The following is a 144,179-nucleotide window of genomic DNA, read 5'->3' on the forward strand; positions in this document are numbered from 1 at the left end:
TTATTAGAAAACTGTATTAGCTCTATCTTCAAAAGATGTCCAAAATTTCACCACTTCTCACCACTCTACACCATACTACCTGGTCTCCTTGCTTCTACCCTTGACCTTACAGTCTTTTCTCCCCACAATAGCGAGATTCTTTTGAAACTGGAGTCAGAGCATGTCACCTTTTCCTTGCTCTCATTCAAAATAAAATACCAAGTTCTCACCATCCCAAAATGTCCCCACACAATCTGGCCTCAGCCTGCTCTTCAATATCATGGCTTACTCTTGTCCCCTTGTTCACTCAGTTCCACATAGCCTCTGTGCTGGTCCTCAGCCATCCCAAACACAATCTCGTCTCGGGGCCTTTGCACTTGCTTTCCCCTCTGCCTGGAGTATCTTCCTCCCCTTTTAGGTAGTTACTCAAATGTCATCTGATCACGGAGGTCTTCCCTTCCCGATCTATCAATAAGCGCATGCGTGAGGGCGCACCCAGACACACCAGCATCAGCCTCTTGCTATCCCCTTACGCTGATTTACTTGTCTTACCACCATCCAACCTACAGTCATTTGCTTATTGCCACTTGCTACTTAAAGTGGGGGGGGGGGTGGCCAATGAAACCTCAGTGCTTGCAAGAAATACAGAACATCAGACCTTATCCCAGACCTGCAAAATCAGAACCTGCATGCTAAGGGGAATCTTCAAGGAATTCACATGCACGGTCAAGTTTAGAAAGCACTGGGCTAGTTCCATGAGAATGAGAGTTTCTTTTCGTTCATTGTGGTGACCTCAGAAAGCTGAGACACTCGAGATCCACTGAAGGAAGGAACGAACAGTGAACTATTGCACCATTTTCAAATGGAACTCCAAGTTGACGATGCAATACAAGGTTAGAGAGAGGTACGAGAAACATCCTAGGCCAAAATTAACTCCCCTATATTTTGTGCTAAATTAGAGATGCCCCAGGAACAGCAAACCCTTCTTCCAAAATGCAAAATACAAGCTCTGACTAAAGCAGCCATTCACAACTTACTGTGGATTACTTGAATGAGATAATTATTCCAACAAGCACAGAATCAGCCACACTGAGGGAACAGGAGTCTAAGAAGGCTGAAAGTTTAATAAGTGCCTACACGGCACTGGGCATCCTAATAGGCAAGAGGGAGACACAGATAAATCAGGGAATTTACAAGTAGGTGGGGGAAGCAGAGGACCTTTCAGAGAAGGGCAAATAGGGTGCGGTGCCCTGTGAGGAGGGCTTGGGACAGCCCCAGGCAGGGAGAAAGTCTGGAATATTCCTCACCATGGGCAAGTTATGCTCTGGCCACAGAGTCCTTTAGTATTCCCCGGCCTGAAAGGTCACCATCAATCCTGCCAGCACCTACTTATGCTTTAAGGGGCCACCGCTCCCCCAGAATTAACTGTTCCTTCATTTTATGAGCTCTGATCACATAGTATCCGAATTCAAGGGTGCACATCACTCCCTTCATGAGGGGCTTCTACTCACTGCCGCCTTCTTACTCCCCGCTGCAGCCCCAGCCCCTGCCTGGCACCTGGACACAGTAAGGTTCAGTCCATTTCTGCCCTTTATAAGAACAGCTAGCATTCCCGGCACATTTACTACGTATGCCCAGCCCCGCCTGAGACACTTCAGGTCTATCAACTCATTCGATCCTCATGACCACCCAGTGAGATTAGAGTTATGACCCCATTTTACAGATCAGAGAACTGAGGCCCAGGGAGGCAAGGTCACAGAAAGGAATGAGCACTGTACCTGCACCCAGCCGGCACACGGCAAAGACGGACTAACATGAACTGCATGGAGGATCAGTAGTTAAGGAGGCTGGAAGTCATTTTGGTTCCTGAGCATCCTTCCTGGAGCCCCTGAAGCAGAAAAGGCTAAAGGCTGTCGGAGGAGCTCGCTGCTCTAAAGAGAATCCTTTCCCACGCCAGTCTCCCATCTCCAAAACAGAAGTTACTGCCTTGGAGCAAAAGCCCCAAGGAGAAGGAGGTTAGGAGAGGAAGTCCGAGGGAGGACACTGAAGACCTTCCCTTTATAGGACAAAGAGGAGGGAGCACAAATTCCCCAGGAATGTCAAAGCAAAAGCATTGGGTGGGATGGGCGGAGGAAGGCTGGAGGACACTGTAAGGGCTCTGGAACACACGGGTTCTCAACAACGGCTACAGATTTTCCTGAAACAAACTATTCCCCCCCCCCCCCCATTTCTCAACCCAGGTAAATGTTTGCCTTAGCCTTGCTTAGAAAACAAGGCACAGCAAAGACGTGAGTGCAGCAAATTAGCACTTTTAGTAGGATCTCCGTATTCTACGTCTGGCTTCTCATGCAAATCAGCATCAGACACATTTATTTAGCAGCAAGTAATAGCACCCAACGGCAGCTACCCCTCCGAAAAGTCCAAAACCAGGTTGTCAGAAGTTAAAGTTTCCAAGAAGGTGTCATCCAGGCTCCTGCTTCCCTCCAGACACTGCTTCTTTACACTAATCCCTTGGGATACCTTGCATTGGTACCAGGACTCACCCACCCTGCCACAACTGACGCTGCCTCAATTGGAAATCAGAGAACAGATGAGAGCAGGTAGGAAGCAGGATAGGGAGCCCAGGGTTTAAGTCATGACACTGAATTAGCAGCCAACTCACAGGAAACCGTGGAGCCCAGCGGTACACTCTGGATCCACAGGTGGGCTAGACCCCAGGAAATTGGTCATCAAGGGTGACAGCAGAAAGGGCACCCCCAAAAAGCACAGAAGAAGCAACAAGTCACTCCAATGAGAGGGGAAGTTCTTGGGGAACAATGTCAATTTTAATGACTTTTACCATCATTTTAAGCAAAGCACCTTTCTTAATTATCCCCATGATCACCACAGTAAGAGGAAAAAGAAAAAAGGACATCAGGGTTAAAACTAAAAGATAGAGATCAAAAGTACCGTAAGTCAGGCTCTGGCAACCTGAAGGAAGAGCCAAGTCAAGTCAGGTTCAGAAGGGTCAGTGGTCCGAAGGAAGAACAGAAATTTCAAACTGATCGGGGGAAATCATGCGACATCAGGCCGAACAAGAACAATACATAAACTCCAAATTTCACATATTACAGATGGCTGAACAGTTTTTGGTATATGCACTCAAATGAACAGCCTCCCAAAATTAACATCTCATAAACAGTTTACAAAACTACCAGAGATCTGATTTATTTCAAATAAAAACTCAAAGTGTGTTTCTGATCCACGGAATACAAAGGCATTTACATATGTCTGACTCTGGACTTACCTTTTAGCCATTATCCCAAATACACATCACTGAAAACTGCTAGAGGCATAAAAACTGTGGGTTAAATTCTCCAAAGGTTTTTCTCAGGTCTCAGGCACCCATCCAAAGATTACCAAACTTTGTCACCACTATAATCATACCAGAAAATTTCTGGACAATAACTTGTACACATAGACACCTCATGTCAGAGACTCTTTAAATGAATCAAAAAAGGGGGGCTTTGAACTAAGCTGTTGAAGACAGGCAATAATTTTAACCTGAAACCCTCTTACCTATATCCTTCATAATTAGCAATTTAACCTAATTGGGGGAAGGAGTAGGCTGGGGAAAAAGCAGTCTTCATTAGCGCTTGTTAGAAATCACATAACTACAGGATCCCATTTGCTAAAGTGAGAGCTATATTCCTTGATAAATGAAACCCGGAATTTCAACACAAACAAAAGCCTGACCTTTACAAGTGTCCTAGTAATCATTCTTATTTCAAAGACGATTCCTGACTGCACAGTACGTCTGAAGCACATTAGCAGAATAACACCCCCCCACCCCGCCGCAAATAGTTACAAGAGATTTCTCAAAATCGCCTGAGGAATTACAGAAATCTGTTTCCTGGGGTTCTTGGGCATTTAAGAGACAAGCGTGATTATTTTAACTATCCTCCAGCAAACAGTGGGTTATACACTTGATCGGTGCCTAGATCCCTTTGCAAGATGCAAGCAATTATTTTAGGTACCTCTATCCCAAAAGGAAACGGATCTTCTGTCAGTATATGCAGGGGAAAACGCTATTTGGGAAGCCGACCCCGGAATTGCCTAAAACTCTGGCCATTTCATGCAGCTATAACAAAGTGGACACCCAAGAGGGAGCCCAAAATACAGTGGACGTCCCCACCCTGAAATGTGTCCTATTAAAACACATCCCTTTTAAGGTGTCTTTAACACCCCAGGTCTTTATTTAAATGAAGCGTGCCTGCCGGGACCACTGGGAAGGACCTGCAACTTGTCCAGAAAGAACATGCGAATGCACCTCTTTTTACTTCCCCGCCCAACGGTGCCTTCCCGGGAGACAGATTTCTGACAGTTCTGCCGCGGCAGCAGCAAAGGGCGGAGAAAATCCCAGCGCCGGTGCTGCAAAGACCTCTCCATCCACCGCCACCCCGTCAGGTGCCGGCCCCGACGGGCGGCCCCGCTCCTCCAGAAACCTCTATGGGCGCAAAGCCGCCGCCAAGTGCTTACCCGTGTCGGCCAGGCAGTGCTCGGAGAGGGCCGCCAGCAGCACGAGTCCCAGCAGCAGCGGCGGCAGCGGCGGCGGCGGCGCATCCTGGGACGCGGCGGCCCGGGCAACCCGCGCCGGCCCCGAGCCCCTCACGCCCGCGCGGCGGGCTACTCCCCCGCCGGCCCGGCCCCTGCGCCCGCGTGCCGCCGGCCCAGCTTCCCTCGGGCCCTGGGGCTTCGCCTCCTGCCGAGCCATGGGGACGCTTCACACATCCAGGCCGCTGCCTCGCTCCGCACCGCGCCGGGGAGCCCAGCCTTCGGCGCCCCGGTCCTCACCGGGCATCTCCGGCCATGGCCCGGGCGCGGGAGGGCGGGGGCGCCGGGCGGCGCGACTGGCTCGCTCGTCCTGCCGCGCCCCGGGCGGGCTCCGCGGAGCCGCGGCTTCACCCGCGCAGGGCCCGGGGCCGCATGGAGCCGCGGCGGGAGCCGGCCGGGGTTGCCACGGTGCCTGTCGCCCCGCGCCGGCGCGCCCGGGCTTCGAGGGTAGGACGGGCGCCGCCCGGGGCCCCCACCCCGGGGCCGGCGCCCGCGGACCGAGGGGGCGAGGCGGCGAGGAGCGGGCGCTGGCTGCCGCGGGGCGCGCTCGGGACCTCCCTCCCGCCGCCGGCTGCTGCCTCTCCGCCTGGCTCTCCTCGCTCGCTCGGGCTCGGGTTCCGGCTCCGGCTCCGGCTCCGGCTCCCGGGCCGAGAGTGTTACTGCAGCTCAGAGCGGCGCCTCATTGACAAAGAAAGCACGTAGCTATCGGAGCGGGCGAGGGAGGCGAAGCAGGCGCGCGCGCGCATCCCCGCGCGGACCTACCGCGCGCCCCCCGCTCCCGCGCGCCCCGCCGGCCCCGGCCCAGAGGGGGACCCCTCGCGGCCGTTCCCGCGCGCGTAGGTCCCGAGCCGGGTGTGGAGGAGGCTGGGGAGGACGGAGGGGACGTCCCTCTCCTCCCCCTGGTTTTCCTGCCCGTCTCCCATCTAGTGGAGGGGAGATCGCCAGGAGAGGTCCTCCCGCCCTCCAAAAGAGGTGGAGGGTTACATGGTCATGGTCAACGTACTGAAGAGGCCAGTAAGCTTCTCAGCCTGGATTTTGGAAAGCCCTTTGCAGATAGGCGGGCGTGCTTTGTGCTGATTGCTCACTACTTCTCTGAGGGGAGGGCGGACACCTGCATGCCCGGTTTACTACCCTTGAGGAACTAAAGCGACTGTGGCCTAGTTGCAGGAACATGCTGGACTAAAACACATTATAAATATTTCCTGCAGCCATACTAGGTGCAAAGCAGTGCTCTGCGCATTGGGAAGACCAGAGGAAAATCTTTTCATGTAAGTCCCTTCCGGCAAGTAGAATTAGGCAGTCCCTATCCACTAGAACAAAAGGCCTCCGAGTCAGCCGAATTGGCCTCCTTGCTCTTCCCCTTGCCAAGCTAGATGACCTTAAGCAAGTTCCCTCGTTCATCAGAGCTTCGTGCTTCTCTCAGCCAATAAATATTTATTGAGAGCCCACTGCCTGCCAGCTACTGTGTTAGGCACTGGGGATTTAAATGGGGAGCAAAAACACACGTCCCTGACCTCAGGAAGCTCAAACTCTATTCATTCAACAATACTGACCGCCTGTTATGAGTCAGGCACCGTTCTAGACACTGAGGACAACAGCCACATTAAAAATGAATGAAAGGCAGGGAAGGAGTGTTGCCATGTTAGATGGAGTGAAGGAAAGCCTCGCCAAAGAAGGTGACATTTCAGCAAAGAGCTGAAGGAAGGGAGAGAATAAGGCTCACAGAGAGAGCATTCCGGGTAAGGGAACAGCAAGAGCAAAAGCGCAGAAGCAGAGTGGGCCTGGTGTGCCCAGGGTACTGCAAGCCAGCTAGTGGGTGTGGAAAAGTGTGATATCTCACTCATTGTGCATCAGTAGGATAGAAATAACACCATATTTCATCTAAGACACTCAGGGTTTGTTAGGGTTTTTTTTCACATACGAACTTCTCAGACGTCAGATGTGTTTTCTAATGCATCCAAGATTTAGTGAAATACAGAATAATACCCTCTTAGGGTCATTATTATTTCAGTTGGTTGTTCAATTAAATTAGTTCTGCTGTTTTCAAGAAACTTACAGTGTAGTTGAGACAAGAAAGAAGAGTTTGAGGCACTGAGGAGGAAGCGGGCCCATGGCTGTGAATCAGGCAACATCACAAGGCAGGAGGAATGATCCTGGCAGCCAGTGGTGATCCCAGGGAGAGGGAGGGGGCTTTGTTGGCCTGAGATAGAAAAGATCTAGAAGGGGAGAAGCTGTGGGCAAGAGACAGGATCAGACCACAGCTGAGTTCTCTATGGGCATTTAGAGAGAGAAAAGAGAGAGGCACCTGGGTGGCTCAGTCAGTTAAGCGTCTGCCTTCGGCTCAGGTCATGATCCCATCGTTCTAGGATGGAGACCTACATGGGCTCCCTGCTCAGCGGGGAGCCTGCTTCTTCCTGCCCCTACCCCCCACCTTCCTCTCCCTCTGCCTGCCGCTCCCCCTGTTGTGTTCTCTCTCTGTCAAATGATTAAATAAAATCTTTAAAGAGAGAGAGAGAGAAACAAGAGATTTGGGGGGCAAATTCCATGGGGTTGAGAGATAGCAATTGTGTATCTCAAAAGCATGTCCTCTATGTGTTAATTGGGATTGTCCCTTCAACATCATTTGCCAGGCTGCGACAAGATATAAATTTCCTCTCAGTGATCCTGGTTGTTAGACCTGTTTCTTTGAATTTCTCTGCTGGCTGAGGCTGGCGGCCAGAGCGGACAAGATTCTTGTCCTGAGGAAGCCCGCAGTCCGGTGAGAGGCGCAGACGGGGAGGGGGTGGGGGGCATTAACTCGGGGCGGTGTGGAGCGTTTCCGGTGGAGCCAGGAGCAGCATGCCCAGCGTCGCGGCACTGTGGGTGGGGGAGCGGACTCTCCGCGCCTGGAGGAGGAGGGAGGAAGGAAGAAGGCACCATTTATGGTCAGAGTTTGCCAGGCCCAGCAAGTAGCAAGGTGGAAAGACAGACACAAGTCCGCAGCGTTCTCAGAGGGAGAGAGAAGTATCCGGTGAGGGCCGCACAGAAGGCACCTGGGGAGACCTGGATTCCAGGCAGGAGACCCACACGGGTGCAGATGTGGTGAGGCTGAATTCTCACCCAGTAGGAACAACTGTGGCAAAGTTTTCTGCTGGTGCAGGAAGTTTGATGAGATCCCTGTCCTTGATTGATGATGAGTCAGGGCATAGACTCCAAAACTTGACTACTCATTCAGAAATGCCATTTACTAGATGCATAACTTTCGGCATATATTCTTTATATAACTCGCCTATAACCCTGGAAATGATAAGACTACCTACCTCATCGGATTGAGTTGATACCTGTCAAGCATCTAGAAATATACTTGACACACAGTAAGCGCTCAGTCAATCTTACATAACAAATACATTCCTCCTAACCTATAAACACTTTAGTCTGCTGAAACTAAGGCTCTGGGACTTTCCCTATGTGGGATTATTGCTACATAGTGTTGGAAGTGTGTGTCTTTCTGCAAAGCATTTTGTTAGGCCAGGGGTAAAGGTCAATCTTCAGCCGGTGGTTTCTGGCCCTGAACTGAGATTTCCCACATTGCCTTAGGGGAGATACCTGGGCTTCTGTTTAGATCTCCCTGCTCTAGCCCTAATCTCTTACTGACACTCCTTACTTGTACAAAGCCCAAGTCTACACTGAAGTCCTTTGGTTCCTACCATGTGCTGGGCCCTTGCCTTACTGTCCCTGTACTTCGAGTCAAGTGAGGAAGACAGACAATTTTGCCACGCCCCTGTAACAGTGCTCTATGAAACCCAACATTGACTGGCCCCCTCCTGAGTCTCAGTGTCCCCACCCCAGAAAAGTGTTGGACTCGCTCTGTGAGTTCAGCAGACGGGAACCACCCTGAATGACAAGAAGATGTGTTTGAATTAACTATGCCTGAGGGCAGTAGGGAGCTACGGGAGGGTTTTAAAGCGGAGTGAGTGATCAGCTGTGTGTCCCTGGTCCATTCACTCAAGAATGGACCAGAAAAAGGGTGAGAGAAAAGGCTATTGCAGAATCGTAGGTCCTCTTGTTTCCCTTTCCCTCTTCTCTCAACTTACTTTTCTGAAAGAACCTTCCAAATCCTGCTCCAGGACCCAACACGAAAGGCCCAGCGGCGCAGCGCCGGCGCCCACTAAGGCCAGCTCCGAGTACCCACGGGGTGAGGCTGATCTCAGGCCTCACCTCAGCCCTATAGCAACCTCCCAACTCAGGCCTTGTTGATTTGCACTGGTTTCCTGTTAACAACATTTCAGCTTCCCAGGTTCTGGCTAATTATTCTCCAAAGCCTCCAGTGAGAGAATGCAGTTTTTTAACCATGAAGGGCTAATTTGTCTTGTTAAAATTTCTGGGGCTCCTGGGGCTCAGCTAATTGCAGAGCGGGGTCATGGTCCAGGCTTTCGCACGGTGGGACTGGCTCATCCGTACTGCGTCTCTTTGCCTTCAACTTCCACTTCGCTCTCTGAAGCCCTTGTCTCAGCCCCTCTGTAGGGTGGAAAGTAGGATCGAAATCATTGAAAATCTCAGAGATTTACAAACTGGGCTCTCGTCCTAATCTATCACCTAATAACTGGTGACTTTAGGAAAAAAGTAAAACTCAGTATCCCGCTTTCAGAAAACCAGAGATGTCTAACCCAAGATGCCAAGATTATCTACCGGAGATAAACACCTATGTCCACACAAATACTTGAATATAAATATTTATAGCAGCATTATTCACAAAAGCCAAAAATTACAAAACCCAAATTTCCATCAACTGGTGGGTAGATAAATAAAATGTCTACAATAGCATATTCATCAATAAAAAGGAACAGAGCTCTGAAACAGGCTACAATACAGATGAGCCTTGAGAATATCATGCTGAGTGAAAGGAGCCAGTCATAAAAGGCCAAATATCAGATGATTCCATTTATATGAAATGTCCAGAAAAGGCAAACTCAAAGAGACAGAAAATGGAATAGTGGTTGCCCGAGGCTGGGGAGTAAAAATGGGGACTGGCCAACTGTAAGTGGGCACAAGGTTTCTTTTTATGGTGAGAAAAATGTTCTAAATTAGATCGTGGTTACGGATGTATAACTCTATAATCATACTAAACTTCATTTTTTAAAGATTTATTTATTTGAGAGAGAGAGAGCACGAGTGGGAGGGACAGAGGGAGGGGGGAGAGAGAATCTCAAGCAGGCTTCCCATTGAGCATGGAGCCCAATGCAGGGGTCCATTTCCTGACTCAGAGATCATGATCTGAGTGGAAACCGAGAGTCAGACGCTTAACTGACTTGGCCACCCAGGCACCCCCTGTACTAAGCTTCATTTAAATGAATACTTAAAACTAGTGAGTTTCATGTTATGTACATCATCTCTCAATAAAAGTGTTAGAAAAACTGAATCTGGCACACTCAATGAATCTTTGATGTTATTGTTATATAAGATGCTTTTCTTAAGCATGTAAAGGATATTTCTATTTAAAATTTTATTTCAAAGATCTATCACTTCTTGTAAAAAAAAAAAAAAACACAGAAGACTCAACAAAATTTGCATTGGAAAGGGAGGTGGGTGGAGGGATGGGATGTAAGGAGGGTGCCTGATGTGACGAGCGCTGGGGATTATACAGAACTAATAAATCATTGAACACTAAAAAAAAAATTGCATTGTTCACTGTAGCACTTTTGGTAATAAAAGAACAAATGTTTGTGCATTTTTATTTGAAAATCCTTCTCATGTTTCATTTGGAAAGATGAGCAAGGTCTGTTTCCTTCATTCTACTTCCCCTTGTTTTTGAAAGGCAGTTTTGCCAAGCTTAATGCAAGAATATCTGACTGCTTAGAAGAGAGAGAATGCCACAATCTCTGGATGGTTTCCAGGGTTGTGTTATTATTGAGCTTCATCTTTCCAGAACGGGAAAAGACTGTCCAGTCTTTGTTATGATTTTGTAATAAATGTGTACATTTTTAAAATTTCTGGACATCACAGGAATAAAGGTATGTAAGTATGTGTCTGTATTACATATATGATATCTATTTTGGAAAATTCCCTGCTGTACCTTATTTTCAGGAGGTGTGCATGGGTGCAATATATGAGAATGGAACATTCTGGAACTGCTGGTCATGGGACTATGTCGCCCTGTGCACTAAGGGGCCAGATTTTCAGGAGCCAAGGACATACATACTCAAGTGACTGTGATGGGACTTACAGAAGTGAACTGAGACAATTCACTCTGGCTGTCGGAACAGCAGTGTTTCATAGGAAGAGAGAAAAGGATCAATGCTATATTTTCTGACCACATAAAAGCTTCTTTTTGTAATAAAGTAGAAAAGCTCTCCTCAAGAAAATGTAATAAAATAAATAAAGGGCTATCAGTTTTGAGAGTCTGTAAGACATGTAATATAAACAACATTCTATCAAGGATTTAGTCCACCAACAGCAAATGCCAACCCTCCCACCCAATCAATGCCCCCTTTTGTTTGACAAAAACAGCTTTATTCTATTAGCAAGTCCAATCAAATGCATTTTCAGGCTAGATGAAACCATTACTCCTTTAGAGGCAACATGCACAGTAATAAAAGCATCTTCATTTCTTAAGTACTGTTAGGTGCCTGACAGTAGACTTTTTTTTTATATACGAATCCAATCCTATCTATCATTTCTTCACAGTGTCAGATTTAAGCCATTTTAATCTTTACTACTCCATTCGATAAAATTTTATTGAGCACCTACTATGTGCCCAACCCTGTGCTCACTGGGGCTATGCAGATGAGTAAAACAAAAATCCATGTCGTCAAGGGTCTCAGGATATAGCAATGGAGAAAAAAAAATTATAAAACAATTAATTCTGCCAGAGGTGGAAATGACATAAGGAAGGAGAGATTAAATCTCTTCCTGAGGGGCACCTGGGTGGCTCAGTGGGTTAAGCCTCTCTGCCTTTGGCTCAGGTCATGATCTCAGGGTCCTGGGATTGAGAGCCCCGCATCGGGCTCTCTGCTCAGCGGGGAGCCTGCTTCCCCCCTCTCTCTGCCTGCTTGTGATCTCTGTCAAATAAATAAATGAAATCTAAAAAAAAAAAAAAAAATTCCTTTCCTGAGTCAGGGGAAACTGACAGAGGAGATGACCCTTGAACTGGGGCAGAACAAGCAGACAAGATGGAGGCAAGAGAGAGGGCATTTAAGCCATGCAAAAAAGTGGAGTTACAAACCAACAGGTACCTTCTGCAACGGCCAAGTAGCTGATAGGAATGTTAACATAAGGAGAAAAGCAATGAGAGATTCTGTTGGTGAATCAGACAATGGATATGTCATGGAGAGTTCAACATCGTCCCAGGAGATTTGAACATTTTCCTGAAAGTGTTAGTCAAGATTTTATTTTTTATTTTATTTTTTAAAGATTTTTTAATTTACTTCACATAGAGAGACCACAAGTAGGCAGAGAGGCAGGCAGAGAGAGAGGGGGAAGCAGGCTCCCCTCTGAGCAGAGAGCCCGATGCGGGGCTCCATCCCAGGACCCTGGGATCATGACCTGAGCCGAAGGCAGAGGCTTCAACCCACTGAGCCACCCAGGTACCCTGTTAGTCAAGATTTTAAAGCAGGCAGGCATCTATTGGCAACTCCAGGATTTCCACACGAGGAGCTTTGGGGAAACTGATCCAAGACTTGCCATGAAACTGAATTGAAATGAAAGTGAAATTGAAAATGAAATCTGCCATGAAAGCAGGCAGAGCTCTGCTTTCACTTAGCCTGTGTGTTTACTTATACTGACCCCCCAGCCCCCCAACCCCTGCCCTAAGCATCTCCTTGTCACCTCCACTGCTCCTATCTTAATCGGAATTGAATTCTGGTAAGACCATAGGGCAAGTAAGAGGAAGGTCTTTTGGAGTTGGGAGTAAGGGTGGACCGGAGGTGAGGAAGTCAGACCGGAGCATTAGTTCAGACAAGTTCCGAAGCTGGACCAAGACAGCACAGTGGGGATGGTACAGGGACATGGAATGATGCTGAAATGGGTCTGATGGGGGACGTGACAGCAGGAGGAGGAATTGAGGACAACATTCAGTTTGGAATGAATGAGGATGTCGTTTCCCATGATCTGGGGAGTTGGAGGGGATAAGGAAAACACAGCAAGAAAGGGCATCTAGATATGTATTAGACCAGAGCGTCCCACATTTTAATGTGTACATGAATTTGTAGTCCTTGTTAAAATGAAGATTCTGGTTAATTTGTTGTCATCTGATTCTGCTTTTCTTTCTCCTTTTCAGATTTATTTATTTTAGAGAGAGAGAAAGAGCTTGCATGAGTTGGGGGGGGGGGGAGGAGAGGAGGAGGAGGAGGAGTGGAGGGTGGGGAGAGGAGTTGCGGGAGAAGGAAAGTCACAGACTCCCCACTGAGCAGGGAGCCTGAGGTGGGGCTTGATCCCACCTCCCTGAGATCATGACCTGAGCTGAAAGCAAGGGTGGGACGCTCAACCCACTGAGCAGATCCCGGGGCTCCCTGAGTCTGCTTTTCTAAAAAAAGAAACTCCAAAGTGATGCCGATCCTGACTGATAGGCCGCTCTTGGAGCGGTAAGACATCAGGCCATCGACTATAGGGCTTTTTTCTTACCTCAATAAATGAATTTTTAAAAAATCAAGTCCCTGAGCTTCGGTAGTTTTTGAGAAGCTAACTCTGTCTCCTCTTGTGAGAAACAAAAGAGAAGCAAAAATCAGCTTTCTTTCTAGTCTTCACTTCCCCGTCAGATTATACCTCCCCACCCATAGCTGTGTGTCTTGCAGTATCTTTTTCCCTCCCCTTTGACCCTCAGCACAGCCACGTGACCTTTTTGGCTAACAGAATGTGACACTAGTGACAGTGGGTCATTTGCATTCATAAACTACAAGAACCATTGCAGGGTCTAACTCTGCATCTTTCCCCTCCTCTATTAGGGCAGCATGTCTAATAGTCATTACTCCTTCAGTCCAGACACAAAAATGAAGGAAACCCATGGACTATACGTGGCCTGTATCCAGGAGCAGAGCTGCCACCAATCTGGGACCAAATATCATAAGAACAAGGCATAATAAGGCTGTGTCCTTTCCAGCTACTGAGACTGGGGTCAAAAACTGACAGATTATCTCAGCTATTCACATAAGAAATAAGGCTAGGAAAGGATTAGAGGAGCTAAAATAAATGTTGCATTCTTTTAAAATGATTAAAAGTTCTAATATAGCCTCTTTTTGGATATTAAGAAGATATAGAAGATATAGATATTAAGAAACTATAGAAGATATAAGTTATGGGCTTGTGGTGACACTTGAGATGATCTGAATGGAAGTTACCAGGACAGTTGAAAAGAGTATGAGCCTTGGAATGATCACTCTGGCTCTCCAGTTCTTCCTGTGAGCTTGGACAAGTCACGGCCCCCTGCTGTTCACATAAATGAAGGAAGTGAAAACACTGAACGCTTTATGGATATGTGGGATCTGGCTTTACCAGCTCATGTTAGTCAGTTGTTAAATTGGCAGAATTTTGTGAACCAGTTGTTTAGACATACTTCTAATTAAAAGTTGAATTACATGAAGTTACGATTCAGGGCGCCTGGCTGGCTCAGTCCGTAGAGTGTGCAGCTCTTGATCTCGGGGTTATGAGTTCGAGCCCCACGTTGGGTGTAGAGATTGCTTTAAAAAATAAACTTTAAAAAATAAATAAGGTTACAATTAAATTGTATTAAAAACAAAGGTAGGCTCCTGACTGGCTCAGTTGGTAGAGCATGTGGCTCTTGATCTCAGGGCTGTGAGTTCAAGCCCCACAATGGGTGTGGAGCCTACTTTAAAACAACAACAATAAAAACAAAAACAAAAACAAAAACCCTTCTATTTGGGACATCTGGGTGGCTCAGTCACCTAAGCATCTACCTTTGGCTTAGGTCATGATCCCAGGGTCCTGGCATCAAATCCCAAGTTGGGCTCCTTGCTCAGCACGGAGCCTGCTTCTCCCCGTGCCTGCAGCTCTCCCTGCTTGTGCGCACGCGCTCTCTCCCTGATAAGTAAATAAAATCTTCAAAAAAAAAAAAACAACACACACACACACACACACAGAGGTAATTGGTATAAGCAACCCTAGCTTTACATGATTCTAAAATGCACGAGTTTCAGTTATCACAGTTTAGTTAAATCACACAATCCTCCTCCTACGTGGTTCAGATTTTAGTTACCACAGGATATTTGCTATCAGTGATAGATAGCATGAAGTTTGCAGTTTGCTGTTGGCTCTCCAGTCCACAAATCACCATATAAATAATAGATGCGCTTCGTAATCAGTGACCAGCCATAGCACGTCTTTCAAAGACTGTCGGTGACTGATCACTGCTCATCTGTTAATCAGTTCATGCACACAACAAAGCATGGAGTTGTGTTAGCTACTTGTCTTCTTATGACAAATTCATGCGGCATTTTACAAACATGGGTAATGAAAAAAAGGAACTGTCCAAAAAGACGTACGTGCAGCAAAGAAATGAAAATTGATAGCGCTGGAGATCAAAGGTGCATCAAAGATGAATGGACTCATCAAAGAAATGGCTGGTTGTGGGGGAGGGAGTGACAGGCTGCTGTTCAAGAGACGATCCGGATAAAGCCAGAGGAACTTAGGACAGGCGAACTCATCGACATAAATGAGCAAAGTGTTTGTGACAGAAGGATGAAGAGATCCAGAGAAGTGATACTGGAAAAAAAAAAAAAAATTCACATTAGAAGGAGTCTCAGAAATATTTCATGACGATTGAAGCACAAGGGATAAAATGTTAGAAGCTGATCCCAAGTGAGAAAGGAGCGTGACAATTCACCAGTGTAGGAAAGATGTATCATGCATCATACAATAAGTAGGCAAGCACCACTAAACTTTCATTCTCGGTGTTTCTAATGTCTTAAATTAGTATGCTGTATAAATATTAGTCTATTTTTTCATCTCCCTATTTACATTCATAACAAAGAGTACAAAAGTTTGTACTGCTTTAACAAAAAATGTTGAAAGTCATGGAACAATTGTAATTTTCCCCATTGATTATTAAGATCACTTAGCATGATTTCAGTTTGCGCAGTCATTTTTATGGTTCCCTGGTACTATCCAAGTGAGGACTGCTTGTTCTCAAAGCTCACCAACCCCTAATTATTTTACCAAGTTTTATTAGTACCTGTACTCTTGCAATTATTTGTCCATTGTATCAATAGAGTGGAAATACTGCATAATTACACATCTCTTCCCACCTTTATGTTCAGTGACATCATGTAAGTAGCTTGAAATTGTCTGTGGTGGGAGCATTTACACCACAGAAACTGGAAACACTACAAATCAGGGTTTGGTTTATTGTTTGTTAATTTTCTAGACTTAGGTGATGGAGAGAATGTTAATGCAAGTTAGAAATGCATCATGTCTGCAGTCGTCTATATGCATGTAAAAAAAATTGAGAGTAGGCATGTTTTCTAGTGTTTGAAAACTGTCATCAAATTGAGCCAAGAATTCACTCATGTCATTGGCAAGAAGGGAAGTTCCAAGATCTGTCCTTCCTATTTCACTTTGGTCTGAAACGTACAAGAAAATAACAATGAACATTCAGGTCAGAACTGCCCTTGTTCATCAATAACATAAGCAACTTCTTTGCTAAGCGAGATAGTAATCAAGTATTTATTCAGAGCCTGATTTAGTCAAATTGTGATTTAACTAGAACCACAGGTTGGCTCTAGATACAAGAGTTTGGCAAAACTCAGTGAATGCATCGTGAGAATAAATTGGATATATGGAAATAATCCTACCTAAGAGTATTGTATATTTTACTATCATTTGTGTGCCACATTTTAAAAAAATATTTATTTATTTATTTTAGAGAGAAAGGGAAGAGGAGTAGAGGGAGAGGGAGGGAAGCCGACCCCCCCGGCTGAACACTGGAGCCCAACACAGGGCTCCATGTCACGAGCCTGCGATCATGACGTGAGCCGAAATCAACAGTTGGACACTTAACTTACTGAGCCCCCCAGACGCCGCTGTGTGCTACACTCTTCTATTAATTAAATTTATAACAAACTTACGTAGGCACATATACATGCAGCCCTTATCTCCCACCACTTCCCTCAGGCAGTTGTCAAACACTTGTCAGCACTGGGTTTAGAGAAGGTGCTGAGGTAGAATTTCCACAATCAGAGTCAGGAGGGGCCTTGCATTTCAGCACTGCTTCTTTCTGTGTTATCAGAAGTAAATTACAGAGCCTCGCTAAGCCTTTTCTTTCTCCTGCAAAATAAAAAAAAATAAAAATAAACGAAAAATCTTGGCACCGGAAGGGGTTGCTGGGAGGAAGATGGCCATCTCCCTCTCCTTCTGGCTGCCAAATCCTCTTAAATCCACTTTCCTTCGCTGGAGATGAAAGGATCCCCACGTTGTCGGACTACAGGGCAGGTCTATATGGCAGCAGAGGCATGGAAGGATGAAACAATGTCTTCCTTTGATTCCATGGTAAACCAACCCGTTTAAGTATTCTACAGATTTGCTGAGGCTTGGAATCCTCTCTCACTTTTTCAAAATGTAGCTACAAAAGTTAGAAACTGCTCATGTTTTACTGTCGGTGTTCATGGGACAAAGCCTACTCTGCCCCAAATTTCTGTTTTGCTAGCTTCAATAAAGTTATGGGACCAAACTTGAGAGAAAAAATTAGAGAACACTTTCTCCCCCTGCTGGCCATATGACAATGAAGCAACACCGTAAAGGGACAGAATTATTAAATGTCAAAACGGAAAGGAAACTCAAAGAATAACTATTCCAGCTGACTGGTTACCCACAAACTAACCCGGCTTGCAGACAACTTGTATTTTAAATGAAAAAATTGTTTAACTTTTAATTAGTTGCCAGTATTTCACCGACATCCATTTTCTCAACAGCTAGAAGTTGGTACACATTGGGTCCACGATCCTGCACGCATGTCCCCCTCCCTTTAGACAGGGCGTGGCTCTCCACTCTGCCACAGTCCCCACTCTAATACACAGAGTTAGGTTGTCTGGCCTTGCTAATTGAGTCTGCACCCCAAAACTCTTTCAATGTACCAGTGAGAAGACTGAAGCCCAAACTTGCTCAAAACCATACCACCTACTTAGTACCCAGGCAGATAACATGTGAGCCTTCTAAATTCTATCCAGCAAATATTTGTTGATTTTATTCATTTATTTTGCAAATGTTCTAGTGCTTACTTGGGCCAGGCATATAGTAAGTGCCAAAGATACTGAGTATACAAGATAAAAATGGTCTTTGCATTCAGAGTTTAGTTGGTGGGAAAAGCAGACAGGAATTACAGGAAATATGATCAAAGTAACAAAGGCAAGGACAGGGACTATGGTGTGTTAGGGCAGCAAAATCCCTGCTCCCATCACCTCATAGCCTCGTTCAAGTCAATCAGCACGGTGAACACAATGCAAATATTACTAAGACTTACTGAATAATGCCCTCCAACCCCAGGGTCCATAATTATTTCACATTCACTGGCACAAGTACTAGCCATTGGGGAAACAGCTATAAACACAGCATTTATTAGATGAATCCTACTTACATGCACACCCTCTATGTTGTCACTCATTCTTCTCTTCATTCATTCTGGCTTCAAATTACCACCTGCAATCAATGCACAAGGCCAAGAGGAAGTCAAGACCAGCAACAGTCACAAGATAGTTAACAGCAGTGGGCAGCAGTTGCTGGGCAAGCAGTATCCGTCCACAAAAAGAGTAGTCAGACTTGAGCTTGAGTGACGGGGAGACAGGATGAAAGGTAAGCAAAGAGGAGGAACTACTCTTGGTCAGCAACACACATGGCACCATACAGGGACAGCACTCCAAAAGACAAAGGAATTACCTACGTGTCGGACATAGACATTATTCAAACTTGGTCCTTTGAAACCTGGGCTCTTTGGAGAAATGACCAATTCCAGATCCAAAGCCAGGAAAATAACAGGTGAGCCTAAGATACCTTATTGGGCCAGAGAACAAGGAAACATTGAACTGAATCAAAAGGATTCAGTAAATTAAAGTTAACTTACCGAATAAAGCAAAATCCATGAATCCATATTGATGGGCAGGGGGGTGCAAGCTCGCTTACGGAGAAAGCCAGAAAATCTTTCTTCATAGAATTATGGATGATGCCAGGTAATGAATGTACAAGTAATGACAGAATTGAAAGTCAGCATTTGCAACCCCCAGTGTAATAACTGGTTCAGACAACAGACATCAAGGGACGCTAAAGCCACTGAGTAACTCGTTACTGATACTACCTCAGCACCACCCCACAGGGGACAATGGAGAGATTTGCTACCAACCTCTTGATCCCAGTGTCATTACTGATAATGGACGACCTGAAATTATGTGCTTCTTGACATGATGCAATGAGGACATCTCTTCTATAATTCTTGCAATGAACAAATAACTCAATGAACAAACATTGAAACTAATCAAGCTATCAGACCCAACTTGTACTTTATGGAAAATATAGAGAGGAACGAGTTAACGTGTAGAAACAAATTCAGAATGTAGGACATTCTAGCCTAAATTCTTCAAAAATGTCATAAAAATAGAGGACTGCTCTGAATTAAAATTAGTCAAAGATACATGTCATAGGCAAATGTAATGGGCAAACCTTGATAGGGTTCCTGGAGTTGGGCGGAGAAGGGAAGAGCTCTAAAAGACACTGAAACAACTGGGCAAATTTGAATATGGAATGGATGCTATAAAATCATTAATTTTTCTGGGTATTACGAAGTTTTGTGGTTAGTTGAGGAAGGTCATTCTTCAGAAGACCGCCTAAGTATTTAGGGGCCATAATTATCCACAAATGGCTCGATTTAAAAATTATACGTAAATAGAGATGAAGCTAGCATGCCAAATGTTCACTAGTGAATCCAGATTGAGGGCTTACTCTTTTGTTCCTGTTTATATTTTCTTAAATTAAAAAACTGGCTTAAAATAGTATGAAAATCTGATGTAAGAAAAATAAGTAAATTCTTTGGCTTCTCCATGGTCACTGAGGAAATAAGCAATGATTAGAATACAGCTGATCAAAAAAAAAAAAAGAATACAGCCGATCACCTCTAAATTTCACATTTTGGCATTTGAAATGTTTCTGAAGTCATAAAATGTGCAAGATGCTCGTGTTACAAGCTGGAAGGATCAGGATCTAAAATTGCTTATATTATTTTAACCATCTGAACACTCATATTTCGGTGAGTTTTCAAAATGTTTTTCTGCATTTCCCAAGTACATTGTAATAATGTATTATTCTTATAAATGGAAAAATACGAAACATTAAGATCTTTTTCTATCTCAAATGACCATACTTCTAATTAAAGAAATACATGGCTTCTTGTAAGGTAAAATAATGCCATAAAATAAAAAAAAAACTGACACAAAATTTAACATGACATGAGTCACAGACCTAATAAAACTTAAAACCTTGAAACTTCTGGCAGAGAACAAAGAAAAGTCTGCATCTATGAGATAGGCAAAAATTTCTTAGGACACAAAAAAGCACAAGCCATAAAGGAATATACTGAGAAACTGGACTCTATCAAAATTCGAAGCCTTTGCTCTTCCAAACACCCTGTAAAGAAAATGAAAGGGCAAGTCACAACCTGGGAGAAAATGTTCATAATACAAACGTCTTGACAAAGGATTGATATCTGTCATCTCTCATCTGAGCTATTTCAACAACCTCATCCTATCTGGTCTTCCAGCTTCCCTTCTGGCCCTGCCTGTCTGCCTGCTTAAAATCCTCCCAGGGCATCCCATAACGTCTGGCATTAAATCCAGACTCCTTTCTTTGGTGGAGGGCTGCATGGTCATCCCACTAAGCTCAATCCTCTAGCTTCGGCTCCCACTTGCATGCTTTTTCTTCGGGGTCACAAGCCACTTTTCTGGTTTGCCCATATGAAAACTCATTCCTGATTTAGCCCTATTGCACTTGCTCTTCCTTCCCCCAGATACTCTTTCCCTGCGTAGCTGGCTAGCATTCTCCTTGTCGCAATCCAAGCCTCATCTCACTGAGGCATTCCCTGACCTGCCCCGCCGGGTCACTTAATCAGTATATCCCATGCATCCCACTTACCCTAAGCGGACTTAACTTACTTTAAATCTTTCCCTCCCGCTAACAGGAAGATAAGTAAAAGCAAGAGAACCTCCTGTTTTGTCCATTGATATATGCCTCGTATATAATACTTGAAACATAGTAGATGCTTCGTGTTACTGAATGACTCACGAGACCTACTGTGTGCCTGGCACTGTGCTAAGCACTGACCGAATGGTTTACATGTTGCTCAAAGGCTTTTTCATCTTTTTAAAAAACTTTTTTTTTAAATATCCCTTGGTCCATTTAAAATGGCTAAGTACTTTTTGGTACAGGTATCTCCCGCTTTTCAAAAGTTTAGATTATGGCACTTCTTCCCTTTTAAGAAAGACTGGTATCAGCACCTGTTTTTGCTAACCAAAAGAAGATTTCAGTTTTTTGGAAGAGGCAAAAACGAAAACAGCCATCAGCAGCGTCTGTTTGCAGAAAGCCATTAGAGAGGCAGCACCCGCCAGAGCTCAGAGATTGGTCCCACCAAGCTCCCTCCTGGGGAACAAGGCTCAGTAGCCCAGCGCCACAATCAGCCAGAGCTTTGAACTGTGTTTATAAACATCTGTACTTTATCTCCATCCTAAGGGATTGGAAAAACCTGAGAGAGCTTACTTTTTGGATCTGGGAAAGCTCAAAAGCTTTTCCATTAAAATTAACGGTAATTGCTTCTTTACACCATTTTGGCTCACAGAAGGTGTCATAGGAATGCCCTACTTTCAGATAGCAGAGAAACTTATTTTCTCAAGAAGACAACTTACTCTACTTTCAAGTAAATTGCAAAATCTGGATCTCATCTATATGTAGGACCAGTGCTTTGGGCTAAATGGAAAACTTCACATTACTTTGAATAACTCACACCCACAAGAATGACTAAAATGAAAGAAAAAAATATAATGTGTGAGGACATAAAGTAACTGGAACTCTCATTTTACTGCTATTGAGGGTAAATTGAATTTAACCACTTTGGAATATTATTTTAGAACCTAATAATGTGGAACGTACGTACAGCCTATGACCCAGCTCCATTGCTGCATATATACCCTAAGGAAATACATACCCATGATCTCCAAAAAGTATGATCAAAAACACCATCCAACAAATTATTATATAAGCACACAAAAGAACACTATACAGCAATGGGAATAAATGAGTCACTGCTAAACACAATATGGATGTATCTTACAGAAAAGATGTCGAACAAGAGAAGCCAGACACAAAAGTGCCTGTTATACTTCAATTAAAAGTTTGCCGAGAGATTATGTATTCTCACTGTTCTGGTAGAATATTCCCCCAAAAAACTCTCCTACTGATGCTCCTCTAAAGTTCAATCCTTGGGGCATCTGGGTGGCTTAGTTGGTTAAGCGTCTGCCTTTGGCTCAGAACGTGATCCCAGGGTCCTGGGATCGAGCCCTGAATCAGGCTCCCCGCTCTACAGAAATAACAAATAAAATCTTAAAAAAAAAAACCTAAAAAATCCTTAGTAAGTCCAATCCTTGAAGTATGAGATTTTATTTGAGGATGTAAGTTAAATTGGCCTCCTACAACAACATTCTTTTGAACTCTTATGCTTGTTTTTCTAGAGAGAGACGGAGCATGAGTGAGCGGGGGGGGGGGGGGGGGGGTGGAGCAGGAGAGAGATAGAGAGAACATTTAGCAGGTTCCATGCCCAGCACAGAGCCCACCACAGGGCTCAACCTCATGACTGAGATCATGACCTGAGCTGAAATCAAGAGTCGGACACTTAACCGACTGCACCACCCAGGCATCCCTTAAGTCTCATTTTTTACATCTTAAAAATATGTGTGAATTCCCTACTCTTCATTCAACCATATTAAACAGAAATATTTACCTCAAAGAATATTCAAGGTAACAATATTCAGAGGAAATAGGTCGTGGTTATCTTGTAGGTGCAGGACCTCTGGAACACTGCCTCAGGTCTCAGTTTAAAAAGAACTAGTGGAGGGGCGCCCGGGTGGCCGTCAGTTAAGATTCAGGTCACAATCTCCCGGTCATGAGATCAAGCTCCACATCAGGCTCCACGATCAGCAGGGAGTCTGATGGACATTCTCTCTCCCTCTGCCCCTCCCCCTGCTCCTGCACATACTGTCCCTCAAATAAAAAATCTTTAAAACAAAAACAAAAAGAACCGGTGGAAAGTAGATTAGTTATGATTAGGCAGCCTTGTTCAGAGATGAGATTCACCACTCAGCCTTGGGACTCTGGACAACTTACCTAAATATTTTGAAACTATTTCTTCATTTATTTACATAATGGTGAAAATAATACCTATCTCACAAGTGGTTCTGAGAATTAAATGAGATGACTGATGTAAGTTAGGTACTAAGTGTCACTGCCCCTTTTCTTCCCTCCCCTGTAAGCAGTCCTGGGTGGAAAAAAAGGCAACAAGCTGTTTGCTGCAATATATATATTTTAATTCAAAGTGAATCGACAGTAATACACCATAAATTCTTATTTTGACACTCACCAAAATAGTCACCTGGAAAACCCGCTTTTTGTGACAAAGTACAGAAGGCTTGGTCACATTTAAATCACTGAGAACTAGAAAGAAATACTAGCGCAAACCGTAATAGACATTACATCCATAAAAATTTTCCCAGTCCTTATTGTAATATTGCACAGTGCAATTGCTACATGGCAAACTAGTGTAGCATGGAAGAAAAAGCAAAAACAAACCAAAGAAAGAAAGCCACAAGTCTAAAATTGTTAAACAGTTAACAGTTCAAACTTAGTAATCAAATCTATATCATTGGGTTCATTAAAACAAATCTTCCTACACCTTGCAGTGTATGATTTAACTTTTACATAACACAAACCAAGATTAAAATTAGTAGTAGAGATTTGAAAAAGTGAAAAGGCTTTGCTACTACAGTAACATATTTAAACACCCTGAAGGAAAAGAAAAGTAAATATCAGGGTATTTGGTTAAAAAAAATTGCAAATTAAAATATTATGCAAATATGCAACTTGGAAGTCATGCAGTGTTTTATTTAAGAAAGCAGTAAAACCAAAGAAAACTGGTAAAATGGTTTTAAAGAGTTAAAGGTATAAATCCAAATTCTCTTGTCGGTATGTTGAATTTAGAAGTTAGCAGGATTTTGACATTTTTAATTTTTAAAACATTAAAAAGCCCATGATTAGAATCGGTTAAGAGCAGTGTACTCAACCAGGGTACGCCTCTATCAAACTTCACTATTATGAAAACATTTACTGTCCATTTAACAAGACCATCTGAGTCTTGGAAGTGAAATACAGAAAATACGACATTTCAGGGTAGTAAATACGGCCCTGGATGAAAGTAAAACTGCGCCAGTTTTGTACCTGTTGTACAGAAATCGATCCTTTGCACTTGGTGTTTCTGAAACATCCGCGGCCAGCATTGATTCTGTTCTAAGAAGCAAGCAGATACCAGTGATCTGCCAGACCATATAAATAAAATTAATAAGCTGTGGAGGGCAGCAAGTTTACTTAAATAGTGACTCCATAAATTTGCCATCTGTAAATAATCTTTTAAATTAATCTTAGGCTACTCCTTTTTTCTGTGTAATATATATGTATATATATTTTTTTATTTATATAAAATGCATAGAATTGATTACTAAAAACACTGAAACTTGTGGGGAAAATTAAGTCCTTCATTTTCAGTGTGACTAAAAATGTACTGCTGGTTTTAATTTTATGATCTAATACTGTAATTTTTAAAATCAATGTCAGGCACATTTATTTCATTGATGATTATTAAATAAAACACTGCTTGTGTTAATGGAGTAAAGAAAAGTTTATCCACTATTAGCTTATTGTCAACGCTGTATTAGAGCTGTACTAGTGGTATGCAATTCATTTATCAAAGAAATGCTGTAAATCCAAAACATTTGAGGAGTTTTACACTCAAATGCTTTGTACTGTTTATTCCAGTAAATGCTGTAAGATTATATTCCAGATTTTAAAGGAAAAAAAGTTAAGTCAAGCCTGCAAGATACAGCTTTCTCAAGTGTCTACAATGCCAGTATGAAAATAAAAAATTAAGTTACATTGATACATCCAAGTTTTTTATATGCAGTGATGAGCACAAACATTAATAGAGATAAAATACTGATGCAAATAACACACCCCAAAATAACATATGCAATTATTTTCCATCATTTACAATACAGTAGTTACAATGACACTCCAAACAGAAAAGCAAAGTAAAAATCAAAACCCCAACTTCTATTTCATGTAATTAGACTTATACAGAAATTAGAAGGCTAAATAACAACTAGTTAATCACCTAATTTCACAGCTATCTGAAGTGGCAATCGTTATATAGCAGCTTATCTATGATACATTCAAGATAAATGATACAATTTATTACTTGCCCATAAGCTAAAACACAGCCTGTTTAATACCTTTCCTTAAATTCCACCTCTACACTACAATATACTTGAGGTCTATGCAAAAAAGTAGCTACCTTTTATATAGGAAATGGATGATTAAGTCTTTGGTGCTGTAAAAGCAACTTCATTTAAACATAACCACCACCACCAAAAAAGAAAAAAAAGAAAATAAGAAGGGAAAAACCCAAGACACTTCCTAGGAAAGAAAAAGCATGTAATTTCTGTCCCTGACGGAATGTATTAAATAAGCAAACACCACCAACAAGCAAAACAAGTACTACAATGTAAAAAATACTTAAAAAAAAAAAAATCCTCTCACATGCATAAATGAAAAATTGCACACAAAGAACTCACATCTTTTCAAGCTTCAATAGTAAATATTCTGCTACTATTTATTAAATACTGCATGGTTTGCCCAAGCTAAGATGAAACCACATCATGAATCAATGAGCATTTTGCATTTTCTTTCATTATCTACTCAAAGTCATGCCTACTGCACCTCTAAACATTTTATTAAATCCAATTATATAGCAAACACGCCCAAAATAAACTTAGATTGTATTGCAGTTTCACTTAACAGTATATAAAATGCTGTGTTGTGACAGATATCAACTATCCATTAGATACTGAATCAATTTTTCTTAAGCACTACTAACTGCTTGCTTTTCTTGAAGCTAGATCATTCTGAAAAATCAGACAGCAGAATTCAGCTATAGCAAACATGCTGCCCTCTTAGTAAGGAAAAAACAGCTAACAACCTGAAATCATACCACACAAAACCAAAAATGAACATTACTCTATCAAAAGAAAACTAAAGAGTAGATCTGAATTTTAAGTGCTGCAGTCCTCAACATTTATATATAGGTAATAACATTAACAACCTCAAATATTTAAGGCACTATGTGTGGGAACGGTTTACAATGCAGCTGAGATTATTAGAACAACATTTAAGAGCAAAGTCTAGGCAATGTTTTGCCCATGCAAAGACACATGCAAATGTAAAGAACAATAGCTCAATTTCTTAGGTAAGTGACCCAACATTTATACACTAAGACACAGATAATACAATTCACTTGTATGCTGTAATTCTGACATATGTGCATCTGTTGCTCTAAGTCTGTACACAGAATGGCTTCCCAAATGTGGATGTGTCTTGCACTAGTTAGAAGGCAATTTTATAAAAAATAGCAGGAGCAAAACTGGACTTCTGCTCCCATAAGTCACCTGTCTAGAGTTACTACATAAGAAGATACATGACCAAAGACAAGTTATACCAAATGTGCAAAACACATTAAAAGTGAGTTTTTTTTTAAAGCTCAAAGTTGTTTAAATTGCACCCAAGTCTACATGATTCAAAAATAATTTTCTTGTGCCATGGCTAATATTTATTAAATACCATGTTTTTATTTTTAATCAAATGTTTATATCATTGAGCTTCCTCAATATACTCTTTTTGAGTTTTCACATATATGGATACTGGCTGAGTTTTGTTGGACTCAATGGAAATCCAGTATATGCAGGTGATGCTGCAATGTAAGAATGTGGTGGGAAGATTGGTTTGTACGGAGTCTGATGAATGGTTGGGGATGGTAACAGACGGGGATTTATGCCCACTGGGACTTGGTGAACTATGCCACTGGGATGAGAGATATTGTAAGTTGGATGCTGTAACATAGGTCTTGAGGTACATGGAGAGGCTAAGAGGTGGGCCACTGGTGCAGCACTACTGAGGGCAGCTGATGATGGGTATGGAAGTAGAGTAGGCTGTCCTCCAAGGTGTGCATTTCCAGCCAGATGGGCATGCACAGCTGTGTGATTGGGACTTCCATGAGAAAGAGTGAATGGATTACTGGTCACACTATTAGGTATATAAGCTTGCTGTCTTCGATGTCCGAAGTTTCCATTCCACTCTTGATGCCCAGATCCAAAGTGCTGAACCTATCCAAAAACACAGACCAAAAAAAAAGACTGAATACATATTTTATAAGTTAAAAAGAAGAAAAAAAGGGAAATTAGGATATACTCTGTGACTGATCAACCACAGCTGTTCTCTCAGATCTCCACTTCTACTTAACACAGAGAAGAGTAAAATACCAGTTTTGTACATATTAATATTAAACATGTTAATATTTATTACTATGTACTATGATAATATAACATTGCCACTACAAATGCTACTGGTATCACCATCCCCCATCACTACCAATCGCTACCATTTGTGGAGCACTTATTTTATGGAAAGCTTAACACCGTACCTAGGTGATGTTATTTAATTTCAAAACAACCCTACAACATAGCAATTATTCCCACTAACTGTGGTCCAGATTTGTTGAAGAGATCTGGCCAAGGTAATATGCATAGTACTTGGCAAAGCCAGGATCTAAACACATGTCTGACTCCAACATCTATTCTCTCTTCTTTCCCAAAATGAATCACAACTGCCAGGTACAGTACTGACCAGATGGAAAGGACTCAGTAAGGTGTGACTATTACCATGACTGACACAACAAATGCAGCCATCAATCCACTAGTGTGCATTCTGAGTGGAAGACACTATGACAACAGACATACTAAAAAATTATTTGAGAGAATCTAAAAGCCTAATCTTTCTGAAGAATTCAGGTTCTATGGATAATCTGCATGAGACCAAATTCTCCTTAGTATGTGAGATGATGAAAAGGGATACATTTCTCAAGACTGCACACAGTGTCAGAATCTTTTTTCCTCCAAAATGAAACACTGCTTCCAAATGAAACACCACTAATTTTGAATCCCAAAGACTCTTGTGACTTCACAAAACATACCTGACTGAAATTCAAATGCTGCTGCTGGAATGCTGATGTCAGTTTCTGCTGACGATTACCCACCGTGGAAGGCTGGTTTAATCTCCCAGGAGCGGATCGGCCTTTTATTAATGGCTGGCATATAGAATCTGGCAACGAACAAAACAGTGGACAGTTGATGCTTTTCCCTTCTCATGTAAAGATCAGAAAGGTCTTTAGATATTTTACACAGTACTGACTTGACAAACTTTAAAATTACATATAGAGAAAAAACATCTCATGGTTCACAGCACCAAATGATATTAGGAAAGATTTCCTTTCTGTGACAGATTTGGCAGGATCAAGTTGGAAACTGAGAGATGACTTCTGGCAATGTTATCCTCTAAGGTTCCCAAATTAAGATGTTTTGAAGGGCTGGGTGCCTGGGTGGCTCAGTGGGTTAAAGCCTCTGCCTTTGGCTCAGTCATGATCCTAGGGTTCTTGAATCAAGCCCCACATCAGGCTCTCTGCTCAGCGGGGAGCCTGCTTCCTCCTCTCTCACTGCCTGCCTCTCCACCTACTTGTGATCTCTGTCTGTCAAATAAATAAATAAAATCTTAAAAAAAAAAAGGGAAAAATAATAGATTTAAAAAAAAAAAGACTTTTTGAAGGGCTAATAAGGGAAATAGGGCAGACTCAGTTTACCCGTGTTTGCCATATGGTCATCGGCATTTAATCCATTCTCTAGTCCCATTGCTGGCACCACAACAGTACAAACAGCTGGTTTGGTCTCCGTGTTGGCCGAGGTCACCAGTTCCGTGTTCTGATGAGCATCTTCCACAAAGCTGCTCTCTGCAAAGGGACTGTCATGTCCCGAAGAGTCTGATGTTGGAGAGCCATCCACAGTATCACAACCACTTTCCTGTTCTTCATCTGACATGCTACAAGAAAGTATTTTTATGAGTAATATGTTTTTCAACATTACATTTAAAGTTAAGTACTATCCAGGCTCCAGTAAATTAATGAGAATTTCATTCAGTTATTTTGTATCTAATTACAAATTCTTCCTTGTCCAATAACCTTTTCTTCATAGACTTTCTAGACTCTCACGTTACTTCTCTATTCAGACAGTTAACCCTAATCCTATCCTGTTTAGGTACATCATTTTGGGACTTTATTTTCTCTCCTTTCCCACTTTATAAAACACTATAAAGTGGTTTATAAAATTCCACTTTATAGGGTGCCTGGGTGGCTCAGTGGGTTAAGCCTCTGCCTTCAGCTCAGGTCATGATCTCAGGGTCCTGGGATCGAGGTCTGCCTCAGGCTCTCTGCTCGGTGGGGAGGCTGCTTCCCCCTCTCTCTCTGCCTGCCTCTCTACCTACTTGTGATCTCTCTCTGTCAAATAAATAAATAAAATCTTAAAAAAAAATTCCACATTATAAACTCCAGAAAATCTCATCAAGACACTACAAAAGAGGGGCGCCTGGGTGGCTCGGTCATCAGGCGTCTGCCTTTGGCTCAGGTCATGATCCCAGGATACTGTGATCAAGCCCCATGTTGGGATCCCTTCTCAGTGGGAAGCCTGCTTCTCCCCCTCTCACTCTCCATGCTTGTGTTGCCTCTCTGTCTCTCTCTCTGTCAAATAAATAAGTAAAATCTTAAAAGAAAAAAAAAACACTACAAAAGATCCACTATTCTGGATAATTAAATGAAATATAAAAACATAATCATGTGACCTATTGTCAATTTCATGTGACATGAAATTAAATTCCAATGTTAGGATTCATTATCTTTAGTGGTAATTGCGGTCCTTTTAACTAAACCGTGATCTGAAAGGTCTTCCCCATCTCTCTAAAGGCCTAGCCAGAGTCCCCTATTTCCCTTCTCTTCCTGTCTCCCTCAGGCCATGAAAATCTCTCCCCTCTTGGAGAGAGAAGTGATGGTCTCTCTCTGTTTTTTAATTAACATATAATGTATTATTTATTTCAGGGGTACAGGGCCATGATTCATCAGTCTTACATAATTCTCAGCATTTACCATAGCACATACCCTCCCCAATGTCCATCACTCAACCACCCCATCCTTCCCACTCCCTTCCACTCCAGGAATCCTCAGTTTGTTTCCTAAGATTGAGAGTCTCTTATGGTTTGTCTCCCTCTCTGGTTTCATCTTGTTTCATTTTTGGGACACCTGGGTGGCTCAGTTGGTTGGACGACTGCCTTCAGCTCAGGTCATGATCCCGGAGTCCTAGGATCGAGTCCCGCATTGGGCTCCCAGCTCTGCAGGGAGTCTGCTTCTCCCTCTGACCTTCTCCTCGCTCATGCTTTCTCTCACTCTCTCTCAAATAAATAAATAAAATCTTTAGAAAAAAAATCTTGTTTCATTTTTTCCCTCTCTTCCCCTATGATCCTCTGTCTTGTTTTTCAAATTCTTCATATCAGTGAGATCATATGATAATTGTTTTTCTCTGACTGACTTAGTGATGGTCTATTTTATTTTATTTTTTTCAAAGACTTTATTTATTTATTTGACAGAGAGAGAACACAAGTAGGGAGAGAGGCAGGCAGAGAGAGGAAAGAAGCAGGCTCCCTGCTAAGCAGAGAGCCCGATATGGGGCTCGATCCCAGGACCCTGGGATCATGACCTGAGCCGAAGGCAGAGGCTTTAACCCACTGAGCCACCCAGGAACCCCGTGATGGTCTATTTTAATCATTCATTTCATACTTAACAATTTGAAGCATCTCTTTTTATATATGTACTTTTTTTTTTTTAAGATTTTTTTATTTGACAGACAATGATCACAAGTAGGCAGAGAGGCAGGCAGAGAGAGAGGAAGAAACAGGCTCCCTGCTGAGCAGAGAGCCCGATGCGGGGTTCAATCCCAGGACCCTGAGACCATGACCTGAGCCGAAGGCAGAGGCTTAACCCACTGAGCCACCCAGGCGCCCCTATATGTATATACTTTTAGTTATATTTATTTGTACCTTTACATAATATATTTTTATGTAGATATATTTACAGAAATGTATATATATGTCAACTGCCAAACCATATTATAAGCAGTTCACAAAAAGATGTGTTAAAACTTCTTTACATCTTCCAAAATATTCAATACCATATTTCCCAACTAAGAAAAAAAGAGAAAACAAATGTATAAAATTAAGACTTAAGAATTTTTCAAATTTTGTTTCCACTAAAAAAAGAATTTCTAAAAGTTGAAATCAAATGTATTTTACTGAGATCTTTATGGTTTATCTCTTCATGTGCTGGGACAGCATGCTGATGAGGAAAAGCTCACTACTTTAGTGGCAATGCATGTCCCTGGCCAAAAAAAGAGTAGGAAAGGAAAGTAAAACCCATGCAAATCAATCACCAATGAGAGAAAAAAATCATACTGGATACCTTACTGACAGTGGGTTATTACTTTATAATGCAAAAATTACTTTTATTTTCCCAAAATATTTATTTTGCTGTATGTTCTTATTCCAAATTGAAGTAATAATTGTAGTCCATGGAGAACTTGAGGACATGGCTTTTTCTATCCTTTCAAAAACAAATGATTCTTTAAAACTCATTTATTAGAAGCTCAATTTTTCATTTAGATGTGTTCTACAACAATAAAAGAAAAGCATTACTTAAAACCCAAGTTTCTAGGGGTGCCTGGGTGGCTCAGTCAGTTACACATCTGCCTTGGGCTCAGGTCATGATCCCAGGGTCCTGGGATCAAGTTCTGCATCAGGCTCTCTGCTTGGTGGGGAGCTTGCTTCTCCCACTTCCTCTGTCTGCCACTCTCCCTGCTGTGCTGTCTCTCTCTATATATCAAATAAACAAATAAAATCTAAAAAACAAACAAACAAAAAAACCACAACCAAACAAAAAACTCAAGTTTCTAAAAAGTGATCTGGTTAAAAAATTATATTCACGAGAGAAGCCACTGTGGTAAACTGACAGGCACTTATTTACATAAACAACAAAAGAAATTACCGGCTTTTCAGCAGACCCAGTATTCATGGTATGCCACCACAGATTCCCTTACCTGTTCGGTCTCTTGCAAGGGGATGGGCTGGACTGCCCTGAGGAGCTGGTGCTCAGAGTACTGTCAGGACTACTTAATGAACACATCCGATCGATATTCAAAGTGCTCTGGCAAGCTTCACAATCCAGACTATCTTTACATCTAGCAAAAGAGGGATGGGAAAACCATAGGTCAAAAATGAGAAGTAGCCCTAATTTCCATTATTTAATTAAGGATATGAAGCAGTTCAGCGTCCCCTACATGGACAAAAACCTACAGTTTACTAATAGAGGAGAAATACTATAATAATCATGTTAATTACTATTCAGGATGTTTACTCCAAAGGACATTGACAGACCAGAGGTAAGTCCCAGAAAGGTGTTTTTCAGCACACCAGAGGGCGCCATCACTATGTAAGGATGTGGCATCAACACAAGGAACTGCTTTGGGCACTTACTCTCTGAGTGAGTGTCTCTGGGATGGCTCCTCCTCCTCATCAGTGTCACTGCTAATAGTGATCACACTCACTGCTGGGCTTGGGGAGTCAGCAATGATGATGGTTTGCCGCTGTTTGTCGGAAACTGATGAATCAGAGTCCTGCCGGACAGATGTTTCACAACAGTCTCTCGCCTCTGCTTCTGAGTTACGATTGTCCTGTGTTTCTATACAACGTACTTCCTCCACATCCTTCCCATTTACTATCTTTGGAGAAATAAATGTTGAATGTGGGACATTCGTATTCTGCAACGAATTACTCCTGCAATCAAAGGAATAACGTGTCATTCCTATAATCAAAATATACACATGACATTTTTCTAAGACATCTTGTTAAAATGAATGTGAAGCTTCACGTGTTCAAGATCATGTATATAACGTACTAACATATAGATCGTTTTATAAATATATTATCTCTAGAACTATCACTGTAGATTGCAGTTACATACATTAAAATGGTCATTTCTTGGTAAATGTGGTATCTGAGTGTCTAAAATTGTCTAAAATAATACGTAGATAACAAATCAAAAGGGCAATAAAGACAATCTTACCAACTGAAAGCATTTATTTCCTCTCTTCCTGGCTCCCATTCCATTAGTTTTACCAAAATACCTCTGAGAAATTGAGAAGGGAGCTGGCTTAGTGTTTGTAACAAAGCTATCAAAGAGGTCATTTTGAATAATAAGACAGAGTGACCCTTTAGTGTACATGCAAAATTTAAAGACTAATTTTCAAAATGCAGAGGAAAGTTAAACTACGGACACTGACCTGTTGTGGCACAGCTTGTTTTTCTTCGCAGTGGCAGGCTGAGGCCACACAACATGCGCGATGCCCACACTAATTGGCTGCGGGGCCGATAGAGTTATCTGGTTGGTTAGAAGAGGTTGTGGCATCACTGAGCTATAATGATTACTGTGTGAAATAATTTTCCTAGGGAGAAAGTTTAGAAAAATTGAATTCCTTCTAGAGCAAGATGTATTTTGCAAACTTCACAAGCAAGTATTTTCGTTTTTAACTTACCCCCAGTCTCCGAGCCTTTGGGAACCAGCCACCCCCTCAGAGGTTAACGCAGTAGTCGCAGGAGCCATGGGTGCGACCTGCTGCCAGGTAGGTACAAGCATCTGCTGCGTTCGGCCAGACCAGGTCTGCTAAACCAGAAGCAAAGAAAAGCCTGTGAGTTACAAGTAATTCATCATTACTCCATCTTAAAATCAAAAATACATTAGGGTAACAATCATTAATAATTATATAAAAGTCAAAGCCAATAACTACAGAAGATGGAATTCCCATCCAGATCACTTTCACTATTTCTCAGCAGCACAGGCTGGTATATTACAAGTAGATCAGTGCCTTACTTGAGAATAAGGATGACAATACATGTGCAAAAATAATAAATTATTACCAACCTGAGAGAGAACTCCGGGTCGGATCTGTAGTGGCTGTACAGCTGGGGCCTGAGTTACAAGGGGAACTGTGTTATCTACTCTTAGTGAATAACTAGTAGGTTTACCGTGTGTTGTGGGAATACCTATGACAAAGGAAAAAGAAAACACAGTTCTTAAATCAAAAACTATTTCTCTGAGTTCACTTACAAAACTCTTCTAAATTCAAAGAATTTCTAAAATTCTGATTAGGATTTTAAAACCATCTCCGACATAAAATGTTCATAGCATTAACAAAGCAATCCATTAGGAAAGTGAGGTTCCTTCTACCTACCTAATGGCACATCATTCCAAAAACTGATATAAAGCTTCTCCTTCTACTGCTTTAAAATGCACACCACCAAGTCCAATCATTTATTTTTCTTGAAACCTCCCATTCCTTTAAAAGTTTGCTATTCTAGCTTTATTTCCTTTTTAAATAGTTTTGCCACTATGATAAAGGACATGGAAAGGTGAGTCTAGCCCAACATCCTGATCTTCTAGCAGGTAATGTACATCTTCTCATACAAATTCAGCTATGCTTAGTATTCTCTTCTTTAAGAACTCTAACAGGATCTTACACTTTTGGCATCAAAGGTGGGGAAATGTATCATAACTTCACACTTCAATGGCCATCATTGTTTACCTGAGTCAAGAAAATTCAGGGGTGACACACTCATTTCAACCTCCAAAGAAAAAGCAAAATAATCTTTCATGCCTAATATGATGATACAGCTGAGTTTTGACCAATGTGGCTTACTCTACTAGTATTCCTAGGAGAAAGCTACTGGAACTCCAAGATAAACATGTTCCACTTTGCTCACCCACTAGGAAAATTAGAAAGCAGGACTGCCAGTCATGTTAATCCTATTAATACTTCTATGTCATATATTGCAAAAGTACCTTACAAATGCTGTCTTATATTAAACTTTGAAACACTGAAATAGTATCACCTCAAATGAGAACTTTGACTCAAGATTTTAGGGACATTCTCCAAGCTCAGAAAGCTCAGTTATGAGAATAAATTCACTACTTTACAGTTGCAGTCTCCTGAGCAGTGACTTTTAACATAGGCTGGCAGATTATTTCAGTATCAGTAGTTTTTGCATAAACATGATCTTACGTGTTTCTGATCAGTCGTAAGAGAAAAATACTACAATTGTTTTATTTTATTATTGAAAAATAACCCTATAATTGTATTGCACAAATACATTATAAGTGTTAATCCTAAAAAGAATGTGAATTTAGTTGTGTTTATTTTTCTTCATAGAGGCTTTTCTCCTACCACCAGGGTGTTCTACCCACTGAGCTCCACCTAAAAAGCTAGAATTAAGTTTAACAAAGATCTACAGATTATTTTTTTTAAACTGACCTTCTCACTCTTCCGAAAAGCATGTCTTGATCAGCAAATTCTCCAAGAAATGGAATATAAGCATACCCAGGCAGTGTAGATATATGGCAGCAATAGATAATCTCATCAGAGAAAAAAGCAGAACTCACTTGGACAAGGATGAAAGGACAGAGCAAATTCTCAAATCCCAACAAAAATCAAGCTGCCCTTAAATTATCCTCATAATTGATGCCTTATAATGAGAAGAATTCTCCTATTATCTTCTTTCCTTGTGAGGTCTAACTTATTTTTATTAACTTCAACATGGTTAAGATCCCAATTTTCTATATAGTTATTAGGTTAGCTGAAACTTCATCTTTGTTTGATTAGATCTGCTTTAATACCTGCACAGCAGGGCACAAAAGCTTAAAGATTGTTCTAGTACAACAGGAGAATTTTGTTGAAATGTATTTGATTCTAAAACAGCAGCTTTCAACCAGAGGGGATGAATAACTAGCTCTTCAGATTGCCAAAATAATGTTAAATACTTGTTTAATATACACTCAAATTTGTTAAATAAGAGCTTGCCTAAGTCTTTCTTAACCTAAAAAAGGTACCAATATAGCTCTATCTACATGTTATATGTGTAGTATGGAGAATATATGAAAGGCATGATGAACCTACACTGGGGGTACACTGTACCCCCAAAGTAAAAAATGGAAAGTGGGACAGACATAAAATTTACTTAAAATACAAACTATAATGGTGCCATAACTGCTCCCCAACAGCTGCCCAATAACTATTTAAAATGTTTCTTCAGGGGCACCTGGGTGGCTCAGTCATTTAGCATCTGCCTTCAGCTCAGGTCATGATCCTAGGATCATGATCCCAGGGTCCTGGGATCCAGCCCTGCATCAGGGTCTCTGCTCAGCAGAGAGCCTGCTTCTCCCTCTCCCTCTGTTTGCTGCTCTGCCTACTTGTTCTCTCTACCTCTCTGTCAGATAAATAAATAAAATCCTTAAAAATAAAAAAATAAAGTAAAATCTTTCTTCAAAATGGACTGGAGCACATTATGAGTGAAAGCAGTAAGAAGACCAATATTGAGATTTTCTACAGAGATCCTAAAGCAGATTAGAGGGAAAGCTAGACACTATACTAAGACAAGAAATGATGAGCCAACATATTTACAAAACCTACATGTCCTGCTACAATATACCTGTTACACAAGCTAACAAGTATTTTGCTTTGTCTTAACTGCTAATTCTAGTTCCCAAATATTGCTGTTGGCATTTAAACAGTTAATGAGTCTGCTGGTATCTCCTTTTCCTTGCTACCCTCATTATGAACCAATCATATAGCTGTTGGCAATGTATAATGTATAGAAAGGTTACTAATCTTTTATCAACTATAAGGCACATTCAAAGAGAAAAGATTTCTCTGATGCCTCACTGAATGTTTTAAGAATGATGCTTGACTGTGTTTAGAAGTGTGTCTCACAAGCCTTTTAAATTTTTGCTACAAACAGAAGGTAGGCTCTGAAAAAAAGAGCTGCTATTCTAAATCTTGATGAACTACACCACGCTGCAAGTGAGTGAACCTCAAGTTGACTTTGGTAAACGGGAAAATTATTAGAAAAGAATCTGGGGTGCCTGGGTGGCTCAGCTGGTTAAGCATCCAAATCTTGGTCTCAGCTCAGCTCTTGATCTCAAGATAAGTTCAAGCTCCACTGGGCTCCACACAGCACGGAGCCTACTTCAACAAAAAAGAACTTAAGAATCTATTTATTAGTACAGAGTAAAAACTCATCTGAGTGAAAATGCATCTGTCAAGACCCCACTTACATGATAACTGATTAAAAAACAAAGAAGCATCAGTCTTGCATGCTCAAGTATTTAGAAGCAAAATGTCTACCACTATCAAGCAATATACCTATGTCTAGAAAGGTAGACAGAGCAGATATGGCAAAATGTTAACACTGTTGAATCTAGGGCAGAAGGCATTATGTTATTCTTTTTGAACTTTTCTATAGGTTTGAAATTTTTATAATTAACAACTAAGGAAAAACAAAGAAATAAACACAACTGCATCTTTAAGAGTGCTGACATCATGATGATGTGGGTGTTTTTATTACCCCCGGCCATGGGTTACTATCACAGATACTTAAAGACCACCCTGGCCCACAATTTCATCTTAAAAATCAACCATCTAAGCTGTTGTTTTTTATCTTTAGTGCTACAAATCTTTCTCTCGAAACCTTATACGAAAATCCAATATATATAAAAGATTAAAATAAAGCAGAACAAAAACGGCTGCAGAGTGGCCATGTTTTCACATCTCTTATTTCCAGCCAATCAAGTCAACAGACATACCTCAGTGCTTAAGGCACTGTAGGACATATTAGAACTTTAGAAACATTGCTCAAATCCTTAAATCAAATAAAAATTTCAAATAACCCACACAATACAGAAATACTAGAGTTAGAACTCACCAAGATACTATCTATTCAGCCCATTTCCTTTGACTAGGGCTGAAAACAGGTTAACAGACTCATCTAGAATGACACCGCAAACGCCAGAGAACAGGAGAATATCTCAGGCATCCTGATTGAGCACCGACCACTTTCCCCAACACTATGCAGTACTCCCACTGCACTTCCAAGAGTCATTTAGGGCCTCATCTGAGTTAACCTCTTGCTTTAAGACAGAACTAGAGGTTAAAGCCTAGCAAAGACAAAATGCTAGGAAAGGACCTATAAGTCATGTTTTATCTGGTTATTTCAGCCATAACACTAGCTGCTACTGTCTTTTAAGAACCACTAACAAGTTCCGTGGTTTGAGAATTTATGGCTCTTCAAAAGGTATTCTGCCACTCATCTCACTTGAAGTTTTAATTTCCTTTTTATCTAAGTAAGGGATATAATCTAACTGAGTCAAAAATCAATCTCTTTTTAATCCTAAGGTATGGGCAAAAAACAAGACTCTAAAATTTTGGGATAAAATTCCTTTGACCAGCCATCAAAAAAAATGAAATCATGCCATTTGCAACAACATGGATGGAACTAGAGGGTATAATGCTAAGTGAAATAAGTCCTCAGAGAAAGACAGTTATCACAGGATCTCACGGATATGCAGAATTTAAGAAACAAGGCAGAGGATCACAGGGGAAGAGCAGAAAAAAATGAAACAAGACAAAACAAGAGAGGGAGACAAACCATAAGAGACTCTTAATCTCAGGAAACAAACTGAGGGTTGTGGGGCGGGGGGGTGGGGGGGATAGGGTGTTTGGGTGATGGACACTGGGAGGGGTATGTGCTATGGTGAGTGCTGTGAATTGTCTAAGACTGATGATTCACAGACCTATACCCCTGAAACAAATAATATATTACATGTTAATTAACTGAATTTAAATTTTAAAAATTTTAAATTAAAAAAAAAAAAGGAATTTCTTTGACCAAAATTTAAAGAACTGAGTTCTCAGTCACTTCAATGTCTCGTAAGAACAGACAACTAAAAGGTACTTACCTAAATATCTGGAACTATGATAACCACTAAAGACAACCCCACAGCTTTCCAAACTCGTTAATTTCTACTAAGGTATTTCATTGTGCTAGACACTACAGGAAATATAATTATCATACGACCCATTTTGTTAGTGATAATTACAATGGAGCTCCAGTCAAGAGAGGAGTGTCACTGGTCTAAAGGCTACTGATCAGCTTAAATTAAATTCAAATGTAGCACACTATTATATAAATATATGCAACATATTTAATTACTAGATGCCTAAATTTGTTTAAAAGTTAAGTTTAAAGTCTAATTTAAATCAAAGAGTACCTTGAATAGCTGGGGGACAGATAATCAGGGTCTGCTGAAAGGCATCACCACAACCAAAATGAGCAGTTCCAGCCTGTAGAGGAATTCCATGGTGCACCACTGAATGAGCGGACGTGGTTAATGCCTGAAAGGATGAGCACAGGCAGCATTATCCTGAGCAGTCTTCTAACTGCTATATGCATGCTTTACAAATACAATTCGAATACACTTCTTAAAATCATACTTCTATTGATAAAAATGGACCCAGAAACTGGTTTTACTCAATTTGTAGGGTTGCTGCATAGAAAGGTAAGTAGGGGATGCTGACAGAGTGAAAGGTGATAAAACAAATGAACTTCAGTAGTCATGCTCTGATTGTTTCCCTGAAATATTCGAGATTTCACAAAATAACCACAGTGAGACCTTCACCAGCATGTGACTTCTAACAGCTGACATAAGACTTCCATATACCTCAAAAGCAAAATAAGCAATCATAAAAAAAAGGAGTATAAATTATTAAATACTCTGAGTTCTTACCTGATTTCTTAATGTGCCAATTTTAGTAAAATTTGCTGTCAGATTAGCAGTACTGCCTGAAGCAAGTGGTCTTAAAAGTGAAGTTTTATTGTGATTATTTGAGTCACATGAATTTGGGTGGGACTTACAAATATCCATAATATGAAAACAGGACTTTACACTGCAAAAAAAAAAAAAAGAAAGAAAGAAAGGTAATTGTAGTATTATTTTAAATGTTTAGAGTAGTTTAAAATTTAAAGTTTCCAAAAGAAAAAAATTTCTACCAGAAAAACCTACACAAGATTGAATTTTAAAGCAAGTGGAAGTATACCTTATATCTGCAGTATTTTCTAAGACATCAAAGCAACAGTAAGCATTTTTTGACTAGCACAATCTAGTTTTATGACCCCTGCCCAAAGTAATTTTTCCTAAATTTCTAGAGCTCTACATTCCTAAACTACTGGTACAAAGTATATGGTTATAATGTTATTTTCCAAGTCTTATATACGGAAATCATTAGATATTTTTAACTGTTGGGAACAGGGATGGGGAAAGTAGTTGAGCTTTATAAAAATACCAATTTTAAGGGTTATCCATAGTAATGAATACTAATTTGTCCCTATACCTTCTTTATTCAGTCATTCAAAAATATTAATATCAGTCATTAAATAATATTAAGTTATATAAATATATTAAAAATGTTTTATAAAATATTAAAAGGCATGGGGTTCAAAGAATTCATAAGATTTGTCTAAGGTTTGGGTTGTGGTCATTGGGGACGGTATGTGCTATGATGAGTGCTGTGAAGTGTGTAAACCTGGCAATTCACAGACCTGTACCCCTGGGGCTAATAATACATTATAAGTTTATAAAAAATTAAAAATTAAAAAAAAAGATTTGTCTAAGGTAACTCTGATAAGACCTTCTCAACTTGAGAATATATCTCCATTAACCCATTAAAAACCCTCCCTTCCTTCCACAACACAGAGGAGAAGGTGTGGGCAGGGAAAGCAAATGGTGTGAAGGGAAAATAAAGAAGGAGTTTGCAGGACGCATAAGGGGATGAAAAACTGTTAACACTTCCTTTTATTATATATACATACCTGGTTATTAAGGTAAGAATGTCACATAAAAACAAAGACGCTCAGTCATTTCAGTATGGTATTTTGGAAAAAGAACACTGGAATGCAACTCAGATTTATGTTCTAGTACTAGCTGCCACTTACCAGTCCATGTGAATTTGGCCACGTTAGCTTAACCTCTACTGACTCCATTTACTTTCATTTAATAAATATATTGAATCATCCTCTAACACACTAATTTTCTACAGACTTAGTATTATTTCTCCAGATCATTTTAAAAGATTTTAAAGTAACATACTGGTTGCTATGAGGGAAATCTAGAAGATGTTTCATATTAACAAAAGGATGGTTCAAAGTCTCAGCTGGAGTAATTCTTAAATCTGCATCAATCAGCAACATTTTCTTCAACAGACTAACAAATTCTCTTCTATCAGCTTTCTCAGCCAAAAGATCACTTCCTTCCAAATCCATCACTGTGTTCACCTATAAAATCAAAATTTCAAGTCATCAGTCAATAAATAAATAAATAAATAGGCAAGCCACAGAAGGTAGTATATGTTAAAGACTCACAGTTTAAAAAAAATACCACAACACAGGAAAGAACAGAGAACTACAATTATTTCAAAACAAGAATGAGTACTTGAGTTTTAACAAATCTGCAAAATGTTTCAAGGTACCAAACAGCATTCAAAGCAAGGAAAAAATTTTTTTAACAAATTTCCACTTCTAACAAAATATAAGGAAGAGAAATTGGTACAGCTAGGATTTTCCCTCTTAAAAAAATATTTTACTAAAGCACAGGATGGTATAAATTAAATATTTATAAAGATAAATGCAATTTAGTTCCCAAGAGGCTGAAACATTAGAATCAATTTTGTTTGAAAACCTTAAATCCAGCAAGCACTCTGCAGTCCTTTAGAAGATGATTAACATGGGGTGGCATCCTTGGCATTCAAGTCCATCACCATAAGCAGAGAAGACTAACAAACACGGCTGTGGTACTCACATGCACTATATCATCCAGGCTGTTGAATATGTACTTTCTGGCTTCTTTAGACTTCATTCCTGTCTCTGCCTCATGCTCTTCTAGTGTCTTATTGGACATGTCAAAGAGGAAAAATAGTACATTACCCATCATTTGAAAATTCTTTATTTTTTAGTTCTAGCACATTTAGTCTAATACACTGAATAGTCTTAGGCAAGGAATTTCAAAAGAGTAACTATCAAAAACATACTTTTTAAAAGTACCCAAAAAAATGAGAAGAGCTTGGTTCAGGTAAAAAAAAAAAAAAAAAAAAAAAAATATATATATATATATATATATATATATATGTACATAACTGATTAAAAAGTTAATCACTGAGGTTTTACTAATCTCCCAAAGAACTAGGAATAAATTAAGTACTTGGGTTATGGAGTAAATGGCGAAATTTGGTCCTTATAAAGCTTAATAATGGGAAACCGGATAGAGAAGATGAAACACACAACACAAAAGTAATTACACACATAAAATTTAAAAAACCATTTAAGATGAGTTAATAATTTTGTTGCCAGGTTAGAGAATGAGCTACATTATTCAGGGAAGGCTCTCCCCCCCCCCATTAAAAAGTGGGGAGGGGTCAAAAATGAAAATTCAGAAGAAGAAATACAATAAAAGAAAAATAGGCATGGGGGATATTATCCACATGAGGCATCTTAGAAAAAATGTTTTTCTAAAATTTTTTAAAATGAATTACCTTTAATCTCCAACCAGAATGAGAAATATCTGTTTCTCTGCAAAAAAATCTTGTGGATTTCGTGCCCACATTTAACAACTGTTCTCCCGGTAAACCTTGAGTCTGTGAAATATATCGGATCTGGAAAAGAGATTATAAAACCTAAGAGTTTATTCTTTACATGTAACAGATATTAACTGAACACCTATTCTCTATCAGACACTAAGCTAGAGTTAGGTCAAGAATTAAATGATGTAGTCTATGCCCTCAAGAAATTCTAGTGGGGAGCATACAAGTAAACAATTGTAATACAGGGTTGTAAGTACCATAATAAATACGTGCTTATGGAAAGACAGAGAAGGGGCACCTAAATAATTGTAGTCACATAAAGCTCCAGAAGAGGTGATGCTCAAGTTGAGTCTAAAACAACAAGTTAAGAGTTCTTTAGCCCTGGAAGGGGGGGGGGGTACCTGACTATGATTTATGCTAAGGTTGTAATATGACTAAATATGCAAAATCAGGAGAAAATACCCACACACTTGGCTCCTGGAAGCACAGAGGTTTACTCAGTGAAAAATGACAAGAGGTAAAACTGAACTAGTAGGCAGAGGGCTTCATCAGTAAGGTAAGAAGTTTTATCTGTCCTCTTTCCCTCTATAAGCCCCAAGTGCCCACAGTTTTATCCCTAAATCTGTACTTAAATATTTATCTCTAGCCCTGGAGCTGTGATCCAACTGCTTACTGAAACTCTCCACCTGGCTGGACCTGAGGCACCCCAAATGGAACATATCCTAAACTGAATTTTCCCTGAAATCTGCTAATCTTCATGCATTTCCCAGCAACAGACACCAATACCAACCTCCCAAACCAGAAACCTGAAATTCATACCAGACACATACCCTCTCCCTCATCTCTCTCCCTACAACATCCCAAACCCTAACAATTTTACCTCATTAGTATTTTTCATAACTGTCCCCTCTTCTCCAACCCTCTTTCAGGTCTTCTTCAATTCTGCATTATACAATTTCACAAGCCTCCTAAAGTAGTTTATCTGCCTCCCTAATGTCATCCATTTACCCCAATTCATTATTCACACTGCTAACGGCCATTCTGGTAAAATGCAAATCTTTTACTCCCTAGTGTAAAATCACTTTACCACCTACAGGATGAAATCCAAACCTCTAATCCCCGCATACAGGCCTTCTGGCTTTATCTCTTCCCCACTCTTCACATGGTCCTGTAAAGGAGCAGCCCCATCTAGCACCACGCTAAGCTTTTCATGGGCTGGTTTCTCCTTCCTAACCTACTAACTCCTTAGTGTCCCTGTGCGCCTCCCCACTCAACTTCACCAGATCCTGCGACAAGCTTTACCATTCCTTCATCAAGACCCAGATCAAGAACTACTCTATAAAGCTATGACTAACCATCTCAAACAGAGGTAATCCCTTTCCTCTGTGTTTCCATCAAACCTAAAATATAACCATCTTAATGCACTGAACACTAAATTACAATTCTTTTTTATGTCTGTTTTCCCTACTAGACTGTTAAATCTCCTGACAAGAGAGATGTTTATACATATTTGCATCCCTAATTTCACATGAAATGATAACTAAAATCACCACCTTACAAATCAGTTTCATTTCATTAAAGTGTGGTGTCTTCCCCTCACTCCACATCTCCTAAGTGGCTGAGTTCCTTGTTCTACAAAAAACAGAAAGTGAGAAGTACCAAGGGTCCAGTACCTAAATGCTACATCAGAGTCTCTCCGATGGTAGGAAAGGTGTTCAACCATTCAACAAACATACACAGAGCATTTATTATATCAGATGCTAAAGATATGCAGATGAATAAAACATAGTGACAATCTGAAAAAGCATATAATTCAGTAGAATAAATATTTAAGCATATAATATTAAGCACATAATATGCAATTAAGCTATTATGAAGAAGAAAACAAAGTACTAAAGAACATGGAGAATAAGACAATTAATGTACCTATGAATCTGAGAGAGCACTAAAAACAAAACAAATGGCAAGTGATCTTGTGAATTTATTTTTGGTCATAACGCCTGTCCTGTCTTCTAAAGAAAAACTGTTCCAGGGACACCTGGGTGGCTCAGTCGTTTTATGGGTCTGCCTTCGGCTTAGGTCATGATTCCAGGGTTCTGGGATGGAGTCCCACATTGCGGTGGGCGGGGGGGGGGGGCTGTCCTTGCTCATCAGGGAGCCTACCTCTCTGCCTACTACTCCCCCTGCTTGTGCTCTCTGACAAAAAAGAAAGAAAGGAAGAATGAAAGAGAGAGAGAGAGAGAGAGAGAGAAAACTGTTCTATCTATACCCTCTAATACATGAAGGGACTCACCCTCCTCCATCCCCAGTGAATGAAGGGTGAAAGCCTGACTCAGAAGCAATTAATTCATAAATCCATGCTGTGAACTTGACTAGAAATAAGCTAATAAGCAAATTAGATTTATAATGTCAGGGATATGAATTAACAAACAGCAATCACTACTGAAGGATAAGCTATAGGTTATAAAATGGAGCTGGAGTTCGGTGGCCATGCTAACCTAACCAAAGTCCAGAGTGAGCAGAAACTCTGAGTAGCAAGTTAGAACCAGAGAAGAGCGGCTAAGTCACACTTAGGATCCCTACCAAAGTGAAGTTCTACTGATATCTATTAATTCCCTTAAGTGTTCCTTTGAAACCAAAAGCACCTCCAACTCCAGACTTCACAAGATGCTGTCATATTATAGCTCCATTCTTGGATTTTTGTGACAGTTTGGACATAAGTACAAGGACTCTTACTTGAGCCAGCTTACTTGAGAAGGTCTCTACGTAACCAAACAGCCTGACAAAAAGAACTTTAAAGATTACCACTTCCTCGTAACGTTCAGGAACTGAAATAGTCCATTTTATTTTTCTTACATGGGGTACAACTTGAAATTATCAAGGAAAATAATTGGAGTTATGAATTCAGACTTTTAGCTGTTCTTGATGAGATTCTATATAAACTACAGCAAACATTTTGCAAGAACCACCACCATTTACAAAGTTAACACTGTCCATCCACCCATAAAAATATTATTTAATTCCCTAGAATGTTTTTGATACTTCCCTGGTAAAGAGAAGTTCAATCCAATACACAGAACACTAACAAGACAGCACACCCACAATTATGACAGGAAGGGATTCCAGCATAGCACCAATTCGCAGGGCAGCCTTCTCTAAACACACATACCACTCGTTTGTGTACGAATGGAAATGAAATGCATGGATGAGAAAATATGACACATACGAAATTCTCAGCAAGGTCAGGGCCTACTTGTAGAATCCAAAATTTAAAGAGGAAATTACCTTGGAGAAGCTTTAAGAAATAGATGACAAAGATGATTAAAGAGCTAGAACACAAACCCCATAATGAAGAATTAAAATAATCTGCATATTTTTTCCTGGTGACTCAAATGTGGCTTTTAAGTATATAGTAATTATGAGCCTACCGTAAGTTGTTTTTCACCTCCTTTGGGAAAAAGAAACCTGTTATTGCATTAAGTTAAATGAAGGTTAGATATAAGACATACCAACAAGAGTAAAGGAGTAAGTTACAACATATTTCATAGAAAGTCTTTGTTTTTGTAAATGTTCCATGTGCACTTAAAAAGTGTGCATTCTGCAGTTTTGCACATAGTACTTGATGTAGTACTCTACGTCTGTGTCATTAAATCAACTTAGTTAATCACAGGCCCAAATCCTTTATATACTGATCATTTTTCTATTTTTGCTCCATCAATTACTGAAAGAAATGTGCTAAAATTTCTAATTATGATTGTGGGTTTATCTATTTCTCTTTTGGTTCTGTCAATTTTAGGTTTATATTATTTTAAAGTTATTAGTACATGTATAAAATATAGAACTGTCATGTTTGTGTTGAACTGAATTTCCCAAATTAATTGGCTGAGCTTCCCCTTTATAAATAATGCTGATGTATCTGTAATAAGATTATTTCTGTTGTTAAAAGCAATGTTATTAATAAAAGCAAAACAGAAAAAAAAAGACTATCTTGTACAACATATATTGAGAGATAAACATTTGTACAAAATGTTATCACAGGACAAAGTGATAAACTAAACTCCTGGCTCCATCCCTAGAACTCAGGCTGCAGACAGAATACGGGTGGAGGTTGACGGATTTGAGAAACTAACATAAAGACCATGAACACCCTCTTCCAGTGACAGCAGAGACCCAGTGGTAGGATGAAAGTGGAGTCTGGAAGAGGGCTCATGCCAGAATCTGAGCACAGACTGCAGCAGGGTTTTTAGTTGGGCCCTTTTAACTCTCCCCCATATTGCCTTGAAAGTATCATTATCCATAAGGTAGTGGTCCACTGCTAACAGCATAGATTCTGGATGCATATTGCCTGTGCTGGATTCTTGGGGCAAGTTATTTAACTTCTCCACAACTTGGTTTCCTCATCCGTAAAACAGAGGCAATAGTAGTATGTACCTCTAGCAGTATAAGGTTGTTGGGAGCATTAAATGAATTAATGAAAGTGTAGGAACAGTTTTCTGACATACAAAAGAGTTCAATAAGTATTAATTAATAGTATTGCCATTACCCACTGTACTGCCACTGTAAGAAAAAAAAGAGTAAGTTTAAAAATAAAATAGCAACAGCACCCCAATTAGGTGTCCAAGTATATCAGGGCAGCTGATGACTAGAACAGGGAACAGATAACAGATAAAGGAATACCTTATTGATGGCCTCTATACATTCTAAATAGACAATCATAATCTAGGAAGCTGGTGAAAATCTGTGAAATCCAACCACATTAATAAGTAAACTAAAGTAAAAAACACCTAAAAACACTTAGATGATCATTTTAATAGATGCATAAAGGCATCTGAAAGTCAAAAACCAATTTAGGAAAAAAAATAATAATCAGAAAATTAAGAATAGAGGGAGTTCCCTTATCTTGAAAATAGACATTTATCAAAACCTATATAGCACACATATTTGGAAATGAGTATATGAAGTCTAAGATTGAAATCAAAACAAGAATGCTTATATCATCACTCCTATTCACTTCCACTCATATATTTTGGAAAATAACTTTTAAAATACCAAACTAATAATTACTTAACTATTGATGCCATATGCTAATATACTTTTTAATTATCATATTCTTTTGGAAGTAAAGTAATATACATTCTGAAAATACTGTTAATCTGGATCAGATTAACACCTGTTCCCAGTTTAAAAACAAAAAAATCTATTACGGAATTTAGAAAAAGCTTTGATCAGGGCTTTGTCTTAAATTACCACTGTGACTTTTGACAAGTCATTTCATTTTTGTGGGCCTCGGTTATCCCTTTTATAATACAGGAAGGAATAGTAAATAGATAATCTGTAGGGTCCTTTTCAGTACTAATGTCAGGTGTCCTAGATGAGATCCGTAGATGTCCCCATTCAACATACAGCAGCAAATCAATCTGAAGTTGCCACTAGATGGTGTCTGGCGCTAGAATACTATATGTGTCATGACTTGTAGTCCACAAAACCAGAGGTATACTTCTAGCATTTGACGGTAACTTCAGTCCTTCAGCAACTAAGGGACTATTGGGACTCTCCCAACTAGACCACCAACTCTTTCAAAGCTAGCACCCGTCTAGCATCTGCATCAAAGTTAGTGGTTGGTAAAAGGCCAAAGGAAACCAGGATGTATGGAAAATGTTACAGAAACTACCTTCTAAGAGATACGCTGAACATGGAGGATGAAAGGTAGAGACTATAGGAAGCCTAGCATAAAAGAGGCGGCTTATAGGTAGAAAATCACTGTAAGAAGATAAGAGATTAAAGTTAATGATAACATCTAATCTAGTAACATTAAATGACTTTTAGGCTCATCTCAGCAACATGTAAAATCACCAAATCCTTAACCTCTCATACCCTTTTTTTTAAAAAGATTTATTTATCTGAGACAGAGGGAGAGAGAAAGATGGGGAAGGAGGGGCAGAGGGCCAGAGAGAATTCTGAAGCAGACTCCACACTGAGCACAGAGCCCAACACAGGGCTCAATCCCAGGACCCTGAGATCATGACCTGAGCCAAAACCAAGAGTTGGCTGCTTCACCAACTGAGCCACCCAGGCACCCCCTCATACTCTTTTTTTTTTTTTTTTTAAGATTTTATTTATGTATTGACAGATAGAGATTACAAGTAGGCAGAGAGGCAGGCAGAGAGAGAGGAGGAAGCAGGCTCCCTGCTGAGCAGAGAGCCCGATGTGGGGCTCGATCCCAGGACCCTGGGATCATGACCTGAGCCGAAGGCAGAGGCTTTAACTCACTGAGCCACCCAGACGCCCCGCTCATACTCTTTTTGATATAGAAAGTTAAGCCCTGAAAATCAGAAATATGGCACATTTTATTCTTACAATTACATCATGTTTGCATTAAAATAGTCTATGTTCTATTTTTATTAAAAGTTACATAGTACACCATTTAAATAAAAATATCTACTAGAAACACAAAACTGATGTAAGCATTTTGTTCATTTTGACGAATGTTTTCCACTAAAATATGAGTATATATCTAATAAGGAAGATGTTATGAAACCTTTTCAAATAATACTGATTAAGTTCATAATTACTACAGAAAAGGACCTCGGTATTAAAACAAAACAAAAACACAGGAAAATAGCAAACAACATTCACTGTCTAATAGCTTAGAAAGGCTAATGAATGTAACTGAAAACTGTCATGAAAAGCATTTAATGGGGGTGCCTGGGTGGCTCAGTCCATTAAGAGTTTGACTTCATTCAGCTCAGGTCATGATCCTGGGGACTGGATGGAGCCCTGCATCCAGCTCCCTGCTCGGTGGGGAGTCTGCTTGTCCCTCTGCCCCTCCCCCTGCTCATGCTCTCTCTCTCTCTCTCTCTCTCTCTCAGATAAATAAAAACTTAAAAAAAGAAAAAAGGAAAAGAAAAAGTGTTTAATGAAGTAATTTGCTGGATTCTAATGAGAATCATTTAAATAATGTTAAACTAGATTATTTCTAGTGTCATTCAAAAACAGCTTAAAATACTGAAGAGGGTTCAGGTGACTGAAGTACTTAAGCCCAATAATGGTTGTTGATTTAAGACCAATAGTTACAAAGCCTTTTATTCCTTGGGAGTGGCTAATATTTCATCCATCATCAAAGTTTGTCACCCAAGCGTAACTTTATTATTTAAATGGACACAGTCCATTCAAATGTCTACAACACAAAAATGATACAAAAAAGTGTTTTTGCAACTTTGGGTGCCCGTGGATTGAACTTTGTTTATGAAACCTTACTTCAATTGTTATTAAAAAAAAAAAAAAGTTTTTAAAAACCATGTACAGTTTTGAGATCTTGAATTTAAATTCACTAAGATCTCAGGTTTTGTCATTTTATTTTATTTTAAAAAGTTTTTTTTTTTTTTTTTTTTTTGACAGAGTGAGAAAACACACAAGCAGGGAGAGCTGCAGGCAGAGGGAGAAGTAGGTCCCCACTGAGCAGGAAGCCCAAACGTAGGGCTCGTTCCCAGGACCCTAGAATCACAACCTGAGCCCAAGGCAGATGCTTAACGATTGAGCCACCCAGGCGCCCCTTGTCATTTTATTTTAAAAAGATTTTCATAGTATTATATACCTGGGGAAATGCATTCCTATTAGTCTACTATTTTTCTTTACATTCTACCAATTCTTTACATTCTATCTAGAACTATCACGACAGTTTTGTTACCTGGTCATACTCCAAGGCTCCTGGGTAGAGCGGCCATCCAAGGAATAACTCTGCAATCACACATCCCAATGACCACATGTCTATGGCTTCACAAAATGGCAACCCCAATATAATCTCTGGAGCTCTGAAATTTAAAAAAAAAAAAAATCAGTGATTTTCCTTTAAAATTATCTTATTTCATTGGCATTCTAAGAAAAGTTAGTAAAATGACAAAGTAGTCATCTTCTATTTATAGTAACTTCACTTTTGAGAATTCTTTGAAGCCTAGACATAATGTTGAATTAAGCTTACAAGGGTATGATGAGTACAACCATCGCTAGGATAAAATCTCTATACTTAACCTTACAGAGAATTTTATTAACATATAAAAAAAGGAAAAAGCACAGATCTTGTTTTTGAGACTATAACAGAAATAATACACTAGAAAGAGAACTGGCAAACTATAAAATACACGCACCGTTGACATCAACAGAACTGAAAACCAGACATTGATAAGAGCAAACAAAACAAGCCCAAAGGCTAAAAGTGGATGCAGACCTGGGTATTACTTCAGAAAACAACAATAAATATTCACAAAAACAGTACTGTTAGTCATCGAGAGACACAAGACGAAGAGCAATGCATTCTGCTTTAAAGGGCAGAAAAATATAAGGCATCAAAATAGCCAGAAAGCATTTTAGCACTTGAAGAGCTCCAATTACTTGGAAAATGTATTCCATGAAAAATATCATGCCCAGATAAATTATGTGCTACTTCACATAACTTTCCATGAGAAAATTAAGATTCTGAGAGGCCTCACATACAACTATGTAATTCCAAAGTGAGTCATAAAATCATAGTTACCCTAAACAGTCTCAAATTTAAGAGAAGTTGTAAGATCAATACAATGAATGGGTTTTTTCATGAACCACTGGAGAGTAATTTGCCAAGTAACTACGCACTTTGTATTTCCTACAAACAAGGATATTACCCCACATAACCAAATACAATCATCAAAATCAGGAAATGAACACTGATACATCTCTACCATCTAAGCCTCAGACTCCCAAGTTTGGCCAATTATACTAATAACGAATGTCCTTCATGGCAAAAGGATCCAATTCAAAACCATGCATCATGTTTACTTGTCATATCTTTTAGACTAAGTTCCTCAAGTCTTTCCTTGATTTCTATTATCTTGGCACAAGCTGTTATAGGCCAGCTCTTTGTAGAATGTCTCTCAGTGTGGGTTTGCCTGCTGTTTCCTCATAAATAGGTCCAGGTAATAAATCTTTTGGGAGGAGTATGACCAAAGACAGATGCTTTGTTCTCATGATGTGGTCAGGTGGCATACAATTTAGATTTGTTGCAGTACTGATAATGTTCACTTTGATTATTTACATGGTATCTGCTAGATTTTTTTTTTTTTTGCTAGATATTTCCACTACTGAATTCTTCCTTTTCCCTCTGTAATTAAATATTTTGCAGGATTTCAATTTGAGACTATATGTATAAGCCATTCCTTATCAAATTTTCAATTTCTTCATTTATTTGCCTATGTGAGTATAAATGAATAGAATCCTATTTTAGTCAATGAGTTATAATCCATTACTGTAATTACCTACTTTGATACTCTGATTTTCCCGACTTGACCAGTTACAACTCCCTCAACGAGCTATGGGTTTTCATCAGTACCAGGATGGCACTGTTCCCAGGCTCTCTCAGTATACATATTGTATACAGTCAGACTAAATAAGGCTTCTGCTAATTTCTTTAACTGAGACCGCTGATTGTCATTATCACCAAAAGCAGTGGTTCTCAATCTTGGCTGCACATTATAATCACTTGGTCCCGGCCACACTCCATACCAATTAAATAAACTCTAGGGGAGGGACTTGGGAATTTATTTTTGTAAAGCTCCCAGGGTGGTTCCAATACCTGGCCAAAGCTGAGAACCCAAGCCCTAGGCTCATGTGGTTAGACCAATGGGAAGATTGCTCCATCTTCTCCCTATAGCTCTTCCGATCAGAGTAAGTTCAAGGGATAATAAATAAGCTGGGGTTTTGTTTGTTTTGTTTTGTTGTTGTTACCAATGATTTAGGATCTGTCCAGTGAGTCCTCCCCTGGACATCTCTGCCATAATTAATACTTAAAGTTCAACAGCCTCTTAATCCACAAGCATTTGCTAAAATCAAATATGTGCTTTGAGGCATAAAAGATCTTTAGAACATAGTTATATTCTTTTGACAAAATACTTGGTGTTAGTCTAGATGTATATATGTGAATTATATTGATAGAACCAACTGCTAAATTGCGTAGAAAGAGGGGAAAAAACAACTTACACTGAGTTATCATTCTAACATATTCCTAACAGTGTACAAAAGAAGACAGAGACCATCTTTTTCCCTTTTGTTCACTATGGTATACATAGAACCTAGCAGAGAATATGCACTCAGTAAACATTTCTCAAATAAATCATTCCTACACAGGCTGGGTCACACAAAGGAAAGCATCAGAGTTTTTGAAATACGGATTGGAACTAAGCCTTGAGGAACAGAAGTCTAGGCAGAAAGAAAGAGAAATGGCCACAAGAGTTAATAAACAGTACGTATTAACTATACTAAAAAAGATTCAAAACAAAAAAAGTTTCGAAAATAAGAAGTAAAAACGGATTCCCTAGTGATGTTTAATCATGTACTAATTTGAATTCTGAAGAATCATTAAGACTAACAGATCTATAGCCATGTAAGAGTTTTATGATAATTTTGAAATATTCACTATGAGAAGTTATGAGGTTTGAAATTGACTACTGGAAACTTCAACGTCATATCTGGCAATGAAAGAAAAGTAACAGAATGATAGTGCCTAGGACAGACAACTTAAAGAGACTGAAATTATTTGATACCTGATTAACAACGAGAAAGGAGTTTCTGTCAAATAGACAAAGAACAATGAATTCATTCTGCCATTTGCTGCCATTTAATGATGGTGACAAGAATGTGGAGACATCTTTTCAAAATCTTGACCAGGAATTGCATAAAGCCACTTCAAGCATAAAACTGGAAATATAAAAGTTATACTCAAGGAAGCAAACTCAAATTTCTCATTCTAAAATATTAAAGAATTTTAACTGCAAGTTTTACACAAATTCATTGTGTATTTTACTGCATCAGCTAGGGTCTTAAAAAAGCAGATTCGATGTGCAAGAAGCGTCTTGGGGAAGGTAGGAAGAGGAGGCAGGAGCAGGTGAAGACAGCCCTCAAGCACTCACATCCGGAGCAGTTCTGACATGCGCAAAGAAGAAGCAAAGGGAGAGGTAGAGAGAGAAACTCCCACTACAGCGTGGTTAGGAGAAAGTCTTGGCTGGCCCAGGGCAGAGCCCCTAAGGAAAAGATCACCTCCTGGAGGAGCTCCCCATCAAGCAAGAAGAGTCCAGCTCTAGTACCGCTAATGTGTTTGGTCACTGGCTTGCAAATGCCGGGACGCATTATCTGAAGGAGCAACAGCTGGAGACTCTCGGTCAACTGCGCTCCCCACGGGAGGGCCTTGTGAAGGGGCAGCTGAGTGACACAATTCCGTGCTTGACAAAACTATCCTCCCCAAAACTTTTGTTTTATTTTCAAATACATATATATCATACAGAAAACGCAACAAATTTCCTCACCAAGTCCCATTTAAATGTGCCCCAACTCTCTCCAGTCTACCCTAGCACAACACAGATATTACCATTTTCTATGCAGATCAATGTAAAAGGTTGGGAAACGATACTGTCAAGCATTCACAATCTAGATGAAGTTGCCAGAGATGTCCGAGCTCTACCAGCCAGTCTCACAATAAACTTAAAAATTAAATTATGCATGAAAAAACAATATATCCAACCGTCGGTAATGAAGAAAGCTTAGTTTTCTGGTTATATTTTAATTGGCTCTCAAATTCTTCCCCTGGGATAACTGTACTTTTGGATAAAAATGATAGTAACAGTGATTCTAATCTGTGGACCATTCTTTAAAAAAAAAAAAAACACTTTTTTTTTTTCTGCTAAAGGAAATTGTTCCACTTCTTTTTTCATCTATCCTAACAACTCCCTTCTGAGCACCTATAATGTGGCAGTACAGACATCATTTGTACTTTCAGAGACTAGGCAAGGCACACATTAAATATGTCTACTGAACGGAGAGTCTAACAAAACCTCTTGTTTACCACTCTATAAATAAAGACTCACACTTAGAAGTGTCAAACCCACAAGCTGAAAAAATTAGGCCATATGGTAAAAGAGGCAATCTATATCTAAAATGCTATGTTTCTCTTTTTTTATTATTTTTGTCATGTGCTTTTAAGCAAATTTATCAATATTCATTAAGAATAAATCCTTTCTACTCTTCTGAAACCTTGAAACATTAATATAAAATATAGGTTAAAGTGGGTAAGATGAAAACAAAAAAAAATTTTAACTACGTAAACTGATCTCTGGGGACTTTGGCTAGGGTAGAAGAGAATGTTGGCAGTTAATGCTTTAAATAAGAACACAGTGAAATACTGTCATTCAGAAAAGAAGATGACTATTAGGGAACATTTTATTTGCTTTACCTCATCTTTATTTACTTTCGTAAGTTGAAAACTCAATTACTGGCAGAAGAAACCCAGGAAAAAGGATATCTCACTTCAGGACTCAATATGTCTAGATCTAGGAACAATTACTTTTGGGGGCGGGGGGGGGGAGCAGACGTAGAGGGAAAGAGCAGACTCCCCGCTGAGCAGGGAACCATATGTGGGGTTCAATCTCACAACCTTGAGATCAAGACCTGGGCCGAAATCAAGAGTCAGACACTTAACCAACTAAGCCACGCAGGCGCCCCAACACTCTTTTTTTAATGGTTTTATTTTATTTTTTTGACAGAGAGAGACACAGTGAGAGAGGGAATACAAGCAGAGGGAGTGGGAGAGGGCGAAGAAGCTCCCCGCAGAGCTGGGGATCCCAGAATCCTGGGATCATGACGTGAGCTGAAGGCAGTTGCTTAACAACGGAGCCACCCAGACGTGCCTAACAATTACATTCTTATAAAAGAGATGCCTTGGGTCATCACTGCAAATGCCACTAAACTATGAACTCTTATGACGATTTCATGGCCACCAAGAAAATGTTGATCATACTCCTAACTTACAGAGGGTGAGTTTTCTTTTTGACATAAAGAAATTATAATGGTCAGGTCAGTGTGAATATCTACTCTGCCTAACAACTTCACTTCTCATTAAACTTAATCAATTAGCATAATGCTGACAACACTTCTGGTCCTGGTAAGTCTAGTGGCAGAACCACCCATGTCTGGTCAATTCTAGAACACTAATCAAATAATTTCTGAAATGCCAAGCTAAGGGCCAGAAGCTGATGGTTCTGGCAGGTAGCATCATTCACTAAGACTGAGAGGTACAGGGGCACCTGGGTGGCTCAGTGGGTTAAAGCCTCTGCCTTCGGCTCAGGTCATGATCCCAGGGTCCTGGGATCAAGCCCCACATCGGGCTCTCTGCTCACCGGGGAGCCTGCTTCCTCCTCTCTCTCTCTCTACCTGCCTCTCTGCCTACTTGTGATCTCTCTCTGTCAAATAAATAAATAAAATCTTAAAAAAAAAAAGACTGAGAGGTATAGTCATCCAGGCTTCTCTTGATGATACCTCCATACCAAGTATTTATCTACAGGCTTCTCTCTGCTTCTGACATTAAAAAAATGCTAGAGAAATGCAGCACAAACTTGGAAAAGGTAAATAAATGGTAAACTCAATAAAGATAAAATGATAAATTTTATCATTTTATAAATAAAGATAAAGATAAAACTCAATAAAGATAAAATGACAACAAAGTCTAAAATGACAACAGTCTTTTCTCAAGTAGAAGATGAAGAAGGCCTTTTTTAAAATACAGTTTTATTAGGGCGCCTGGGTGGCTCAGTGGGTTAAAGCCTCTGCCTTCAGCTCAGGTCATGATCCCGGGATCCTCGGATCGAGTCCCACATCAGGCTCTCTGCTCCACGGGGAGCCTGCTTCCTCTTCTCTCTCTCTTTGCCTGCCTCTCTGCCTACTTGTGATCTCTGTCTGTCAAATAGATAAATAATAAAAATCTCAAAAAAAAATTTAAAAAAAATACAGTTTTATTAAACTATGGTATGATTCAAAGGTTTTTAGTATAGTCATAAAATTGTGCAACCAAGCCCACTATCAATTTTAGAACAGTTTTATCATCCCAAAAAAGAAAGCCCTATATCCATTAGCATTTACTCTCCAGTCCTCCCAAGCTCCTCCATCCTGGGCCACCACAAATCTACTTTCGGGGTCATTAGAGCTGCCTGTTCTGGAGACTTCATACAAATCGAACAGTAGAAAGTGGGGGTTTGTGACTGGCTCCTTCACTTGCATGTTTCCCAGACTGCAGCATGTGCCAGCACGTCACCCCCTTTTCCTGCTGCACAGTATCCCACCGCATGGATATTCCAGGTCTACTCAGCCACTCATCAAGTGATGGACATTGGAATTTCTTCCTCTTCTTTTGGCTATTACGAAAACTATGAAGTGAAGGGAGAGAGGCCATCTATCAACTCACCATGCTGCGGAGCAAGACATACCCAGTGCGGAAGGAGGTCAGAGCAGAGAGGCCACACACCTAAGGCAAGCACTGCCTCAGACAGGATGAAAATGCCTTTGACAGAACAGAAATCCAAAAGGGAGTGGAGAGTATCAGTGTTAAAAGAACTACTGATTTTTCGACTTTGTTCAATGCTGCTGTCTTTCTGACGGAGTTCATTCTGTGCTACCCCTTTTCAGACGCCTCAGGCACTAAAAGAATCTCCCGCCTATACATTGGCAAGCCATCATACAAGACCGTAGACCACAGGTGCAATTCCCTTCAGGTAAGTTTCATGAGAACGTCATGCTGTGCTGGTACTAAAAAACTGCAGCTCTAGGCTCAAAAGCTCTGGGAAGACAAATTCTGGAGTCTGGTAAGGGGGCACTGATTTCAAGCAATGAAAATCATCTAAAGAGAGCTGCATGTTTAACACTCAAGAGTAGGCACCGAGCTCTCCCTCCAACAGCAAGTAATTCACCTGAGTCTTCGTATTTTCATCTTCTAAAACATGGGGTTCTATCAAACCTATGTTTTCCAAAGATTATATAAAGGACAAATCTTACACTTCTACCTGTAAAAGCATGAGCATAAGAAGTAAAGCAGTATATACATTCCCCTAGTTTATTCATCTTCCCACTGTCCGAATTCACACCTCCTCTCTTCTCAAGCCACCACCTCCTCCCCAACCCCATTCCGGACTGTGGTCCTTGCATCCTACTTTACTGAAAAAAATAGACAGAATTTGGAAGAAACTTCCACCTCTCATCACCACATATACTAGCCCACTTGCATCTGTCAGTGCTTCTATCTAAGGCATCCAGGCTCACTTACTGAAGTTTTATCACTCCACCAATTTCCCACTCTCTCTCTCTCTCTCCACCCAGCCCTCTCCATCTTTCTCTAGAACCATCTTGTTTATACACTGTCCATCAGATATCACCCCTTTCTTTTCTCCCCCTTATGCCAGTCCTTGAAAACACTGTTTAGAAAAGCTGCCTCCAATTCTGCCCTGTATTGAATTTACTCTAATCAGGCTTTCATTACCCCACCATTCCACCAAAATAGCTCTTGTCAAGGTCACCATCAGCTACGGTGTTGTCACATCCTCGATTTACTGGACTTGCAGCATCTGACACAGTTGATTATGCATGCTTTCCTGCTTCAAACACTGTCTGCATTTGTCTTCCACAACACCACCCTATGCTCTCCCCTTTACCTCACTAGCACTTCCTTCTCAGATTCTTTTCTAGTTCCATCTCTTTTCCACAACATTTAAATTCTGGAGGCTCAGTCTTCAGATATCCATCTTCTCTATCTATATTCACTTCCATGAGGTGATCTCATCCAATCACAGAGTTTTAAATAGCATGTCTATTCTTAAGACTCTCAAATGTGTATCTCCAACCCAGACCTCTCTCTTTACCTCCAGACTTAGTTATCTGTCTATTCAACATCCCTTCTTGAGTGTCTATTAGATATTGCAAACTCAACACGTTCAAAAAGAACTCCTAATTCTCCCAATCCACTCCTTCTCCATCTCAGGAAATGACAACTCTATCCTTAGTTTCTCAGGCTCATAACGTGCGCAAATCAAATTTGACTCTCCTCTTTCTCTAACTTCCCACATCTGTCACCAGATCCTCCATCCTCAAAACAGATCCAGAATCTGACCATTTTGCTCCACCTTTATTGCTACCACCCCAATCCAAGCCACCATCACCTCTCATCTGGATAACTGCAAAAGCTTCCTAATTGTTCTTGTTTCTGCCACTGTCCTCTACCATCTATTCTCAATTTTGCAGCCTGAGTGGTCCATTTAAAATACAAGTTGGACACATCATTCTTCTCTTCAAAATCCCCCAACAGCTTCCTATCTCATAGTAAAGCCAATTCCTTACAATGGCCTACAAGGTCACACATGAATCAGGTCTTAGCTTCATCTAATATTTCCTATCACTGTCCTACTTGCTTGCTCTGATCCACCCACAATAGCCTCCTTACTGTTTCTAACCACAGTTTTTGCCTCAAAACCTTTGTGCCGGGGCGCCTGGGTGGCTCAGTTGTTGGACGTCTACCTTCGGCTCGGGTTGTGATCCCAGAGTCCTGGAATCGAGCCCCACGCTGGGCTCCCTGCTCAGTGGGGAGCCTGATTCTCCCTCTCCCACTCCCTCTGCTTGTGTTCCCTCTCTCACTGTGGCTCTCTCTGTCAAATGAATAAATGAAAATCTTTAAAACAAAAACAAAACCAAAACAAAGCAAACAAACAAAAAAAAAAAAACCTTTGTGTTTATCTAGGCAAATATTCCAGGCAGAGGGAATAGCACAACTTAACCTCTCTACTCTTACTTTGTGTTTCTGCTCAAGGACCATCTTATTAGAAAGGCCTCACTGACCACATTAAATAGAAAAGTAAGCCCCTGCCAACACATAAACTTACCTCCCCTCCTTTATCCTGCTTTATAGTTCTCTGTAGCACTTGCCACTAGCTAATATATATGTTTGCTTACTATTTTCCCTTCCCATTAGAATATAAATTCCATGAGGGCAGAAATTCTTTTTTAAATTAATGTCTATACCCAGTGCGGGGCTCAAACCCATGACCCTGAGACAAGAGTTGTTTGCTCTACTGATTCAGCCAGCCAACTGCCCCAAGGATAGGAACTCTATTTAATTCTCTCAATGCTATACTCCCAGCACTGAGAAAAATGCCTGGCACATAGTAGGCACTCAATCATTATTTGTTCAAAGAACTGATCAACCAAAGGGAGCTATTAGCATACATTCATTAATTTGAAAACTTTAAGAATATTTTTGTTACATCAAATACATGAACCAAACAGGTATCAACTGAGATACTTTTACATGCCAGCCACTTTGCGTTAGGGATAGCCGAAATGTTTTGACTATTGGGGGGGGGACGGGAGGGGGGAACAACCACCATTTACTGAGCTCTAACAATGGGCCAGGCATCATGGAAATAACTTTTGATGCATTATCTCATTTAAAGAAGTGTTCTGAAAAACAGATTTCTGCATTGTTCTTCTGCTCTAAGATAAAAAATGCTGGTAAACAAAATGTTCCACGTAAAACAGAAGAAGCCCTCAGTTGAGTGCAGCCAGCCCACAGCATCATGAGAAATAATAAATCATTGTTTTTGAAGCAACTAAGTCTGGAGTTGCCACACAGCAACAGATAACTGATACACTGCTCCAAGTTACCCAGAAAGTGACAGAACTAAAGATTTCAAATGCCTGATTCCAAAAGCCTTTCTCAATACCATACACCCTCAAATTATAAAACCTTATGACTAAAACACAGAAAGTCAAATAGGAAAACTGGAAATTAACACCAAAGTCATTTTAGCAATTCAATTAAAGTTATGCTCTAGTTTTATTTCCCACAAAATAGGAAAATACTTACTGATCTATGTTTTCTAATAGTTACATAACATGAGAAAACATCTGTTATATGCTTTTTTCATTAACTGGTCTTTAGCTTTCGAGGACAATTAAAAAAAAAAAAAAGACCTTGCTGCCATTTTTTAAACTAACTTTTCATTCTGTAGAATTCCTTCAGCAAATATGTAATAACACCAATGACATCAAACAGTTATATACAAAACACTATGAACCAGGCAATGCTCTAAGTGCTTTGTAAGTATTAACCCATTTGATAGCCCTGCTAATCCTTTTCATAGATAAACACTAGGATAAGCAATTTGCCCAAGGGTCACAGAATTAGTGCAAGGTACAGCTGGGATTCAAAGCCGTATTTAATGACTTCAGAATCCACACTTTTAACTACTACACTTTAACATAAATAATTCCCAAGGATTACTGAACTATCACACTTTGGCTTACTGGAAGTTCTCCCACTCAGATGCTATACTTATCATTGAAAGTGTTGTTCTTTTCTCTTTAAACATATCACCTTTGATTTTAAGACTAACCAGGAAATGTGAAATATAAATACACTTATGTAAAAGAACTTCGTTGACATTTTACTCCTTTTCCTGATCTTTAAGCATTTACTCATCTTAACCATAAATAATCTTTTGCAATAAATACACAGTCATCTGCTAGATGCATCTTAGTTAAAATAAGGCTCTTACTTTGGCAGATACTGTGTTCCCAAAGATGACTGCAATATCCTTTTACAGAAACAATTAGGAAATGAGCTCAACACTGGATCTGACCATCTACTCGTTAAGTACCAATTCAACATCACGCACTCAATAAATTCTTACATGACAAAGCCCTGTACCTAGCAAAAGACAAGCAAAGACCTAAAGTGGTTATAAAAAGCAAGCATCAGTAAATAAATGTGCGTTTGTACAGACCCAATCAATCTAGGAAAAGATACACACTCAAGTTTTACCGGCAATTAACTCTGAGGAATCAACCTCGCAAGGGGAGAGGGGAAAGTATACATCTCCATGACACTTTTTTTTTTTTTTAAGATTTTATTTATTTATTTATTTAAGAGAGGGAAAGAGCATGAGCGCAAGGGAAGGAGCAGAGGGAGAGGAAGAGAATCTCAAGCAAACCCTATTCTGAGTGCAGGAGCCCAAGGTGGGGCCCAACCTCAGCACCCTGATCATGACCGGAACTGAAATCAAGTGGTGGAGGCTCAACCGACTGAACCAACCAGGTGCCCCTCACAATGTTCGTTTCTAAAAGAAGCACCTCATAATATACAATAAAAAAAACTCATGTAAAAAAAATTGTCAGTCACCTGGCCTTTATAGGAATTTCATATTTCTAATGTTACCACCAAATTAGACCATATAATCGGTGTTAAGTGAACTTGTTTCCTTTTATTATAAGGAACAATCTTCTACTGAGAGTCTCTGAGGTGGGAATACACCGGCTCTGGAAAGACAGCACTGAGGTGCATCTCAGAGCCTCCCTGTCTGTAGGGAAGACTGAGAGAGGTTCTTATAAGCACAACAGGGGACTTACACTGGAGACCTCTAACGATCCCTCCGAGTCATAACGCTACTAAAATTTATGAAACTATCGAAGAACATTTCTACAACTGAAACTTTAACAGAAGGATGACTATTAAAATATACTAGTGAGTTGATTTCCAGCTTGAGCAGCACTTGTTTCAAAGTCCTGCAGTATGGTGCTTTTTAAAAACAACCAACAAAAAAACCTCAATGCCCTGAGAAAGGCAAATACATTTCCAAAGAGGCAATCAACCACTTTTAGAGATATTTTTCTTTTTTGAGTTATGAATGTTTTTAACATGATAAAAAATTTGTTGCTGTAGGCAATAACATCACTACAGAATACTAGATAATCACAATGTCTGTTTTTATGACTAGAACAGCAAACTATTCAATAACATGTTGAAGTGTAATCATAGTACACACTCTTAGAATAGATACTCATTCAAATGTAGCTTAAGTCATGGGCTAAAAATATCACAATTAAAAATATCCTTATTGCAAGGCCACTTAATCTTTTAAGTATGCAGGACAATGATCCAGATCAAAGCATCCAGTACAAAGAACAGCAATAATAGTAACTTCGAAACCCATTAAATGTGAAACCTGAAAGGTAGAAGATAGGAGACAGCAAACACTTAATATTCATCACCAATATGCCAAGTGGGCTTAGGGTCCAATGTCCAAAAAGATGGATACATCAATAATTTGCATATCGATGACTGATCAATAGCTGGTATTTTGGAAAGATAGGCAGGGTTCAGAAACATATTCCAGTTACAGACAGTACATCTTTCATGTTTTATCTACCAAGACTAGTTGCAAGATAACCGAAAAGCCTCATGATATGGAAGAGAAAATATTATTAACATATATCAAAGGACAGAAGCAAAGGAGCTGAATTGGGAGGGGAATATGAACAATATCTGTAAAAAATAAAGGAAAAACATAACAGTTTGAGTGTCTGTTCTTAATATGTTTGGTTACATGCTACTGGATATAAAAATCAATATGTAACTATCTATATATACAAACTATATTATTAATATCTTACATTTGTATTGCATTTTATTTTACAACCTGTTCAAATATTTTATTCTATGAAGTAACAAAATAAATGTTGTTATCCCTATTCTACAGGTGATTAGGAGAAAAGTAAAACACAATCCAAGATTTTCCAAATTTAACTATGAGATATATTTAAAATTATAATGCATCATCAGTAAGTGCCAACAGAAGCTCATAATCTATAAGGTGTATTTAAATCAGACAACAAAAAATATTTAATTGCAATAAATGATTCAATTTTTTTTTTAAGATTTTATTTATTTATTTGACAGATCACAAGTAGGCAGAGAGGCAGGCAGAGAGAGAAGGGAGGAAGCAGGTTCCCTGCTGAGCAGAGAGCCCAATGCGGGGCTCTATCCCAGGACCCTGGGATTATGACCTGAGCCGAAGGCAGCGGCTTTAACCCACTGAGCCACCCAGGCGCCCCAAATGATTCAATTTTTTAAAAGATTTTATTCATTTATCTGACAGAGAGCGTGTGAGCACAAACAGGTGGAGCAACAGAGGGAGAGGGAGAAGCAGGCTCCCCACTGAGCAGGGAGCCCGACTCAGGGCTCAATCCCAGTATCCTGGGGTCATGAGCCAAGCAGAAGGCAGACATTTAACCAACTGAGCCACCCAGGGGCCCCAAATGATTCAATTTTATAACTTCGTAAGAATTACTGAAATAACAAAAAATGTTTATTGAACTTTTATCAGGAGTCAGTCTATGCTACATGTATTCTGCTCATTATCTCATTACATCCTAATAAAACCCTCTGAAGTAGGTATTGTATTATCCCATTTTAGAGATGAGGGACCCCAAGTACAGAAGCAACTTTTCAAGGTCTCTGTGGGTGGTAGGGCTTGTAAACAAACCCTGAGTCTGAGTGAGAGTCCAAGCTCCTCAATACCACATAGATAAATCATCTTTATTTAATGAACTATTGCAAATATATTATTTAACCATAAAACTATATTCCTACACTTTAATAAGCAAGCAGAAGGTTAGGCATTGATTCATCAGATCTTACACAATCTGGTGGCACTCTGGAACATACCAGAGAGAGTACACACTCTGGAACATACCAGAGAGAGAGTACACACATGAGGGGGCTGTGTATGAGCAGGGGACAGGTGCATGAATGAGGGGTGGGGCAGAAGGAAAGAGAGAGAATCTCAAGCAAACTCCCCACTCGGGGCTAGATCTCACAGTCCTGAGATTATGACCTGAGCCAAAATCAATAGTTGGACACTTGATCAGCTGAGCCACCTAGGTGCCCCTGGAGCATACCACCTCTTAAAGGCCAGTAATCTTTTAACAGTTAGACAAATAAAGTACTTCCCCCTTACCCATGAGGATTATATTCTAAGACCCTCAGTGGATACCTGAAACCATGGATAGTACCAAACCCTACACACAAACACACACACACACACACACAGTATATTTACATATATACCTGTTTTTGCCTATACATACATACCTATGATAAAGCTTAATTTATAAAGTGGACACAGTAAGAGATTAACAATAATAATAAAAGTTAAGTCAATACAGTCTCTTTCTCTCTCTCAGTATCTTATTGTACCATACTCACCCTTCTTCTTGTGATAATGTGAGATGATAAAATGTCCATGTGATGCAATGAAGTGAGGAGAGGGATGCAGGCATTGTAATGTACTGACCCTCTGACACTAAGTCAGGAGTAGGATCATTTCCCGCCAGACCACAGAAACAGCGAAAAGCAAAACCATGGATAAGGGGTGAACTACTGAATATTACCATTTTTTCATGCTTTTTTTCCCCTTGGACGTTGACATACTTTTAGACTCATAGAAAAGTTGCAAAATAATGCAAAGAATTCTTCAATCAGATTCCCCAAATGTTAACATTTTCCCACGATTGTATTATCCTCTCTTATATACACACACATAAATACAATTTTCCTGAATTATCTAAGAGTTAAGTTGCAGACACTGTACCCCTTTACCTCTAAATACTACATTGTGTACTCCTTAAAAAGGATAGTCTCTTACACAGCTACAATGTATTTATAAAAATCAGGAAATTAATACTGATACAATACTATTACTCAGATTTTGCCAACTATCCCAATAATGCCTTCCTTTATATCAAACAAAATTAAAAAAAAAAAAAAATCCCAGACCCATGTCTCTTTAGTTTCATTTATCTGAAATAGTTCCTCAACATTTTTGTGGTTTTCATGATACCGTCATTTTTGAATACAGGCCAGTTATTTTCTAGAATGTCCCTTAATTTGTTTATTTAATGCTTCCTCACAAAGTTTACGCTACTTTCAGCAGAAATACTACAGGAGTGATGCTATCTTACACTGTATTTTTAAAAGCATGTATTAGAAAACATATTATCGTCAGTTTTTTCAAGGAATAATATCAATACTTCTCAGAATAGATTGCTATGTGCTAGTATAATTAAGTAACTGCAGACTTTGTAGTAGTAACAGAGAACAGAATTCAAATCCCAGCTCTGGTAGTTTCTTAACAAAACTCCAGGCCTTAGGCAAGTTACAAATGTTACTGCCAGTTCAACTCATTCATTTGCAAATGAGGGATATACTTGCCTTTCCAGATTATTGTGACAATAAAACCAAGTAAAGTACTTGGCACATAATATCCCTTCCCTCCAAAAGCATCTAAAATTGACTGCGTGAGTGATTTCCCCAAGGTCACAGGGCCAATAAATGGTGGTGCCAAAACGGAAACTTGGGTTTCACCTTTAAATCTCATAAGAAATAAAATGTGCCTTCTATAGGCAGTCCTGTTAATACGTGTCTTATCTTCTCTATTAAGAAGAACATAAAAAAAAAAAAAAAAAAAAAGAAGAACATAAGGTCTTTAATATCAGGAGCTACCTCTCGCTTGGTTTTATACTTCATACAGCCCCTGACAGAGTATTTTATAAACAGAAATCACTCCTTAAAGAAGTACAATGAACACAAAATATTCAATTAGACACAATGCTTCCCCCAAGTACATTCCATTTTAATATACATTTTAAATTCTCAGATATTTCATAACCTATAAGACGGCCAACTACATTAAGTAATGTCTATACCAGAACAATAGAATTTAAGGAATATGAAAATATGAAACACCCACACATACTTATTTTCCCCTACATACCTAACTACTAGAACCATCAACCCCAACAAATAAAAATTCCAAAGAACTGCCAGAAATCATTAAGACGTTTTCAACTATACTGAGTTATATTCTAGCTAACAAAAGAAAATGGAAGTGTACTACTTAGCTGCTATCAGATTAATATCCCCAGGGAAAACAACTACAAAAACTGGCTGAACACACACACACACACACACACACACACACACACACACAGAACAGCTGTGTATAATGGCTTTTGGGGTGACAGTTATGTGTCTGTGTAGGTTCATCAATTGTAATAAATTTACTGATGTGCCTGAGGGTGCAGGAGTGTTCATAATGGGAAAGGTTGTATGTATGTGAAAGTAGGCTATGGGAACCCTGTGTTTTCTGCTCAATTTTGCTGTGAACCTAAAATAGCTCTAAGAAATAAAGTCTACTATTAAAAAAAAATAAATAAATAAAAGGTTGTGTGAAGTCACCAGAGAGCAGACAAGACAGCCAGGACTTGAGGGACCAAAATCCCAGAGCAAAGAGAAGATTTATTAAAGTTGACCTTACATTTCCTTGAGGTAATCACCAATTGACAGTGAGACATGGGGAGAAGGGGGAACAGAAAACAGTGGCCTAAATTTAGCCTACAGTTATTCCACTGGGCTGGGAAAACAGTACCTGGAATTCAGAACCTGCCAAGGAAGAGGGGCCTGGGTGAATAGTCCAGGCTTTTCAAATGAAACTATAAAGGGCTATACCCTAGGAACAAGGGCAAACTGAAATATACAGCTTCACTTGGAATAACATGAGCTACCTACTCTACCTGGTTTCCAGAATAAAAAAGAACTATCTCTGAAGGAAGATTTTACCATCCAGAGTCACTAACACAGCACTGACCAACAGAATTTTCTGCAGTGACAGGGCTGGTCACATGCAGCTAATGAGCACTTGAGATGTGGCTAATGTGACTGAGGAAATGAATTTTTTAATTTATTTAATTTTAATTAATTTAAATTTAAACCTAAATAGCCATGAGTGACTATATTGAAGAGCAAAGCTTAAGAATTTTTCTTACCTAAGACTGAATACGAAAGAAACAAGCAAGCAAGTAAACAAAAAAAGTTACCAGCCTAACAGGAAATAACAATCAAATGTAAAGAAAGAAAAGAAGAAAAAAATCAACAGAAACAGCCTCACAGTTATCGAGCCAGTGAAATTATAACAGGGAGTTTAAAGCAACAATCAAAATATTCAAGAATGGGGCACCTGGGTGGCTCAGTCATTAAGCGTCTGCCTTCGGCTCAGGTCCTGAGATTAAGTCCCACATGGGGCTCCCTGCTTAACGGGAAGTCTGCTTCTCCCACTCCCACTCCCCCTGCTTGTGTTCCCTCTCTCTCTGTCTCTCTTTGTCAAATAAATAAATAAAATCTTTTTTTAAAAAATGTTCAAGAAAATTGTACCAGAAAACTGAAATTTACTCTTAAATTAACAAATTCCTGATTTTAACATATACACAATACACACACACACACACACACACACACACACCACACACCCACCCAGATACCTCAGAGTCAACTGCTTACACCAAAGACAAAACCTTAAATACTGCCACAGAGGGGAAAAAAGGACACATCATTATCAAAAGAGCCAATTTTCTATGGAAATAATGGAAGTCAAAATATAACAGAATAGTATCTTTAAAGTGCTGAAAGAAAATAATTCCCAAAGCATACCTGGGGAAAATACACTTCAGAAATTAAATACTTTCCACATAATTGAGACATTCTGAAATTCATCTAGAAATGCAAAGAACTAGAAACAATCCTCCGAAGAACAAGCAGGAGGACTTACACTGTGATACTGGTGCAAGAACAGACAAAATAATGAAAGGACAGAACGAGAGTCCAAAAAGAGACCCACACACCTAGTTTATGACAAAGTTGTTACTGCTGTGCAGTGGGATGATAAATGGTGCTCAGCTGAGGGATATCCACGTGGGGGGGGAAATGTCCCTTAACCCCTACCTCATACTATACACAAAAATGAATTCCAGACAGATGGCAGAGCTAACTAAATGAGAAAGGTAAAATAATAAAGTTTTTTAAAAGATTTTATTTATTTATTCATGAGTGAGAGAGAGAGAGAGAGGCAGAGGGAGAAGCAGGCTCCTCAATGAGCAGGAAGCCCTATGAGGGACTCAATCCCAGGACCCCAGGATCATGAACTGAGCCAAAGACAGATACTTAACCATCTGAGCCACCCAGGCACCCCAACAATAAAGCTTTTAAAAGAAAATACAGGAAAACGAACACCTTATTGACCCTAGAATATATGAAGATTTCTTAAATAGGACACAAATGGTGTTAATCTAAAGGGTTTTGAAAAATGAAACTACGTTGACCCTTGAACAATGCAGAGGAGTTAGGAGCACCAACCCCCATGCAGTCAAAACTTCATATGTAACTTCTAATTTCCCAAAAACTCTACAACAACTAGTGTTGACCAGGGGCCTTCCCAATAACATAAAGAGTTAACAAATATATATTTTGTGTGTTTCCTATATACAAATAATATATATGTTATATATATGTGTGTGTGTACTATATTCTCACAATAAAGTAAACTAGAGAAAAGAAAATGTTAAGAAAATCATAAGGAAGATGGGATTGTAAGTTCAAGCCCCACGCTGGGTGTAGAGGTTACCAAAAAATAAAATCTTTTTAAAAAAATCATAAGGAAGAGAAAATGTATTTACAATACTGTACCATGTTCATTAAAAAAAATCCACATATAAGTTGGACTCGTGCAGTTCAAACCCATGTTGTTCAAGGGTCAACTATATACTACAATGAGACCATGTGTTAAATTAGCCCATGTATTCACCTAAGTCAGCTTTAAGAAAGTGCAAAAGAAAGCCACAGAATGAAGACACTTTTCCAAAAAGTTTCATATTGAGAACATACACTTTAAAAACCACAAATGAGCCAAGACCGTCAAGCAAACAGAAAATTAGGTAAAAGAAACTTCACAAAATAGAACATCCAAATAGTCAATAACCTTGACTTGGTTAGTGGTTACAAGGGTTATTTAGTTCACATTACAATTATGAAGCTGTGAACTTAAAATTTGTGCACTTTATATTATCTTATACTTTAATAAAATAGTTCACAAAAAATGGCTGCATTAGCCATTATTAACACAAACTGAGTTACTTCATGAAAGCTTCCAAAGGTTCTGCTCTGAAGAGGAACAGCAGCACATTATACACCATGCAGGCCACCAGCGGACAACCGGGAGACTCCTAATCCTCCTGCTGCCACTGCATCATTTTCCTTTAAACCATACACTCTTCTTTTTCTTTTTTTAAATAGCTTCTACTTATAAAGCGTATGCAATGTCCCGAGATTGTATTAAGTGCTTTACCTACATTATGGAGTTTAACCTTCACAAGAAACTTTGAGGTAGCTACTAGCATCATTACTTTACAGATGAGCAAACTGAGGCTCAGAAAAGTTAAACAATTTGCTCTATTTAACATATTAAGTGACAGAACTGGAATTATAAAGCTGTAAATACATACAGTAGCGTAATTTATTACCTGACATTATTTAGCACCAACAGACATAAGTATGCTGTTTTTTTTTTTAATTCTATCCTTCTTTGAAAATACTTTGTATTTAATACCTCACATGAACCACTGAAAAGTCTAAGGTCTTCTTGTAAGTCCCCAAAAAGGAATGCTATCACATCATATTTTTGAATACTATAGTGTCTAGAAGCTTGTTACTAATTCAATGACATTATCTCTGGAGGAGTAGTTGCATTGATGAGAAGGAATTTAGAGCAAACAAAATCTTTAGAAGATTCATACACATACATCCTTCATACTACATAGTTTCAACACCATATTACTCAAATATAAATTCTCTCAATGAGTTTACTCCTTCTAAACACTTCTGGGAAGTATTTTGTTTGAAAATGACATCCTTCCTGAAGGCACCTGGGTGGCTCAGTTGCTTAAGCATCTGTCTTCAGCTCAGGTCATGATCCCGGGGTCCTGGGATGGAGCCCCAGGTTGGACTCCCTCCTCAGTGGGAATCTGCTTCTCCCTCTGCCTTTCCCTCTCCTCCCCCCACTCATGTGTGTGTGTGCTCTCTCCCTCTCTCAAATAAATAAATAAAATCTTTTAAAAAATGGGGCACCTGGGTGGCTCAGTGGATTAAGCCTCTGCCTTAGGCTCAGGTCATGATCTCAGGATCCTGGGATCGAGCCCCACATTGGGCTCTCTGCTCAGCGGGGAGCCTGCTTCCTCTTCTCTCTCTGCCTGCCTCTCTGCCTACTTGTGATCTCTCTGTCAAATAAATAAAAAATAAAATCTTAAAAAAAAATCTTTAAAAAAAGAAAATGAACATCCTGTTTTCAGGACTTTCACTGACTGATTGACTGACTGCCAAGTTCTGCAACTATGTTTTACCATTTACAAAGAAGCTATGTCCTTAGATTCAAAGGTTTTTATTACTTTGCTATTACTAAAATCAAATATACCCATATTAATATATGTAAAAATTAAGAGTTATTTATAAATGCTGATATACCAACTCTCATTTAGGTATATTGGATTTCAGTTGCCTCTTCTATAATGTAAGTTAAACTAAATGTCTATGTAAATGTTTCCAACTCTAAAACGATTTGCTTTTACATAACAATATCTTCAATACAAGTATTTTATCACTAGGAACTGCTGGTGATTAATTTAGCCTTGAGGATTAAAGAGGAAAAAAAACCCCACATTTACAATGCCAGGGAGCATTCTGCTACAACATGAAACATCTCTATACCCAGCAGAGAGTGAACAATCCAAGACTCCTGATACAGGAAAAGAGATATGGGGCTTATGTTACCAAAGTATATCTGAATCACTTTTTTGATTACTTTGTCAGCTTTTTCCAATTGTACAGGACTATTTCTTTTTTTTTTTTTAAAGATTTTATTTATTTGACAGAAATCGCAAGTAGGCAGAGAGGCAGGCAGAGAGAGAGAGGAAGGGAAGCAGGCTCCCTGCTGAGCAGAGAGCCCGATGTGGGGCTCGATCTCAGAACCCTGAGATCATGACCTGAGCCGAAGGCAAAGGCTGAACCCACTGAGCCACCCAGGCGCCCATGTACAGGACTATTTCAAGGCCAAAGTCATGCCATACTCTTGATACCACTGCAAACAGGTTTCCAAGAGGTCGTTAGTTTGTGACATTTGCTGATAACTACACTCTATATCAGGAACTAGGGGGTAAGAAAGCATAAAGTAGTAAAAATGAATTTTCAGGTATTTATGTCTGTGTATAGTTCTGTTGATTTCTTAAATCAATCCATAACACATGTCTAACAAAGCAGGATAAACTGCAAGAGGCAGAGACTATAGGTTAAAAAATGAATTTCTATAAGTCAATCGGAGAAAGACAACTACCATATGATCTCCCTGATATGAGGAAGTGGAGATGCAACATGGGGGGTTTGGAGGGTAGGAAAAGAGTACATGAAACAAGATGGGATCGGGAGGGAGACAAACCATAAGTGACTCTTAATCTCAAAAAACAAACTGAGGGTTGCTGGGGGGAGGGGGGTCGGGAGAGGGGGTGGGGTTATGGACATTGGGGAGGCTATGTGCCATGGTGAGTACTGTGAAGTGTGTAAACCTGGCGATTCACAGACCTGTACCCCTGGGGATAAAAATACATTATATGTTTATTTAAAAATTTTAAAATTTTTAATTAAAGAAAATGAATTTCTAATCTAGCACAGGAGTCTAAACCAGAACAAGGCAGTATGAAATGTGGCAAAATTTACATGTGAGGCTATTTCAGAGATAAAAATCATTAGGCATCGCACTTTTGGGTACATAGCCTAAAGAACTAAAACCAGGGTCTTGAAGACATAATATCAGGGAAACAAAAACAAGCCAAAAATTTAAAGTTTCTCACACTAACAGGGAAATGGTTCTTCAATAATCTATTTCTTTCTTTCTTTTCCTTTTTCTCTCTCTCTCTCTTTTTTTTTTTTTTTTTGTAAGAGAGAGCACATGTAAGAGGGGCAGAGGGAGAGAGAGAATCCGAGGCAGGCTCTACCCCCAGCATGAAGCCTGACACGGGGCTCCATCTCACAACCTCGCGCCAAAACCAAGAGCTGGACGCTTAACTGACTGAGCCACCCAGGAACTCCTTAATAATCTTGATATGGTAATATGAGAAGATGAGAAGATGTAGCATCTCTGGGAGAAAGATGAGTTAGTAATATCCAGAGACTGTCCAAGGAGATAACTAAAAACAGAAATTAGGTGTTCAAAGGGAGGTCAGGGCTAGAGGAAGGTATCTGAGAGCTTACCATGTTAAACCAACTGAAATCATGGGACAGAGTAAGATCTCCAAGAGGGAAACATATTGAATGAGTAATGGGTGCAGGACTGAACCCAGGAGAAATGTATTTAGAGGTGAGAAAAACAACAAGAAAGTTTGTCAGGTAAGTGAAAGAAAAAACTGAGGGTGTAACAGTTAAGAACCAACAAAGAAAGTTTCAGTAAAATAAAGCACTAACAGTGCTGAATGATAGACGTCCAGCCAGATGTAGACTTAAAAAACAGAAATCCATCAAATTTGGTGATCAACAAAGAAGTCCCCAGTGTCCTTCAAGAAGGGAGTTTCAGGAAGATGAGGGAAAATCCCTGGAGAAACAGCATGGTAAAGTGGAGAGGCAGAACTGAGTTCAAATCACAGCTCTGCAATTTATGAAGCTGTGGACCACCGTAGGTAGGTTGCTTAACACACCGAATCTCAAATTCCCTCTTTGTAGGGGCACCTGGGTGGCTCAGGGGGTTAAGCCTCTGCCTTCGGCTCATGTCATGATCTCAGGGTCCTGGGACTGAGCCCCGCGCTGGGCTCTCTGCTCAGCAGGGAGCCTGCCTCCCCCTCTCTCTCTGCCTGCCTTTCTGCCTACTTGTGATTTCTGTCTGTCAAATAAATAAATAAAATTAAAAAAAAAAACACCTGATTTTGGTTTTTGCTTATTTAAAGCCAACAATTTGAAAAACCAAAAACATCCTTGTGATGACAAGAATGTGAAGAAAAAAGCATTTTCAAATACACTAAAGTAGTATGTTTCTGGAAGGAAATTTGGCAGCACCCATCAGCAAAATGTACATACCCTTTGACCCAACAAATCTAGAAATGTCATGGAAATGTACCAAACAAGTGTCCAAGGACATACAAGAAGGTTTCCTGTGGCACTATCAGAAAAGAAACAAAATGCACATCATAGAGGACCGCTTAAAGTATAAAATATATTATAAAAAAATTATAGCACAGAACCTCAACATTAAGGGGGAAATTGCTCCTGTTCTGCCTTCTTGATTACTGAATTTTTTTCTGACAGTGAGCATCTACTACTTTTATAACCAAAAAACACTGAGTAACTTTTAATTTAATGCACTGGTTTTTAGATAAATATATTTAACATTTTTTGTAATTCAGCATTTTCCTCATTAAAGAAACATTTGTTCTTTTTAATGTTGAAGCTTAACACATATTAGATCTCTCTCCTAAGTAATACAATCTTACCACACCAGCTGATGCCTAAATTATTCACTGGTCACCAAACTGGCACTCTTCTGTAGCAGCAGGCACTGTTAATAACATCCACCGTAATGAGTTCCATTCATAGGAAAATGCTGAAAACTCAGAAACAAACAGGCACATACATTCAAGGTGTGTGATGTCACGACTGTTATCATGACATCCCACTAGAGTACATTCACGAGATAATACGCACCTTTAAAACAAAGCCCTACAGCACAAGGAAAAAAAAACTGATAACCTTTGAAATGAAAGGCTTTTATTCAACATAATTTTTTTAAAAATCAAAAAAATAGAACTACCACATATCAAAGCATCCCACTTTTGGGTACAGAGCCAAAAGAATTAAAAGCAGGGTCTTGAAGAGATACTTGTACACTCATGTTGATAGCAGCCCTATCCACAACCACCAAGAGGTAGAAGGAACCCAAATGTCCAGTGCTAAAGAATGGATAAGTGAAATATGGAATATACAGTGGAATTTTTCAGCCTTAGAAAGGAAGGAAATCCTCACACATTCTACAACATCGATGAACCCTGAAGACATTACACTAAGTGAAATATGCTAGTCACCAAAGGAGAAGTACTGTATGATTCTCCTCCTACGAGATATTTAAAGAAGTCAAATTCATAGAAACCAAAAGTAGAACGTTGGTGACCAGGGGCTGGGGAGAAGGGGGAAAAGGGGAGTTGTTTAGTGGGTACAGAGTCTCAAATGTACAAGATGAAAAAGTTCTAGAGATCTGTTTTCCAACAATGTGAACATCCTTAATACTAAAGAACTGTATGCTTAAAAATGTTTAAGATGGAGCGCCTGGGTGGCTCACTCGGTTAAGCGGCTCACTCACTCGGCTCAGGTCATGATCCCAGGGTCCTGAGATCAAGTCCCACATCGGGCTCCCTGCTTAGCATAAAGCCTACTGTTTCTCCCCCTCTCTCTGCCTGCTGCTCTGCCTACTTGTGCTATCTCCCTGTCAAATAAATAAGTAAAATCTTTAATAAAAATGTTTAAGATGATAGATATTATACTATGCTTTTTCACAATGAAAAAAAAGTCTATGTTAGAAGTAATTTTGGCCACCAAACTGATAGCTCAAAATGATAGTACAGTTTACAAATTAGTCCAATTTGTTTTTCTAATAGAGGGAGCAGTATGGACAAATGTTTTCAGAATGAAATATGTAAAGAAAGGGGTTAGTAAGTATAAAAATGCTCTAATAACATGTAGCAATTTTTAGAAAGATAATATTCCTTTCTAAATATTAACAAATATTAATATATCTAAAATTGTAATTTGATGAAAGAATTTCAAAACAAAGTGTAAAAGGATGTTTTTCTTGATTCCCATTAATAACCAAGATTTCCAGAGCGCCTGGGTGGCTCAGTCATTAAGTGTCTGCCTTCAGCTCAGATCATGATCCCAGGGTCCTGGGATTGAGCCCTGCCTCTGGCTCTCTACTTGGCGGGAAGACTGCTTCTCCCTCTCCCACTCCCCCTGCTTGTGTTCCCTCTCTCGCTGTGTCTCTGTCAAATAAGTAAATAAAATCTTAAAAAAAAAAAAATCAGGGCACCTGGGTGGCTCAGTGGGTTGAAGCCTCTGCCTTCGGCTCGGGTCGTGATCCCAGGGTCCTGGGATCGAGCCCCGCATGGGGCTCTCTGCTCAGCGGGAAGCCTGCTTCCTCCTCTCTCTCTGCCTACTTGTGATCTCTATCAAATAAATAAATAAAATCTTTAAAAAAAAAATCAAGATTTCCATTTTTCACCTATTAGAAATAAAAGACTGCCTAAAGCTAAGTAAAAAACAGGGCACCTGGCTGGCTCAGCTGGTTGAGCATCTAGCTCTTGACTTCAGCTCAGGTCATGATCTCAGGGTCCTGGGATCAAGCCCCATATCGGGCTCCACACTGAGCATGGAGGTTGCTTAAGATTCTCTCTCCTCCTCTACCCCTCCCCAACTCTCTCAAAAAAAAAAAAAAAACAACCCATAATGCTCCCCCCTCCCCTCATTTGCTTAAAAAAAAAAAAAAAACCCACAATGCTCTTATCACATAAAAATCAATAATTCCCTAATATCACCTGACATTCAAATTTTCTCTATTGCCTTATAACTGTCTCCTTACAGTTAATCTGTTCAATTAGCATCTAAATGAGTCCACTCATGAAAACTCTATTTAACAGTTTCAGAGAATAATCTACAGAAATTTTACATTTGGGAAAAAAAAAAAAAGACCCCAGGTATATAATCAAACAAAAGCAAACTGCAAAACAGAAGGTAATCTGAGCCTATTTTTATATTTAAATGTTCATCTTTTTTCTTAAGATTTTATTTATTCATTTGTTGGCGGAGGTGGGGGGAGAGAGCACAAGGCTGAGGGAGCAGCAGGCAGAGGAAGAAGCAGGCTCCCTACTGAGCAAGGAGCCCAATGACCGACTGGATCCCAGGACCCTGGGATCATGATCTGAGCTGAAGGCAGATGCTTAACCAACTGAGCCACTCAGGTATCACTTTAATGATTATCTTAATAAACAGTAACAAAAAGTAGTCATTTTTAGAAGATAAATACAAACCATGATTTGGGGGAATTATAAAACAAATCAACCTGAAATAATTCAACTATAAAAACAAAACGTGATTTAGCTTAAAGAAATTTCAAAGGCTATATTTCACTTCCTCTGATTCAGGTAGTTAGTCATGTCTAAAATACCAGTAAAGGAGAGTTTTCCAGGTTCCTTTGTTTTTCATGTTTGTTTTCATTTGGTTTTAACGTGAAGTTTTAACACACGGTGTTAAATATATATTCAGATATCGATATCCATAGAAGCCAGGTGCATGTCTAAATTCGCACACAGTTTTAAGTCAACAAGTATCAACCATAACAAACCATCTTCCCTCAGGAGGGGAAGTATCCTAGTAAAAAAACAAAATAACCACCATAATACCAATTTATCCATTTCTTTCCACTGCCACCATGGCTTCTCTGTGGATTACCTTAATGTCTCTTTTCTAATGGTTTTCCTGTTCCTACTCTCATTCTGGTCCTCTTTCCCCTCCAAATAGCATCCAGAATGATTAAAACATAAACCGTAACAGCTACCCTCCAACCTCAAATCATACCCCTACTTTATCCATTCCACTATGAGAAAGTCTCACTGGCAGGCTTTCAGATTCTTTATCAAACTCTTTCCAATCTCAGAGCCTTCACACTGGCTCCTTCTTTGCCCAAGGCTCTCATTCCACCCATTCTGGTTGGTGGTCTCCCTTCAGGCCCCCGTTTAATATATCGTGTCCTTAGAGATTTTCCCCAACATAAAGTCCACCCAACATAAAGTCCCTACAACTGATCAGGTACTTAAAAAAGAAAGAAAAAAAAAATTAGATCCATACCTCACACAAATTACAAGAATAAACTTAAAATATATTACAGATCTAAATATTTAAAATGTAATTCAGTAAGTACTAGAAGAAAACAGAGCAAATACCTCTTTGAACTCAGCAACAGAAACGCTAACTATGACTTAAAATCCAGAGGCAATGAAAGAGAAAACTGATAAAACTGACCACACACAGGGGGTGCCTGGGTGGTTCAGTCAGGTAAGCATCCAATTTTAGCTCAGATCATGATCTCAAGGTTATGAGATTGAACCCAGCATGGCTCTGTACTGGGATGGAGTCTGCTTAAGATTCTCTCTCCCCGTCTCCTTCTGCCGCTTTACCCACCCCCACAACTTCTCTCTCTCAAAACAAAACAACACACACACACTCTTTTCACAAGGCAAATAAAACCACAAAAAAGTCAAAATGAAAAAATATTCAACCTATTGTGACAAATAAAGGGCTAACACTCCATATATATGAGATCTCTAAAACTGATAAGACGGAAGACCAAACTCTTAATAGAGAAATGGGCAAAAGACAGAAACAGGCAATTCACATTTATACAAATAATTTTATTTTTATTCATTTCAGATAGCATGCAATGCAAGCAGGGGGGTGGGCAGAGGGAGAGAAAGGAGGGAAGCAGACTCTCCACTTAGTAGGGGGTCAAACGCAGGGCTCAATCTCAGGACCCTGTGATCATCACTTGAGCTGAAATCAAGGGCTGGAAGCTTAACTGACCGAGCAACCCAGGCACCACTCATACACACAATTTTAAAATGACCCTTAAACATGAGATGTTTAACTTCATTCATAATGAGACATGTGAAATAAAACTACATAGATTAACAATTTTGTTAATATGTTAAATATGTTAAAGAATAACATTCTGTCAGCAAGGCTATAGGGAAAGAGGCACTATCATATGTTTTTGGCAGGAACGCACACTGGTACAGTTCTGACTGAGAGAAATTTGGAAATATTTAATAAAACTATATATGCATTTACCTTTTGACTAAATAATCCCACTTCTGGAAAATTTACCCTGAAGATACAACTTGAATACAAAAATATATATGCATAAAACTATTCTTCGTAATTGCAATTGGGAAACACTATGTCAATAATTAGGAAAGTGGGTGAATAAGCTACGGTAATCCACATAATGAAGCACTATTTAGCAATAAAATAGAATGAGAAAGATCTCTATGAATGGTCATGAAGTGATTTCCAGGAAACACTGTTAAGGGAAAACAGCCAAGTGCAAATAGGTATCTACAATATGTTACCTTTCCTGTAAGAAGGGAAACTGAGACAATAAACATTTATCTGTTTCCATATCCCCCACCAAAAACACGGATACATATACACATATACATACACACTCACACACTCATACACACAAAAACTAATGATGATGGTTACTAAAAGGGGTTTGGATGAATGAGTTGGGAAGGATGGTGAGGAGGAAGTGACACTTCTGGTGGTTTTAGCATGTTTCTAAGTTTTAGAACCACATTAATGTATCAAATAGTCAAACAAACAAGGACACGGACGGGCTCAAAATGAAATACAAAGAAATTAACTTAAATATATTTCAAATAAACAACATAATCACACTTGAATGGAGGTATGGAGAAGAACCTAAGTAACTTAAAACATAGTATTCTGACTACATGCTCTAAGCCTCTGGCTAAAGAATGAAGAACTATAAATAAAGGTACTCTAGTTAGTAAATTAGCAGTGGTATGGGTACCAATTCTGAAACTACATTAAATGTATTTTAGAATTGAGCTAATAAGTAACATATGGTGGATAAAGAGAGCCAAGTTTCCTGGTATCATAAAAGGGATTATAAATAAAGGGAGGAGGACAGAATGAACTCTGAGGTGTCAGAACTGGACAGAGCAGTATGAATTCATGGTTTGTTTGGTTTTTTTTCCTTAAAGATTTTATTTATTTATTTAACAGACAGAGATCACAAGTAGGCAGAGAGGCAGGCAGAGAGAGAGGGAGGAGGAAGCAGGCTCCCCGCTGAGCAGAGAGCCCGATGTGGGGCTCGATCCCAGGACCCTGGGATCATGACCCGAGCCGAAGGCAGTGGCTTTAACCCACTGAGCCACCCAGGCGCCCCTGAATTCATGGTTTTAACATATAAACAGATAGATACAGAATTACATTCACACACACACACACACACACACACACACACACATTTTCTACCTTTGCCACTCAAAGGGTCTAAAAGCAATAATACCTTAGTACTAATGAGCACATCTGGCACTAGCATCCATCTTGTTTTCTAAACACCATTCTCCAATAAAGGAACCGCAGTCCCTTAGAGCAATAGCCACTATCAGGATGGGGCAGGGAGGTACAAAGTCAGTCTGGAACATCTTGTGGTACCAGAAAGTAAGCACTCAAGGGAGGATGGAGCCATGGCAAAGGGACTCAGGAGTGAGCTTAAAATGGCTCCTGCTGGACAGTTTAGGACAATTATTCAATAAAACAAATAATAACAAGTAACATTATAACCCAATGAATATGAATCCATGAGTCCACATAGAAACAAAAAGACTAAGTAAAGGAAAATTCCTCTTTATAAAAGAATTCCTTATACAGGAATGACAGAATTAGAAAATCATTTTACAACCCCATAGTTGTAATTTAAGGCCATATTAATACACTGAGCAGCTAAAACTGGTTTGTGAAAATAAGATAAGAAAGAAGTATATTCTCAAAGTTCTTCTTCACAAGATACTTATTAATTACAAAAAAAAAAAAAACTTACAGTGGAAAAATCTGACAGTCACCACCTCAACCAAGTGATCAAAGTTAACCAGTAATGGGAAAAATGACATCATGTTCCTCCCAACATGTAAGAACACAACATCACTTTTATGCAGTTATTTTAAAAATGCATAACCTGAAAACATCAAACAATCTAAAATTTAGGAGCATTCTACAAAATAACTATCCAGTACTCTTTAAAAGTGTCTGGGTTGAGGCACTTGGGTGGCTCAGTTGGTTAAGTGTCTGACTATCTCATCTCACATCTTGATCTCAGGGTTGTGAGTTCAAGCCCCACACTGGGTTCCACCACTGGGCGTGGAGCCTACTTAAAAAAAAAAAAAAAAAAAAGTGTCAGGTTATGAAAAGCAAAGCAAGAACCAAGACACCACTCCAGATAAGAGGACACTAAGGGGATATATATGGTAAATGATACAATGTGTGATGTTCAACTAAATTCTGGGCAGGAAAAAGGTCACTGGTGAGGAAACTGGTAAAATCTGAATAAAGTCTGTAAATAAGGTACTGGTACTGAACTGATTTTAATTTCCTCAAATCAAATGGTATTTTGAGTAATTCAAACAGTTCATCAAATCAATAATACTGAATTAATGTTAACTGATGATGATTTTAATCATTGTACTGGAGTTACACAAGAGAATGTCCATATGTTAAGGAAATATACACAGAAGTATCTGGAGGCAAGGGGGCCTCACGTCTGAAACTTTCTGTCAATCACTGCAAGAAAAAAGTGTGCGTGTGTGCATGCGTGCGCACGCGCGTGCACATAGACAAAGAATGAGTGATAAAACTAAAATGTTTAAAGTTGAAACATCTGGAAAATCCTGGTGAAAGGTATACAGGAATTCTCTGTAGTATTTTTGCAACCTTTTTGTATGTCTAAAATTATTTCAAAGCAAAAAGTCAAAGAGAAACAAAAAAAAGTAGGTATCTTGTTCTTTCTCCCTGTTCCTTTTCATTAAAGAGTACTACTTTACCTTTTTGGTTGTCTACCCATTAGATTGAAAATACCATAATGGTAAGGTCTGCATTTATGCTCCTCAATGAATAACCAACACCCAGCACAATACTTTATATTTTATATACACTAAGTATCTTGAATGGAAGACTTAATTGTAGATCATTTTACAGTTTTCTATTCATGTATATTTCCACTGATAAAATTTTAAAAGATCTTCATCCAATGATGAATGGATACATAAAATGTGGTATATCTATACAATGGAATACTATGTAGCAACAGAAAGAAATGAATTACTAGTAACATGCTACAATCGAACCTTGAAAACATTATGCTACATGAAAAAAAAAGTCAAAAAGGACCACATATTGTATGAACACACTTATATGAACTGCTCAGAATATACAAAACTATAGAAATAGAAAGTAGATTTTTGGCTTAGAGAATGGGAGAGTGGGGAAAGATGGCTAGAGGGTAGGAAAAAGGGATTTCTGCTGGGGGTTAGGAAAATATTCTAAAATTGTGCAGATGATGCACAACCATGAATGTACTAAAAAACCAATGAACTGTACACTTCAAATGGGTAAAGTTCATGGTATTTGAAATAAACCTTAATAAATTTGTTTAAAAAAACACTGTAAAAGCTTCACCAAAATTTTTATTTGAAATCCATATATATGTATATGTATATCACTAACATTAATACAGTATTTTATGTATACATATACATATGTATATGTATATCACTAACATTAATACAGTATTTTATATATATATATATAATATATATATATATAAAGACATAGATTATGTCTTCATTACAGACTTGGGAAGCTTCTATCAAAACTTTTTTTTTTTTTAAGATTTTATTTATTTATTTGTCTGAGAGAGAAAGAAGAGAGGGAGAGCGTGTGCACAAGCAAGGGGAACAGCAGGCAGAAGGAGAAGCAGGCTCCCCATGGAGCAAGGAGCTGGATGCGGGACTCAATCCCAGGACCCATGACCTGAGCCAAAAGCAGATGCTTAACCAAGTGAGCCACCAGACAGCACATTAAAACGTCTGTTAAAATGAGGGGCACCTAGGCGGTTCAATCAGTTAAGCATCCGACTCTTGATTTAGGCTCAGATCATGATCTCAGGGTGGTGGGATCAAGCCCCATGGCAGATTCCACGCTCAGCAGGAGGTCTTGCTTGAGGTTCTCTCCCTCTTTCTCTCTGTCCCTCCCCACTTCTGCACACATTCCCTCTAAAATAAATAAATAAAATCTTAAAAAAAAAAAAAAAAAAAAACTTCTGTTAAAACCCAGCTGACAACCTTTTGTCTAATAAGGATTTCCCCCAACATAACTATTTCATAATACAGAGAAGAAACTGTCAGCAATTTCAGCCAATGCTGAGCTTTTTTGGGTAAGGGTGGTTTAGACAGAGAGAACTTTAATACTAGTCGATCCTAACTCCTTCTCTACTCTCAAGGCTCATTCAAGGGTCACAGAAGCCTTTTCTGAACCCACAAATGAGGATTAGTGCTCTCCTCTGGGTTCTCATAGCACCCTGCCTATACCTGTACCCAAGGACTTCTTAAGACAAACTATTTTTCTCCTCCATTAAATGATGAAATCATGTCTTAATCATCTCTGTATCCCTAGCACAGTGCCAGCACACAAAAAGGACTCAACAAAAATTGAGTTAAATTTGCAGTGTGAGGGACGCCTGGGTGGCTCAGTTAGTTAAGCCGCTGCCTTCGGCTCAGGCCATGATCCTGGGGTCCTGGGATCGAGTCCCGCATCGGGCTCTTTGCTTGGCAGGGAGCCTGCTTCTTCCTCTCTCTCTGCCTGCCTCTCTGCCTGTTTGTGTGTACTCTCTCTCTCTCTGACAAATAAATAAAATCTTTAAAAAAAAAAAATTTTACAGTGTGAATTTGGACCTGTTTGACTTCTATAAGCCTCAGTTTTCTATTTATTCAATAGGAATTCTACCAATTGTCTTACCTCCTGTGGGTGAGACAGGAGAAACAAACAGGAAATATACATACAAAAGCACTCCAAAACAAACAAACAAACAAACAAACAAAACGTAGTATACATACACAGCCTTCTATTATTATAGAGTACCCTACATAATGTATTGGTTATTCCTTCATGGGTCATTCTATGTATCTTAATTTTGAAACAGAAACTTTGTCTTTGGTATTGCTAGATCTAAAAAGGCATAATGGGATGGGAATAACCTAAACAAAAACTGATAAGCCTAAAATTATCATTACATACCATTCTGTCAACTATTACAGGCAAAACAGAAAGCATTTTTTACCTCTACAATTAATGCTAAATTACTCAGTAGGCTTGCAATAAATATAACTGCTTTTCAGGTTACTTTACAGCCCACTTTCCTGTCCCTACGTTCTGAAATGACTCAAACCACAGGCTAGAATTCTACATTTAAAAGAAAAAGGAAAATATTCATGAACTGAATGTTGCCACCACACCTCATAAACACAGCACCTTCTGCTGCTAAAACCTTTTATGCATTCAAGAGTCCTGCGTGTTCTTGACAGAAACCATACTCACGCAGCTGAATTTAGAACATGCTGACCTTGAGCAAATCAATGCCCTTAGTGTGTACTTCTGGCTTATATCACTGCAAGAGGTAGACAGCCTCACCATCTATAGTAGTCAACAATTTCTGGCCACTGTCCCCTGTCTATTTTAAGATATCCCTACTACATTTCTGTGCAGCACAGTTAAAAGAAATAGAGTAGCACATGAACTGTATTTAAACACAAACCGTTTACCTTGGAACTTGGGGTACGTGTGTTCTTACCATGATTAGCCCAAAAACATTTAATTTGGTAAGTTTCCACTTCCTGCTTTCGTTTTTTAAATATAACAAAGAGTTAAAAGTCAAGTGTAAGACACTTTTGCTTACCATCGAATCAAATTTTAAGCAACCTTAGTCAAAAACTAAGCCAAAGTTGGTGAACAAATCCTGAAAAAGATTAATGGTTACCTGCTATTTTCATGCAAAACTACACTAGACAGTATAACAGTACACAATTAAGGACTTTAAGACCTTTTCACCAGTCTTATACTTACTCTCTCCTAGCTCTTGAATCTAAATAACATAAAGTCCCTTTTAAATGTTTTTACCTGAGCAACATCACCCAAAATGCTACTAACATGAGCTCTTGTTTACAAATAACAATCTCATTTTTTTACTCTAAACACAGAACCTGTAAGTTAGCAACGGCATACCTTGTGAAATTCAGATAAATTATCAACTTGAAATTTATACAGAAAAACAAATTAGAAACTTACTAATTGTACTTAGCAATTATCCATAGTTTTTTCATTCCCAACAGATGCTAGTATTTGTGCAAAGACCTAATACTAGAAATCAACATCATAAAATATTTAGCATTTCAAATTGCCCTTTAGAGGATTTCCTTTACTTTCTTGAAACATTTAATAAATGTTTAATAAATGTTCTCAAGTATAAAAAATAAAGTTCTTTTGTTTTTGTTTTTGTTTTTCACTCTCATCCAAAAGATTTCAAATAAAGAAAAGGAGTCTAGGTATCACACGGAACTAAATCTGATACGCAGTATTAATGCAGGACCCAAATAAAACGAAGTCATTTACTAACAAGTGAACTAAATATAGAGCCCAAGCAGCTGGAGCCTGGGGGTTTATATAATGTGCTAGCTGACAACTAAAAGCTCCTAAGACAGAATCCATAGAGCACAAAAGGAAGGAAAAAAACATGTTTTTCTCATGCTGTTAAATAAGATTTTTAAATAATTTTTCTGGAAAAAAGTGAACAGAAACCTAATCCTGTATTCTATTATATTAAAAAAAAAGTTATACAGAGGCTCAAACAAATGTAATGATACATTAAATCAGACTTACTGTCCTGACACAGCTTTTTCTTTCTTTCTTTCTTTTTTTTTTGAGAGAGAGAGAAAGAGAACGAGTGGTGAGAAGGGTCAGAAGTAGAGGGAGAGAAGCAGACTTCCTAGTGAGCAGGAAGCCCATTGCAGGGCTCGATCCCAGGACCATGACCTGAGCCAACGAAGGCCGATGATTGACTGAGCCACACACGTGCCCATACAATCTTTTAAACTATTTAAATGGAATAGTTTCTAGCACTCTAGTATTAAAAATCTGACAATCAGGAATATACTAAATAACAAATCAGGCTATGTTCCCAGTTTCTAATACATATTTTAATAAATTATCACTAACTGACAGGAAGGTGGGACCCCTAATGACCTACTAATGGCAAGGCATGTATTTGGAGTTGGTTTTTGTAGTAGCTAATGTATCTCTCAAATCTTGTCCTAGATACTAAGGCACATATTTGCCAGAAACTAATCTAGGTGAGAGGTACAGTACAAAGGCAGATACAGTACCAGAAAACAGGGGCACCTAGGTGGCTCAGCTGCTTGAGCATCCAACTCTTGATTTTGGTTCAGGGTCCTGGGATCAACCCCGAATCTGACTCCGCACTCAGCACGGATCTGCTTGTCCCTCTCCCTCTGTCCCACTCCCCACCCACCACCACCATGCTCACTAGTGCTCACTCTCACGTGTGTGCTTTCTTTCTCTAAAAATAAGTAAATAAATCTTCAAAAGAAAAAAAAATAATTACCCCTTGCCAGGTTTAAATTTATAATCCTCATATTCTAACAATTCCCAACAATAAACTGCCATGTATCTGTCTATTCACTAACTTCTTAATGGCCAGTATTGGCAGCTCTTGTATCTGCCTACTGTGTTGGGGCTCTAGAGTTCACCAAGACCACAAATTCATTCTAGCTGAAGTGAAAACAATTTCTCAAAATGATAAAGCTATGAATCCAAAACCATTTTACCTACTCAAGTAGATATTTTGAATCTTGGTAATTATTAGCCCTTAAGCTACCTATTATATTCTAGGCTAGCATTATATTAATCATGACACTCTTGCACTTTATCAATATTTATATGGAAATTATTTTCTTCTTTAAATTCCAACACCAAAATAGCATTACCCACAACATATAGATGGGAAGAGTATAATGAAACTTGTTATGGGAAAGTCTCCTGAACATTTATGGCAGCCATGCAAGTATGCTTGAATCTTCTGAATCTTAAAACCACTAATCAGGATAACTTTTTGAATTCTCATATATAACTTTCCTAAGTATTCGGTTACATCTGACTGTCTTTAATATACTAGTTCTCTTAAGTGCTGAAATGCCCAAAGATATAGACAAAAATTACTATAAACCTTTCCCAACATTTGAAGACGTCTATCTGATCATCATTAATCACCTACCATGACTTCAGGCCTTCTATTAACAATAAAAATAACCAACCAAATGTCTTTGGCCTGGAACTGCAGTAGAGATTCCTATTCTGTTTGGGCAGATTTTACGCCTAAATTTAAAAAATCTTTTTAACACCTCAAACCTAAATTAATCTTGTCTTGATTTCTTCATTTATCCATGCTTTCTCACCATGTACACACACAAAATTATTTCATTTAGCCAAAATTCAACATTTACTAAATAGCCAAAAAGTAGCTGTCACCTACCTGTAGTACCGAGACTGTAGGTATGTTGAACAAACAGTCTTTGATACATGACTGGCCGACCCAAAGTCTATCACCTTAACCCGGTATGGCTGCCGAACAGGATCCACCAACATAATATTCTCTGGTTTGAGGTCAGCATGAATTAAACCAAGACTTTTCAATTTTTTCAGTGCAGTGGCCACTTGCTGAAGAATGGGTCGAATTACTTTTAGTGGCAGGGGACTGAACTTGTTTTGTTTCAGAAAGTCATATAAGTTTTGTTCCAGCATCTCAAAGACTAAACAAGTATGGTTACGGTGCTGAAAGCATTCATAAGCTCGTACAAAATTATATTCATCAGCATTTTCAGTACTGAGCCTTGCTAATATGCTCACTTCTATTTGACCTTGACGTGCATAAGAAGGGTGATTCTTTAAAATTTTGATTGCTACGATTTCATTTGTCCCTCTTTTCCAGCATTTGACTACCTGGCCAAAAGTGCCTCGACCAAGAAAATCAAGAACTTCGTAAGTATTTTTCATGGAGCATAAGACTTCATGCTGTACTAACTGATAGTCACCTTCCCCAGAGGTACAATTCTGTTTGGTTCCTGTGGTAGCTGTCACAACTGTCACTGGATTTCCCATGTTGGTTTGCAACATTGCAGGAAGTATGGACAATTCATCCACAATCTGCATCGCGCTGCTATGATTATCCAACTCCTCACTCTTGCGCTTCAATCCACATCGCTGGGGGCCTTCGAGGAAATTTAACCTGTGTCGCCACGCCCCAATCGGAGGTGCCTCCACTTGAGCTTGCTGCGCCTGAGCTGCTATGACCTTTGTAGCACCCGCAGTGTTTTTTAAAACAACAGCACTTGTCTGCAACGAAAAGTTGTGTCCTCGAGGTCTGTTAAATGGTATCTTTGTCTGAAAAACACTGCCCTTCGTGGGAGGATGAGAATTTCCAACGTTTTTACCATTCACATAGGTCCGTGGATAGTTTCTTTCCTGGAATATACAACTGCTTGGCTCTACTTTGAGTTTCTTCACACTACAAAAGGCACTTGACTGAGTTTGATAAATATACGGTGGGTAGACCAAGACTTGTGAGGCCATACCTGGGGGGGGAGGGGGTGGGAAAAAAAAGGACATATTAACTACAAGAATTTGTTTTTAATTTTAAATATCATGAAGAAAACCTTCAAGGGTCAAGTCCATAATTTGTAAAAATAATTAAACTCCATTAAGACTTTTTTCCCCTTGAATTAGATAAGTATTTCAGTTTCTCCATTTTAGCTAGTTAGTGCTTCAGCTACCTTGAGTATTGCATAAAAGCCTGGGAATAAAGAGTTGAGTGCATTCATTTAATCAAAAAATATTTACCAAGCAGCTGCAATCACCAAGATATGCCCTAGGAACTGTACCAACCATTTTTCCCCCAAAAGAAAAAGTACAGATGCCTACACTACACATATTTGGCAAAGGTAAAGCATTCTATCACCAAATTATCATTTATGAACCAATGACAATGACAATGACAATGAAAGAAAATATCCATTACATAACTACAGTCACATTCCTTAAACCTAAAGCTCAAGAACTGCCTCAGAGAAAATACAATCAATTGTAAAAATAAGTACAGAAGCCAGATATAGGTCCTTTTGCATGATGTTCTCATAATGTCTTTTCCACATCCACCCCTGTAAGCTTAAGCAGACTTCTTTACATTCAGATTAACCTTCTTGCTGAAGACTTTCTTGGGACACATACTCACCACTCACCGTCTAGGCCAGAGTGGGGCATTTTGTGCTCTCATAAAAGCTTCTATGTTCCTCTAATTAGTATTCATGACATGACATGACATGACATGACATGACATTGTAATTGTCAGTGCATCCATCAGTCTTTCATACTAGATCCAAAACAAAATTCCCAAGATACAGAGTTGGTATTCAAGAAATGTGAGCTGGTCAGATTAATTTTAAAATATTTCCACTCTGCAATTTAAAAATCTGTATTGTATTACCTGGGCAATCTCATGCTGTTTTAACAAATCAAACATTAACTCTCCAATTCAAAAACAACAGGTTTCCATCACAATATGTAATATATACAATATTTAAAATAATGAGTCACCACCTTCTGAAGGACTTACCATGCAAAGCATTTTAACAAATGCTTTATTTATAATATTTTATTTTTTAAAAGATTTTATTTATTTGAGAGAGAGAGCGAGAGAAAGCACAAGCAGGGGTAGGGGCAGAGGAAGAAGCAGATTCCCCAATGAGCAGGGAGCCCAAGGTAGGCTTGATCTCAGGACCCCAAGATCATGACCTGAGCTGAAGGCAGACGCTTAACTAACTAAGCCACCCAGGTGCCCCTGCAATATTTTGTTTAATCATTAATGTCTTCACAAATTGCTGTTAAGAAAACTAAAACTCAAAGGAACTAGTTAACTGGCGAAGGTCACAGAGCTGGGGTATAGTAAAAGGAACAGGTAAATACACTGTGCTTCAGATAAAAGGCATAAATTTTCAACTTCCTAAACACTTTTTTTAAGATTTTATTTTTAAGTAATCTCCACACCCAACACAGGGCTCAAACTCATAACCTCCAGATCAAAAGTCACATGTTCTACCAACTAAATCAGCCAGGTGCGCCCTAAACATTTCTTGTTAACTACCTACCACATTCCTAAATTGACCTGGCTCTGGTAAGAAATGAGCAATAAGGGGCACCTGGGTGGCTCAGTGGGTTAAAGCCTCTGCCTTCAGCTCAGGTCATGATCTCAGGGTCCTGGGATCGAGCCCCGCATCGGGCTCTCTGCTCAGCAGGGAGCCTGCTTCCTCCTCTCTCTCTCTCTGCCTACTTGTGATCTCTGTCAAATAAATAAATAAATAAATCTTAAAAAAAAAAAAAAGAAATGAGCAATAAAACCTTAGTAGACAAATTAAGATTTGATGTTCAATGTGTAAGAGAAAAATCATAAATTGAAATGGTGGAGTTCCAAACCATTTCATCCAGCATCAGAAGAGGTTTCAGTATTCTACCAATGTACCTCCTTTTAATGAAGCAAAGCCACGCTGTAAGTTCCTTCTAACCATACTGAACCCATCTAATTCACTTAACACTGTTTGTGAGGATCCCCAACCTTATCTTCAATAATTTAGCACTATCATGATTCTCATTTCAAACCACTTCTGTGACCCACACCCACAGAAAGAGATTCAGAGAGACAGATGATGAAACTCACAGACAAAAATTTCAAAAACAGCTATTATAAGTATACTTGTGGATTTAAAGAAAAGCTTGAACATAAATAGGAAAGACATGAAAAGCATTTTTAAAATGCAACCGGTGAGCCTGGAAAACCGTGCATACCATACACAGACAGTAGAAAAGCAATTTGGCAATGTCTAACAAAACTGACATATAATCGAGCAACTCAGAGATAATAAAAGAATATTCATGCAGTACTGTGTAAAGAAACACGGTACTGGAAATAGCCTAAACACCCACTTGAAAGGCACTGGGTAAATAAATACACCTTGATACACAGACCAACTACAACCTTTAAAAAGAATGAAAACAGCCAGCCGGGAGGCTCAGTAGATTAAGCATACACCTTGATACACAGACCAACTACAACCTTTAAAAAGAATGAAAACAGCCACCCAGGTGGCTCAGTAGGTTAAGCGACACTCTTGGTTTCTGCTCAGGCCACGATCTCAGAGTCATGAGATCTGGCCTGCATGGGGCTCTGTGTTTAGCGGGGAGTCTGCTGGAGATTCTTTCTCTCCCCTCCCTCCCCTGACTTGTGTGCATGTGCACACCAAAATGCTTTCTCCCTCTCCCCCCCACCTTTCTCTAAAATAAATAGATAAATCTTTTTTTTTTTAAAGAATGAAAAAATCTATCCCGTATGGACTGATTCCCATATTGTTATATGAAAAAGCAAGATTCAGATAAATGTGTACTTTACACCAGATATTACTATGAGTAATAAAGAATTACATATGTATATAATTGCATATACACTGAATATCTACATACTTAAAGAAACTGTCGGTTTCTTTGTCTCAGAGGAGAGTAACAAGAATACTGGGGGCATTGACAAAAGACTTACTTTTCACTCTATCTTTTTCACCACTTTAATTTTTACTATGTGCATGTATTGCCTGTTCAAAAATACGTCTTGAATCATCTGAGAAACCTATTAAAATATATAAATTTCATATTTAGAAATGAAACAATACATCTGGGATTCACTTCAAAATAATAAAGAAGAGAAAATGGATGGGGATATGAATAAAATTAGATTAGCCATAAGTCGTTCATTACAGGAACTTAACAGTAAAAAGGGGTTCTACTTTTGAATATGTTTATTTACATCTTTCCTTAATAAAAAGTTAAATAAATTAATATATATTTAAAATTCCACCCAGAAAGATTTGGATTCAGGAACTCTGTGGTGCAGTCCAGGCATTTTTATGTGTATAAGCTCTCAAGGCCATTTCGACTAACACTAACATCTGAGAAAAAAGGTGATTTAGTCTATACAGAAACCCCAGCAAATTCAAGTTCTACCAATTCAGGGCCCTCAAGTCTGAAAAAATTGGGATAAAGTCCTGGGAACAGAACACATACCACTCTTGGCCAATCCATGCCATTTTATTTTTAATTTTTTTAAGATTTTGTTTATTTGTCAGACAGAGAAAGCACACACAAGTAGGGGAAGCAGCAAACAGAGAAGCAGGCTCCCTGCTGAGCAAGGAGCCCAATGCAGGATTCAACCCCAGATCCTGGGATCATGACCTGACCAGAAGGCAGATGCTTAACTGACTGTGCCACCCAGGAGTCCCAATACATGCCATTTTAAATCAAAGTGTTATGTGGATGACAGCTGAGATCCAGGTAACTGACCTAGAGATCTTTAAGAATCTATAATTTCTGAATCCTTGCTGTTCTTACCTTTTCTTTCCCAACATGCCAAGCTAGAAGGCAAACAATTAAGCCAAGGGCCCCAATCAACTAAAGAAAGCTTAGAAAATTACCCCCTCACCAACCACTGCGCTATATGGGGTCAATCTCAAAGGAGACTTTAGAAAATAAACACAGATAGGAATGTCACATAACATACACAGCACATAAGAAGGGGATGGGGCAATACTGGAGATAACGGTTATAAAAGACCACAAGGAAAGAACTCTAAATTACTAATTAACTTAGCTACTGTGACTCCCTACCATATCCAGATATTAAGCCTTTCCCTCTACCAACCCTCCATCAGATAAACTCATGACCTGATAAGAGTATATTCTACTTGGAGTTTATGGATTTTAATGGTAAGCAGAGTACAGGAGCTGCTTAAGTCCATGGAGTCCAAAATACTGACTCAGTACAATACTATTATTTCTTATTATTTTTCATTGGAATTCAAACTATGTTACACCTCTGTAGCTGTATTATTCATGACTTTGTCACTTGTTCTCATCAACTGACTAAGAAGTGAAGTTTTGAAATACTACCCTTCTGTAAGCTGGGGCTGCCTATAATATACCACTCAGAGGATTGTGAAGACTCCTATTAGAGCAACCATTAAGCTTCCATTCCTCAAGCTTAATAATCTCAGGTACTTTAACTTTGATTAATAGGCCTTTTTTTTCCCCCCAACCCTCTAAAAGACTTTAAAACCCATCTGAAGTCTATCCAAATTCTTTACATCCTTTTATAATTACCAAAACAGCAATGTAACCAATACTGACACCTGCAAGCATGGGTCTGACTACCACTAGCCATAACGTTTTCTTCTTTTTTTCCCTTTTAGGCTTCCTGAGAAGGGAGGGAGAAAGCAAAAATAGAAATGCTTTACTATCTTATAGCCAATATAAAAATTCTGAATAATTCTGCCAAAGTTATACAAAGCCCCTAAGTAATTGGGTTCTTCTTTAAAATGTTTGTGACAGGGGCTCCTGGGTGGCTCAGTGGGTTAAAGCCTGTGCCTTCAGCTCGGGTCATGATCCCAGTGTCCTGGGACCGAGCCCCACATCGGGCTCCCTGCTCGGTGGGGAGCCTGCTTCCCCCCCTCCCCGCCTGCCTCTCTGCCTACTTGTGACCTCTGTCTGTCAAATAAATAAATAAAATCTTTAAAAAATAAAAAAATAAAATGTTTGTGACATCATAAATAGGTGAGTAAAGGCAATGATGCCTTGCATTCTCCTTATTCAACTTTCTCCTACTAGTTCAAACCTCAATTTTTACATTTTTTTAAAAATTATAATAAAAATGCATAACACAAAATTTACCATTTTGAAGTGTACAGTTCAGTGGCGTAAGTATGTTCACACTGTTGTGCAACCATCGTCACTATCCATCTCCAGAACTTTTTTCCTCTTCCAAAACTGAACTTTACCCATTAAACAACTGTCCATTGCCCCCACCCCCAGCCCCCAGCCCCTGGCAATCACCATTCTATGTTCTGTAAGAATTTAACTATTCCAGGTATCCCGTATTATGAAATTATACAGGATTTGCTCTTTTGTAACTGATTTCACTTAGCATAATGTATTCAAGGTTCATCCACGTTGCAGTACATGTCAGAATTTCCCTCCTTTTTGAAACTAAATTATATTTCATTGTATGACTATACCATATTTTTTATATTTGTTCAGCCACCAAAAGATATTTGGGGGCACCTGGCTGACTTAGTCAGTGGAGCATGCAACCCTTGATCTTGGGGTTGTTGAGTGTGAGCTCCATATTGAGTATAGAGATTACTTAAAAATAAAATCTTTAGGGGTGTCCAGGTGGTTCAGTTGGCTAAGCATCTGACTCTTGATTTCACCTCAGTCATGATCTCAGGGTCATGAGATCAAGCCCCGTATCAGGTTCTGCACTGAAAGTGGGGCCTGCTTAAGATTCTCTTCCTCTCGGGGTGCCTGGGTGGCTCAATGGGTTAAGCCTCTGCCTTCAGCTCAGGTCATGATCCCAGAATCCTGGGATTGAGCCCCACATCGGGCTCTCTGCTCAGCAGGGAGCCTGCTTCCCCCTCTCTCTCTCTCTCCCTCTCTGCCTACTTGTGATCTCCATCTTTCGAATAAATAAATAAATCTAAAAATCTTTAAAAAAAAAAAAAAAAGATTCTCTTCCTCTCTCCCTCTCTCCTAACTCATGTGCATGCGCTCTCTCAAAAAATAAATAAAATCTTATTTAAAAAAAAAAAAGATATTTGGGTTGCTTCCACTGCCTCCACCTTTTGACTACTGTGAATAATACTGCTACAAACATGGATGTACAAATTTCTCTTCAAGACTCTTTCAATTCTTTTGTATATATATCCACAAGTAGAATTACTGGATTATACAGGAATTCTATTTTTAATTTGAGGAATCACTATACTATATCCCATAGCAACTATATCATTTTACATTTCAACCAGTAGTGCACAAGGTTACAATTTCTCTACATCCTCACCAACACTTGTTATTTTTTTCTTCTTTATAATAGCCACCATAATGGGTGTGACATGGTATCTCACTATGATTTTTAAATCTAATTCATCAATACTAGCTGTACTAACATAGAAAGCTTGATGTCATCCGTAGCTATAACAAGTAAGCTTTCTATTTTTTTTTATTTGAGTTCTTGACAAATATTAAACATTATACTTTAAACTCTATAGGGGCGCCTGGGTGGCTCAGTGGGTTAAGTCTCTACCTTCAGCTCAGATCATGATCTCAGGGTCCTGGGATCAAGCCCCACATCGGGCTCTCTGTTCAGCAGGGAGCCTGCTTTCCCCTCTGTCTCTGCCTGCCTCTCTGCCTACTTGTGATCTCTCTGTTTCAAATAAATAAATAAAATATTAAAAAAAAAAAAAACTAAACTCTACAGAAACCCACACTGTTAGCTGGGCATTCCCAAATGACTACTGAATAATCCCCAGTTTTTTCACACTATCAATGGAAAGTACAGAAATTATTACATTATTAAAAGCATCAAGCTTTATATTAAGATATAAATATGAATGTGATCAGCATTTCTAAAGATCAACAAGAAGAAACAAATGAAAAAAACAAGTAAAACTAAATTTTTTTTTTTAACGTAAGGGGAAGCTCAGGGCACTAAAAGATCATCTCATAATAAACAGGGTTAAGAAACCAAAGCGTTACATTTATAGCCAATATTCTATGATCAAAAAAAATAATAATAATAACCACACAACAACCAATAAAAAAAGGCATCTCTATGCAAGTAACCTTAGGGAATATCTTCATTCAACTGGAAATAAGCAAATAGCTATGTTAGATCAAAATAAACCTTTGATTCTGTTTACATGAGAACCCTGCATTCAGAGTTCTCTTCCGAACACATCTATCAATTGTTTCCAGAATCTATATTAAAATAAAGTAGACACAAGTGCAGTCCATTTTCAAAAGTGAACTCATTACCAAACTCTGTAAAGGGAGAAGGATGGAACAGGAAATGAAAAATACAGTTAAGACGGCTTTACCAGGTACAAAGTACCAATGTACCTTTAATCTGGTGTCCTCAAAACTTAACAGAGCTGGAGAATTATCCTATGTGAAAAGAGTAATGAGATGTTCTACAGTGTTAGTGCAGTACTAAGTTCACTAATACAGTGTGTCTTTAGTCAAATTAGAAAACATACATTCCAGATTACAATTGCCTTTCAGCATGCTATAATCAGCACCAGATACAAAAAGGTTTAAAAGCACTACGCAAAAATCATTGAGCATGCTAAAAAAAAACAAAGAAAATACCACCACCTACCCCACATAAGCAGTCCCCTACTACACCAAATCCCTATCGTTCTTGTCTTTACCTGGATCCTTCTTTCTCTCCCTCACCTCAATTAAACCTCAAGATCTGACCTGCCCATGTCAAAACACTACTTCACATTCTGGCCTCAAAATATTACCCATCTCTTCCTATGATCTACCATCTCTTTCTGATTATCTATCTCCCACAAATTCACAATATCCTTTGCTAAATTCTAGTTCCTCTCCTTCTAGTACCTTAGACTGAAAATTAACACTTCTCTTATGTAACACAAAAGGTATTTTTTAAAGATCCTTAGCAGCAAATGAATCCAAAATTCTTAATCTGAATTCTCTCAATCTTTTTCCTTTTTCATCATACTTCAGGTATGATGAACTTCCAGGACGTGAAACACTTTAGTGGAGGTAATATTCAAAAGCAAAACTTCTTCAGAGAAGTAAAAGCACTTGAGGGAAGGTGGCTTCACCAAAGCATTTTTATGTGCAAATCAGTAATTTAGTCATTTCTAGAAAGGAGCTTTGTGCATCACTCTAATGACTTTCAAAAAAAAATGCCTTTTTGAAAAAAACAGGGTCAACCTAGTTCACCCAGCTAGTGGACCAAAGAAAAATTACACTGTTTTCTTTTTATATTTTTTAATTAATTTATTTATTTGAGAGAATGTGCATGCACACACATGCACTCAGGGGAGGGACAGAGGAAGAGGGAAAAAGAGAATTCATAAGCAGGCTCCATCCCCAGTGTGAGGCCAATAGAGGTGCAATCTCAGGACCTAAGATCATGACCTGAGCCAGTCATGAGCCAAAGGGAAGAGTCCATCGCTTAACCAACTGAGTCACCCAGGCACCCCGAAATTATGCTATGTTTAAACTACTTTTGCATTCCTCACAAAGTCTAGAACAGAGCTAAATGAATAAAGCCTTGCTAGGGCCTCATATCATTTCAAACTTTTTTTTTTTTTAAAGATTTTATTTAAGTAATCTCTATACCCAATGTGGGGCTTGAACTCACAACCCCAAGATCAAGACTCACATGCTCCACTGACTGAGCTAGCCAAGCACCCTTCAAGCTTATTTTTTTAATAAGATACTGCAAACATCAGTTTTATCACAACTTTTAAGTTTTGTACAAATGTCTGTCTTGATATCACAAAGTCTGACAAACAGATCAAAGGAGATGGAATGAAGTCTTCAAAGTAACAATACCGTCTATAATCTAGTTTCATGTAAAAATACATTATTCCAGCTTGGTTTAGCCATAGAAATTTTGCTTTCATAAATATACCTAGGAAAAGGGTATACTTTGGAAATACGTTTCAACTGAAAATTTGTCAACATTTCATGGAGTGGATAAAAGAACTTTTTTTTAAAGATTTTATTTATTTATTTGACAGAGAGAGAGAGAGAGAAATGACAAGTAGGAAGAGAGGCAGGCAGAGAGAGAGGAGGAAGCAGGCTCCCCGCTGAGCAGAGAGCCAGATGCGGGGCTTGACCCCAGGACACTGGGACCATGACCTGAGCTGAAGGCAGAGGCTTTAACCCGCTGAGCCACCCAGGTGCCCCAAAGGAATGTTTTTCTTAGGAGCTTTATAACTGAAAGATAAGGGAGAAGAATATTAAAAACAAATATTCCACTATCTTAATGACACAGTGACTGATTAAAGTCATGAATTGAACAATTTGTTATTGCAATGGTATTTTTTTTTTTTTTAAGATTTAGTTATTTGAGAATGAGCACCAGGAGGAACAGAGGGAGAACAAAGAATTTTTTTTTTTTTTTAGATTTTATTTATTTATTTGACAGACAGAGATCACAAGTAGGCAGAGGCAGGCGGGCGGGGGTGGGGGGCAGGCTTCCTGCTGAGCAAAGAACCCAATGCCTGCTCCATCCCAGTACCCTGAGATCATGACCTGAGCCGAAGGCAGAGGCTTAACCCACTGAGCTACCCAGGTGCCCCAGAAACTCCCCACTGAGCTACTATTTATTTGACACAGAGAGAGAGAGAGAGAGCCCAAGCAGAGGGAGCAAAAGAGGGAGAGGGAGACGCAGACTCTCCACTGAGCAGGCAGCCTGATACGGGGCTCAATCCCAGGGCTCTGGGATCATAACCTGAGCCAAAGGCATCAACCAACTGAACCACCCAAGCATCCATCTATAAATTATTTTCATTTGTAAATTAAAATTTGGGGTACTATTTTTTTTAAATAATCAAGTTAATTTACCTAAAATTTAATCACTCCTGCCTTTTTAACATGTACATACTACAAAGATAAAGCACTTTACAAACTCTTTTAAGTCTTGTATGGACTGAACAGGTAACCATGTGCTTCATTTTAGAACAGCAACCCACGTCACCCTACCCCACCCAAAAAGAGAGGAAGATCTGCACTGCTTTATTCTTTTTTAAGTCTCCAGTTAGTGACTTCCCAAATTTTTATCATATAATGACCACCTATGAACTTATCATGAGAAGTTTACAGTGCTATATTTGTCCTTCATTAAAGAGTTTCACACCCACATGCTAATTATTCTCCAACTAAAGTGCCATAATTTCCTTCAAGAGGATAAATATAAAAGGGAAGGAAATCTTTACCAACTGTAGATATTTTTACCTTTCCATTCCAAAGAACATTAAAAGAATGCACCTATAAATGTCTCACAACACAAAACATACCCTGGTCAGCCTAAATAGAGGTTTATGTTTTTATGCCTTTCAATTTAAAATTAATGTTATGTTTTTAACAAATCATAAACCTCTGAAAGAAGAAATGTTTTCTTTAAACAAGATAGAAAAAGCATAAAGAGAAGATTGGAAAATACAACTTTATTAAAATCTAAAATTTGTATGCATTTATGAAATGATTCCAAACCAAAAATAAGCCACAGAAACAGAGAAGATACTGGCAACACACATAACAAAAGATCTGAAGAAATCATGTTGTATTTAGCAAAATTCAGTAGGAAAATTGATAAAAGATATAAATGAGCAATTCACAGAAAAGGAAATACATGCCAAAAGACTTATTCCCAGTCTCACTAGCAATAAGGAAAACACTAATTAAAACTATAGTCAGATGCCATTTTATACCCATCAGACTGACAAAAAAGTAGGACAATACCCAATGTTAAAGAGTTGTAGGTCAACAGAGGCTCTTACGGACTAAAGAAGTACAGCCACTTTTGAGAGCAAAGCTGAAAATGGACCTAGTCCGTAATCTAGCAACTGTTCCAGGTAGACATCCTGCTTACAGAAACTCACACACTTAAGTACAAAAAGATAAAAAACAAAAACAAAAAACACACAGGTAAAATAATGTTCACTGCTGCTCTGTATATAGTAGCAAAAATTTTGAAAAAAAAAACCTGATTGTCAAAAAAGAATAAAGTATGGCTTTTTCATACAACACCCACAATACAAGAGTGGCATATACCACAATCATATGTTTAAGTACCACAAAAAAAGGAAAAACACAGCAATTATAAGGGTGAGACACCACTGATTTTAAGATGTATCACAATTTCAAAGATGTCAGAATGTGAGGAAAATTGTGTATATCAGAACTAACAACATGCAGCAAAATCAATTAATTGAAATTACGTATATGAACATGGATAAATCTCAAAACAACAATGTAGAACAAAAACAAGTTGCAAAATTGCATTAACCTATATTTAAGAGTGAATAGCAGACAATCCTATACTGTACTTAGATATATTAAGTATGTGGTCAAAGTATAAAAACACACATGGAAATGATAAACATGCTGGGCAGAAAGGGAAAAGGAGGGACTTTAGCTATAGGACCTGTTTGATTTGATTCTATTAGTTTCTATACTTTCACAGCCTACAGTCACATTTTTTTTTAAATTTTTAATTAACATATAATGTATTGTTTCAGGAGTACAGGTCTGTGATTGATCAGTCTTACACAGTACACAGCGCTCACCATAGTACATACCCTCCTCAATGTCCATCACCAAGCCACCCCATGCCTCCCAACCCCCCCACTCCAGCAACCCTCAGTTTGTTTCCTGAGATTAAGAGACTCTTATGGTTTGTCTCCCTCTCTGGTTTCATCTTGTTTCATATTTCCCTCCCTTCCCTTTGGCCCTCTGTCTTGTTTCTCAAATTCCTCATATCACATTAACTTTTAAATGAAGAGGAAAAAAATCCACCAGAGAACTGAAAAACCTCTCTGATCGTATTTGTTAAAGAAAAAGGAAAAAAAAAAAAACCCCACTTTAGGTATATTTTACTAGCATCTTCAACAGCCATATATTTTATCAGGTTTTTTTTTTTCAATTTTTCTTTCTATTCAAATCAAGTAAAGCCACTTACAAGCAGGAAGACACAGCAGTGAAGAAAACATGTTTTTCCATCAATGAGCTGCTTCTAGCAAAAGGCAAACACTTGTATCCACATAACTACGTCACTAACAAGGGCAGTAAAATAAGATGGCATAAGATGTGTGAGACATGCAGGTAGCAAGGAGAATGGAAATGATTCAATGGAAATGATTTGTGGGCCTGGGTGGCTCAGTGGGTTAAAGCCTCTGCCTTCGTCTCAGGTCATGATTCTAGGGTCCTGGGATGGAGCCCCGCATCGGGCTCTCTGCCCAGCAGGAAGCCTGCTTCCCTCTCTCTCTGCCTGCCTCTCTGCCTACTTGTGATCTCTGTCTGTCAAATAAATAAATAAATAAAATCTTCAAATATGCTCCTGAAGAAGCATGAGAGGATTCAGTAAGTTAACCTATGAGCTAAATTTTGAAAGATCATGGGAAGAAGTTTCCCATGTAGAAAAGAATATTCCATGCAATACAAACCAATAGCATGTACAAAGGCAGAGACTAATGAAAATATGACATATTAGCTTTCTTTGGCTAGAAAAAAGGCCCACAAATTATGGCTGGCCAAATCTGACTCAGCCTATTTTTGTATGGTCCACAGCTAAGAATAGTTTTTACATTTCTAAAAGGTTGTTTTAAAAAAAAAAAAAAGTACGTAACAGAGACCATATGTGGCTTGCAAAACTCAACTATTTGCCATCTAGCCCTTAAGGAAAGTTCGCTACTTCCACGCTAGAATATAACTTGCCAGGAGAGTGGGCCACTGGAGAAAAAATGATCCCCGAGAAGAAAGACAACTGTAAAAAGAAAAAGCACAGATCATGAAAAACCTTGTCCTCCATGCTAAGAAGCTATAAGGTGATGGGGGCCTCTGAAGGGTTTTAAACAGAAAATCAATATAATCATATCTATATTATAGAAAGATTACTCAGGCAAAGTTCTAAAAGATAAACTTGACAGAGACAATAATGGAAACAACAGCTGAAAAACTATTGTAATAGTCCAGGTTAACAGCTGATCAGAGCCTCAGCAAAGACAGTAGCAAAGGAATGAAACTGAGTACCCATTACCAGTAGGTAGCTAGGAGGAAGAACCACAGAGCACAGTGAGGTGGGAAGAAAGGAAATGACACAAGACATTTCTGGCTTGTAAAAACTGATAGCCAAATGATAATAGAAAACATTTTGGGGGGGCACCTGGGTTGCTCAGTTGCTAAGCGTCTGCCTTCGGCTCAGGTCATGATCTCAGGGTCCTGGGAAGGAGCCCCACACAGGGCTCCCTGCTCAGCGGAAAGCCTGCTTCTCCCTCTCCCACTCCCCCTGCTTCTGTTCCCTCTCTCACTGTGTCTCTCTCTGTCAAATAAATAAAATCTTTAAAAAAAAAAAACAAAACTTTTTTTTTTTTAAACAGGAAAATTGGATTTTAAACATGGTGAGGTTGAGGTGCCCTATGACACAGCCCAAGTTCCCCTATGTACAGATTCTTTTAGGAAGGCCTGTATGTAGGTAGTTGGGAAGTAATCATCCCAGGGGGAAGGAGTGAAGGACATGAGGAGTAAGTAAGGAAAGAAGAAAAAGCAATTGATAAAATTTACTATTTGGCAACAATCATAATCATTGATACAAATAAGAATTATCTAGGGGCACCTGGGTGGCTCAGTGGGTTGGGCCTCTGCCTTTGACTCAGGTCCTGATCTTAGCGCCCTGGGATAGAGCCCCGAGTTGGGTTCTCTGCTCAGCAGGGAGACTGCTTCCCCCACTCCTGCCTGCCTCTCCACCTACTTGTAATTTCTCTCTGTCAGATAAATAAAATCTTTAAAAAAAAAAAAAAAAAAAAGAAAGAAAAAAAAAAGAATTATCTAAAGATGCAAAAACTAGTGGGAGAAAGCTTTAAAAATAACAGAATATGATTGCTGGGAGATAATTCACCATAGGTCTCTCATGTTTCTCCTTGTCTTGCAAGGAAGGGCACTGACTGCCTTTGTTCCAGAGTATCTTTTCAAAGGATATCTGTATATCCCTGAACATCCCTGGAAGGTAGAGATAGCATAGTGTCTTCCTTCAGGGCAAAGGGCAGGTTTTTAGTGTTCAGTATAATAAAGATAATGACTCCCTCTTGGTCCAATGTCAGGCAGGCTCACTGCCCCTTATGAAAGATTCAAGTTTCCTAAATCTAGGGTTCCTCTCTAACAACGCAAACGCTTTTGTGCAGAAGTTACCAGGCTGGCCCTGTTCACATCACAATGTGGGCAATTCAGTTGGGGAACCAGGCAAAATACTGACACAATGACTACTGCTATTGCTATGAGTAAGAAAGTCCTTTACCTCTGACCTAACAGTCTCCTATCTTCTGCCAGCTTCCATAGCTAATTTGTTAGCTCGCAAGACCCTTCACAGCTCTCAACAATTACACAGTTTCGGGGCACGTGGGTGGCTCAGTCGGTTAGGTGTCTCCTTCCACTCAGGTCATGATCACCAGATCCTGGGATCAAGTCTGGCATCAGGCTTCCTGCTCAGCAGGGAATCTGCTTCTCTCTCTCTCTCTCTCTCTCTCTCTCTGCCCCTCCCCCCCAACTCATTCTCTTTCACCCTCTCAAATAAATAAATTAAATTAAAAATAAAAACAATTATACAGTTTCAAAATACATCCTCATAAGACACATACCAATCAACAGAAAGAAATCGGCAGGTCCCACCTGAAGTGATCAAGGTTAAAATCACTAGTAACGGGACATATCAACATCATGTGTCTCTTGATATGAATGTACTAAGAGGAATACATTTTACTGTAACATTTCTAAGTACAAGAAAACAAATCCAAACTGAGGACCATACTACAAATTAACTGGCAGTATTCTTCAAAATGTCAATGTCAGAAAACAACACAAAGACTAAGAAACTTTTCAGATTACTTGTAACTAAAGAGACATAAAAACTGAATAGTCTTTGCTTTTAGGAAAAATATCATGGGTAAAAAAATATATATATAGGGGTAAAGGGATATATGTCTGCAACTCAAAAAAAGCTGAGGAAAAAAATACAGAGATATACAGATATACATATACAGAGAAAAGGTAAACACAATGGAATAAAATATTAACATCTAAAGAATCCAGGTGAAAGATACATAAGAATTCTTTGTACTACTGTAACTTTTCCATAGGTCTAAATTAGGCCAAGTGATAAATTAAACAGAAGAAAAAGAATATGAGTGACATGCATAAAACAATATGTTTGGTGTTTTGTTTTGTTTTGTTTTGCACAAGGCAGCTCTTCAAGAGATACTCATTTGGGAATGAACTGTTGAGTATTTAAGGCATGAGCCAGATCACCTAAAATCTAGAATCATCAGACACACAATGAGTCCCTGGGATCATCTGCCAACATTAATAAAAAAGTATTATAAGCAGTGAAAAGAAATCTTTTCATTTAAAAGTATTACTTAATTCACAGTAGTTTTGGAGCTTTGGGTCATTATGTAATTTCTTCAGTGGAGACTAAAAGTAGAAATTCACCATGTGGTCCAATAAACTTGACAAAAAGGCCTTTTCATTCTTGAAAAGCCAGAGAACCCTAGTACTGTTCTATACAAGGCTCCACAATGGGAATTAGAAAATAGAACCACATAACTAACTAGCAATATTCAGACAATAAAACGTAGTTTCCAGTCACACAGTTTCATTTCTCAATTACCCTGTTTAAAGTGCATATTTATAAAAGACAAAACAATATGTCTTCTTAGAAAAGATAAATATCCCAGAAATTTAACTCTCTTCATTGGCCTTTTAAATATCAGTATTTTAAATACCTATATATTTAACAGATTATTTTACCAGTATCCTGTCCAGGAAATTACTTAAACACTAAAACATTTCACATAAGAAACATTTTCACATAAATGAACTGCCACATATTATAAAGTTTTGCAAAATAAACCTGCTCTCCGAGGTGCCTACAAAACATTTATTTGAAAACACTAAAGTCTTGGTTATTTTCCAGCAGTATTGTGAACAAAGCATCTAGAGAATGTGTTGACTATAACACAACCAGCATGTTAAATAACAAGCTTCATCTGACTTAGCAAAACATTCCAACTTTTGGAACAGAAAATGACCTGCTGGACATTTCAAAGCTGCTAGAAATCACCCTGCAATACCAATTTACTTTAGAAAGGCTAGAAAGGGGTTAATTAAAACAGTACTTAAGTACCACACTTACTAAAGCATATAATTCTCTGGATTTTTTAAAGCTATCTAAAATCAAAATCCCAGGGATGCCGGGCTGTCTTAGTCAGTGGTGCATGCAACTCTTGATCTCCGGGTCATGAGTTCAAGCCCTACACTGGGCGCAGAGCTTGAAAGAGAAAGAAAGAAAGGAAAGAAAGGAAAGAAAGAAAGAAAGAAAAGAAAAGAAAAGAAAGAAAGACAGAAAGAAAGAAAGAAAGGAGGGAGGGAGGGAGGGAGGAAAAAATATTAAATTTAATTTAAAAAACAAAATAAAGACCCAAAAATGAAATACTGATAGGAAAATTGACTAAAGATAAAAAGTTCACCTGAAGCACTCTCTTCCTTAAAGAAAACTTTAAGACTACCAATGCAAATCTAGTTTATAAAACTTAAGTAAAAAGAAAACTTTATTTAAATTGGTCATGCAGTATCTGTCAGTACCAGTATGATGGCTTGCTAGACAACACTAACAGTTCTATAATTTTGGGTTATGAACAACTTCCTTTTTTTTTTTTTTAAGATTTTTTCTTTACTTATTTGACAGAGATCACAAGTAGGCAGAGAAGCAGGCAGAGAGAGAGGAGGAAGCAGGCTCCCCACTGAGCAGAGAGCCCGATTCGGGGCTCTTCGGGGCTCGATCCCAGAACCCTGGGATCATGACCCAAGCCGAAGGCAGAGGCTTTAACCCACTGAGCCACCCAGGCGCTCCATTAACAACTTCCTTAATAGAAAGTCAAATGAGTTACTTTCTATTTTATAGGAAATCTATCCCAAAAGAACCACCACAAAATTTTTATTTTGCATTAAAAAAAAAAATCTATGTAACTAACTTTTGGGCAAAAATGAGTATGAAATACTAAAAACTAAAAAAAGGAAAAAGTCCTTACCAGAATACCTCCTAACCTATTCTACCTCTGAAACAACTCAAATCAACAGAGGAATCTGAATCCTAGATTAATAATTTGAGCAAATGTCCACTGTTGACAAAGCATTATAAAAGAAAAAATTCTGTTCTTTGTAAGAAATAATGATTCAAAGTTCTAAATGAATATTTATAGAATCGAAGTTCCTGTTATATAAAACTTTTCAAAATTATAGGCTATCTTAAATAAACAACTTTAATATTCTCATTTTATACTTCCAATAGTATAACATTCTACATTCATAACTGAAAGAGAACTATCACTCCAGAATAACGTATATCACAGGACTAAAAGTCTAAAAACCAGTCAAGTGAGAATAGTTGCTGCTCTCCACCCCACCCCCGACACCCACACAAGTTAACAGTTTTGCATTTGGAAAAGCTGAAGAGACAAATATTGACAGCAGTATAAGCTTGATGATAGAACTTTTAGTTTCGAAAAATATTTATGAACATTTTAGGGCTTGAAAAAATAAGCTGGAACAAAAAAGTCAGCAACTTGTTCTTTCCAAATTCTGGTAAGATCCTACATGGCCCTTAGGTGACCATGTACCCAGCTACATTCAAATTTGTTGGTTTTTTTCCTACAATTATGTTCTCTCCCTACTCATATTTTAGTTGCCAGAAATGCTACTTTATATAAATGTCCTTTTTTAGAAATTTAGTGAAGTACCTTCAAAAACCCTTCTAATGTAGAACCACTATTTTTAAGTTTCAAATTTTAACTGTCATATATGTCTTGTGAACTGGGGTCTCTCACAATGGCTTCAGGAAATCCTGTGCTTCAGGAAATTCTCTATGGTATCTAATCAGAAACAATAGAAGGAACAGAAATGAAAATATGTTAAGAAAAATAAAGATCTCTTTCTTATTCTCATGACAAATGTGAAGAAGGAACAAAGCAGAGATTTACAACAAGCTTCCCTAAGAAAGCCAAAAAGAAACTAAAGAACGATGTAAATTCATAAAGACCTAAAGAAGAAAGAAAAAAAGCAGCTTTTCAAAAGAATACTATCAAAGATAGGACAGTGAATTCTTAGAAATCTACTAGAACTGCTTATGTTTGGCTCTACCTCTAATCATTAACTTTTCGAAATGACACACATTGTTGGGGCACCTGGCTGGCTCAGTAGAGCGTGCAACTCTTGATCTCAGGGTTGTGAATTTGAGCCCCACACTGGGCAAAGAGATTACTTAAATTAATTTTAAAAAATAAAAATTAAAAATTAGTAAAATAAAATGACACACTGTTGGGTTGCTAGTAATAAACTGTACACTAAAACTGCAGATTTATATGGGCTTAATTAGCAAGGGTCACATAAATACTTCTTTCTTCTACTTACTACATGCCCCACAGAAGCACTGAAAATAAATTTTCACATTAGTATATAAAAAGTCACATTGCAGGGCGCCTGGGTGGCTCAATGTGGTTAAGCCTCTGCCTTCTGCTTAGGTCATGATCTCAAGGTCCTGAGATCAAGCCCCACCTCGGGTCTCTGCTCAGTGGGGAGCCTGCTTTCCCCCTCTCTCTCTCTGCCTGCCTCTCTGCCTACTTGTGATCTCTGTCAAATAAATAAAATCTTAAAAAAAAAAAAAGCCACATTGCCATATATGATATTATAAAGTTATATGTATCAGGTTTACGACTGTAAAAAAATCATCTTCAGATCAGCTGAAGAGATGTTTTAAATGCCATCAACATATTAAAAAGATAAAAAGATGATTACAAAAGTTTAATTCCATTTGAAGATGGTAAGTGACAGCTAACATATTTTAAGTTCAAAACTGAAGGCCAGCTATTGATCTTATGCAATAAAATACAGAAAAAATGTTAAATCAATTGACTGAAAATGGCCAAAAGTTTATTGTTAACAACTGTTAACAACTGTTACTGTTAACAGTTTACTGATGAGAAATTTATTCTCAGATAATAACTAAAAATCACTAAAAATAACTAAAAATCTCATACTGGGCAAAAGTAACTTCATGTCATTTTTCTGCCATTTGCATAAGAAGCTAGACAGAATCTCAGATAGAAAGTAATGATTACATATCAATTATACATGATGAATATGCCAAAACAGTTATTTTATAACAATGTTTAAACTTCAGGGCACCTGGGTGGCTCAGTCAGATGAGCGTCTGCCTTTGGCTCAGGTCATGCATGATCCCAGGGTCTTGGGATCAAGCCCCACATTCAGGCTTCCTGCTCAGTGGGAAGTCTGCTTCTTCCCCTCCCCCTGCTCCTCCTCTCTTTCTCTCACTCACTTTCTCTCAAGTAAATAAAATCTTTTAAAGGGGGGGGGCGGCGCTTGGGTGGCTCAGTTGTTAAGCATCTGCCTCTGGCTCAGGTCATGATCCCAGGTTCTGGGATCGAGCCCCGCATCAGGCTCTCTGCTCAGTGGACTGCTTCTCCCTCTCCCACTCCCTCTGCTTGTGTTCCCTTTCTTGCTGTGTCTCTATCAAATAAATAAATAAAACCTTTAAAAAAAAAAAAAACTTAAAATGTTATTTGTTCATAGTAACCTTGCAAGTTGAAAGGACAAAAATGATCACTAAGCTATTACCATTATCTGGAATGAGCCTGCAGAATATGGGTAGATTAAACGAATAAGTAAAATTTAACCAGTCTGCCATAAAAACATGAAAAGATACACATTGTTCTCTCCAGGAAAAGACAGAATTTCAGCATGAAAATCATTTTAAATTATTCAATTACTATAAATTATAAAATATTCAGGAAAAAGAACCTATTTCCCTTTTAGTCGTTCTAACATGTTTTGTTACATGTTTACAATCATAGTACACGTATAACTTGATATGCCAACTTGTTCTCTCTAGGATATTTTGAACAGCAGCATAATATTCTACCATGTGTGCATACTATAATTTGTTGAACTGCTTTTCCAATTTTTTTCACTATATTTATATAAAGTTGTGATGAACATTTTCATTTAAATAGCTTTTATACATTCTTAATTTTCTTAGTATGGATTTCCAAAAACGAAACTTGATAAATACTACCAAATTTTGCTTTGCAAAGTGCAAATTTTACTTGTTTTTTTTTAATGAATCCACCAGAAATAAGTATTTTAAGATTTAAAGTTTCAAACACAGGGGCGCCTGGCTGGCTCAGTCAATAGAACATGAGACTCTTGATCTCAGGGTTGTGAGTTCAAGCCCCATGTTGGGTGTAGAGATTACTTAAAAATAAAAAAGTTTTCAAACATAAACTGCAACAGAAATGAGTGAAGATACCAAAGAGGAAACAGAAAAAGAAACAATGTGGAAATAAGATAATTCAATCTGAGCTACCTGTTTTGGGGGGGTGGAATATGGAGCTCAATAGTTCAAAAGATGAGCTGAGAGCTAAGAATAGGATGCACTATAAATCCAACCATCTGGAGGAATAAATAAATTGTGAATAAAAGAAACTACCAAAGAGCTTAGTGAGAGTAATTTCACTGGAGTGGCAAGGACAGAATTATACTGCAAGGGCTAAAAAGTGAATATGAATTCAAACAGAAGCTGAGTGTACATTTAAGAAGTTTGGAAGAAATAAACAGGTTCATGGATTGGAGGAGGCACAATTAAAAGATGGCTGCTTAAGATCTCAGACACCTGATCATTTTTAAAGGCTGAAGAAAATGGGCCCAAGTCAGGGGAAGGGGCAGTGAAGCCTTTAAGTTAGGACACTGAGAAACAGGACACTGAAAAACACATTTCAGGATGAAATCTACAGTCGAGAATAGGAAATAATCTTGGAGGGAAGGAGATGTTTCAGTCCTTGAGAGAGTAGTGAAAACACAAAGTATGTACTGGTAGAAGTTACATTCAGAGGCAGAGGGTTGGAAATCTGGAGGAAGTTCATACCTATTTACTTCTCTACAGGAAACAGATTCATCTGCTAGAATTAAAGTGAGGGGTAGAGTAGTGTTCTGAGAAGTAAAGTGTGTATATGACACATTCTCAAGTGCTTGGGCAGGTCTCTGTGAAGCTGCTTAGTAAAAGCACTATACTTTGATTAAAGGATATAGGTAGAGCATAGCATGCCTCTATTTGAATACTTTTATGATAATTATAATTTGATTCTACAATGTCTATTAGAGGTTTTATATCCATAAAAACCTTTAAGACATGGTCTCTGACCTGAACAGTTCAGATACTACTTTATATTTTGAAACATAAAAATTTCCCCAAATCTAATATATTAGGTTAGAAATTGATGTATTTCATTTTCTTCCAGTCAGATTAACAAGAAAAAATTTCAAGGTAGATATACCTTCCGATATGAGATATTTAAGAGACATTTTAAAAGTTAGAGCAGCCATTAGAAATATTTTCAGAACTGGGATGCCTGGGTGGCTCAGTTGGTTAAGCCGCTGCCTTTGGCTCAGGTCATGATCCCAGCGTCCTGGGATCGAGTCCCACATCGGGCTCCTTGCTCGGCAGGGAGCCTGCTTCTCCCTCTGCCTGCCACTCTGCCTGCTTGTGTTCACTCTCGCTCCTCTCTCTCGCTCTCTGACAAATAAATAAATAAATAAATAAATCTTTAAAAAAAAAAAAAAAAAAAGAAATATTTTCAGAACTGCCACACTAGGAGGACTTAGAGCAACTCGCAAGGTAAATATCCCAATTGTTATCTACTCAAAAGTACTGGCAAAACCAATTATACTATAATCCCTAACACCCTAAATATGTTTCCACACAGAATTCAATTTTAAATACACATGTATAGTAAATATAAAAACATCACCAAATTGTAAAATTTCATTAAGAATGTATCATCTGCAATTATAGTGGGGCAATATAATACTTGCCCTTTGCATGACTCGGCTTCAAGGACCCCAAAATAAACACACTTATGATTTACATAAATTAAGTACACAAATGGGGCGCCTGGGTGGCTCAGTGGGTTAAAGCCTCTGCTTTCGGCTCAGGTCATGGTCCCAGGGTCCTGGGATCGAGCCCCGCATCGGGCTCTCTGCTCAGCAGGGAGCCTGCTTCCCTCTCTCTCTCTGCCTGCCTCTCTGCCTACTTGTGATCTCTGTCTGTCAAATAAATAAAATATTAAAAAAAAATTAAGTACACAAATAATATCCCTCTGTATAATGATTTCAAATAAGTTACAGCTAGCAATTTCGATCTTCTTCAAATGGAATTCTATCTAGACCCTGTTTTCACCTTCTATTTTCTTTCCACCAGTTGGCATAGGAATGAGGTTTGGAGAGCTCTGCATTCCAAATTTAGAAGGTAGTAATATAGTTAGGAAAGGCAAACCTATTAGAATCTTCTCAAGCAATGCAAGAATTGTGCATTTCCAAAAGGAAAAACCATGAGAATAAGAGAACTAGATTCACATACTTAAGAAATATGAACTTCCGCTTGATTTAAATGTACATACAACATGTCTATATAAAACCATTAGACTATTAAATGGAAAAGCTTATAACAGAAACTAAATTTATAGAATTGTTTTCATTTTGTTTTTGAAGACTTATTTGTTCATTTGTTTATTTATTTTAGAGAGAGCACAAGTACAAGCAGGGGTAGGGGACAGGGAGAGGGAAAGAAATCCTCAAGCAGACTCCCCACTGAGCTTCGACCCCCCCCCAATGCAGGGCTCCATCTCAGGACCCTGAGATCATGACCTAAGCTGAAAACAAGAGTTGGCCACTTAACCAACTGAGCCACCCAAGCACCCCCAATTTTTTTCATAATTTTAAAATGACATTTTTGCCTTTAAACATTATAAGGAGTAACAAGTATTATACCCAACTTTCAGAAGCTGAACCATTCCTGATATTTTAAACATTATTTATTCAAATAAAGTTTTTAAAAACTTGAACATGCTATATATAAATCATTATTTTTCTCAGGCAGTGTTTTCCAGCTCACATACCCATACTCAAGTATAAAAAAAAAATTTACAGTACTTGGCTAATTTCACCTATTTGCCCAAAGCTGGAACCATGTCTTGCTCTCTTCCTTCACAGCAGAATACTTTGCACTTAGTAAGGACACCCAAATATATACCAGGTAAAATAGTTTCCACATACATAGTTTATCACTGTTTTGCCTAACATAATAAAATTTCATTTAATTGTGGTATGAGTCTGTGATCCAGCTACGAAAAATACTGAAAGCACAGTAACCAGATTAAAAACCTAGTATTTTGGGGGCACCTGGGTGGCTCAGTGGGTTAAAGCCTCTGCCTTCGGCTCAGGTCTTGATCCCAGGGACCTGGGATCGAGCCCCGCATCGGTCTCTCTGCTCGGCGAGGAGCCTGCTTCCCTCTCTCTCTGCCTGCCTCTCTGCCTACTTGTGATCTGTCTGTAAAATAAATAAATAAAATCTTTAAAAAAAAAAAAAAAACCCTAGTATTTTTGAAGCCAATACTATTCTCACCTAACTTAAAACACTCCAGAGATACTTGTACTGTCTCCACTGAAACTGATTACAAGTTGGCCCAACACATGTTTTGTTGGGCGAATGTAGCGAAGCACAGCATCATAGCTATAGGCTATATAGCTCATAACCTGCAGTTTTCATTGTGATTTTATGTCACTTTACCCTACTTAATCTCAATATAAGTTGTCATAAATTACATATTTAAAGCCCTCTGAAGTATTAACTTAAATTTTTCTTTGGAAGAAATATCTTTAGAAAGTCAGGTTCAATTTTTAATACGTTATCACTCTATCTAACTTATTAACTATTTAAGACCGTACATTATATATCTAAGGTCGTATAGTTTACCAAACCTACAAGACTCATTGTATAATTAAACAGGTAACACAGACTCAAAATATAGACAAATAATATCTTTAGGGCTTTAAATAACCACTTTATAGGGTACGAAATATTTTCTAAGCAAGCTATTTTCTGCAAGGGTTTCAAAGTTTATTATTTCATTATTTAAAAAACTGTAAGGTATTTTAATTTATGAATAATATGCAACAAAAGTAGGGGGAAGCTGCTAACCTGGGAAAAGAGCAAAATTCAAAATTCAAAGTACTGAATGTGTATGACTTTCACACCATGGTAAAGTCAAGAAATCCTAAGTTGAACCACGGTAAATAGGGGATCATCTATAACTGGCTAGTCAAATGCAGCCAAGTTTTATAGTTTCTATCAAATTCTATAAAGGCAATGTTCTTGGTACGTCATATAATCAAATCTAATTTATAATAAATGGCTACAAAATTCTAAAGGGGGGAGGAAATGACTCATTCTTTTCATCTAATTATTTCAATATCAAATCTAAACAATGTTTTCCAATTAGAAAAGATGCTCTAGCATTAACAATATGCAAAATAAAACAATTTATCTGACCACCTCTGGCAATCTTTTATTTTCAATGAGACTAAGAATCAGCCTTTCACAATTTAGATCCTTACCTAAAAGATAACGTACAGCTCAAAGGAGCAACATACCTTATTATTCTTCTCTAAATCTCCACTTCTTTTAGGTGTAATCGTTTTATTAAAAAAAAAAAAAAAAAGGCAAAGCAGCAAAGAAAATGCAACATGAAAAGTGTATCTGGAAATCTAATTTTTAAAAGAAGAGATGTTAATCTCAGAAAGTAAAAAAGGAATGAGTGACAGACAGCAGAGAAATTGGGTTTTATTTGTTTGAAAAACCTACATTCATTTACTATGCACCTTAGTTTTATTTTTAAGTATCTCTAAAAACTAAAAAAATTTAAAAAAATTATTTCTATAAATCAAGCTCACTTCAATAGCAATAATATGTTCTATGCTCTTCACACTTCTGATTTCAAATTAGGCATTTAACATAAGAATTTTGTAACTGTACAGGAAGTTTATCTTCTCTAAGTTCAACGTTAAGGAAAAGTAGCTTAGACTGAAGAAATAAAAGGCACAAAAAGGAAGGGGAGGCGTCAGTGGTTTTAAAAACTGGCCAGGGATAATACACAGATATTACTTCACAACGCTGATCTTTTAACAGATGTTACGGTGTATTCTTAATCTTTCCCTCAAGCTACCACATCTTTCACTGATTTTATAACTGAACTCTGGTCTCTAACAACTTGAACATTTAAGTCAAAACAGATTTCTAAGTCTCCTAAATTCACTTAAATCAACCTCCTCCAAAATTTAGGGCCAAGCTTCCTCTACCTTACCTGACCACTAGCTTCCCTCCCACTCAGTCTTCCCCAGCAAGGAAAATTCTCACTCTCTCAGAAAATTAAAGAAATTGTTTGGGTCGAAGTAACAAAATATATTTAGAGTAAAACATATTGTCCTTGTCTTCTTTCAATTCAAAGACTACCTATTGGAGAAAGGTAACTCTCTAAAGTACTGACTTGGCCATAACTACTAAATACAAAGATAAATCAGTCTACTGACTTAACTGCCCTCAAACCACAAATACCATCCCTAAAAATACAGCATTTCCAATACTCGACCAGTTTTTTAAAATTCCCACTAAAGTCCTAAGAGCAGAGGCTCCAGGTCCCCAGCATAACAGTGTGCACCTAAGAATCCAGACACTATGTTGCCTTTGTGTAGTGACATATGGCCCTAGTATCAACTGAGGAGAGCAGCCTGATCTGCCAAATAGGTCAAGGTCTAATTTGACAAACATTTAGGTAAAATGTATAATACACATCTTCCAAATATCTATTCTAGCCTGGTCCTAATAAGGTCCAAAAGAACAGCTATTACAAAACTACAAAAGCAACACACTAATATTAAGTTGTTTCTCCCCAAATCACTTTTTTTCCTCCTCCAAATCATTCTTAATCCAACCAAAAGAATTGGACTGTATTTCCTTAGGTCAGCCACATAAGTGCTTTGGCTACCCTGAAAACTTACGCTGATTCAAAAATTTTGACTCCTAGGATGCCTGGGTGGCTCAGTCAGTTAAGTGCCTGCCTTTGGCTCAGGTCATGATCCCAAGGGCCCTGGGATGGAGCCCCACACTGAGCCCCACACTGGGCTCCCTGCTCAGCAGGGAGCCTGCTTCTCCCTCTGCCTCTGCCCCATCCCCCAACTGCTTGTTCTGTCTTTCCCTCTCTCAAATAAATAAAATAAAATCTAAGAAAAAACAAAAAAAGAAAAAAGAAAAAAAAAAAACCTCAACTCTAAATATATACCCTTATTCAACTTGTGTTGTGTTCAATGATACAAGACAAGTTATTTTTTAAGCAGCTGAATCCAGAACCAGTAAAGACATTTAAAATAATTGCTTTAGACTCACATTTGTATCATATAAAAAGGGTTACCGTAACAAAGCTTTCAGCAAGTTGGGGGGCAGGCAGGTAGGGACACCTTTAAAGAAGTAATAAAATTGACTGGCAGATTCCTCCATTTTAACAAAATAGTAGTAGTTTTTCTCAGAAGTAACTTCCAAGATAAACATACCACACTGGAAGTCTCAACTTCAGACATTAGAAAATTAGGACAGCTGTAAACCCAGAAATTTTACATGAACATTTCTCTTGGCAGCAACAATATAATCATATAGCAAGTTATTTTGTATCCTCTAATAGTTAAGGGGCAAGAATAACTCTGGAGCGATATTTTAAATACAGAGAACTTCAAAGTTCCTTAGAACACACTTAAATCTAAATATTGCCATCACATCTTTATCTCCAAACTCAAACATAAATGGAATGCAATGGAAACGACATTACTTATGCCTTTCAATTAACTACCACTAACACAATTCCAATCTACCATATCAGCACCTTTGGTGAACTACCATGGAAAGAATATAGAAAATTAATTTCAAAAGTCACCAGAATAAGTCACTGCAACACTCCAATGGAAAATAACTTGGAACCAAGTATTCCCTTCAATGGATATGAAACAGGTTTAGGAAACAGTATTTCAGCGTTCTGGAATCCACATTTCCCCTTTCCTACCTATAAATGCCTTCAGTGTTCAAGTATCAAATATTTAAAACATAAGCTCAACCAGAAAGTTCATTCAACAGCTGTTGCTATTTTAAGTTGCAAGAAAAAAAAAAAAGCTTTTAATATCTTACAATTAACAAATACTAATGTGCCCTGCTATACTAGTTACAGCAGCCTACCTCTGTAATTTGCACCTTATTTTATGGTACTCCATGACAGAACATCCAAAAAATTAAAATAGTATGATCTGAAGCTTCTTTTCAAGCATGTTTACAAGAAGAATTATCTCATAAAAACCATCCACTTTTATGTGACTCTAAAACTACATGCCCAGAAGCCAATGACTGGTTTATAAGCAAGATAATGACTAGTTCAATGGAAAAGGTATTATGACAATAAACGAAGACTGGCTCACCATGTTATGATCTGCCTGCCTAATATGTGTTTAGCTACTGTAGTCAGCAATGTCCAAATATAAATTTGAAACATTTAATGACCGGTTCTGTTCTAGATTTCAAGCTCATCTTACCTTTTTAAAACATAGTTTGAATCTAAGGCTCCCCACAAAATAAATAAATAAATAAATAAAATTCTTTTTTAGAAAATATATTCCCTACAGTAGAGAAAAAAATTCAGCAACAAATTGTTATTTAATTTTATGGTAAGTACAAAAAAACTGCACAGTGAAATGTGCAAAATCTCAAACACTTCAACACACTTCTAACACAAATTAAAATCAAATAAGTTTCAAAAGTAAAAGAAAAATAAGCCTCAAACAGGTTGAGCATTATATTTTATAAATATGAGCTGTCTACACTTTATGAATGGACCCCTAAATATACCAAGAAAACCCTAATTTAAAAATACTTTATCTGACTGGTTACATTTCATTTACTGTTAAGTGGCATAAAGGCATAAGGTAGCCAATAAAACTATAAAAACTATTTTTTAAAAGGTCAGTTTTAGGGGCGCCTGGGTGGCTCAGTGGGTTAAGCCTCTGCCTTCGGCTCAGGTCATGATCCCAGGGTCCTGGGATCGAGCCCCGCATCGGGCTCTCTGCTCAGCAGGGAGCCTGCTTCCCCCTTCTCTCTCCGTCTGCCTCTCTGCTTACTTGTGATCTCTGTCTGTCAAATAAATGAATAAAAAATCTTTTAAAAAAAATGCTCATTAAAAAAAAAAAGGTCAGTTTTATTTCGTTGACTAAGTTTACTAAGTTTAACATGACCTATCAAAACCTTATCATAGCTCACTGTATAAAATTAGCACTGCACTTGCAAACATAAGCAGAATCTAGACTTATCAAACATATGGTGAGGCTTGCCCAGCTTCTGAAAAATTAAATGAGAATGTAGGATTAAAATGTGTTAGCTAGGGAACAGACAAAGCCCACTGATCCTGCTCAAAAGTCTTCAACAAAAATCTGATCGAAAAGGGCACCTCTTAAAAATTTTAAGGCACCAAGATATTAAAACTTTGAAATAAACTTAAATGGTGTGAATATAAGTGATTCCACACCAGAAGCTACAGCCAACAAACAAAACCTAAAATTGGGGGGGGGGGGGCGGGGAGGGGGTAGTCAGCCAATCCCCAAACTACTACAAGGTACACATAAGCATAAGCACAGGCTGGTTGACAAGCTAACTTTCCCGGCCCGGGACCAAGGAGACATCAAAGTTGACAACAAAATCTACCATGAGCTTTCCCTATACGCCAGACGAGAATCTGAAAAACTTCACTGTTGCTAACAGAAGCGCCTTATAATTAGAAGCAGCGACCTGACAGGTGGAAAAATAAATTCTAACAGGGCAGCGAGAGGTTGTGAAAACACAGTCCAAGGACTGAACGTGTTAGGACTACTCTGTAACAGGTCCAAGGCAATTTACGCACACACCCTTTAGCGCAATTCCTCAAGCCTAGATAAGATTGGGAAACAGGCTTCGCGGAGAGCCACATACCATTTTAAAACAGCCGTCTCCCTCCCGACAGGAAAACAGACATTCCCAGCCGAAGTCTTTCCGAGAGTTCTCCACCATGGGACCCGGGCGGCCGCCACCGTAACGAGAGAAGCCGGCAACAGCCCTGCCGCGCGGCCGCCACGCCTTCCTCCGGCCGCGGCAGGGGACGCGGAGCGGCGGGTCACATTTCTCCTCCCGAACAATCACACGCACTCACGTCTCCAGAGTTGACACCCTCTAGACCGGCCGCTCGGCAACGCTGGTGACTGGGCCACAAAGCCAGGGACGCAGCCATCGGCTGGGGCGCTCAAGTTGCGTGCGTGCGTGCGCGTGTTTGTGTTTGTTCCCCTTAATGAAAGACAAGAGGTCTCCGTAGTGACGGCCTAACGTCGCGGTGGGGAAAGAGGCCCCCTGTGGGACTAAACAAAACTTCGGTTGCTGGGAAGAGCCGTTGCGCAACCCTGGCAGCGGAAGGCCAGGGCCGCCCAGCCCGGCCTGGCCTCAGCGCGGCTTCCCGGAGGCTGCGCCACCGCTCGCACCAACCACGCGCGGCCCCCGCGTCCGGCGGCCTGCGGGCTCCAAACGGCCCCCGGACTCGCCACCCAGCGGGGAGCCGCGGCGGAAAGGCGGAGCTCGGGAGCGCGGGGGCTCGGCCGCCGATGTTGGACGCGCGACGGGTGCGAGCCGCTCGGAAGGCGTTGGACTCCGCCGGAGTCGGACTGAGGGGCCCGGAGGCCCCGCGAATGAAGCTAGTCCCCCCACCCTGGGGTGGGGGCGCCCCTCGCCCTCCTCCCTTACCTTCCTAGAGGCCTGAGCTCTCCCCTCTTCGGGCGGCCGCAGCCCTGAGCATGTCCGGAGTGGGGTGCGGGGCCGTGCCGGGGACAGGGAGCCAGGCGCTTCAGCAGGCGGCACCACCCAGCCCGGGCTCAGCCCCTCTCCGCGGCCGCTGCCATCTTGTCCTGGCGGCTGAGAGGAAACGGCGAAACACCCTCCCCCGACTGCTGCTGCTGCTGCTGCTGCGGCTGCGGCTGCTGCTGCGGCTGCTCTGGCTGCTCTGGCTGCTGAGCGCCGGGCCCGTCTCCCTCATCTTCCTTCCCGGGGATTTGGGGTGGGGACGGCAGGGCTGGGGCGAGGGGTGGCGAGAGGCCGGCCGGCCGGCCTCCGACTGCTGGAGCCTACGGACGGCGCAGGGTGCGGGGCCCGCGGCGGCTGGGGCCCATTCCTGACGCCCCTGCCGCTAGAGGAGGAGAAGGAGACAGCCAAGAGAGGCAGCGACGCCGGAGCCCGCGGCTCGGTCTCCTCAGGCCGCCGCGCTGCCGGCAGTCGTCACGGAGGCAGCTGCCGCCGGCCGCCCCAGTCTCGGGCCCCTCCTCCGCACCCGCCGGCCCGGCCGCCGCCTCCGCAGCGCCACCGCCCGCCGGGCCGCGCTGCGCGCCGAGCCCGGGCGGCCCCGATCGCCTCGGGCCGCGGCGCCTCCGCGAAGCCCCTCCCAGGGGCCCGCCCGCAGCCGCGCCCTTGTAGCTCCGAGCCCGCCCGGCGGCCGGCTTGGACCCGACCCGGAGTTCCCTCCCGCCAGCCCGCCCGCAGCCGCAGCATCCGTCAGCGCCCCCTCTGCTGCTCTGAACCTCACTGTAGGCCCACTCCGACAAAAATACACATTTAAAAAAAGATCCTACCCCCCCCCAAAGAAAGGATTAAAATGAGGAAGCAGGATTTTACAGGCCTTTCGAGATGCCGTAATCACAATTTCCCCTTCCACCCCTTTAGGATCTGTTGGCGGCTTTTTTTTTTTTTTTTAAGGGTCCAAAAATAAGGAAAGGGGAAATGCTTGGTCAAGTGAACAGTCCCGGTCTAAAACAGGTCCTTCCCGCTCCCCCATCCCAAAGAGTCAAGAGTATTGTACAATTGGGTTAAAGAACGAGGGAAAGGCCTTCTTGCAAATTTTCCAAGAACATCTCTAAGGTCCCAAACCCTGTAATTGTGAAGTATACCCACCTCTGCGTTCATAACTCTCCATCAAGTTAGTTCCACTCCCAGAGACTAGTTACCTCTCTCCTGGAGACTAGGAAATCAACAGAATGGCCCATCTCAACGTAACCATAGAACTGTAGAATTTTAGAGATGAAAGAAACTTAGAGATCTTTGGTCCAAACTCTTAAGCTAGGGCAGGGCTTCAAAGAAGCTTATGTGACCTGCCCAAGATAATACAGCAAAGCCCTGGTCTGCACGCCCTGTCCCCTTCTTTTCCCTAAGAAACAAACTGACCTTCTAGTACCTACCATTCAGAGTTAATTTATTTTAATACTTATTGCCTTTTGTTCTTAATCAGTGTTTAATGGGGGTGGGGCTGAACACCTTTCTCTAAGGAAGGGTCCTTGCTTTGTTCCTTTCATAATCTTCACTGGGAGGTTTGACTCTACCCCATATGTATTTATCCTCTGACATTTTCTATTGCAGTAACTGGGGCAGGGCAAAGGGAGTGGCAAATTGCATATTTAATACACATTTATTCCCTGCTGCTTTTCAAATGGTGAGGAGTATTTTTGAGAATTCCTTTTAAAAAGAGAAGAGGATAATATGCCCTGAGGCAGTTGGAAGTATTTTCGAATGACAGTTGTTTTCAAGTTAGGGAGGCGAACCAGTTGAAAAGGCTTCCAGAATAGAAAAACAAAACAATGACTGTCTCTCAGAGAGATAGCAGCATGTTAGCCATTCCTTTTTACTTAGTATTTAGTTACTTTTGGTTTTTTAAAAAAGCAATAGTTAAAAGAACCAAAAAAGGATAAAAACACTATTCACAGGAGAAAGTTACAATAATAAAAAAAAATCTTAGTGAAATAAGGGAACTATTCCACTAGAACTTCAAATTTCCAGAATTTTTGTGAAATATTTCTCTGGATCACATCTAATAGGAGGCTTCAATTCTCCCTATTTTGTGGCATTACTACATTTATGGAAAAGCTGAAAAGGAGGATTTTTTTTTCCTTTTCTATCCCTGACGTTGGTATTCACTGCACTATAAGTTCCAGGAGGGGATTCTTTTTTTTTTTTTTTTTTAAACAATTGAATTGCCAGTGCTTACAGTGCCTGATTTATAGTTGTCTTTAGTGAATGCTGCTAAATAAGTCAATAAACACTATTCATTCAAGTCCTCCACCACTTTATACCCATTGTCTTTTAGCTTAATCTCTTTACTTGCAATCTCTTACCTCTCCAGTCCATTTGGAATGCCAACATCCAGATAGCTTTCAAAGCCCCTGACTTAGCCATTTTATGAAGTTTGTAAGAAAAAAAAGAAAATGGAAAACTTCCAGCATTCTTTTTTTTAATGCAGACTACTAAATTGTATATGAAAAAGTTAATTGTGTGTAAAAAGATGATAACTAAAAAACAATCTTTTCATTCAGAGGGCGCTGCCTCGGTGGCTCAGTGGGTTAAGCTTCTGCCTTAGGCTCAGGTCATGATCACAGAGTCCTGGGAGGGAGCCCAGCACAGGCACCAGGTGCCCTGCTCAGTGGGGAGTCTCATTTTCCCCCTCCCTCTCCCTCTGCCAGTCCCCGCTCCGGTACTCGTGCTCCCATTCTCTGTCTCAAATAAATAAAATCTTTTTAAAAAGAATCTTTCCATTCAGAATTGCTACTTAAAATCTGAGTACCAGACATCGGGCTATACTCCGAGGACACAAGAAAGAGACACCCTGTGAGTTTACACTCTCTCTAGAAAGTTGGTTATTATACAAATAACTAATTATTATATTAATAAGCATTATTTTAAAAAAAGAGCATAGCCTGCAATGAGAGGGTAGACCCTAATCAAGTGAGAAGGTGGGGAAGCCATAAAAAACCTCATTCATTTCTCACTCTCCAGGCCTCAACTAAGGGCTTACATCCTCAGAAAGAACCTCCTGACTTCTCTAAGCCACGCCCCCACACATCCTTCATGGGTAGCATTTTTCCCCGTTTCCATGTCCTCAGTTGTTCATTCTCTATTTGTTTGATTGAAGCCTTCTTCTCCCATCAACCTGAAAGCTCTGCAAAAGTAGCATATCATTTGTACACCATTGTACACCCCAACTCCAAGACAGTGGTGAGGAGCAGCTGATCCACAGGACCAGCTACACTTGGGGCCCAGTGAAAAATGGAAAAGTGGGGTGCCTTGTTCCAAATCATGAAGGATTTCAAGAGGGTAACAGTAGAGGATTGAACCCATCAAGGGGGCCCTTAAAGCACAAGACTAGGTGCAACTACACACGTTGAATGAGTGAATGAAAGTTGAGATCTGAAAGATATGTGGAAAGTAGCCTAGACAGAGAACACTTCCAATAAAAGGAAAGACATACACAAAAGCCATGTAGAAAAAGGCAATAGAGAGTAGAAACCAAAAGCTGTTTTTCAGTCAGAGTGAGAGGATAAATCCAAGCAGATGAAGGTAGAGGAAAAAACAAAGGCCAGGTTGGGATTTACGACCTTCTTCTACCTGCAAAGGAAGCTACTGAAGAATTTAAGGAGGGACACGACATGATCAAAAAAGCCATTGGCTTTGGGTATGGGAGCTGTTTTTCTTCTTTGCACTTTTCTGTATTGTTTAAGTGTTCCTTCCAATAATTTCCAACTTCATTCAGAATAAAAAGAAAAACCTGACAACAGACCTAAAATGGTCTATGAGATCTTACATAGAACTGGTCCACAAGGAACACGCCTCCTAGTTTTTGAGACCTTGCTCTACACTCTTCCTCAAAGACTTTAGTCAGCCACTCTTCCTCCTCAAGTCCTTACCCAAATATTACCTTCTCAATGACAACTTCCTCAATGATAGCTACCTATACATACACATAAAAGCCCTGAGATTTGTTTTGTTTTGTTTATTTATCTATTAGTAATCTCTACATCCCACATGGGGCTCAAATTCATGACCCCAAGATCAAGAGTCACATGCTTTTCTGACTGAGCCAGCCAGGTGCCCGAAACTCCCTGTTTTTAGGTACTCTGGTATAGATTTTTTGGTCGCTTCCTCACCACCTCCCCGCAAAGGTATGGCAGCACATCTTTTAGTCTGTTTTGTTAGCTGCTCTATCCCCAGAGGGTAGATTACGGCCTGGCATACAAAGGAACTCAATAAATCCCTTGAAAAACTCCAGGGTTAGGAGTGTGGATCCCCCCCCCCCACACACACACACACTCCCTGCAGTTAAAAATCTGCATGTAACTTTTAACCCCCCAAAACTTAACTACTGGTAGCCTACTGTTGACCAGAAGCCTTACTGATAACATACTCAATGAACACACATTTTGTATGTTATACATATCACATAGTGTAGTCTTAAAAGAAAGTAAGCTAGAAAAAAGAAAATGGTAAGAAAATCACAGGGCCACCTGACTGGCTCAGTTGGTGGAGCATATGACTCCTGATCTCAGGGTCATGAGTTTGAGCCCCAGTTGGGTGTAGAGATTACTTCTTTAAAAATAATTTTTTTAAAAGATTTTATTTATTTGAGAGAGAGAAAGAGTGAGAGAGCGTGAGCAGGAGGGAGGGGCAGAGGGAGAGGCAGACCCCGACTGAGCAGGGAGCCTGATGTGGGACTTGATCCCAGAACTCTGGGATCATGACCTGAGCCGAAGGCAGACGCTTACCCAAATGAGCCACCCACGAGCCCCAAAAATTAATTTGAAAAAACAGACAATCACAAAAAAAGCAATACATTAAACAGTACTGTACTGTATTTATTGAGAAAAATCCACATACAAGTGCACCGTGCAGTTGAAACCCATGTTGTTCAGGAATCAACTTGTATTTGTAAAATGAAAGAATAAATTTTCTGTGTGAGCAGTGTGAAACTCTCCATAAACTCATATGGCAGTCACAATTGCTTGAAGTCACCCAGACATAAAATCTAAGACCCCCCCCCCTCTTAGGTCTTTCCCCAAACCCCAAACCCAAAAGTTACTCCTTCCAAAGGAGGCCAGTTCTCCTTGCACTTACCTTGTGGTCATCACTACCCTTGTTCCTCACTGTACCACATCTAGGGGTCAAGAGAGAGAAATGGCCCTTCCACAACCTTACCAGATGATGCTGACTGACACTTCTCCAAAGAAAAACCTCGGAATTTGTCATAGAGCCTGGGGCATGGATGCATACTCTCCTTCCTCAAGTTAGGGATTTATTGTTGTTTTCCTCCAGATCCTAGATATACTTTCCTGCCATTGAAGGTTTGGGAGGTGTGAGGAGGACTTAGTCAGCCAAAAAGAGCTCCCTAACTACAAGTCTGAGGCAGGAGAGGTCCAGTAGGGGCCTTCTGCTGTGTAGTCTCTCCCAAAGGTCCTGGCCTTCTTATGCAAATAATGCACCTCCTGCTGGAGATCAGTTTTGTATACCTGGGCCTCAGGGAGGGGCAGCTGGAATGGAAAAAAACGTTCAGGAGTGTCTCCTACTACATCTGCATAGCTGAGAGGCCCGCTCAAGGAGCCCAAAGATCTATTTCTCTTCCTTATGAAAAAGAAACTCTTCCCACTAAATTCGAACAGATAGGGGACACGGTTGGCTCAGTCACTTAAGTGGCTGACTTCCTCTCAGGTCCTGATCTCAGAGTCCTGAGTTGGGCTCCCTGCTGAGCTGGAAGTCTGCTTGTCCTTCTCTCTCTCTCTCTCTCTCTCTCTCTCTCTCCAATAAATAAATAAAATCTTTTTAAAAAATAAAAGAATAGGGGCGCCTGGGTGGCTCAGTGTGTTAAAGCCTCTGCCTTCGGCTCAAGTCATGATTCCAGGGTCCTGGGATAGAGCCCCGCATCGGGCTCTCTGCTCAGCAGGGAGCCTGCTTCCTCCTCTCTCTCTCTCTCTCTCTGTCTGCCTGCCTCTCTGCCTACTTGTGATCTCTATCAAATAAATAAATAAAATCTTTAAAAAATAAAAAATAAAAGAACAGGGGCACCTGGTGGCTCAGTCAGTTAAACTTCCAAGTCTTGATTTTGGGTCAGGTGGTGATCTCACGGTCCTGGGTCCCGGGATCAAGCCCCAGGTTGGGCTAGTGTGCTCATGGAGGAGTCGGCGTGAGGATTCTCTCGGTCTTCCTCTGCCCTGCCTCCTGCTCATGCTCTCTCTTTCTCGCTCTCTTTCTCTCTCTCTCTCAAATAAATAAATAAATCTTGAAAGACACAGTTTTAAAAATAAATAAATAAATAAATAATAAGTTCACACAGATAAATAGAATCTCATCTTAATCTGGAAGTTCACAAATCTTGTCTGAATCTGAGTTTAGCATTACAGTCAGCAAAAAGTTAAAATCTCATATAGTAAAATTCATCCTTGAAAATTATCCACACTGCTTGTAAAGTACAGTGTGCGTTGCTTTGTGCCTGTAACCTTGAACAAATAATATGTCCATCTCAGCAGCCTGCTCCTGGGAGCTAGTCACGAAGTCCATTTTTCCCATGTTCCACTTCTTAGAGCCCGTCAGACATTTTATGAAGATTATAACTTGTTGCCTTTTCCAGTTTCATCCTCTTCTTAAGATGGCATCCAGCAATCACTCCCTTTGTTAAAGTTTTTCCAAAGCTATCAGTTAAATCTTTAATTTCTTCCTCCACGATGGTAAAAATACTGACATACTCACTCTAAATGATGTTTCCGTGGTTGAAGAATCCTTCTAATCCTTGACACATTATTTCCATAGGCTTTGCCAAAACCTAAGGCTCTCTTTCAGGTCTGATTGAGTCCATTGCCCACAGGAACTAGCTCATGGAGTGAAAAGGCCTGCCAGCACCCACACTGTTTATCTTGTTCTGTCTCTCCACAGCTTCTGAATTTCATTCTTGGAAGTTCAGTGTACTTATAATGCAATATATTGGACTAACATAGGTTTTATATTAAGAAAAAAGATATTTAAACCAAGGAAATGCAAAACAGGCAGGTAAAATAAATCATACACCTTGTTTTCTTCTTTTTTTCCTTAACGGAAGTGTAGTTGATGGACAGTAATTAGTTTCAGGTGTACCACATAATGATTCAACATTTCTGTACATTGTTAAGTGATAAATCTAGCTACCACCTGTCACCATATAAAGCTCTTACACCGTTATTAACCATATTCCCTGGGCTGCGCATTGTGTCCCGGTGTCTTAGTCCATCTATCCTGTTTTGATCTTTACGGTTCCCTGCTCACAAACCTTCAGACTGTTTCAGCTACTAAAAATGTTCATATTTTTTAGTTTGGCTACTGAGGCACATTATAGTTGGGCTCCATAAAACCCTTTTAGCCATGTTCCTATAGATTCTATGACCCCACCAAAGTGTGCTTTTCTCTCTTGCCAATAATAAACCTTTGACTTCTCCATGCTTGTGACATTTCTGTCATCAATAGGGTCTTCTCTCTTTAAGATCCCACCTGTCCTTCAAAGTAAGACAAATGTTCCTTCCTCCAAAAAGCCTTGAGTGAACACACCATTCCTAAGTGATATTCATGCATCCTACAAATACCTTTTCAGACCTACCATAGACCGCACACTGTTCTGAATGTTTTTATTTAATAACTCAAGGATAACTGTTACTATTCTCATTTTTAGGTAAAGGAACCAAAGCACAGAGACTAAGAAACTTGTCCAAGGCTACACAGTAAATAATGGAGCTGGATTGGTGCCCCAGCTGTGTGACCTTAAGCATCTACCCCAAATCAAAGATTTCAATGAAATGCATTCTTGAAAATATTTTTTACTTTTTTTTTTTACCATTTTTTCAATTATTATTAACATATAATGTATTATTTTTTTCAGGGGTACAGGTCTGTGAATCATCAGTCTTATACAATACACAGTGCTCACCACAGCACATACCTTCCCCAGCATCATCACTCAGCCACCCCATCCCTCCCACCCCCTTCCATTCCAGCAATCCTCATTTTGTTTCCTGAGATTAAGAGTTGCTCATGGTTTGTCTCCCTCTCTGGTTTCCTCTTGTTTTATTCTTTCCTCTCTTCTTCTGTGACCCTTTCCCTTGTTTCTCAAATTCCACCTATCAGTAAGATCATATGACAGTTATCTTTCTCTGATTCACTTATTTCACTCAGTTCCATCTAACACCCTCTAGTTCCATCCATGTTATTGCAAATGGCAAGATTTCATTTTTTGATGGCTGTATAATATTTCATTGTGTGTGTGTGTGTGTGTGTGTGTATACATATATATATGTGTATATATATATATATACCACATCTTCTTTATCCATTCATCTGTTGATGGGCATTTGGGCTCTTTCCATAGTTTGGCTATTGTGGACGTTGCTGCTATAAACATTGGGGTGCACGTGCCCCCTCGGATCACTATATTGGTATCTTTGGGGTAAATATCCAGTAGTGCGATTGCTAGGTCATAGGATAGCTCTATTTTCAACTTTTTGAGGAACTTCCATACTGTTTGAAAATGTTTTTATAAAACATGTAGTTATAAAGGCGATTATAATCGCCCTTGGGAAGAGTTTAAATTAAAGACTATGTTCTTATGCTCCTGGATGGCTCAGTCAATAGGGCATGCTACTCTTCATCTTGAGATATCGAGTTCAAGCCCCATATTGTTCGAGAAACCTACTTTAAAAAGAAAAATTGTATTCCTGACAGGTCTTAGCATCGAGTCATGGATATAACAAACATTAAGCTCCAAAAGGGAAGTAGAAATTTACAATCCTCTAAAATGGTACGTGGAGAAGAGTCATCCAAGCTTGTCAGGTCCCACCTCCTTTTACAGATGAGGGAACCAAGATTCCGGTTAAGTGAGAACAGAGACTCGAGCAGCTTCCATTCCTTACCCAAGACCATACATACCCAGTCCTCTTGCTTCAGTCATCCCATCTGATTCACCAAATTGACTGTCCCAAAATAGCAACTCCCTGATCTGTTCCCAAATTCCTTCCTTCCTCCCTTAATACCTGAACTAGGGAAATAGCCAGTCCCTCCATACTCAATAATGACTGCCTGACTCCTGGTAATAAATGGCTCTCCCTATTTTCTGAGGTCATGTGCCATTGTGGAACATATGAGGATGTATGCAAGGATCATCCAGAAGAAGCTGTGTGCACCTAACCGAAGTGGGGTGTTCAGTCATGAAGAGCCACATAACAACTATGACAAGTTACAACTACAGTAAAAACTCTGCCAGCTAACACAGAGTCCTCTGGGTTAGTGAAATTTCAGGCATTTAAGGAGAGATCCTTTAGATGAGGGTCTGTTCTCACTTCACATTACAACCCACTCTGTGTCTGTGTCAATCCAGCTATTCTGGGTAACAGAAAATAGGGAGCTGCTTCCAGGTCCCTAGTCGGGGGATGTGAGGGGACAACCTGAGAATAGCCATGTGCATAAGACTTTCAGAACAGACAACAGAGATGGGCTGGGTAAATTTGTGACGTTTGGATTGGTACTCTTCCTTTCTCTTCCTTGGTGCTTTTTTCCTATCTACTTGTCATGCCCCTTATACAACATTCCCCCTACATTCCTGGTTTTCTCCCTCTGCTGATCAAAAACACTCCCTTCAGACTGCTTCAGATGATGCTCTGGTAGCCAAAAGTGTCCCCCTGTGACATTCCTATTCCCACTTAGTATTCAAATATCCTTAACATCAAAATTACTTCCATCTTTGATCAGTCCCCAAGAAAACTCAAGTTTAATCTTAGAGAAAGTATAGTAATCCGCCATAATCCATGATCTTGCTTTCCCTGGTTTCTGTTACCCACAGTTAACCACAAGGCAGAAGCAGATGATCTTTCTTCTGACGTATCGTCACGTTAGTGAGAGCTTGATGCTGCGTCATGGTTATGTCACACTTATATCAGTCACCTGACCTCATTCATCAAGGAAGCATTTTATCATCTCACATCATCATGGGAAGAAGAATGGTGAGCACAGTACAATAAAATATTTTAAGAGAAAGACCACCTTCACATAACTTTTATTACAGTGTATTGTTATAACTGTTCTATTTTATTGTTAGTTATTGTCATTAATCTTTGTACTGTGCTTAATTTATAAATTAAACTTTATCATAGCTCTGTGTGTGTACAGGGAAAAACACAATGCATATAAGGTTCAGTGCTATCTGTGATTTCAGGCATCCATTGGGGGTCTTGGAACATATCCCCCACCAGTAAGGGAGGACTACTGTATGCTGCTTAAAACACACTTTTTAATTTTATGTTTGAAAATAGCCAAAGCAGGGGTGCCTGGGTGGCTCAGTGGGTTAAGCATCTGCCTTGAGCTCAGGTCATGATCTCAGGGTCCTGGGATCAAGCCCCATATCAGGCTCTCTGCTCAGCGGGGAGCCTGCTTCCCCCTTCTCTCTCTGCCTGCTGCTCTGCCTACTTGTGATCTTTCTCTCTGTCAAATAAATAAATAAATAAAATCTTTTTAAAAATAAAAATAGCCAAAGCAGCCAATAACCCAACGAAGACTGTGTTGGGAAAGCACTTTTCATTTACTTCCATCTATCAGAAAATTGTCCTAATATATTAATTTTGTTAAGGCAGCACACTTTTCTGCCATATGTTTGAAAAATGTCATAATAAAAATACAAATCTGTGATGTCTGCAGTGTGAATCGTACCTTCCCATCCCCCCACTCATCACAGCACCCCCCCACCCCCTGCTGTTACAGCCTTCCTTCTTTGTCGTTTGACCCTCTCAGGAAGTGGAGGAAGGAGAATAGACAAGGAGGAATCAGGAGACTCTTCATTCAATGTGTGACTTTAAACACATTTCTTACCTTCCTCAATCTTTTTCCTTATCTTCAAATTCCGTGAACGCCTACCTTGTAAAGAAGCTAAAGATTAAATGAGATCACTTATGCTAACCTGATGTATAGTAGGCTCAAGGAAAATGTTAGGTGAATCAAAATTTTTAAGAATGTCTAATTAGTAGAATTTCAGGCTAATTGGAGAAGATACTCATATTGTCCCCTTTGGGGGGTCTATCTCCCCTTTGAGATCAGCCCCAGAGGTCAGAGAGAGAAAGGGAAGATTTGAGCTACAAAAAGAAACATTTGGTTTTCCTAATGATTTTCCTTCTCTGCTTTTCTTCTTCCTCTTCTGTTCCCCTGAAAGGAGGAATCAGTCACTCTCCAGCTTAAACCTCCCTTCTTACCTTTACCACACCCAACGGTGTGTCTAGACCACCCTTTTCAGTTTTTGTCCCACTTTGAAAAGGACAATTTTCCTTGAGAGAAAAGAATTCATTGTTTTTCCTCAATTCCAAAGTCTATCCTGTGGCTATGCCCCAACCAGAAAATTTAGAGTCCCAACTGTCTGGATTCCACTCGGTTAATAACCAATTATCTACTGAAATTTCTGCTCAAGCTAAGTTCACATTTCCTCTATCCCCAACTGATCTCCCAAATGCCTGATTTGCCGTCATTAAATATAAGTATAGTTATCTGTGTCACCTGCTTACTACCCATTTGTCTAAATTACTATGAAGCACAATGATTATGTATGTTGTTAGATATCCATGAGATTAATGCCATGGTGCCTCTTGTTTATTTCTTAAAACACTGAACTCTATTCAAGCATGGTCAGTCTTCACTGTTTGTTTTTCGTATAGCACAGAAACCTGCTCCCTCCTTTGAAATAATAGAAGAAACATTATTCATAAAACTGCTATAGAGATTACTGCAGCAATAGATTTTCTTTTCTAGTAGGGTTAAAACATATTTGCAGAAAAAATGTAAAAGGAAAAAAGAATGATGGGGGTATCATAAAGGGCCTAAGAGACGATAGGGGAAGCAATCAACTATGAAAGCAAGATAAAAACGACATGTAGGGGCGCCTGGGTGGCTCAGTGGGTTAAAGCCTCTGCCTTCAGCTCGGGTCGTGGTCCCGGGGTCCTGGGATCGAGCCCCGCATCGGCCTCTCTGCTCTGCAGGGAGCCTGCTACCTCCTCTCTCTCTCTCTGCCTGCCTGTCTGCCTACTTGTGATCTCTGTCTGTCAAATAAATGGATAAAATCTTTAAAAAAACAAAAACAAAAACAAAAAAAACCGACATGTATTCCTGTGCACAGGACAATTAGTTCACACTGCAGTAAAATGAAATGAAAAGTGCAACAAAATCTAAGCAAACACTTTCTTTAATCAACACCCTAAGGATTACAGTGTAAAGGTCATTTTCGATCTGTAGGCAGACTACAGACTTCCATTTAAAATAGGGAAGACTCTACGGTGAGTGCTGTGAAGTGTGTAAACCTGGCGATTCACAGACCTGTACCCCTGGGGTTAATAATACATTATATGTTAATAAAAAATTTTTTTTAAATTATTAAATAAACAAATAAATAAAATAAAATAAGGAAGACTATCCATTCAGTCTTTGCATGACAAGCAGTAGAATATTTTAAAACTGTGTAAAGGTAAGTCTAATATCTTTACATGTAGCTTATTTTATTTAAAATATGAATTTTATGGGGTGCCTGGGTGGCTCAGTGGGTTAAGCCTCTGCCGTTAGCTCAGGTCATGATCCCAGGGTCCTGGGATCGAGCCCCGCATCGGGCTCTCTGCTCAGCAAAGAGCCTGCTTCCCCCTCTCTCTCTGTCTGCTTCTCTGCCTACTTGTGATCCCTCTCTCCCTGTCAAATAAATAAATAAAATCTTTTTAAAAAAATATGAATTTTACAATGAACTTATATAATGGTATATTAATGTAGTTATTATATAATTGATATAATAGGAAAATAGTACTTCTTACTTACACCATCTAGATACAGGGGAAAAAAATGATTCCATTGCTTGGCAATTATGGATTAAGTTCTGAGGCTGAAGATATACTTATCTAAATACTTGAAAAAACAAAATGAATTTGTTTTGTAAGATCTGCGAAAGGATAAATACACTCATGACTATCACTGTGTTTGTAAATTTATTTTTTCTTGCCCCAGGAACATATAAAATAAAATGTGAGCCTCACTGTTTTAGTCTTTCCATAACTGTGTACTTCTATTACTGAAAAAAAAAAAAAAAGAGAGAGATAGACCATGGACTACTCTGGAATCATTGGCAGAAATTTAAAATCTGTAGTACATGTTTATGAGTGTATTAACTTGCATAGCTGTGGTATTATCTTCAATTAACTTAGAGATTTCTGTAATACCTTGTGCTAACTTTGAGGAGTTGGGATCATAAATTGGAGAACATAAAGGAACATAAAGAATATTTGAGAACATAAAGAATATTTGAGATATTCTGGGTCAGATCTGTTGTATCAGATCATCTTTCACCTAGACTGTGATTTTTTCACATTTCTGTGCCTCGGTTTCCTCATCTATAAGATGCAGGGAATAGAATAATTCATACCTCATAAGGTTGTTCTGAGGATTAAGTGAGTTAAGAGCTGTCAAATGTTGTGACCAGTTCCTGGCACAGAAAAATGAATTAATAAATGTTAACCACCATCAGCATCAGTCTCATTGGCTCTGTTTTGTCCCCCAGAGTCCATTCTCCACACAGCAGCTGGAGTGATGGTTTAAAGATATAACCCAATTGATACTACCCTCTGTTTGTTCTGAGAATACGTCCACAAATTCTGTAATACCCCTCACATGAAGGCAGATGAGTAGCCAGGAACAGCTTGAAGCCTTCCAGCCTGAGCCCTCCCAAAGCTAACCGTTGAAATGCAGAGAACACTAGGGCTTCCTTCTGTGGACCACGAGGCCAGGCGTACCTCTCTGACTTCATCCCTTGAATTACTGCATCCTAGTCACACTGGCCTTTGGCTAGCATTTATCATGCTCTAAAATAATCTTGTTCACTTGCTCACATGCTTGTTGATTTTGTCTCTTCCTTTTAGACTATAAGCTCCACGGAAGCAGTAGCCTCTAATAAAACTTTGTTGCATGAATGAAAAGAGTGTCTTCCTTGAAGACTCTGGCAATAAAATTGCAGCCTGACATACTCAACTATAACTCTTACAGGGGGGTTGGGTAAGTAGCTGTGGTATAATCATATAATGGAATACATTGCAGGATTAAAAAGCATAAAATCTAAAAAAAAAATAAAATAAAATATTTCTTTTAATTCCAATATGGTTAACACACTATTATATTAGTTTCAAGCACACAATATAGTGATTCGACAATTCTATATATTACTCCTTACTCATCATTATAAGCGTACTTTTCAATCCCCTTCACCTATTTCACCCAAAATCTATTTTTATTTACAGGAAAAGATATCAAAGACATATTTTAAAAAATGTTAATATGATCTATTTCCGTAGAATACAAATATATAAATGTTTATATATGCTCAAATATACATACGTACCTAGTTATAATATATATATACCCACACACATAATTGTTAATAGTAACTATTACCGAGAAGTAAGATTATAGTAAACTTAAACTTTCTTTTGTTTGGATTCATAAAAATAAACATGCTTTACTCACATAATCAGTAAAATATATGAACAAGCAGGAGAAAAAATATCCTCATGGTAAATCTTCAAATAAAGTTAATGATTATCCACTGACAAAATTTCATTTAAAGATGTTGTTAAGCAAAAAAGTTAATCTTACCAGGAACAGTTGTAGATGTTTCCCATACATTCTCTCTAAAAACAACAACCCCAAAAGACCTGATTAACCACTTACCACAGATTTTAGAAAGGAAACTCCCACATGGAATAGAATTTTGAGCTAGATATATAAAATTATTTTTAGTACATTTATATAAATGATGATAGGAAACTATTAGTTATCTAGAAGATTATACTAATGTGTAACTCATTTTAAAAGACCATTTTAGGAAATACCAGGCTCCAATAAAAATATACTCATTAGTGAATCTTAACTCAAGGATTTAAAGATTAGAAAAACACTTATTAAGGGAAATAATTGATGAAATGTGTATTTAGTCTCTCTGTGGGCCAAAAATGTTCAAAAAATGAATTGATGTTCATACTGATTTTCTAAAATCTTCTACCACATTGCTAATACACATTCACACTCAGACACACATAGACATCCATGCATATGCTCACACATTCAACCTGTTAACTCCCCTATTACAATAGTACTTATCTGGAGCTCATATAATCTCAAATTATGTGGGCATGAATCTAAGCAAATTAGGAAGTGTTGCTTTTCCTGTATTGGCAAAACAAACCCAACATTTTAAAAATGCAGCTTAACACTGTTTCAACTTCTGAAGTGAGGGAGAAGATGACAAGCTTAACGAAATCCTGGACTAGCTATTTATAAGTTCCAAAGATATCACAGTTGTGCTTCTCTTTAAAACAAGCCTTTTCTGAAGAAGAATTGTGACTAATTAAGTATGAGTACATGAGCATATGCAGGCAATTTGACAAAAGTCCCCAAAATTAGAGAAGAGTCCAGAAAATCTCTTGGGGTTTCTGTTCCCTGCAAGGAGATAAACATCTTTCTAAAGGTTAGTGTTCGTTAGAGCGTTTGCCAAAACTGGCATCGTAGGAAGATGGCACCATTTCATATGTTATTCCTTCTTGTCAAAATGAAAAATATTCTGAAAAGTAAAGAAAATCAGTTCATGAACACTGAATATAGAAGGGTTTAAAAAATGTTTTTGGAGAAGGGGGGTGGCGCCTGGATGGTTCAGTCCTTTAAGCGTCCAACTCTTGTTTTTAGCTCAGGTCATGATCTCAGGATTGTGAATTCGAGCCCCACCTTGGGCTCCATGCTGGGCGTGGAGCCTGCTTAAGATTCTCTCCCTCCCTCACCCTCTGCTCCTCCCCCCATAAAAAAATTTAATCCTGAGTCACAGGATCAAAAATAAATGAACTCGAAATACTAAAAATAAACATAAACGAACTCCTTGGATATTATTTCATTCGATGCAACAAAAGTAGTTGCATATAAAAGTTTGCTTTAAGGGACGCCTGAGTCGCTCAGTTGGTTAAGCCACTGCCTTTGGCTCAGGTCATGATCCCAGAGTCCTGGGATCGAGTCCCACATTGGGCTCCTTGCTCAGTGGGGAGCCTGCTTCTCTCTCTGCCTCTGCCTGCCACTCTGCCTGCTTGTGCTAGCTCTCTCTCTCTCTCTCTCCCCGGACAAATAAATAAATAAATAAAATCTTAAAAAAAAAGTTTACTCTAAGATTTTGCAGATCACAACTGCTGAATGCCAACAAAAGTATCTACGGCTCAGTAGGATTTAACTTCTTATCAGATGTTACAGAATAGTTCTATTTGCTCCTGAAATACTCTGTTGTATTACAGCTTTGCATCTGTCCCTAGGCATTATGTTACAAAAGCCCAACTTTGCTTATGTTTCACTTTCTTAATATGTTTTCAAGTTCTTAATGTAACAGGCTGTTAAGACTGGCATTCAGGGGGCGCCTGGGTGGCTCAGTTGTTAAGCGTCTGGCTTCAGCTCAGGTCATGATCTCAGGGTCCTGGGGTCAAGCCCTGCATCGGGCTCGTGCTCCACGGGGGGCCTGCTTCTCCCTCTCCCACTCCTTCTGCTATGTTCCTTCTCTAGCTGTGTCTCTGTCAAATAAATAAAAATCTTAAAAAAAAAAAAAAAGACTGGCATTTAGGAAAATGACAAAGTGTCAAGTAGAAAAGAAGTTTGTTTCTATGATGGACAAATAGTAAAAGAATTATTTATTTCATAGGCTCATTACTATAACAAATGTAATATGTCCTTACATACAATAATTCAGTCTACTATAAAGGAAAATATCCTATTAAATAAAGAAACTTCAACTGATAATTGAAACTCCACAATCCTTCTTTCCCTTATGTTATATACATTCATAAGAAATTGAAAACTTAATATTGAAAAATTCTAATGCACTTTTAACACGAACTTTTTAAAAATTAGGGACTAATACATAAAAATCTAACTTCTTTACATGAATATACAGCTCCTATAAATCATTAAGAAAAAGACCAACTTGATACAAAAGAAGAAGACAAAGGCATTTATCCCACAGATATGCTCATACATTTGTGAAATTTTATATATATCTCTATCTATCTATCTATCTATATTCTTTGCACCACTGTTTATAATAGCAAAAGATTAGGAACAGCCCAAATGTCCATCAATAGGAACTCAGGTGAATTATGGTATATCCATACAGTGGAATACCGTGCAGCCATTAAAAGAAAAATACAGTAGATTTCTATGTGCTAATATAGAACAACCACTAAGCTGTATTGTGATAAAAGCAAGGTCTAAAATCAAGTGAAAAACATGCTCCCGTTAGTGTGGCAGATAAAGATTTATGGATAAATGCATATATGCAAATATACAGAAAATCTCTGAAAAAATAAACAAGAAACTAATACCTGTGCCTTCTCCAGAAAATGACCTGGGTAAGTCGGGACCAGGGGAAAAGAGGAAAGTTTCTTTTCACTGTATATTCTTTTCCATCTTTTTTTCTTTTAAGATTTTGTTTATTTATTAGACAGAGAGAAGAAACACAAGCAGGGGGAGCTGGAGAGGGAGAAGCAAGTTCTCTGCTGGCAGGGAGCCCGATGCAGGACTCGATCCCAGGACCCTGGAATCATGACCTGAGCCGAAGCAGATGCTTAATGACTGAGCCGCCCAGGCACCATCTCCTGAAGCAGTTATTAAGAAGGATATGCCTTTGATTTCCCAAAGGTTTGGTGGTTTGGTTTGATTCCCACTCACATGAGAATTTCAATTCCACTGAGTTACAAAGATGGGCTGTGTGGGGTGCCTGTGTGGCTCAGTTGGTTAAGCCACTGCTTTCAGGTCGGGTCATGATCCCAGACTCTCAGGATCAAGTCCCACATCAGGCTCCCAGCTCCATGGGGAGTCTGCTTCTCCCTCTGACCTTCTCCCCTCTCATGTTCTCTCTCTCACTCTCTCTCATTCTCTCTCAAATAAATAAATAAAATACTTATAAAACAAAACAAAACAAAGATGGGCTGTGGCAGCAGCTGATGGCTTGAAGATAACCAGGCGCCCTCCAATCCACTTTTATACTTTGTTTTGTTTGTAGAGTATCACACTATTCTTCGTCACATAAATATATCGTTACAAGGAGTCATAGGTTTTTGTTTTTTTTTTTAAACAGCGTGCCTTGGAACCTCAAGCTGCTCTTTAATTAAACTCATTCAGAAATACAAAGATTTGTGATAAGCAGTTTCTTTGAAAATTGCATTGTTAATAACACCTAACAACTGCTTTATACTCTAGAAGTTAGATGAGAAATGCTCAAAACTTATAATAATCATGGAATTGATCTATAGTAAGATATTCTCATGAGATGACAAATGATGCTCTGTATTACAAATTAATTTTTAACAAAGCAAATGAAAATCCAGAACCAACTTCAGGAAGCATGAAGCAAGACATCTGAATCCAAGGGTAGCATATTGGCTGATAAGTCACGTATCTCTTGGCAAAAGAAGAATTGCAAATTTAGCAAAATAATATTGGTGTCTTACTAGTCAAGGCAGAAAAAATTGGACTCAGATGGAATTCTACTTCCTTCATCATAAACATGATGAAGTTTATCATAATAAAATGCATATGCATCACCAATGGAGTTGCACTGCTCAGAGATCCTTTCAAGAGAGAACTTGCTCAAGAGTATAATTAGCTGGGGTGCCTGGGTGGCTCAGTGGGTTAAAGCTTCTGCCTTTGGCTCAGGTCATGATCCCAGAGTCCTGGGATTGAGCCCCGCATGGCGCTTTCCCCTCAGCGGGGAGCCTGCTTCCCTTCCTCTCTCTCTGCTTGCCTCTCTGCCTACTTGGGATCTCTGTCTGTCAAATAAATAAATAAAATCTTTAATAATAACAATAATAATAATAATAATAAAAAAGAGTACAATCAGCTGCTACTCTTCAGCTGCAGGACATTTAGGGCTTGTGGCAACATCCAGCCCCAGGGCACTCTCTCCCTAGGCAGCTCCAAGCCAAGGAGTGAGCAGAGCTGGGGGCCATTTCTGCCAACAGAGAACTCCTCTATTGGCAATCTGCATTGCCACTCTCTGCATGAAGGCCCAAGACTTGCTCAGAGCCACAACAGAGCCCAAAGCTCTTCCTGTTCAATTTGCAGTACTTCTCCCCTTGCTCCTTCCACAGGTATCACACTTTCATCTCAGACTTCTGCTCTGTTTTGCCTTTATCTTTCACAGGCCTAATAAATCTATTTATCCCTAATAAATCTCGTGCACTTCTTCCTTCTTGATGTCTGCTTCCCAGAGGACATGAAATGATATATGTGTATTAAAAATATATTCACCATCTTTATGATACCCTTTAATCCACTGATAGTAGACACAAAAACACCACTCATCTCTTTTTTATTTTCTTCTTTGGCCCTTGTAAAAATGCAACTTATACAGCCAGCCACAGTGGTACCTTTGTTCTTCGCTGGTCCCTTGATTTATTAAACAGATGCCACCTGTAAGCATTTGCAGTTTGAATAATCATTTCCCAAACAGCCCATCCCGATCTCAGCGTTACTCTAAAGTTGTTTTCTTGGCAAAAGATACCTAAACGCTATACCATTTTTCATCGTAAAAGTGATAAAGCCAAGACATCCAATTAGCAAAAAGCTTCTTCCCATTTGAGACAACAGCCCAATTTGTTGAAACAAGTGCTTTCTGTAAATTCAAACTGTTTATTACTGTTTTTTTTTAAAGTGGTCAGGAAATTTGCAAAGATAGCTTTTTTATTTGTTGCTTGTGAATCCCACGTGCTAAAACTGTCAAATATTTAAGATTCAACTCAAAAGCAGAATGTAAGAATCAGCAGTAATTAAACCAATTTAGTAAACATGTATCAGGACTGCTTACCAAGACTCCATTTAGAATAGAAATTTCCAGCTCTTATCGGAAACTGCAAAGTTTCAGACATTGAGGCATCTCGGCGAGCTCTCTCTGCCTGCCACGTTCATTACAACGAAAGGACCTAATTCCCAGAAAATGTCCTCATAGAGCTTTAAAGGCCCAAGAAAGGAAAAGTGACACCATCCCTTCAGCTTTACCCTACCAAAAACTCAGAGATAAGTTTTATTTGAGTTTGTTTTCCTGCCTGTTGAAAATAGGCCGATTGCAACAGAAGTGTCAGATTGCTTCTCTTTATGTCAACTTCAAGTTCAAATTTAGGAAGTCATTCTGTCATCAGGACATGTTGTGCAAATTAACAATAGATTTCTAAGCTACAAATACATTTTAACAGATCTAAATTTTGCCAAGGTTGTGCTTTTTTCCATCTCGTTATCGGTGCTTTATAAAAGTGATTGTTACTCCCATGGTTCACTGGGGGGTGAAATACCTCATCAGAGTCGATGTTTGGAAGAGCATTTCTCAAGAACAACAGGGTGTTCTTGGTTTTCAATGGTCTGAATACTCCTAGCAATAGTCAGTCTTTTCAGTAAAATACTGAGGGGAGGCAGGAAGGCAATCGGGCATTCCCTAGTACAAAAATTTTGTTAAATTAAGTAACTCTTGTGCAGCAAGACCATAAAGAAAAGGGACCAGGGTTTTTGTTGAGCTGAAAGTGCAAAGCATAGAGCACAGCTTGAAGAGGAACAGAGTCAGAAAAGGGAGAGTACCCAAAGTGGTGGAGAGGCTTAGTAATAGGATGGTTCTGGAAGCTGCATGAACTCACTGGGGAACTTAAATAGGGCAAAATGTGTTTTTAAAAAGCTAGAGCTTTTTGACGGAGGTTGTCACAATATGCTTTCCCTGTTTCTCAACTTGTCATAGGCCTAATGCTAGGAATCACATTTGCGGACACATGTTATTTTCCCACTTTGTAGGCAATTTGGTGATTCAGAAGGCAACAACATCACGCGGTAGCCCAGAGGGGCCTGGAAAAAATTCATGCCCCTTCCTGATTGCTTAGGTCCTTAGGAGATCTGACTTAGTTTCCTAATTTAAACACAAAGAAGGGGTGCCCGGATGGCTCAGTCAGTGGAGCATGTGACTCATGACCTCAGGGTTGTGAGTTCGAGCCTCATGTTGGGGGTACAGATTACTTAAAAAATTTTTTTTTTATCTTAAAAAATAAATAAATAACACAGAAAAGGCTGAAGTCAACCGAAATGGTTATATAGGGTCTTTTTCAGCTTTGGGTTCTTACATCTCTTTTTAAAATTATAATATGCCATGAAGGTTCATAGTGTGTTACAGCCTATTGAACACTAAACAGAACTCCCTAACAATATCTTTTTTTTTTTTAAAGATTTTATTTATTTATTTGACAGACAGAGACCACAAGTAGACAGAGAGGCAGGCAGAGAGAGGGAAGCAGGCTCCCTGCTGAGCAGAGAGCCCGACTCGGGACTCGATCCCAGGACCCCGAGATCACGACCTGAGCCGAAGGCAGCGGCCCAACCCACTGAGCCACCCAGGCGCCCCAGCCCTAACAATATCTTCATGGATTGTGAACACCTGCAATTCTGATGTGAAGCCTGGTACTAGCAGATCTATTATGCTTTCTTAAGGTGTATAAGAGATCCACGTTTTCCATAAGGATGGATGAAAAAAGGCATATCCATGCTGAGAAGTTATTAGTAGCTAGTACATTAGTTTGTTCTTCAGATCTGAATGAACTGTATTTAAGCACTTACTATTTAATTGGATTTTCTCTAATTAGATTATAAGTGTTATCATTTACAAAGAAACTAAACATTTTAAACAAATACAAATATTTCACATAAGCAAAATAATCAAAACAGTTATATATGACTGATTCCCAAGAAAGCCTCAAATAAAAAAAAAATGTTTGCTCAAAGTTTTTTCTCTTTTACAAAAGGTTCTAAGTTCTTATTATTTCTCATTCTTCAAAGCTCAGTGCAGATTCTACTCCCCCATAAAATCCCTCCAAGGACATCAGTCACCCAAATTTTCCCCTACTCTGAATTCATTCTGAACATAGAGATGTTATCTCGTAGCTTAGCACTTAATTACCCTAGTGCAAGTTGGTTTAAGATTTCAGACTCTGAGGAATCCGAATCCATTTTCCCTTGCACCATAGTCAAAGTTTACTACAATGTTGGGCAAACATTTTCATAAGATTCATTTGTGCCAGGGACGCTGTGCTAAGGGTCATATAACATGATCCTCACAATCACTTTATAAGGATGGATTTAACCAGCACTCTTCTAGAAATAAGGAAACTGAGGAAGTTGAAGTCACACAAGTGAACGAGTAGGGAAGTGAAGACCTCAAACAAGGCAGCTGGTACCAGACAGAGCCCAGTCTCCATCATTATGCTACAGAAATACAAACACCAGTGGATTAGAAAGAAAAAAATAATAATAAACAGTGCTTTGGTCTCTTTTGAAGAAAGTGGTGTTTAACTCAAACCTTTAAAGAACCAGATTTTTGGGGTACCCGGGTGGCTCAGTGGGTTAAAGCCTCTGCCTTTGGCTTAGGTCATGATCCCAGGGTCCTGGGATCGAGCCCCACATCAGGTTCTCTGCTCGGCGGGGAGCCTGCTTCCTCCTATCTCTCTCTCTGCCTGCCTCTCCGCCTACTTGTGATCTGTCTCTCTGTCAAATAAATAAATAAAATCTTAAAAAAAAAAAAGGAACCAGATCTTTGAATAATGAATATGAATAAAATATTCTTTAAATCAGTGCATGACTATTAATAGGATTTTATGGGAGAGAATATAGAAAACTGTTCTTTAAGGTCTTTCGAGGGGCACCTGGATGGCATAGTCGTTTAAAGCATCTGACTCTTGATCTCAGGTCTCTATCTGAGGGTTATGAGCTCAAGCCCTGCCTCTTTTGAAAACTTGTATTTATTAATATTAGTAAAAGTTAAAGTCAAATCATGGACTCTCTAGAGTACTTTCGTGTGTGGCAAAGCACTAACTGAGAGAGAAATAAGTCTTACATTTCAATACTGTAAAACTAAGTGCCAACACTGATCTTTGTTTCCAGAATATTAGTAAAACTTAAATGAGGTGAATTGCAATTCCGTGTATGTAGTTTTACTGTGGTTATCGGTAGAAAGGGTAAAAAAACATGAGCCAGTATTGCATATTTCCAGAAGTTTGTTTCTGCAACACATTTGGTCATGTTCTATTTTTACTCCAGCCTCGGGGAATCAAGACGGGGAAATGGGTCTCTAAGGACACATGTCAGAGTAAGTTTTTCTAAAGTCAACAAGTACTTTTGTGAGCCAAATGCTGTCCTAGGTACTCTGGGCATTGCAAAAGCAGCCTAAAACCTAATTTTGTGTTTAAAAAAAGAGTCAGAAACTTAATGGTTCCCAAACCCCAAGTTCCCTTCATCATCAGGTGTCTCCCACATTGTAGAGTTTCCCTAAATGTATGTATTCATTGCTGTGTTTATTAATGTTAAATGTTATGTGGCAGTGACTGTAGGTGAGTGAAAAAACAGGGTCAGAAATGAGGTCCCAAGATGGTTTAGAGTAACTAGTATGGTGAGTCATTTAAAATTCACATATATGTAGCATGTGACTTTAAAACACTTCTGAAAACAAGTGTTTTCTAAGAAGCTTGCCTACACACTATCTTTGACTTCTTTTAAAACAAAACAAAACAGGGGCTCCTGGGTGGCTCAGTCGGTTAATCATCTCTCTTCGCCTCAGGCCTTGATCCTGGGGTCCTGGGATTGAGCCCCACATCCAGCTCCCTGCTCAGCAGGAAATCTGCTTCTCCCTCTCCCTCCTGCCTCTCCCCGCTGCTTGTGCATGCTCTCTCTCTCTCTCTCTCTCATTTGCGTTCTCTCTTTCTCACAAACAAATCTTCAACAAAAAACAAAAACAGAAACAAATGGGAATTGCACAACTTTGTGGTTTGATAGAAAACACTGTAATATGGTTTTTAAAATTCCCTCTTCCTCTTCCCTTTTTCTTTCTTTACATTCATAGGGTCTACTTGGTAAAACTGAGGGCAACTTAAATTCTAGTCTAGCATTAATGTAAAGTTCAGTGTAAAACCCTTCCCTCAACAGTTATGAAATTCTTGCCAACTCATCAGGAGTTATGAAAAGAGTTCAGGCTTTTATTTATACCTAGCATATAAGCTCCTTCCAACAGTGGACTCATTCCTTTCTGTTTCTTTGTTAAATATGTACTGATAGCTTTACGCCTCTGGTCATATGAACACAATACAAAGCAAGTTCCGTTGAACCGAGTACTTAAAATTTCACAAACATCTATGAACGGTTAGAAAAAGTAAACAAAAAACCAAATTGGCAGCTAAGCTTAGCTATGATAAGGCTGGCTGACTCTCAAAACAGACTCTATAGACAGAAGCAAAATTGCAATATAGTTGACCTTTGAACAGCGCAGTAATTACAGGCACTGACTGCCCACATAGTCAAAAATCAACATATAACTTTTTGTTATTTATTTATTTGACAGAGAGATCACAAGTAGGCAGAGAGGCAGGCGGGGGGCCAGGGAGGAGGAAGCAAGCTCCCCACTGAGCAGAGAGCCTGATGCGGGGCTCGATCCCAGGACCCTGGGATCACCACCTGAGCCGAAGGCAGAGGCTTAACCCACTGAGCCACCCAGGTGCCCCTATATATAACTTTTGACTCGACCCAAACTTAATTACTAATAGCCTACGATTGACCAGAATCCTTACCAATAATATGAATAGATTAATACATATTTTTGTTATGTGTATTACATACTGTATTCTTACAATAAAGTAAGCTAGAGAAAAGAAAATGTCATTAAGAAAATCATAAGGAGAAAATAGATTTATAGTACCATACTGTATTTATTTTATGTATTTACTTATTTATCTATTTATTTATTTAGGTCATCTCTACACCTGATGTGGGGCTTGAACTCAGGACCTTGAAATCAAGAGTTGCGTGCTCTTCCAACTGAGCCAGCCAGGCGCCCCCATTCTGTGTTTATTGAAAAAAACCTGTGATTAAGTGGACTCACACAGTTCAAACCCGTGTTGTTCGAGGGCCAACTCTGTCTAGTTCTCAGTGGAAGTTAATACATGAAATTATTCTTAAAAAGCTTTTAAGGGTGCCTGGGTGGCTCAGTCGTTAAGCGTCTGGCTTCGGTTCAAGTAGTGATCCCAGGGTCCTGGGTTCAAGCAGGAAGCCTGATTCTCCCTCTCCCACTCCCCCTACTTGTGCTCCCTCTCTCGCTGTGTCTCTCCCTATCAAATAATAAGTAAAATCTTTAAAAAAAATCTTTCAAAACCATCAGTCTGGGTGCCTCAGAGTGCTAGAAGTATAGTTTATGACTAGAAGCTCTTCAAAATTCGGTCATTTCAAGTGGGGTCTTTTTCCATCAGAAGTATGGCTGGACTTTTTATTTTTGTTGGAAGTTATAAATACAGAAGATCATAGAGTAACATCTTAATGGTCCCTCTTCACTCCTACTCCAGTGCATAATTCCCTCCCAAAATTAAGCACAGTTAATAGCTTAATGTGTAACTTTATAGTTTCTTTCTCTACTTACAGATATGCAATTATATAAACTTTGTTAGTTGTTTTTTTTCTTCAAGTAGATTGTTCTATTTTTAGACAATTTGAAACTATAGTAAACTTGCAAGTACAGTACAAAGAATTTCCCCCCTGAACCATTAGAGAGTAAGATGCTAATGTAACTCCCCACCACTGGCCCCCTAATACTTAGGTGTGTCTTTCTTATAGGATATTCTACATAACCATAATACAACTATCAAAAATGAGGAAATAAGGGGCACTTGGGTGGCTCAGTTGGTTGAGCCTCTGCCTTCAGCTCAGGTCATGATCTCAGGGTCCTGAGATTAAGCCCTGAGTCAGGTTCCCTGCTCAGCAGACAGTCAAGTTCTCCCCCTTCCTCTGCCCTCTCTCTGCTCATGTACTCTCTCTCTGTCAAATAAATTAAATCTTAAAAACAAAAACAGAGAGAGACCCCTCTATTTGAAAAAAAAGTGAGGAAGTTACATTGATTCATTATCACCATCTAATCCTTAGACACCATTCAAGTTCATCAGTCATCCTAATAATGGTCTTTATGGCCAAAGGATCCATTTCACAGTCTTGTGTTTTCATTCAGCTGTGGGGTCTCATTAGTCTCCTTTAGCCTGAAATGGCTCCTTAGTCTTTCTTGGATGTTCATTAATTGCGACACTTTTGAAAATTACAGGATGTGGGGCACCTGGGTGGTTCAGTCATTAGGCACCTGCCTTTGGTTCAGGTTGTGATTCCAGGGTTGTGGGATCGAGTCCCGCATCAGGCTTCCTGCTTGGCAGGAGGCCTGCTTCTCCTTCTCCCACTCCCCCTGCTTGGTATTCCCTCTCTGTCTCTCCCCTTGTCAAATAAATAGATAATTTTTTTTTAAAAAAGAAAGAAAGTTACAGGTTGGTTATTTGGTAGACTTTCCCTCGAACTATGTTTTTCTGATGTTTCCTCAGTAATAGGTTCAATTATGCATCTTTGGCAGGCATGTTCTGAAATAACGCTGTATTCTTGTGGCACAGTTTTCTCATTATTGATGATATTTGCTCAAAAAGTGGTGTCCACTGATTTCTCCACGGTGAAGTTTTCTTTTCCCCCTTTGTAATGATCACTTTGTAGGAGTTTTTTTGAAACTATGTAAATTTCCTATTTCTTGTCAAATTCTCAATGTATTCATTTATTTATAATATGAACTCATGGTTCCCATTTTACTTAATGACTTCTAACCTGCTCCTATTGTCATTTTGTACAGATGCTTAATTCTTCCCATTTGGCCTGTTGGAGCCCACTTATATTGGTTTCTGTGTCTTTCTGACATGACTCCATCATTCTTTGAACACGTCCTTGCTTTCTTACATAATATCGTGTGGGCTCATCTTTTACTTCCTTTGCACCAACCGTGCAGTCAGCCATTTCTTCAGGGAACTCTGTTTCTTTTAGTGGAGAATGGCATTTAGAACTCAACATCTGAGCACTAGGTGTGCTCATTGCTAGTGGGTGTTGCTTCTAGCTCCTCTCAGCAAGACAGAGCAAGGGAATATACAGATATTTATACATACCTACAAATTTAGACCTACATACGTTTACTTGCTTATCTATCTATCATCTATCTATCTATCTATCATCTATTTATCTGACAG

The 144,179-nt window shown here is 39.2% G+C and overlaps 2 protein-coding genes across 7 annotated transcripts in view; both read right to left on the reverse strand.

The window, feature by feature from the left end:
• The window catches only part of KIAA1549L (KIAA1549 like), a gene marked incomplete at both ends in the record, with an annotated part of 252,816 nt that extends 248,084 nt beyond the window's left edge, over positions 1 to 4,732 (reverse strand). For all 4 annotated transcript variants that reach the window (XM_080817502.1, XM_080817503.1, XM_080817501.1 and 1 more), the window contains one exon: positions 4,498 to 4,732. In XM_080817502.1, coding sequence (XP_080673628.1) covers positions 4,498 to 4,732 — 235 coding nt within the window. The remainder of the gene's footprint in view (positions 1 to 4,497) is intronic.
• Positions 4,733 to 25,435: 20,703 nt separating this feature from the next.
• On the reverse strand, positions 25,436 to 117,542 carry HIPK3 (homeodomain interacting protein kinase 3). 3 transcript variants are annotated; one of them, XM_080815788.1, is made up of 17 exons: positions 116,965 to 117,542; positions 86,057 to 87,155; positions 49,978 to 50,101; positions 42,243 to 42,362; positions 41,513 to 41,599; positions 40,805 to 40,989; positions 39,446 to 39,605; positions 38,930 to 39,053; positions 33,752 to 33,873; positions 33,366 to 33,490; positions 33,114 to 33,275; positions 32,897 to 32,959; positions 32,308 to 32,607; positions 31,872 to 32,012; positions 28,541 to 28,776; positions 27,878 to 28,005; positions 25,436 to 27,011 (listed from the first exon to the last, which is right to left on the reverse strand). In XM_080815788.1, exons 2-17 carry the CDS (start codon positions 87,151 to 87,153, stop codon positions 26,535 to 26,537), a joined length of 3,651 nt encoding a protein of 1,216 aa, XP_080671914.1. In that variant the 5' UTR covers positions 87,154 to 87,155; positions 116,965 to 117,542; the 3' UTR covers positions 25,436 to 26,534. The 3 variants fall into 3 exon arrangements, with proteins under 3 accessions (XP_080671914.1, XP_080671913.1, XP_080671912.1); XM_080815787.1 differs by lacking the exon at positions 32,897 to 32,959; XM_080815786.1 differs by lacking the exon at positions 32,897 to 32,959 and having other exon boundaries at positions 33,366 to 33,493.
• Between the last annotated feature and the right edge of the window lie 26,637 nt (positions 117,543 to 144,179).

Source organism: Martes martes (genome assembly GCF_963455335.1).
Source record: "Martes martes genome assembly, chromosome: 10".
In the NCBI taxonomy this organism is placed as follows: domain Eukaryota; kingdom Metazoa; phylum Chordata; class Mammalia; order Carnivora; family Mustelidae; genus Martes; species Martes martes.

Coding starts and splice junctions, on each gene's coding strand:
- HIPK3 (XM_080815788.1), bottom strand. CDS start 87,153: ATGGCCTCACAAGTCTTGGTCTACCCACCGTATATTTATCAAACTCAG. Junction 32,608..32,896: donor GAAATAAATGCTTTCAGTTG/GTAAGATTGTCT, acceptor CTTTGATTGCAG/GAGTAATTCGTTGCAGAATA. Junction 32,013..32,307: donor CAGAGACACTCACTCAGAGA/GTAAGTGCCCAA, acceptor CTCTTTTGCTAG/ATGTAAAGATAGTCTGGATT.